This window comes from Geotrypetes seraphini, chromosome 3 (genome assembly GCF_902459505.1).
Source record: "Geotrypetes seraphini chromosome 3, aGeoSer1.1, whole genome shotgun sequence".
Lineage (NCBI taxonomy): Eukaryota > Metazoa > Chordata > Amphibia > Gymnophiona > Dermophiidae > Geotrypetes > Geotrypetes seraphini.
Genome location: NC_047086.1, coordinates 89331889 through 89458702, shown reverse-complemented (window position 1 = coordinate 89458702; position 126814 = coordinate 89331889). Strand labels below are relative to the sequence as shown.

The window sequence follows — 126814 nt, the reverse complement described above, 5'->3', positions numbered from 1 at the left end:
TTTGAACAGATAAGTTTTTAGCTGCTTACGAAATACTGAATAAGAATTACAATTTCTTAAATGAAGTGGTACACCATTCCAAAGGGCAGTCAATATAAAAGAGGTAGAACACGCAACCTGACCCTTAGATTGGACTCCTTGAACAGAAGTAAATATTAATGAGAATAATGAAGCAGATCTACGATATCTTTGCCCTGATGAATGAAATATCAAAGGTACAATCTGATGATTTAATTGATCATACATAAGCTTATAGACTGACTATATATGCTGTGAGCGTTGAAGAAACCCTGCAGTACCCAGAGCCTAAGGCTAGAGTTAGGGGTGGAGTGCAAGCTACACCAGTAATTACCCCCAAACCTACCCCTAGAGCCAGGCAAGAAAAGAAATCATCTTTTGATAACAAATCCCAAAGAAAAGGAAGCACTGCAGAAACCTGTTTATCCTTGCCTAGAAATAACATAGAAACAGTAAGGGAAAACAAACCACAAATCCCAGCAGGCACCTGGCAGGTGAAGGACAAACTCAGGGCTGGAATAGTTTGTGCTGTTAAACCAGCTGCAACTGTTTTTAACCAGCACAGAAGTTACCAGAGCCCTAGTGGAGGAAGTCCTAGTGCCTCAGCTGTGATTAGGTCCAATAAAGCCAAGGGATCAGAAGAAAAGGGTGTGTCTCCAAGGCTAGGGAGGCAGCCACAAACCCTCAAGAGCTTTCTAAGCTGAAAATGCCTGGTTAGCACCTTAAAAAAAAGCCGGCAATGTTGGAGGTATTCCATCGCAAACTGGGTGCCGCGACAGATTCCAGGTGTGCTGTGAGACGCCCAAAGGAGAGAGGTGCCAGCACCAGCTGACTGCTTACAGGACGTCCTTCTTGTGGTGAGAGACACATCCTATAGGCATTCAGCCAGGGCCAATGCTTCTCCAGCTATCCGCACCTCTCCCTCTCTAGAGCCCCAACACCGGCAGCAATAGGAGCCTCAGGGCCATGGCTGGAGCACATCCACGCATGCATAGATGTCTATGTGATGACATCACACATGCACATGATTGCATCTTGGCAACGTCCGCACACTTCCAGATGCCCTCCAGCTGCAGCCCCGCATTTAGTGTGCCACGGCTTTAAAATATTTGCGGCACACTGCTCTAGAATATACATATTCAGAGCTTCTAGTCCTTTATCATATGTGTTTTGGTGCAAATCCCAAACCATTTTTGTCACTTTCCTCTGAACCACTTCAAGTCTTTTTATATCCTTAGCAAGATACAGCCTCAAAAACAGAAAGGGTGAATAAATGTGTGTATAAAAGTGAGCCAGTTGATATTATGTATCTAGATTTTTAAAAGGCATTTGACAAATTATCTCATGAAACACTCCTGAGGAAATTAGAAAGTTATGGAATAGGGGGTAAGGTCCTATTATGCCTTAAGAACTTGTTAAAAGATAGAAAATAGAGAGTAGTTAAATAGTCAGTAGGGCTCCCCAGGTGTTTGTGCTGGGACCGCTGCTTTTTTTTTTTTTTAACATATTTATTAATCATATACAGTAGAGATGGGAATAACTAGTGAGATAATTAAATTTGCTGATGACACAATGTTGTTCAAAGTTGTTAAATTGCAAAAGGATTGTGAAAAATTCCAAGAGGACCTTGAGAGAATGGGAGACTGGGCATAAAAATGGAAGATGATGTTTAATGTGAGCAAGTGCAAAATGCGGTAAAGAGGAACTATAAGTATATGATGTGGGGTTCCACTTCAGAAGTCACCACCCAGGAAAAGGATCTAGGTGTGATAGCTGATGATATGTTGAAACCCTCTGCTCAATGTGCAGTGGTGGCTATGAAAAAAAAAAAATAGAATGTTAGGAATTATTAGTAAAGAAATAGAAAACAAAAAATGAGAATCACTAATAATAAAACCCTAAGCGCGCATGCGCACTCCTACCTGCGTGATCCCTGCCTCCGTGATCAGTAGCTCCATGGCCGGCAGAGAAATATTAGTGTGGGTTCGGCGGTTTACGAGTATTGATCAAATTTTGTGTGCAATTCTTGATACCGCATCTCAAAAAAAGATACAGCAGAATTAGAAAAAGTACAGAGAAGGGTAACAAAAATGATAAAGGGGATGGGAAAGGCTAAAGAAGCTAGAGCTCTTCAGCCTGGAGAAGAGATGGCTCAGGGGAAATATGATAGAAGTCTATAAAACACTGAATGGAGTGAAATCACTTGTTTATGCTTTCCAAAAATACTAGGACTAGGGTGTATGCAATGAAGCTACTAAGTAGTACATTTAAAACAAACAAAGAAAATAAAATAAACATCCATAACCCATTAATAAGATATACTTGGGAAAATCCGTTGCTTATTTCTAGGATAAACAGCATAAAATTTGTTTTACTCTTTAGGATCTTGCCAAATACATGTGACTTGGGTTGTGCACTGTTGGAAACAGGACACTGGGCTTGACAAACCTTCGGCCTGTCGTAGTATGACAACTCTTATGTTCTTAAGTGGGACCTTGCCAACAACTTGTACAGAGCATTGACATCTCCTTTCTTTTACTGGTTATGCCTTTCTCTAGTCAACCTAGCATTCTTCTGACTTTGGCCACCAATTTGTCACACTGTTTTGTCACCTTGAAATCCTCTGACATTATCACCCCAAGGTTCCTCTCCCTGTCTGTGCATATCAGCTTCTCATCTCGTAGCACACATGGCTCCCTTGGATTTCTACTCCCCAAGAGCATCACTCTGCACTTCACTGCATTAAATTTCAACTGCCAAACATTACACCATTTATAGATCTCTTCATGCTGTCCATTCCCTGCAAGGTATCCATTCTGTTGCAAATCTTGGTATCATCCACAAAAAGACAAACCTTTCCTTCTAACCCTTCAGCAATGTTGCTCACAAATATGTTGAACAGAATCAGCCCTGGCACTGATGCATGAAACACTCCACTACTCATCTTTCCTTCTGCCGAGTGAATTCTATTGGCCACCACCCTCTGGCATCCATTTATCAGGACAGGTTCTATGGCATTGGCCTGGAGAAGTAGACAACCAAATGGTTATAAAGAGGTTTTGCCCAAGTAGAGGGTGTTTTAGAGCAGTGGTTCCCAACCCTGTCCTGAAGGACCACCAGCCAGTCAGGTTTTCAGAAAAGCCCTAATGAATATGCATGGGATAGATTTGCATGCCTGCTACCTCCACGATATGCAAATCTCTCTTATGCATATTCATTAGGGCTATCCCAAAAACCTGTCTGGCTGGTGGTCCTTCAGGACAGGGTTGGGAACCACTGATTTAGAGAATGGTTGATGAATCTGAGCCAATAGCCATCCTGAATAATGGAATGGACCCATGCATCAACAGTTTCTGCCAAACTGTTAGAAAAAAACCAACACCTGGCTCACAGATGTAGGCCAGAATGAATGTTTTCAAAAGAATGGATTTAAACAGCTTAGGTTAGATAGGGAGTTACCTGATGAGTTTGATCTATCTCCCTTTGTCTGAGTCTAGATGCTGCAGCTTGTTCAATCTTTTATGAACATTTTTGGTATAAAACCTCTTTTTGCAATAATAGCCATGTTTGAACTGGTTGAATGAGGTCAAACATTTATGGGCATAACTTATAGAGTACTGTAAGTTTTGCATTTAAGTGCTGCATTTAGGTGCATCCACTTATGGCTGCTATTGACATGGCATCAAGCCTCTGTGCTACTCAAGCCAGGGTTTCTGGCAACTACTTCCTCCCATTTTGAAGATAAGAACAGCCATACTGGGTCAGACCAAAGGTCTATCTAGCCCAGACTCCCATTTCAAACAGTGTTCAATCCAGGTCACAGTATCTGGCAAAAACCCAAACAGCAGCAACATTCCATGCTACCGATCCAGGGCAAACAGTGGCTTCTCCCAAGTCTGTCCCAATAGTATGAACTTGTCCAAACCTTTGCTAAACCTAGGGCTCCTTTTACAAAGGCATGCTAGCAGTTTAACGCGCGTAATACCGTGCGCTAAACCGCCAGCTGTGCTAGCCGCTACCGCCTCCTCTTGAGCAGGTGGTAGTTTTTAGGCCAGCGCAGGGGTTAGCGCGTGATGAAAATTCATGCGCGTTAACCCCGCTAGCGCGGCTTAATAAAAGGAGCCCCTAGTGTTGAGCAGTCACTTCATTACTGTTGGCAGAGACTGGTCACTCAGGTGTCTCTGGTCTCTTTCTTTCTCTCTGGTCTCTTCCAATCACTTTGAGAAGAGCATCCTCAAAACATACTTAGTATGTGCGTGTGGTCAAAAAATCTTCAAATCAGTTGTAAACTTATCGGAAATTCCCATCCCATCCAAACACTTTTCTTTGACTAAAAAAAATTTCCTCCCATTTGGTTTTAAATTATTCCCATGTAATTTCATTGAGTGTCCCCTGGTTTTTGTACTTTTTGAAAGGGTGAAAAATTGATTCACTCTTACCTGTTCTACACACCTAAGAATTTTGTAGACTTCTATCATATCCATCTCCTCAACCATCTCTTTTCCAAGCTGAAGAGCCCCAATTTCTTTAATCTTTCCTCTTATGAGAGGAGTTCCATCCCTTTTGCCATTTTGGTTACCCTTTGAACCTTTTCTAAATCCATTATATCTTTTTTGATATACGGTGACCAGCGTTCCTATGAGCATCAGGAGCAGGGCAAAGCATTCAGCGCACTGGCCTATGCTAAAAACTGCTTCCGTGGTTTAGTAAAAGGAGGGAGATTAATCACTTGTCATTCCAATTTCCAGATTATTTATAAATATGTTAAATAGCGACTGTCTGGAACAAAGCTGGAGGTTTTTTCAAAGATAGAAGCCTTAATAGGGTAATATGGAGGCCCTCTGTTGCCAAAGGGCCAGGGTACCTTTTATGGCAATACCAATATCAATTCTATTGGAGGACAACATCACAGCTGATATTCAACCGAGGAACCCATTCAATATTGTCCTGTTTCTAAGAGGAAAGATAAATAGGTTACCATCACCTTTATTTTGTGATCTTCACCAAGTTCTTCAAACAGGAAAAAGTCCTATGCAGTTTTCACTGGATAAATACATGCACAAAATAGTGTGTTGCCATGTGTGTTAAATAAAATCTAACTGAGACAGCTAACTGGGCTGGAAACAAGTGATTAGCATTTAAATGCATTTCCTTTAATATTCTGTAAGCTGACTGAAAAAGTAAACCCTCAAGAGTACTATGTACTATATTTTAGTCTATCTGATATTTTCCTTAAAGTATAAGAAAATGAGAAACCTGGCCCCCCTTCCTGCTTGAGGGCACATACCCTAGAGCTCTAGGCTTTTTAAGTTTCAGGCAAATGTTTTCAGAAATCTTCCATTGATTCAAAAGCTGAACCATTTTACATGCAGTACAGTCCTTCTTTTTACTTTCTCTCAAATATCTTTGGAAAGCCTTTTTCAAATATACAGTATACAAGTCTATATGCTTGAAATTCAGCTGAAATTAATTTCAAACTATCTAAGGAAAGGTTAGTATGAGAATGTAATTAGTTCTATATGCCATGGCATTCTTGACGAGCAAGGAGAGTGTGGTTTTGATTTTCATATTGCCTTGAAGTGCAGGCCAGATCTAACACAATGGGGCCATGTTGTTAAACAGCAAACACACTAAAATTACATTAGTGACCAATTCATTATGCTAATGTAAGGCCATTAGGACATTACCTGTAGAACCTTTCAGTAGTGGGAGTAGAATTCTTAGAGGAGTAATCAGCTTGGCCAACCCTTAGAGGGACTAGAAGGAGATGCCATTAGAGAGGAGTGGATCAGGAAGATTGCCTTTTCTTTCCACTGGGAGAATGTTGTTACCTTTCTAGTCTGTTGAAACTAAATGCTGGAGTCAGTTCTGGGTCTGTGGAGGCACCCTGCTACACTTGCTTCATAAGAGGATTGCTTTAGCCAGCTTCCCAGGTTAGAGTATTGTAGGGAGGTGGTGTTCACCAAGAAGAAGTCCATCTAGGGTAGAGGTTGTCAGTCCAATCCTCATAAAACAGCCAGCTATTTATATTTTCAGGATATTCATAATTAATATGTATTTGAAAGATATGTTCTTCATTCTGCTTGATTTAGGATTTTATGTGTAGTTCTTGTATTTTAGGTTGTAATTCCTGGTCATTTCAAGTTTTCGTTTTATTTGTAAATCCCATTAAACTCCTATTGGGGTATATTAGCGATTCATACGAACTAATGTAATTGTAATTGCTATCTATTATGAAAGCTGACTCATTGTTTAAATTAACTTTAGGACCCATCAACAGAAATTTAGTTTTTTTTCTTTATTCAATTTCAAATGAGTACTACTTACCCAATCACTAATCAGAGACACACAATGAGATAACTCATGACATACGAGAGCTCTCTTAACTCGGAATCAACCGGAAATAAAACAGTGATATCATCTGCACAGATGAATATATGAGAGCTTGCTACTTCTAATTTCTTTCCCAAAGATGATAGTAAGTTGTTAAATAAATCAGGTGATATAGGGGACTCCTGTGGTACCTTATGAGGGGGCTCTGAAAAGTTCTCAGCCCAACCAACCAAATTCCTATGTTCTGTCTGTAAGTTGTATGCAACTTCCTAAATTCTGAGCATTATTTTGCCACTGCAGCTGAAAAGAGTGTTATCTTATTTCATTAAGTGTCAATTTGCAGAAACCAAATTCTAGGTTTTGACATTGTTTCAGGTCATTGATTGAACCATATATCCACATCATTCTTTTCTTGGTTGGGCTGAGAACTTTTCAACATCCCCTCCTATATCCAGTTCTATTAACAACAAACAAAAAAAAAAGTAGGTGCCTGCTTTTGTTTATAGACTAGGTTCCTGTAGGTGCCCTGTAATAGAACTGCCCTTATAATAAAGCAGTTATTTGTGGTACAGTGCTGAGTGAGGGTGCAAGGGGCACCCACATACAGGGCACAGCAGTGATTACAGGGTAGTGTGCTCTTCAAAACAGAATACTGAGTTTTAAAACTCTTTTAAGTTCACTTGCTCCAGATGGCCTGCTAGTGCATGCATACTCAAGTCAGAAAGCACAGGAAAAGAGTATAGGGTGGAACAGATTGTGGCCTAATATCTAGGGTGAGAAAAACTAAAAGGAAGAAAAAATAAACTCAACAGTTGGCCATGGCAGTGTTGGTGCTTGTGGCTGCCAGTAACGAATGTGTAACAAGAATGTGTGAAAGTTAAGAACGTTTTGAGAAAAATGTATTATAAAGGAAACTAAAAAAGCAGCAGTATTGGTTACATAGTCATAGCTTTGCCATTCTGAATTCTAATTGGTTCTGAGTAATAAACTACAAAGCACTGAAGCAAGGATGTAGGAACTTAGGAAGTGAAATCAACCCTTAGAAGAGAAGAAATGGCCACTTTACAGTAAGCAGCTCATGGAAACATGGGGTAGTAAATATTGAGAAAGCTGGCATAAATAGAATGTTTTGTGATTGGAAGTTTTGGATTGTGACAGGAAAAGAGAAGAGTGTTTGCCTATGAAGTTGCGGCTTTTGAGTGAAACCGAGCTACTTGAAAGTGAGAGGATTTATGTCCAAGACAGAGATAACAATTAATCTTACCAAGTTTCAGTTAGAGGAAAAATTAAAAATGAAGCACAATAGGCCCTTTTAATAAGCTATGTAAAGAGGTTTACTGTGGGGCACTTTCAGTCATCCTGAAGCAAGTTTCAAATCAGTACATGCTAACTGCATGCTAAGAAATATTTTAAAATGTTTGTTGGAGGATGCGTGTCTGGGGGATGGAGAATGGGTGGCATTATCATGTGCTAACGGTTAACACAAGATTACCATATAAGCCCTCACCACCTACAAAATAGATGTTGGAATGTGCTTATACGGTAATTCTTTTTAATTGCCACGCACTATGATCATTAATGTGTAGTTGCTCTCAAGAGCTCTGGGAAGGAGACAGGAGGTTTGGCTAGGAACGGTGCTGAGGGCAGAATAGGGCAGAGCTGGAGGCAGAAAGGGGTGGGGCCAGTTGTCTTCTTTTTTTTTTTTTAAGAGGAAATCTGGCAACTCTATAGAAAGGAACACACTCTCTAAGTTCCGGATGATATATGTAAACACATGAGCGCTATTTATAGTGGCTGTAAAAATCAGTGCAAAATGCTACTCTATAATGGCACGCACAATTAGGCGTCATGTATAGATTAGCACGTAAAACTGGGATCCATGCTGAACATTTAGGCAGGAATATTTACACCAGCTCAAACCTGGTGCAATCATCATACCTAACTTAGATGCGGATCTCCTCAAATTATATAATATTGCATGTATTATTTGTCCCTGACCCACCCATGTCCTCCCCTGTTCTGTTGCTCACTAAAAAATGTGTGCACACATCATTATAGAATAGCGCATGGCAAAGTGATGACTAACCACTGAAAAGCAGATATTAGGGGTCCAGATTAGAGAGTTGCGCGGGGACAGAAATCCCACCCATCCCCGCCCGTATCCTCTCCGTCCCCACCCGATGCTGTTAGGATCCTCTCCGTCCCCACCCATCCCCACAAGGAATTACATCCATCCCCATAAAAAGCAGCAATTACTTCTGACAGGATCATCAATTCCACAGTTTCTTTTGTGTTTGCGCTGCTGTTTTCCTTGTGGAATCTCTTTGGTGGAACCCTTTTTTTGTTTTCTGTTCAGGTAATTATCTTATAAACCCCCTCTTTTACCAAGGCTGACATGTCCATTATATTATATGGACGAACCCTGCTTCCAAAGCCTTCCGTCCCGTGGGAGGCCCATGGGCCAGAGGGGGGTCCTGTGGGAGTCCTGTGGGTTAGGGGGGATTCCCACGGAACCCCCGCAGGACCCGCGGGATTCCCGCGATCCCCGTTCAGACCTCTAGTCCAGATCAGAAGTGCTGTACCCTACATTCAATTCTGGATCTCTATTGATGGGCAACTTAGGGGTGAAATACTAAGGGTACTAAGGTCCAAGATCAGGAGGACAAAGGAGTGTATTTGACATTATGTTGAAATGTACTTGCTGTGCACCACCTTGCGTGAATTTCTTTATAAAGGTGGTTAATAAATCCAAATTAAAAAAATAACCGCCCCCTTTTTACAAAATTGCAGAAGCAATGATTGTTTATAAGTGATGTGATGTATTTATTGCTACTGTGAATGAATATATTTAACACTTAATGTAATTTTGAAAATGAATAAAGAATTTTATTTTTTTTTAAATTGCAGAAGCAGTTTTTAGTGCCGGCGGCACACTGAATGCTCTGTGCTGTTCCCGACACTCATAAAGTTCCTATGAGCGTCAGGAGCAGCGCAGAGCATTCAGCGCACTGGCCTGCACTAAAAACTGCTTCTGCCGTTTTGTAAAAGGGGGGGGGGGGTTGGTAAATGACTATTAGGCCAGGGTTTTCTTGGCCTAATTTACCGGTGCCCAAACTCTACCCCCCTAACCACACCCCCTTTTCAGGTTGGTGTGGGCAGGTGCTTACCGAGTTAGGCGCCCATCCAATAATGTTTTATATTGTTTTGTAATCTGTTTTTAATTGCGCTTTCAATTACCATGCCATTTAAGCCAAATAAAAAGTGATTAACCCCCCCTCCCTCTCTTGTACAAAGCAGCTGCCACAGTGGTAACTGCCCCAAAGCCCATAGGGATTTAAAGGGCTTCAGGGCTTTTGCCGTATGGCATCTGCTAGCGTGGCTTTGTAAAAGATGGGGTAAGTTTGGCAGCTAACTGTGTAGGTGCACCAATCTAGGTGCCTATCGCCAGTTACCTTTCTGTTTTCCTTATATATTTTTTCCTTTTTTTTTGGTTTTCTCTCTCCCTGATATTTTTGATCTTCCTCCATTTGTGGCCTTTAATTTAGAGCAATGTTATTATTTCTTCTGATGTTTAGATATTTTAGTGTTTATTTCCTGGCAAGTTTGTATACTTGGGTGTAATTATTTTGAATATTTCACAAATACAATTTCTTCTTCTTTTTTAAGTTTTAAGTTTTGTTTCAAGAAGATAATGTGAATCCACCTAATCCGAGTTCTATGCTACTCCCTCTTAAGGCCTGTACAAGGGCAGGCTCCCCATAAAGCCAGCAGTCAAATGGAAAGTCCATCTCAATTTATAGAACAAGCGAACAAACAACACTCTTCAGAAAATCATTAGTGCATATTCTGTCACCACTAAAATGTATACGGCAATATCTTTCTGTAAATGGTTCTCCCAACCCACCTGCCAACAAGCTGTTAACCAGAGACCCATTTTTTTTTCTCCTTTCCACAGACCGTGAAGTCACTCTCTTGAGCATGAAGCACTTTTATGTCTGCAAACATAATAAGCAGAGGCACATAATGCTCTTATGAGATTGTTGAGTAGAGGCAGATGGCTGCATTGGCTACACAGTGTTCATTAATAAAAGATAAGAACATGTTGACAAAGACTTTACTTTTCACTTTGTTAGTCCAATGCATATTTTCAGCTCAGGTTTTAAATGCGTCTGACAGTGAACATTTTCTTATGGAAGAGAGCAGATTTAGAGTACAGCTCCATTCTGGGGCTTATTGTGGTATATATTTTTTCTTCAAGTTTCAAGTTTATTAGGATTTTATATACCGCCTATCAAGGTTATCTAAGCGGTTTTTACAATCAGGTACTCAAGCATTTTCCCTATCTGTCCCGGTGGGCTCACAATCTATCTAACGTACCTGGGGCTATAGAGGACTGAGTGACTTGCCCAGGGTTAGAGAATGACACGGTGACAAAATTCATCACCGTTCCCATGGATAACCGCGGGAAATAATCCCATGTCATTTTCTAGTGTCTGTTTCAACCTCAATCCTTCTACACCAGCATTCTTCAAAGCAAAGCTTGCGGGTCAGTGGTTGTGGCCATTCATACTCTGATTCTTCCCTCTCTCCTTAAAGAATGACATGAAAATGGTTTCCCGCAGGGACGGGAATGGTGATTAATTTTGTCACCGTGTCATTCTCTACCCAGGTTCACAAGAAGCAGCACGGGGTTTGAACCCACAACTCCAGGGTGCTGAGGCTGTAGATCAAACCACTGCGCCACACGCTCCTTGGGATTTATTATCCGCCTTTGTGAATAGATCAGGAGAACATGGCATGACTGCTTTGAAAGGGAAAGAAAATCTCCAATTCAAGACCTAAGGCAGGTTTCAGTTATTTAAAGTAGACAATTCAGACCAAGGTAGGGCATTATAAAATAAAAATCTTTACTGATAGGTGACTTCAAAATAAAGAGCCATTAGAAACTGATTACAATGCACAGCGCTGCGTATGCCTTTCAGCGCTATAGAAATTATAAGTAACATAGAAACATGATGGCAGATAAAGGCCAAATGGCCCATCCGCAGTAACCATTATCTCTTCCTCTTTCTAAGAGATCCCACGTGACTATCCCAGGTTGTCTTGAAATCAGACACAGTCTCTGTCTCCACCACTTCTTCCGGGAGACTGTTCCACGCATCTACCACCCTTTCTGTTAAAAAAAAAAAGTATTTCCTTAGATTACTCCTAAAAAACAAAACAAAAATTCAAATCAAAGATTGGCAGGAGGGATGCTCATTCCCTCCCACTGCCAAAGTCCAGCAACCCCCCCATGGCAGTGGGAGAGATACCCACCCCTTCTCGCCGCCAAGCAATACCTCCCTGCACCCTCCCATGCCTCAGACAACCCCCACCCCCTCACCTTATTTACAATGGCTGGCCAGAGGGATGCCTACTCCCTCATGCCAACAGGCCCATTTCTTCAAAATGGTGGGCTCTCCCCTCCCCAGTGCACCATGGGATGTGCTGGAGAGGGGCCTTAGGCTCTGATTGGCCCAGGTTATTTAAGACCCCTCCTATGTGAACCACAGAAAGAGGCATAATCAAAATAAACGTCTAAGTCTGTTTTGGGCTTAAGTCGCAAGTCGCCCAAAGTTGGACACGGGAAAAGGTCCATTTTTGAAAAATACGTCCAACATTTTTTTTTTTTTTTTCAAAAATCGTCCAACTGTACGTCCAGCCGTCTGATCACCCAGACCGCTAAGTCATCCATCTTTATACCCCATTTTCATCCAAAAATTCATCCAAGTCACAAACGCCTAGAAAAAGACCTTTTGGGTGTGGGAGGAGCCAGACAAGTGATCGACTGGACACCCAGACATGGCACCAGAATAGTGGGGTACCTTACAGGACACTGCTGTGAACTTCACAAAAAGGGTCCTACATAAACATCTCACTACAGCTCCCTTATAGGTAATGATGAGCCCCCCCAAAACACCCCCAGAATCTACTAGACCCACTTATCTACCACCCCCATACCCTTATGGCTACAGGAGCCACTTATATGGCAGTACAAAAGGGTTAGGGGGGGTTCTGGGGGGTGCATATTTTTCACCATGAATGCAGTGATTAGAGTGACTTAGGGGCCTGGGTCCTCCTCTCCATGGTTCACTAACCCACCCCCAAGACCACTTAAGCCACCTCTATGCAGCTCTACTAGGCTTTCCTATGCCAGGCTGCCAGGTGCTGATGTTCTGGAGGCAGATATATAAAGTTGTTACACTTCTCCCTCCGTATTCGCTGTGATAGGGGATTAACAGAAACGCAAATACAGAAAAACTGCGAATAACTTTTTCATATGTTATTTGCTGTTTTCTATTAAAAACCATCGTGAATATGGTGAAACCGCGAATAACATGGTGGGAGACCTGGCCTAATCCTGAAGGAGAGGCAAAACATGGTGAAGAAAGTGCTGGGAATCAGCGATTTTCTCTGTAAACGCTTGGAATCAGCAATTTCTCTATGCAAGCTGATGTAATTTGGGGGGAGAAGCCAGCAAGCTTAAAAACCGTGAATAATCGAAACTGCGATTGCTGAAACCGCGAATATGAAGGGAGAAGTGTATTATGATTTTTAGGGGGGAGGGGTCAGTGATCACTGGGGCAGTGTGTGTGGGTCTGTACTTTGTGTCTGCAGTGCTTATCTGGTCACTTTGGATACCTCCTTGTGACTTAGACCTGGTTTTAGATGGCCTAAGTCACAACGTCCCAGTTCCGTCTAGGCAGTGTTGTAAAACTTTTGGTTATACATTGTAGCGTGGCCGTCCCTTAAGGTAAAGCAGGGACCGGCACACATCCACAAAACAGCCCCGGCGTGCTTCCTCAAACGGGAGGAAGTCCTGTGGTGAATAGCTTACACTGGGCACACTGAACAGAATGGCCTCTCACAGTTAAGTATCAAAAGGATAAACTTAGGTTTATTTGTTATCCAGTCAGGATCAAAAGAATGCAAGAAAAAAACAAAAGAGCAAAACAACAGTAACATTAATTGACAGTTCAATAATTCTGCGCTCATCAGCGTGGTCTGATTAGAACTCAAAACACCTTATATCCCAGGTAAGTCTTATTTCCTTATAGTAGTATTGCAACAAAACTTAATTCAGTCTCTTGTAATCCTCAATGCAAACAAAAAAAAAAACCCTTATCACATTGCAATGACAGAGATCTTACCTTCTCCTCAGTGTTCCATAGTAGAAGGTTGGCGGACTTGCCAAAAATGGCTCCTTATCAGGACAAGGAGCAAAATGAACCCTCAAATCCCTCCACATAGATGTTGGGCAGATCTTGCCCCAGCCTTCAGGGTTTTCCCACTCTAGGAAGAACACTGCAAGTAGCTCTTCACTGCAGCCAAGCCTCAGCTTGCAGTAGCCATCTTGGTTTAAAAAAAATAAACAACTTCCAAACAAGCAGTGTAAATTTCTAGCACACTTCCCTCTGCTAGCAAACACAGAGAATTCACTTATTCAGCAGTGACTTCCCTCAAAACATCACTGTAGTTAAATTATTGTCCCAGCAGTCAAACATCCAAAGCCCCCAAAATTTTCACAAAAAGAAAACTTTTCAAAGCACAAGCCCACAATTCAAACAGCTTACTTCCATCTCTTCAGCAAGCATCAATTCTGGCAAAGCACTCCAGTTCATTTCCTCATGTTCCTGGTTTATCAGGGCTGCTTCTTCTGACTCTGGGTTCAACATTTCCACATCAGTGGACTCTGGAGGAGGTGTAGGCTCTTCCAACATGAGAGCCTCCTTTGACTGCCCCCTCCTCCTAGACAGCCAGCTCTCTAAGTGCTCCAGAGCTGCTGTGCCACGCCCAGCCCTACGGGGGGGGGGGGGGTAGGACTTTCTCCACCTGAGGCGGTGACAGGTCAAATGCGCGCAAGACCACAGCGGCCTTCTACCCTGCTTGGTCAGCAGTTTCCAAGATGGAGGATTTAAAGGGGCCAAACTGTTTTTCCCAGGGCTATGTACTGAGTCCTGCCTAAACTCAGCCTGCACTTCCTGGTCCTGTTCCTGCCCAGCAGGGACATAATGGTCAGCTCTAACCATTTTTATCTGGCGATTTCTGGGGCCATAATGAGAGTCGGGCTTGTGACAACATGCAGTATGACTAAGTCTAGGACACCCCACGTCCCGCCCAAATCCCAACCTCGACACTGCCCCTTTTAGCTCTGGTCGTTCTGCAGCATTGTGAAGGCCTAGGTTGTTTTGAAATGCATCTAAAACCTGGTTCGATTATCGGCACTTGGAAGACTTGTCTCACTGATCGTCCAAGTGCCAATTTAGGCTGGTTTTTAGACTTTTTCTGTTTTGATTATTTGCCCCTTAGGCTATAAGCAGTGTATAAAAGCTACAATAATTAAATAATTGTTAACATCAAATTGTGCCCTTATCAAGCATATCTTACAAGATCATGAAGGGCATGGAGAAAGTGGAGAGGGACAGATTCTTCAAACGTCCGAAGTCTGCAGGAACGAGAGGGCATTCGGAGGGTTGGGAGGGGGGACAGATTCAGAGCCAGTGCTGGGAAGTTCTTCTTCACCCGGAGGGTGGTGGACGCCTGGAGTGCGCTTCCGGAGGGTGTGATGGGACGGAGTGCGGTATTGGGGTTCAGGAAGGGATTGGATGATTTCCTGAAGAAAGGGGAGACAGAGGGGTGTAGGTGGAGGATTACTGTGCAGGTCCTGGACCTGATGGGCCGCCGCATGGGAGGACTGCTGGTCTGGCCCAGCAGAGGCACTGCTTATGTTCTTAATTTGAAAATATTAAGCTAGTTCTGATGCAGTTGAAATGCCATCTGATTTTGTATGATGAAACTCAAGAGTATTATCAGTCAACTGATTAACAATTTGAAAAATATATTTAGTATTGAATATATCTGTGCCTAGCTTTTTAGAATAAAATTATCTCCTTTTAGTTTTAAGAGCTTTCTTATATACATGAATTAAAATCCTAGTTTAGTGAAATATTGATTGGACCACCCCATTTCATTCCTATCCTTCTCACAGTACAGGACCAGTAAATGGAATCCTAGAAGCTTTTTAAACACACATTTTAATATTTCCTTTCATCTCTAGTGCCTTGCTGGTTGATTGAACCTTGCCCTTAATCGTTCTGTTTACATAGGGGTTGCAAAGTCTGAATGCATTTGTTTATAATATGCATCTTGAATGGCACAATTCATTTTCACACTTATAACCATGAGAGTTTTTGTATGGTGTTGCTTAAATTATAGTGATTAAAGGTCTTGTCTACAGGGACTGGGATACTGGTACATTGCTAAGTAAAGAGAAGGGAGGGACATGCTGGGAAAATAATGGGGATTACTGAGAAAACAGCAGTATGAGATATGAAGGAAAAGTCTTTTTAAAGTGAAAAGAAAAACTGAAATAACTTAGCAAGGCACAAACTGATAGCAGGAAGGTCAGCATGTGTGAAAATATAGCAAAACACCTTTTCTCATCTGTGAGTTCCATTTTTTTCATTCATGAAAAGATAGTTGTCCTGCCCATCATGTCTTTTTTGCACTGTTTTGGCACCTCATTTGTCGAAGCAGACTTTTGCTTATTCAGTCTATTAACAATGGAACCCGTGCCCTGCTTGTATGGCCTGACAACTTGCAACTGCACCGAGGCCAGATGCAATAAAGCCAGCGATCGTCGCTAAACCTGTTTTGACAGCTTTAGCAATGACCTCATTTGTCGACCCGAAGCAGAAAACTGCTTACCGTGTAGTTTTCTGCATAATCGCTCATTCTCCGATCTGACCATGCAAATAAGTTCATTAATATTGAAATGCCATGTAAACTAGCAGAGCGACTGATGCTCTAACATGGCTTCCTGCTGCACAAAAAAAGTGATCGCTTTTAGCAATCCAAAAAAAGTGACTGGTCAAGACCAATCGCTTATCTGTCTAACCATATCTGCCCCATTAAAAAAGAAAAAAAACACCCCCCCCTGCTGATAATGGCCTCTCCCTCCTGCCACTGATGGCCCACTCACGCGCCAGGTGCCCTCCTCCCAAACCATCCCCTACTCTCACCCTCCCAAAAAAAAGGCAGGAGGGATGCCCACTCCTTCCTGCCACCGGATGCTCCTCTGAACCCCTCCCCAATACCTTTCTTCAAAGATGGAAGCAGGAGGGAAGCACGGTGACTGCACCTCTAAGGCCTGCCGATCCAAAATTGCGAACCTTCCTTCCTTGCATCATGTGATGTACAGGAAGGGGGCCTAAGGCGTCTGCGACAATCAGGGCCTTAGGCCCCTCCCCATGCCTCACATGAAGCACCGAGGAGGATTGGCAGGTCTTTAAGGTAGAGTCATCATGCTTCCCTCCTGCTTCCATCTTCGAAAAAAGGTATGGGGGGTTCAGTGGGGGAGGGGTTGGGGGAGCTTCAGGTGGCAGGAGGCAGTGGGTATCCCTCCTGCCTTTTTGCGGGGGAGAAAGGGGAGGGTAGTGGATGGCAATTCTTATATTCACTGATGGAAGGGAGGGAAAATGGGATGTTATCAATGTGGCCACTGCTAAGTCAGGTTATTTTACTTTCAGTTGGGTTATTTTATGCAATGAGAGTCTGTGGTAAAATGACCCAACTTAACAATAGTCCACGTTTTAAACTTTCCCCCTAATTTTCTTATTTTCAACTAGGCTAGATCATTGAAATTCTATTGAGCCTCATCTGCAGTCAAAATGTTACCTTGGTATGCTCAGGACCAGGCTGAATACCTGGCTGTCTTCTCAAGCCTTCATGAGCTAGCTTTGCTGTCTGGTCAGACATTTAAATCTAGTATTATACATACTGCTTCAGTCATTCCTGATATCAGACCTGCTTGTACTTTTCCCAGAATGAGTTTTTATGCCTCTTTGAGCTATCTTTAGTCTCTTTTAAGGTTCCCCCCCCCCCCCCTTTCTATCTTTTACAAAGATTTTGTAACTTATTGATGTAACTGATGGGTTTTTTAAATTTTGTATATATCTGTTGGTGTTTGTGGGTGTTTTCTATTGTAAGCAGATAATAAATGTTTTAAATAAATAAATAACTTCTATTTTTGCCTTTTACCTTCCTCCCCTTCTTGCTATTCTGCTAGATTTTAATTATTGCTACCACTTAGATGTGCATAAGGAAAGATGGTATAGGGAAATCTATTAAACTCTAAATTCTAAGGTCCTGTTATTCAATGAATAGGCTAAGGGGGGAAGTTATCAATGTGGACTACTGTTAAGACATGTTATTTTACTGTTCACCTCAGGTATTAGTAACTAAGGGCCTGTTTTACAAAGCCGTGCTAGTGGCTGCTGCGCAGTAACGGTCCCGAAGCCCATAGAGATTTAAAGGGCTTCGGGGCTGTTGCCACGCGGCTTTGTAAAACATGCCCTAGGTTTCACTGTATAAAATATTATGTAGAAATAAAAAGAAACAAAACAAAAATAGTTCAGGTGGTACCTTTTATTTTGGACTAAGTAGAGCATGATTACATTAGCTTTCGAAAGTAATCCTTTTTCATCAGATTACCTTTGAAAGCTAATCTAACCAGGTAGTAAAAAAAAAAAAAAGGTATCACCTGAATTCTTTTTGTTTTGTTTTATTTCTTTTTATTTCTACATATTATCTTTAAGAGTGGACTAACACGGCTGCTGCACCATTTCCTTCAAGATGGAAAATACATTACATTACATTACATTACATTAGTGACTTCTATTCCACCTGTACCTTGTGGTTCTAAGCGGATTACATTGGAAGATAACTGGATATTTCCAGGAAGTTACATTACATTGGAAGGTAGATGGTTTCAGGTTACATAATGAGGTTTCAGGTTATATTTTGTGACATAGAGAAGAAGTTACCAGAGGGATGGGTAGTTCGCGGGAAATTTGCAGAGGGAAATTTGAACAAAATTTGGACAAAATACTGTATAAAATGAGACCTGTGCTATAATAGCATGAATTATTGATAAAATAACATGTCTTAACAGTGACCCTTTTTGATAACTTACTATATATCTCTGTCAGTAATTTCAGAAGGAAGGAAACTTTCAACCCCCCTTTAGGGATAAAGCAAGAAAGTCTTTCCAGAACTTGGGGTTTTTTTTTCTTGTTTAAATCACACAAGGAACAGATCATATAATGCTGGGTTTTAGATTTTATATACTAAAACTTGGTGACATCCAGTGGTAATTTGTAATAATTGCATTCAAGCACTATACAGTATACTTCTCCCTCCTTATTCGTGGGGGGTTAGGGGCAGAGCTGGCCCGCGAATGAGGAAAATTTGCAAATAACTTTTTGGCTGACTCTAACCCACCCCCGGACCGGACCTGGTGGTCTAGCAGTGACGCGAGGCAAGAGCGATCTTCCTACACTCCTGCCCTGTGCAGAGTTGTGCTGTGCACCCATGCTATGAGTTCCCGTGGTCTCATGAGATAAAACTGAAAGAAACTATTGTAAGGGCAACAAACCATTTTGTAATGAAAGTAAGTAAAAGTAAGAGGAAAAGAAGGCTGCTTTGGTTCTCAAAAGTAGCTGAAAAAGTATGAAAAAAGAGGTTAGCTTTCATAAACTACTAAAGATCGCAGAAAGAGGAAGGCAGGCTAAAATATCTGGAAAAGTTAGAGAGGCTGGTCGAGTAGTCAGGAAAGCAAAGATGCCAATGGAAATAAAAATAGCCAACACAGTAAAACAGAGGGACAAGACACTTTTTAGGTATATTAGTGATAGTAAAAAGTGTAACTGTAAAAGTAGCATTGTGAGACTCAAAGGTAAAGGGGAGAAATATGTAGAAGCTGATAAAGATAAGGCTAAACTGCTTAACAAATATTCCTGTTCTGGGTTCACAGCTGAAGCTTGCCACCTTCTTCCCTTTCCCTTCACAGTTGAAGCGCCAGGAGTTGGACCACAGAAGACAAATACAAATAGGGATGGAGGTGTAGTAGACCCTGGTCGATTTTCAGAGGATTGTGTTCGTGAGGAGCTAGTTAAACTAAAGGTGGGCAAAGCAATGGGGCTGGATGGTGTACTTCCGAGGTACTAAAGGAAATTAGGGAAGTTCTGGTGGCTTCTCTAGAATTGAGAGTGGTACCAGAGTACTGGAGAAGGGTGGAAGTGGTCCATCTCCATAAAAGTGGAAGTAAGGAAGAAATAGGGTATTACAGGCCAGTAAGTCTGACTTCTGTGGAAAGTAAATTAATGGAAACACTTTTAATAATAATAATAAGTTTATTCTTGTATACCGAAAAGAAGAACTGTGCAGTCGGTGACATATACATAAAAGTTGGTAAAACATAATAATAAGATAAAAATGCATGATTATTTGACAAACATATCCAACAAATAAGTTTTTTAAAACTTTCTAAAAACACAATAAGAATCCATTTGACAGATCAGTGGGCTTAACCAAGAGTTCATTTTTCCTAATTGAAAAGCAAGTGTCCTATTTAAAAATCTCTTGTAACGACAGACTTTAACAGAAGGGTACATAAACATAAAATTATTACAGGTATTTTTAGATGATCTATAAAAATTAAATTGGGAGGTTAGATAACCCGGAGCTAAACCAAAAAAAGCTTTAAAGGAAAGACAGCCAAACTTAAAAAGAATTTGTGCCTTGAAAGGCAACCAATGCAATTGTTGATAATAAGAACTGATATGATCATATTTCTTTAAACCAAAAATTAGGAGCACTGCCGTATTTTGTATTAATCGAATACATCACAGATTTTTCTTAAAGGATGCAAGATAGATGATATTATAATAGTCGAGGACAGACAGAATCAAAGACTGTACCAAAAGTCTAAAAGAAACAAAATCAAAGTATCTTTTGATGGTTCTAAGTTTCCAGAGGATCATAAAACATTTTTTATCATAAAATCTGTATGATCCTCGAACGCTAGCTGTCGGTCTAATGCAGTGGTTCCCAACCCTGTCCTGGAGGACCACAAGGCCAATTGGGTTTTCAGGATAGCCCTAATGAATATTCATGAGAGAGATTTGCATATAATGGAAGTGACAGGCATGCAAATCTGCTTCATGCATATTCATTAGAGCTATCCTGAAAACCCGATTGGCCTGGTGGTCCTCCAGGACAGGGTTGGGAACCACTGGTCTAATGTAACCCCTAAGATCCTAATTGAAGAAACAATTTCAAAAGTTTGATCGTTAATTAAAATGTGTTTATCTGAAATAGAATCATTAGGGCTAGCAAGAAAAAAATTTTGTTTTGTCTGAATTCAGTTTAAGTTTAAATCTAGACATCCAACATTGTATCTTTGCTAGAATTTCAGCAATCTGATCTTTTATTTCTTCAGAAAATGAAGACATAGGCAATAATACAGTGATGTCATAGATATAAAACTTAACTTTTAGATTTTGCAATAAGTTAGCCAAGGAAATCAAATAGATGTTAAAAAGAGTCGGTGACAATGGGGATCCTTGAGGGATGCCAGATGGGTTACTCCAAGTACTGTATTTTTCGCTCATAACCGTAAGACGCACCCTAGATTTAGAGAAGGAAAACAAGAAAAAAACATTCTGGACCAAAAACATTCTGAACCAAATTCTCCCTGCCAGGCTCTGCACCCAACCCCACACTCCTTGCCAGGCTCTGCACCCTGTCCCCCATTCCCTTCAAGACTCTGTACCCTGTCCCCCCTCTGGTGGTCTAGTGGTAGGCCGGGACAGGGCAGGCTGGGACAGGGCACAGGGCAAACCAGGACAGGGCAGGGGTAGAGCACAGGTCAGGCAGGGACAGGGCAGGCAGGCTTAGTAGCAGGCAGGCCTAGTGGCCTGGAGGCAGGTAGGCCTAGTAGTCTGGTGGCAGGCAGGCCTAGTGGCCTGGTGATAGGCAGGCAAGCCTAGTGGCCTGGTGGCAGGCAGGTAGGCAGGGTCCCCCCCCACACACACACACAGGGCCCCCACACCGATAGAGGCAAGCAGGCCCCCTCCCACCCCCACCCCCACCCCCACCCCCACCCCTTTATCTCAATTCCTCCGCGGTCCAGGGCTGTAGGGCAGGAGCTTTCAGCCTCCTACCCTTTCCTCCAGCTGACTCCCGGGCGGCAGGAACCTTCCTCCAGCTGACTCCCACGGCACAGGACAAGGCAGGAAGCAAAATGCTCGCACCTGCCTTCTGCACCACTTTGACACTGACACTGTGTCAGAGTCAGATGCTGCATCAGAGTAAAAGCGGTGCAGAAGGCAGGTGCGAGTGTTTTGCTTCCTGCCTTGTCCTGCACTGCGGGAGTCAGCTGGAGGAAAGGGCAGGAGGGAGTCTGCCAGAGGAAGGGCCTTGAATAGAGATGTTGCTGCTTCGCCGGCTCTTTCCCAGTCCTGATGTTGGCGAGAGTCCTCGCATTTCAAGCAGGGCAGTGGTGATAGTTAACCTCTGCACCATCAGAGGTCCTTCTCCTTTTTTTACAGTACCGCCGGAGCTGAAAACTTTTTTATTGTCTGCTGTGGCAGTTTTATGCTGCCTTCCCCCACCGGTGCCGAAATCAGGGAGCTGAAGAGACATGCCTCAGCAATTCTTCCTCTGTGCCAGCGTGGAGCAGCACTAAAGGTAAGCTTGTAGACAGCGGTGTCTACATAGAGGGAGTCAGCTGGAGGAAAGGGCAGGAGGCTGAAAGCTCCTGCCCTACAGCGCTGGACCACCGAAGGAATTAAGATTGGGGAGGGGGGGGCAGGTATTCACTCTATAAGACACACCCTTATTTCCAACCAATTTTTTTTGGGGGGAAAGTGCGTCTTATAGAGCGAAAAATACAGTAATGAATATGTCCCAGCAGAATATACTTGGTAAGACCTGCTTTGCAGGAATCCTTTAAACCACTTATATATGTTCCCAGTAATTCCCATGGCCTCCAAACAAGTCAATAATAGATCATGGTCGACCAAATCGAACGCACTACTCAAATCTAATTGTAATATCAAAATGCTTGAATCTAAACTAAATTGCCTGTGAAGATAATCTAATAAGGATGCAATAACTGTTTCGGTACTGAAACCAGCACGAAAACCAGACTGATAATCATGGAGAATATTGAATTTATCCAAATAATTTACCAGATCCAGATTGACCAAATCCTCTACAAGTTTTACAAACAGTGGAATACTAGCTACAGGGCCTATAATTGGTTTCAGAATTAATAGGTGCTTTTGGGGTTTTTACAATGGGAGTGACAACAATATGACCTAGGTCTTCCGGAAATAAACCCTCTTTAAATAAGAAGGTAATCCATCTGAATAATTCAGTTCAAATTTGAACTTGAAGGATGCATTTCTAAATAAGTTTGGAGGACAATTATCAAGCCTATAATTTGATTTTGTATACTTTCTAAATAGTTCACAAAAAAGTAACCAATCTGGAGAATTGAAATATGACCAATTCAGAGAATAATGATGTTTCTGGAATCCAGTGAATTAAAGGACCCAAGGCAACATGGATTCATTAGAGGCAGGCCTTGTCAGACAAATCTGATCAATTTCTTTGACTGGGTGACTGGAGAATTGGATAGAGGGAATGTGTTAGATGTGGTATATTTAGATTTTAGCAAGGCCTTTGACAGTGTTCTACACAGGTGTCTAAAAAATAAACTTGAGTGCCTGGATATGGGCCCCAAAGAGATGGACTGGGTCAGGAACTGGTTGAGTGGAAGGTGACAGAGGGTAGTGGTCAATGGAGAACACTCTGAGGAAAGGGATGTTACCAATGATGTGTCTCAAGGTTCGGTTCTTGGGCCTGTTCTTTTTTACATTTTTGTTAGCGATATTGATGCAGGGCTGTCAGGTAAGATTTGCTTCTGTGCAGATGTTACCAAAATCTGCAATAGAGTAAACACCCCTGATGGTGTGGAAAACACGATGAAGGACCTAGCAAAGCTTGAAGAATGGTCTGAAATTTGGCAGCTAAGATTTAATATTAAGAAATGCAAGGTCATGCATTTGGGCTGCAGAAATCTGAGGGAATGGTACAGTTTTAGGAGTGAATTACTTTTGTGCACAAAAGTGGAGCGGGACTTAGGTGTGATAGTATGTGATGATCTTAAGGTGTTATATCAACAGATTAAAGATAAGAGAGACAATAATTCAAAAATAGGATACTCAAGCAAAAAAATTAATAAAGAGAATCCATTTATACAGCATACTTTATATCATATAGTTTTATAAAAACTTAATTCATTCTAATTACAGATAAAATAAACATAAATATATGCAATTTCCAGTGGACTAGAATAACAATATAATAATGACACATTAAACTCTTAATAATCCACACTTCTAAGAATGCAAGCGCAAAGCGCAATCCTCAATGCAAGCATGATCCTCAATAAGAACAAAAATTCAAAAGAACAAAACTTATCTGAAACAGATCGCGCGATCAGTGATGAATCCAATGTTCATTAATGTACTAATCCAAATAGAAGTGGAAGAAGAGTAGATCTCAATCGATTAGGTAATTAGGGAGGGAGTCACATGATATGTACAGTTCCAAAGTTTTGTCTCAGTCTCCACCTGCTGGTCATGATGAGATATATATACTCGCTTGTAAGATCCTATACAGGTTTGGAGAGTGCTAAAGAAACAAAAGATTTCATGAGTTGCCAACAGCAGCAGTGCCTGTAAAAAGAAAGCAAAGTGCTGACTGTGAGAGCCCTGCCCTCCTCTTTCACACAGGCTTTAAGTTGTAAGTGATCGTTCCATAAGGCCAAAGACTCACACCGCAGCTCCAATAGTCCCTGCACTGTTCTCTCTAACGTTTTTACAGTTGTTGCTGCGGTGTCAGGTCAAAAGCGCGCCGGGACAAAGGCGCGCGCAGACAATTGAGTGCAGCACAGAGGTGCGCGCCGCAGAAAATTACTGTTTTTAGGGCTCCGACGGGGAGGCGTGGGGGGAAACCCCCCACTTTACTTAATAGAGATTGTGCCGCGTTGTGGGGGTGTTGTGGGGGGTTGTAGCCACCCACATTTTACTGAAAACTTCACTTTTTCCCTGTTTTTAGGGAAAAAGTTGTTTACAGTAAAATGTGGAGGGTTACAACCCCCCACAATGCCGGCGTGATCTCTATTAAGTAAACTGGGGGGGCTCCCCAACAAAAACCCCCGTCGGAGCCCCTAAAAACTGTAATTTTCTTCGTCGCGTGCCTCCATCTTGCGCTCAGTTGTCGGCGCATGCCTTTGTCTTTCGCGGGGTTGTCTATGAACCGTACAGCCATAACGCAGCCAAAAATATCACAAGAACCTTTTATCTTATGCACTATCATTGGCTTCCAGTTGAACAAAGGATCACCTGTAAAATTTTGACCTCACTTTTGAGGTCTATAAGTGGCATTTACTATCCCCTATTTACCAACTCATATTTTGCAATCCATTAGCGAATATCGATTAGGGCTGCCAGGTCCTAAGTCCACTCAACTTGAAACTAGGCATAATGCCTTTTATTTCTTATCACCTTTTACCTAGAACAATCTTCCATGAAGTTTTTGTAGGGAGCTCTCTTTAAAAAACTTTAAATCTACCATAAAGACTTTATTTCCACAGGTTTTTAATAATGGTTAGGCCTGCAGTTCTCACCTTTGACATTACACTCTTTTTAAATATGATTGATTGGTCTTTGAATGTATGAAGGTAATGCCCTGTCTTCTTTATTATGGAGTTCTTTCTATTTTTTTCATAAATAGATTGTACATCACGCACATTTCTGTGAGTCAAGTTGTGCGGTATAACAAGTTTTTAATAAGCTGTAAACTATAATGTACATATAAATATGGGCATCTACTTTATAGAACTGTCCTTCACATGCAAGTTTTTACAAATTTGTAAATTAAATTATAGCTTCCAAACTCTTGACCAGTGGTTCAGCCTGTATCTTTTATTAATTATGCAACTTATTGTGAACTAAGAAAAATTCCAGAGAGTAGAAAAAGCATCACAGTTTATTACTGAAATTTGTAAGCTTTGCATCCTCCCTCCAAGTTATCATGGAGCTAGTGCATTTCCCATCAGCACATATCTCTATCTGAGGAACAATTATCTTTATTATCATTTTTTATTCAGTGGATTTTTTTTATTGCATTCATAGGGAAACTATTACTGTGCTCACATTAAAAAATTGTTGAAGATGAAATGCTAAAAGCACTTATGTAATGCTATCAGTTGAGGCATGTTTTACATAATCATGAATTAGATCAAAAAGACTAACTTTGACTATGTTTGAAAATTACTAAAGCACATTACATAATTCTGTGAACAAAGTTTAGAAAATGTGACCCAATTAGTTCATTTGATGTCTGTAGGATTATATTATAGAAGAGCAGGCAGATGCCAACCAGTTAACACTCAAAAACATTGTTTTGATAGGTGCCATCGACTCATGTTCGAGTCCTAGTGACTTTATGAACATCATCAAGTTTTCGTGGCAGAATACATAAGTAGATTGCCAGGCCTTTCTTCTGCACAGTATAAATTCGATGGTGGCGCCGTTGTCACATCAAAGGCGATCCACCACCTCCAACACTGCTGCTGCCCAGATGGGTGGTGCATTGTTAGTCTGACATCTCCACTGAAACCTGTCCGCCTTGAAAGGACCTGCTGGAAATGAAACTATCAACGGCATCGCTTTCAGCTTCTCAGATGCGCACAAGCCCCAGTGGCAGGACAAGCCTATGCACCATAACTGGAGCAAAAACATTGGAGCAGATAAAAAAGAATTACAGAACACAAAGTATTAAAGCAAACAGGGATGTATGTTCATTTGAAACAATATATCCAGTTCAGAAATTCTGCAGGATGATATAAAGCAGCTGCAAACATTTAAAAATGGAACTATTAAAGATAATTCCTTTATACACAGAAAATTAGAACAAACTGAAAATTATAATCGGAGATTGAATCTTAGCATCCTGAATTTTCCATTTTCCCCTGGAGTTCCACCTATAGATTTTCTGAAAAGATATTTAATTGAAAATTTGAATATTTCCTCTGACAATATTCCTCCAGTAAACAAGATCTATTATCTTACGAATAAAGAGATGCATCAAAAAAAGATGGAGAAGCAAACTGAAGGAGAAATCCAGATTGATTTTGGGAATGTGACTGCTCTTCTGGAACAAACTTTGAATGTAGATACTGAAAGAGCAACTCTTTTAATATCTTTTGTTTTTGAGCAAGACTTAAATATGATTTTAAGACTCTACTTTAAGAATTATTTGGAGATCAATGAATTTGGATGTACCCAGATGTCTCCAAAGTCACTCAAGAGCGAAGAAAAGATTTCCTTTCCTTGCGTAAAGAGACTCTTGAATTGGGGACTACGTTTCTTTTAGCTTATCCCTGCAAATGTTTGGAGAGGTATTTGGGAATTAAGTATACTTTTTTTTTTTTTCCTCCAGACCACTTGAGGGAGTTTCTGAAAGTCAAAAAGATCATTAAGGGGGGGCGCTAGTGAGCGCGATTCATGGTGGACGCATAGCGACGCAGCTCCCGCAGAATCTTATCTAGACTCGATTTCCCCTGCAATTTTAGCCTTATTTTTTCGGCATACGCTGTACAAACAGTGCCCTAAACCCTTATGGCATCCACCAAGCCTGGAAAGCGCCGTAACACGGACCCGGTTTCGCCGCAAAAAGCGACAACATCCAAGGCCGATGAAGCCTCCTCACAAACCATACTGGAGGAAATAAGAGCCATGCGGTCGGAAGTCAAGGCCGACACCGAAGAAATCAAAGAGGAACTGGCTGCATTTAAAAAAGACATCGCAGCGTTGCAACTCCAGGTACAAGCGACTGACACCAGGATGTCTGTCGCTGAAAATAATATAAAAGACCTCCACAGGCAATCAAAGAGAATAGCGCAATTAGAGTCCTTGCTTGAGGATTTCAGTAATCGATCTCGGAGGAATAATTTCAGAATCCTCGGGATCCCTGAATCTCGAGAGGGACGTAACATGTCGGAATTTCTGTCTACAAACCTGCCGAAAATACTTGATCTTAACTTTGACTTACCTTTTGAAATTGATAGGGCGCACCGTGTTCCCTCCAACTCACTTCCACATGGAACCGGCCAATATCCCAGGCCGACAGTAGTGCGTCTCCTGAGATACACACAAGTCATGACTATTATGCAGCAGGCGCGTGTTAAAGCGCCGATTAAGTTTGAGGGTAATACCCTATTATTTGTGCCGGATTTGGGAAAACAAACAGCCAAACTTAGAAAACAACTGCTGGAATATCGCCCCAAATTGAAGCAACTGGGTGCCAGGTTTGGCATGATGTATCCTGCCCGACTTAGGGTTACATACAATAATCACACCAAGGATTTCACTAACCCTCTTGAACTGGCTGAATACATAGAAAGCTTGATCCCAAGTACAATTGATTGTACCTGAAGCTAGTGACTATTCTAAAGCCTGCTTGTATTCATGTTATCTAGCAGTATTATTTCACCTTGTGTGTTCATTTCAGTATGCTTACGGGATGTTTACCTGTATAGCTGTGTCCCGCTTTAATGCAGGGATATTGAAATTTAAACTTGTTTGATTCTGCTGGGCAGTGGTGCTCTGTTATTCCACCTGGCTCACTGACCCGTGTTTAACTACCTAGTTCACTCATTACATGCGATTCTTAAGTTTCATTTTATTTTTTTTTCCTTTTGACTGCTTGGCTAGTATTTGTATTACATTCAGATGTCAACAGATTGTATGGCTTGCTCTACGCATATCAATTGGTTTACACATACTTAATCTAAGTTTTATAGCCCCTCATGTCTTTCACCTGTGTTACTTTAAATGTTAAAGGTTTGAACAATCCCATCAAAGCTAGGAAAATTCTAAACTACATATCTTCTCTATCAGCTGATATAATCTTTCTCCAAGAAACTCATTTAGATGCTACATCCTCTGCCAAACTCACTCTCCCTTGGGCATATCCACCACTTTTTTCCCCTGCTGTAGATAAAAAAAATGGTGTCATTACTCTTATTAGAAACTCAAACCATATTAGAATACTTTCACATACTACTGACAATCAGGGCAGGTGGATCTCTACAAAATTAAGTATACAATCACAGGAAATACACTTCTTGAACCTATATGGACCCAATACTGATGACTGTGCCTTTTTCACTAACATAGCTGATCAGCTTAACTGTTATCAAGACATCCCTTTTGTAATTGGGGGAGATTTCAATCTAATCATTGACCCCTCAAAAGATAGGAAATCCATATATAAACATAAAAAATCTAAGACATGGTTATGCCTACAGGATATTATTGCCCAATTTCGATTGACTGATCCATGGCGCATAACCCACATTGATGAAAAGGATTTCACGTTTTTCTCCGCCCCCCACTCATCTTATACAAGGATTGACTACTTCTTAATAAGTCCTTCCTTAGTTAAATCCATACTCCAATCTGAGATTAAAACGATTAGCATATCAGATCATGCTGCAGTCATTCTATCTTTAACTAATCTACAACCACCTTCTCCACAGAGAGCATGGAGATTCAATTCATCTCTCTTACAAGATAGAAGCTTCTGCGAGCACATATCCGCAGCAATACAAGATTATTTTCTGTTTAATTCCCCTCAGGATAGTAATTGGATTTCAATTTGGGATGCGTTCAAGGCATATATCAGGGGAGTAATAATCTCCTATAATGCTCATATGAAAAGGTCTCTAAATAAAGACTTAGTTGCTCTTGAATCTGAACTTAAAAATTTAGAGACTATACACCAAGCGAATCCTAGTGACATCCAGACACTCAAACAACTTCAACACACTAGATTTCAATATAACACTAGTTTAAGTAAGACTGCAGCTTCACAAATTTTTATGACTTCAGCTAAATACTACTCCGATGGTAATAGATGTGGTCATCACCTTGCTTCCTATCTGAAAGGGAAACGTAACAAGACCATTATCTCAGCTCTATGCACCCCTGATGATACCTTAATCACCGATCCGAATGAGATTGTCAATCAATTCCACACTTTTTACTCCAAATTGTATACATCAGAACTACAGCAATCAAATGCATCTGTTCCTTTCCTTAAAGATCTCACTCATACCACTTTAACTGATGCTGATACAGTAGGATTGGAAATAGATATCACCATTGAGGAGATTAGTGAGGCTCTTGATCTCATGTCCACTAAAAAGGCCCCTGGCCCTGATGGCTTACCAGCTGAATTCTTTCAGGTATTCAGAAAATTGTTATCCCCTTACTTACTAGAATTATTTAAATACATGCAGAACACTGGTGACATCAGGGGATCTTTTACAGAGGCAACCACTATTGTATTACTCAAACCCAATAAGGATCCGCTTAAAGTACATAATTATAGACCTTTATCTCTTATCAATACAGATGCTAAGATATATGCTAAAATTTTAGCTACTAGACTACAACTGATTCTCCCCAAACTGATTAACCCTGACCAAACTGGTTTTATGGCTAACCGCCTCTCTAGTGATAACACGAGAACATTCACTCACATAATCTCTCTTGCCAAAACATTAGATTACCCAATTGTGGCCGTTGGCCTAGACGCAGAAAAAGCCTTTGACCGTGTAGAATGGTCTTTTATTTTTAATGTAATGACATGGTTTGGTTTCCCATCTAAATTTCTTAACATGGTAAAGGTACTGTATTCCTCACCGACCAATAAAATTTATGCTAATCAATATTTTTCCTCACCCTTCAATCCTAGCAGAGGAACAAGACAAGGTTGTCCATTATCCCCTCTACTCTTCAATATAGCTCTGGAACCTCTCCTGATTGCAATTCGTACTTCATCTCATATCAAAGGATTTGACTATGCTGGAGTGAGTATTAAACTGTCAGCGTATGCTGATGACATTCTGTTATATCTCACGCCAGACTCCATCTCTCCACTACTTCAATTGTTGTCGGAATATTCCACTCATTCTGGATACAAACTAAACCTCTCCAAATCAGAGGTAATGCCTTTAAACTGTCCAGAAGTAGGTCAATCCATCAATGATCTTGGACTAATGTGGTCACCTACCAAATTGAAATATCTTGGACTATATTTCACATCTGACTTGGAAGCAACTGTAGATCTCAACTCGGATCACATACTCGACTCAATCCGACTTCTCATCACCACCTGGTCTCCACTAAAACTATCATGGTGGGGCAGATTGGATACAATTAAAATGATGATTTCTCCAGTTATAAACTACACACTGAGCATGTTACCTATATTGATGAAACCTACCTTCTACACTAAATTGGACAAAATGCTTACAGCTTTCCTATGGAGCAATAAACCACCACGTATAAGCTTACAAAAACTGAGAAATATTAAAGAGTCTGGAGGAGTTAATTTTCCTAATTTTAAAAACTACCATATAGCTTTCCTGCTCCGACAAGGCTCCCGCTGGCTCTTGACCACAGATATCACCACAGAACCCAAATGGCTTCAATTGGAACGGTTTATTTCTAAAGAAGTACCCCTTGAGAACCTGCCTTTCATTGGTCGTATCAATTCTCAACTGTTAAAACCAATCATTGCATCAACTTGCACAGCCATCAGACATGTTGATGCTCTGCTTTCTCCGAAATGGCATGAAACCACCCAACTGCCACTCTGGGATAATCAAAACATTCGCATACAAAACACACCTGTCCATAACTCAGCATGGAAATCCAAAGGAATAACTCGTCTGTCAACTCTACTCGAATTCCAAATGGATCCCGTTTCAACAGCTGGCTGAATCCTATCAGATTCCAAAATCGCATTTCTTTAAATGGATTCAACTGAAATCAGCTATTACTGCTTATATAAAACGACAACCGGTTCAAGATGAACTTCCTCAGATTCTGCTCTTGTGTGCTCAAATTACCTCTAACAGGCATGAATCATCACAATGGTACAAAATCATGAGGAAGCATGATACTTTCTCACTCAATACTTTACACTCAATTTGGAACAATGACACTGGCTTGAAACTGGATACATCTGATTGGAATGATGTATGGAAGATGTCCCATTCCACGCTTGCCTCCTCTGCTATAACTCAATCCCTTTTCTTTCTCCTACATAAGGCATATTGGACCCCTTTGAAGTTGGCCAAAATTGCTCACCAGGCCAATGTATCAGATGGAAAATGCTGGTCGTGCCATAACTCCCCTGGAACTTTGGATCATATGATCTTTCATTGTGCCGTCATTAACCATTACTGGACCCAAATTTGGCGTACTATAAGTGCTATACTGCACATTTCGGAACCCATCACTTTAGCAGTTGTGATGTATGGCCATCATGGACTTAAGTCTTCTCTTATTGAACCTCAAGCCAAATTACTCAAGGCTCTAATTGCTATTACTATCAAGCAGATATTATCCAACTGGAAGAACTCCTCTTCATTATCCTATACAGCTTGGTGGAATCAAGTCTGCCTTATTGCCAAGTTTGAATTAGCAGCAGCGGAACGGAAAGGGTCACTGCGTAAAATAAATACCATATGGCAGCCTTTTCTAGACTATTGTACCGATTAATGTAGAATTATTTCATTGTATGTTAGATAACTAACTCATGTATTTTGAGTTTGCTAGCCAAGCAGTCATTTATTACTACTTATTTTCCTAAGTTCTCTTAAATATTAGGATCTTATTATTACTTTTTTCTTTCTCTTTCCTAGATTTACAATGCGCTGTCAGATATTGGAATTTGTCTATACCAATCACTTTACTGATGCATTGCTTTATGGAACTTGATCTTGATGTTATTTTATTTGTTCTGTTATTGAAAACTGAATAAAATATTTGAACTAAAAAAAAAAAAAAAAAAAGATCATTAAGGGGGGATCCAAGATGGCCGCGGTACAGATGCTCTGAGAGCGACGCATCTGACCGCTCCATTCAATTTACTTTTTTCCTGCTCAGTCGGCTTTGCGGTCTGATTTACCTTTAGGATGCCGAAGAGAAGGGGCAGGAGTGCGGCTGGCACTTCGTGGCGCTCTGATGTGCCCTCCTTTGGCAGAATTGATGAAATGTTGCAGCGGTTGCAGGGGGCAGTTTTACCCATGTCGGGAATTAGCCTGCTGAGAGCACCTGAACAAGGCGAGATCGTGGTTGTCTCTCCTGGGCTGGAGACCACCTTAAGTCCTGACTTGAGAGCTCCACCTCCGTGACCCCGGTCTACCAGATCTCCAGGGGTAGAGGAAACCCCAGAGATGGGGGAGGTACTTTCCCCTGAGGCAGCAAGAACATCGCCGGAGACTGGGGAAACAGTGCTCTCTGACCAGGGAGTAACTACGGAAGAAGCTAGGGTAGGACAAGCAACCGGAGGTGAAGGACTCCAGCCAGAACTTAACCAGGAAAGCTTTTCTTCTTTTGACAGTGAGCACTTTTACACCCAGCAAAGTTTTCCAATATGGGAGAAACCAGCACAAGTGACTTTAGACACATTATGGGATCTGATTGCAAATTTTGGCAACTATTAGTCCCAATTTCCAATACATTGAGGGAAAATTGATCCAACATTCTAGAGAGCTGAAAGATTTAACCGCTGATTTGACTGTTTAAAAGGCTTTGATTCAAAAGCTTGACCAAGATAGTCTTATGACTAAACAAGTACAAGAGTCCCTAATTAAAGATAATATTAATCTTAGAAAGAAATTGGAAACACTTGATAATACCTCTCGGAATAATAATTTGAGACTTATCAACCTCCCTAGATTAACTAAGGTTACTCCCAGGGAAATGCTCAGGACATACCTGATAGAAACTTTGCAAGTTTCAAAAAATAAAAATAAAAAAACAACCTTTACCACTATTTGCTCAAGTGTATTACTTGCCAAATAAAGATGGGGCTCAATTGCAGTCTAAAATACTGAATCAGGCACCATTGAATGTTTCTGAAATTTTAGAAACATCAGATAGACAGTTGTACCTTCTACAATGATTCTGACTGTAGCTCTCGCAATAGATAAAATATGGTTATTGAGACTTTTCTTTAAAAACAGACAGAAAGAGTTTCTTGGTTGCAAAATACAAATGTTTCCTGACCTCTCTAGAGAAACTCAAAAGCGACATAGAGATTTTCTATTATTGAAACCTGGAGTCACTTTATTGGGAGCAACGTTTTACTTGAGACATCCTTGCAAGTGTATTATCTGCTACCGTTCAGTTAAATATGTCTTTTTTGAACTTCAACAGCTAACTGCTTTTCTGGCTATGTCTTGACTGGATAAAGAGAAACCAACAGCTCTATAATTTATATAAACTGCCCATACCTCAGTTCTGTTTGTAATTTATCTTCTTATATTATTTTTCTTTTGCTCACTTAAATGTAATCGGGACAGTTAGAGAACTTCCAAGTACCTATTTTTATTTTATTGTATCTTTATTGCATCTTTATTGTAAACCGCTTAGAACCTCATGGTATAGCGGTATATAAGAAATAAAATAAATAAATAAAAAAAAATCTATATTTTGAGGACTTGAGTTGGGTTAGTTGAAAGAAATTTCTCTTTGCATTTTGTTTAAATAGGTCTGATTATGATTTATATTGGATATAGGTCATATCTTACTAACTTACTTTCTGTACAAGTGATTACTTGGTATGTAATTTGAAAATCAATCAATCAATAAATAAAAAAGATCATTAAAAACTTATTAAGGAATGGATTATTAGCTAGATAGTAACCGGTTTCATACTAAGGGCTCCTTTTATCAAGCTGCGCTAGCGGTTTAACGCATGTAATAATGCGCGTTAAATCACCAGCCGCGCTAGCCACTACTGCCTCCTCTTGAGTAGGTGGTAGTTTTTGGCCAGCGCGGGGGTTAGCGCGGGATGAAACATCGCACATGTTAATCCCACTAGCGCGGCTTGATAAAAGGAGCTCTAAGCCTTTTTTGAATTTATTATTACTTTAAATATCTCCATTATAAAGGATTTCCACACCCCCATAATTGTGGTCTAAGAAAGGGATAAGCTATATTTCTGTATTTGATTTTTGGTAAAAAGTTGTTTCTTTCCCTGTGTTGCATGGAACAAGATTATTCTTGTGAATTGTGAAAATTTAAATAAATAATCCTCTAAATGCAGGAGAGTAGTGTCTCACGAAAATGGTGCATCTTGGAACAATTACCTATTGCCTTTAGCGGAGATAAAAGCATTTACCTGCTAAAGAGGGAAAACTTTTGGATTTTTCATCTCAAGGCATTTTCCCCATTGGGACTCAATGAAAATGTAAACAAGTGTTTTACTACATAGTCTATTCAAAAGCAACGTATGATAATAATTTTTTCACAATGGACTTCTGGGTTGATCGTTTTGACTGTCTGGGTTATTTTTATTTTTGTTTGTCTTGACTCTTTTTTTACTTTTGATTCCTTTGTTTTCAGTCATCCAACTTTATCTCTTTTCACCTGTGGGACATACGTCATTACGTTTTTCCCAGTGCACTGCTGTGGACGGGGTCCTTGGAGGTTTTTGAATACCCCAGATGCCATTGTGCCTTGCCTTCGGTTCCAGTGTGATTGTGCTGCTGGCAGCAGAGCGGGGCTTGTTAGACTTTCACTCCCAGGTCTAGGACTAGATGATTCACCGTCTTTTTATCAACTCTCCCTCCTGAAGAAGACAATGAAACGGGGCCTTGTCGAGTGGAGACATGGTGGTGACATGAATATGAATCTATGAAATTGAAGATCCAGCTAAGTGTATTAATTGATTGATTAACTGATGCAAGTTTGGAGTGTTTATCATATTTTTGCTATTTACTCTTGATGATCGGAGACATAATGGTGATATGATACGAATTGAACTTTTTGAATCTATGAACTGTTGAAGCTACTATTTTATATATTTATGAAATTATTTCACTGACCTTTGATGATTTTTTGATATTGATTTTTGTGGGGGTTTTCAAATACTTCTTTCCCTCCTTTTATTCCCTGATTGGATGCACGTTTGCACTTTATATTTATTTAATATTATTAATTAAACATTCTAAACAAGGGTATCATGATGTACTGGGCAGGGTTTATTTAGACCTTCGGGTCTGGTGCTAGTCACCCATGAATTCCTGCCCGGGGCTTTTTGGTCATTCGCAGGGATAATTGAGCCCATAATGAAACCCCTTTAATCTTGGAATTTTAGTGCAGCTGTCATCCTTGGACTGGGTTTAAAGGGAGTTTTACCAATTTTTTAATAGAAATACCAAGCAATGACCAGCCTGATGAGTGGAAGAATGAAAATCAAAAAGAAAATCCAACACAATCTGCAGTGAGGAAGAAACAGCACAAAGAAAAACTGCAGACAAGTGTACAAGATGCAAGCTATGTTTATTATATCAATTATTGATTGTGGTTAATGTTACCACCTTTAAACAAACCAAGGGATCCAACACGCTCCGTGTTTCGGTTAACACGCCTTCATCAGGGGTGGGCCCATGTGCCCCACCCACAGGAGGGGCCTAAGGCTCCCGGGCCTACTCTGATTGGCCCAGGCCCCACCTGTCGGCGGGGTTTCTGTCACCTGGGTCAATCTGGCCCCATTCTGGACCCGGCTGGCCTGCCGGATGGGCAGGCTTGGCACCCTTCCGTCTGGCCAACTTACAGGTACGGGGAAGGGGTGGGGGGATCGTGGGGTCAGGCAGGGGGTCGTGGGTCGGCCGATCGGGGGTTGTGTTGAGGGCAGGAGGGCCAGGGATCCCTCCTGCCTGTATTGTAGTGGGGGATGGGGATAGGGGGGGTCGCTGGGGCCAGGAGGGCTTGGGCTCTCTTCTGGCCCGTTCCTTTCAGAGGGGGGGGGGGGGTCGCCGGGGCCAGGAGAGCTTGGGCTCCCTCCTGGCCTGCTCATACTCAGGTAGAGGAGTGATGGCATCGCGGTAGGGGAGATGAGGCATCTCTCCTGCCGCGATGGTTGCAGCGGGTAGGTTGCCGGGCCGCTGAACTGATGGCGCCAGCGGCCATCAGCTCAGTGGCCCCTTTTTCACCACTTAGACCTGGTTTGACTTCATCTAAGTCAAAAAGGTCTAAGTGCCGACTAGGCAACCTGTAAATGTTTTGGTTATACTTGTTGTACGCCTAGGTTTAGGTCCGCCCACTGCCCGCCCTTTTCCCTCCTCTAAACACACCTCTTTTCTCTCTGTGCATCTAGAGACAGGGGAAAGGCCTAAGCTGTTTTTAGATATGTCTAAAAACCAGCTTTGGTTATGGGTACTTGGACAATCAGGCTTTTTGATCGTCCAAGTAGCCATTTAGGACACTTTTTAGACTTTTTAAAAATTATTATTATGAACCCCATAGCCTGCATCTTGTACGTTTGTCTGCAGTTTTTCTTTGTTTTCCTGAGTGGAAGAATGAATCCACAGAAGAAACCGTAACAGCTCCATTAGTTGAAGGAATTCTCCATTTTCATCTATATATATATAAAATCGGAGGTATGTGTGTATGTGCCGCGATCACGCAAAAACGGCTTGACCGATTTGAACGAAACTTGGTATGCTGATCCCTCACTACCTGGGGCGATATGTTCTGGGGGTCTCGCGGCCCACCTGCACACGTGGGCGGAGCTACAAACAGAAAATCACATTTCACCCATTCATGTCAATGGAAAAAATGTAAAAAGATGCCATTCTCACATTAATTCAAAAACTGCTTGACCGATTTGAACGAAACTTGGTATGCAGATCCCTCAGTACCTAGGGTGATATGTTCTGGGGGTCTCGCGGCCTTCTGCACATGTGGGCAGAGCTACAAACAGAAAATCGGATTTCACCCATTCAAGTCAATGGAAAAAATGTAAAAAGCTGTGGGACCGATTTGAACGAAACTTGGTATGCAGATCCCTCACTACCTGGGGTGATATGTTCTGGGGGTCTCGCGGCCCACCTGCACACATGGGCGGAGCTACAAACAGAAAATCAGATTTCACCCATTCAAGGCAATGGAAAAAATGTAAGAAGACTCTATATGTTGGAATTGTATGAAAGAAGCTGGGACTCTTGATCACATGCTTTTCCATTGTGCTCAAGTTCGTTCCTTTTGGACGTGCATTTGGGACACCATAAAGTCTATTACCAATTGTTCAGAAGAAATTTCCTTTGACATTATAATTCTCCGATCTCAACACCCTTGTTTTACACAGTCTAACTGTCCTCCTAAACTCATTGATGCAATGTTTGTGACTGCCCTTATGCACATCTTGAAAAATTGGAAGTCCTCTTCATTACTAAACTATACCTTCTGGTGGAATTCTTTGAGCATGTATCATAAATTTGAATCATATGCTTATGAAAAGAAAAATATAATTCAACTTTCCAAAAATTTGATACAATGTAAATCACCCTGGAAATTCCTGGACTCATATGTTCAATCTATTTCATAGACACTCCTCTCTTCTTCCTCTTCTTTTTCTTTACCCTCATCTTTTTTCCTCATTTTATTCTTTTTTTTTTTTTTCTTCCTTCAATTTCTCTTTCCTCTTATCTTTTCTTTTACTATTTTTTCATGAACAGTCCTAGTACTTTAGATCTTTTAAAACGATTCAATTCTACATTGCACAATGTAACTGAATATTTGTTATACTAAATGTTTTGTTTTATATTTTGATACCATGTACTTGAACTGTTTCTTATATTTTTTCAAAAAAATCAATAAAAAATATTGAACTAAAAAAAAAAAGAAGCTGTGGGACCGATTTGAACAAAACTTGGTATGCAGATCCCTCACTACCTGGGGTGATATGTTCTGGGGGTCTCACGGCCCACCTACACACATGGGAAGGGTGGGTTCACCCAATAATGTATATGTTCTTGCTCCTGGAGGTGAAACTAAAAATGTATTGTGTGCATTCCTTAGACATGCACCAGTTCTATGTTGAATTTATGATTCTCCTTGATGATGCTATTTCCAGGGTCAAGATAAGCAGCATTAGTGCTGTATTTGCAGCCTGATAGTGGCTAATCCAAAGTGTGAAGTGGCTAGGAGAGAGAATATTCAGTGCAGTAAAGTCAGTGAGGGTATCAACAAAAATGTGAACTGGCAAGGGCATCAAAATGGATATTAAAACCTCCTAGCACATTTATAATTTAAATACTAATACTACAGGAACAATAATAGAGAAAACTGCATCTCACATTAATGATGTTAGAGATGAAGGATAATACAATAGTGAGAAATAAGGGGTAATTCTTTAATGGAGTACCTTATTGAAACAAATTCTATAAAGAAGAGTAGATGTCTATTTGCTGTTATAGAATACTAGCATAACAGCTTCGGTCCCATTTTAGTTAGGAACTGAACAAATTGCTGCTCTAACAAGGATGGATCTGCATCTGAAACCAGACCACCTGCTACAGCTGGTGAAGATGCAACAGAGCTGCGTACCAGCCTGCCATGCTAGACTGGAGCCACAGAATGATATGGTCTGTGATCCACCAGAAGACTCAGCCTAAAGACATACTGGAGAATACTCTGAGGCTAGGGCTAAACCAGAGCATCAAAACCCTTGTTTCCAAGCTCAGATCTGCAACTGAAGAATTGATCTGTTTTCAGGTTCTTTGCTATGGCCACAAGATCAAAGTGGGGATGACCCTAGCGCTGCACAATGGCTCGGACCGTTGCCAGGGCAAGATCCAAGTCACCCTGATCTGCTGAGTAAGTCGACCTGAACAATGTTGACTCCCATTACAAGCACCACCAAAAGCACTTGGAAGTGGTGCTCTGCTTACAGAAAGAGAAGGGAGGCCTCCTGAGCCAAAAAGCTGCTCCTGGCACTTCCCTGTCAATTTACATAGGCTACTGTTGTTGAATTGCGGAGAAGACTGACTGCTTGACTTTCTAGAGTCTTCAACAAGCACACTAAAACCAGCCAAATGGATCTGAGCTCCAATCAAACCATTTCCACTGAAAAGATGCCAAATACTCTTGAATGGGACACAGAGTGCAATGGACTCCTCTGCCCCAAAGGCTGGCATCTGTTAGCATCACAACCTAGGAGGCAATCTGCAGTGGTATGCCCTTGCATAGCGATTGCGGAGGAAACCACCAATCATGCTGGCCTGAGCTTCCAGAGATCAGGGAAGACAGGTCTATAACGAGTCTCTATGCCTAGCCCAGCGGGAGTATGACATACTGGAAAGGATACATGTGCGCAATTGCCCAAGAACCAATGTGGCAGCTATGGATCCCAGGACCTGAAGACAATCCCAAGCCAAAGGAGCTGGAGAATTGAAGAAATCCTTAAAAGCTGAATCTGCATGCCCCTGGAAGACAGACGTGGCTCACAGCCACATTGTTGAGGACACCCAGGTAATCCAAGACTTCATTAGTGTGAGACTTCCTGTTCTGTAATTTACAATCCAACCAAGGCTCTTCAGCACATGGATCATCTGATCCACCGTTGTAGACAACCCTCAGCCAACGAAGGAGCTCTGATTAGCCAGTTATCTAAGATAAGCCAGACAGGTCTGCCAGTACATCCTAAGTAAGCCACTACGACCACCATCACTCAGCGAAGGAATGAGGAGCCATCGCTAGTCTGAAGCAGAGGGTCCACCACATACGGGGGCTCATTTGCATCTTCCTCAAAATGCAACACCAAGAAGACCTGAACATTAAGCTCCTGGAGCCCTTACTGCTGAAAGATGTGCACCACCGACACATCTTTGCCAGCTGATGAAATCGAAAAACTGCTGCCAGCAGCATCTGTCCCCCAGAAAGGATCCTGGAGGTCTCCCAAAGGGTCCAGGTCCTCATCAAGAGAAAACTGCTCCCCCTAGAAAAAAATCATTGTCCCAAGAGTCCCTTGGCCACTTGGATATGAAAGGAGACAGGGACAACACCGATGCTGAGGGGAGCTGAATCGGAGTGGATACAAAAAACTCAACCGTTCGCATTATCCACTGCTCTAGAATCTTGAGTCCATCAAAAAGTCAGAGTCCTCATCAGGGCTTGCCAGTGAGGAAAAAGTCCTTGTCCTCAAGAAACCTGCAGCTGCTTGGATGGGAGACACCGAAGAAAAGACTTGTCTGAAGAACCAGAGACCCCTAGGGAAGCAAAACCGCCAGCCATCTGTAAGTAAGCCTTGTGCATGGCCAAAACAAAATCGGGGACAAAAAGGACTCACTGCAGGTGCAGAAGAAACACCTAAGACCTATTTCTGTCTCTCTAAAACAGGAAGGTCATCTGAGGACACAAGCAAAATGGCACAGAACTTCCCACCAAAACTGAGGAAAAGCCCATTGAAAAAAAATCTCCCAGAAGGCCTGTAGTGACAAAGAGGCCTGAATGGGCCCAGCTGCTAAAGCAGAACTGCAGGTAGTAGCAGTGGTAAGAAAATCGGCAGTAAGGGAAACCAGAGTTCCCCAGCAGCTGGGGAAATCCCTGTGTAGGGCAGGCTGAAGCCCAGACTTCCACCACTGCTTACAGCCAATAAGTGGTGCACGTGCAAAGGAGAGCCCTACTCGTCAGCACGAGATGAGGATTCCCCCTCGCAGCAGCCAGAGCACTTCATGCACACGCCGGCCACATCAACCACTTATAAGGCACACATTGAACACTTCTCAGTTTCTTTAAAGTGCTCATTGTAAACTGCTAAGGAGGAAAGAACAAGTGTTGGTTAGCAATAAAAACCCAATTAAGCTCAATTAAATACTTCCTTTCAGACCGGCACTACTTTGGTATTTTTTTTAAAGTAAAAATTAAAGGAGTAGACCCCAAAGGCTGTCAAAGCTGTACTCTTTGCCTGAACTGTAGCAAAGCATATACCTGAGGCACCTGTAATTAGAACTGAGGGGGTGGAATGGGGGGAGGGACTCAGCCACCCGAGTGCAGCAGCACCCCCCCCCTCCCCCAAAGGTTGGACAGACCCTCAAAAGCTCCCCACCCTCAAAGCTCTGTCTGGACAAAGCAGGGACCAAAAGGCCACTAATCAGATCCAACAGGCCCTAACTAACCAGAAGAAAGACTGCACAGGCTTACCACTTCCACCTGCTGGAGAATGAGAGCAGACTGATAGTAGATGGGACTGCACAGCCCACTTGTACTAATTCCAAAAGTCAATGTGTTCTCAGTCTCCAGCTGCTGGCAGAGGAGTGTAAACCCATCTGTTCTGTGCTGGTCTGGAGGGACAAGAAAGAAAAAAAAAAACCCCACAACCCTACACTAAACATGATTGACTGTTTCTACAAACAACTTACAAGTTGAGATACAGAACCCTTATCTTTTCAGAACCACTACACACATTGCCCTAGACATGATTTACTCAAGGTCACTTTGTAGGAGGAATCCCCATTCTACTGTCTAATCCATTTTATTTTTTGAATGCTACGTCAAAGAATATATTCCCTGATATTTTGTAATCCATAGCATCCTGCAGGCAGAAATGGAATAAGCAGACATTTTGCTTATGACTCTGAAAAGATCATACCCATCCATGTAAAAGCAGCTTATAGCTTTCTGATAAAGATGTATATTTTCGTTACAATATAGTACTTGAGAACAACAACAACAAAAAAAATCATTCCCTTATTTATGTATATTTTTAATATCAGTCCTTTATGATAAATTATCTGTACCTGCTCTGATAGTTACTTAGCATAGGAGCCACACTTTACCTCTTGTTTATCTATTTAGCTGACTATGCAAATCTAGATTGGTAAAAACTATCAGTCTAGACAAAGTTATGGTTTCATAAAGTCCAATTAAAATGAACAGAAATCTGTTATTTCTCAGTGCTAGATTTTTCTAGTATTGAGATTTTATAGGATAAATTTAGTGCATGCAACAAATCTAAGCAGGACAGTCATCTAATAATACAACTTTAAAAAGAGAGACAAATTTTACTGAAAACTCTGCACTAATTCATTGTATGCCCCATCTAAACTAGACTGGTATTATATTATACTATACATTTCGCCTTGACCCTGGTAATTTGCCACCTCTGAATAGTACAGGCTATATAGGTGAAAAATGAATGTCCATCCCCCTTCAAATTATCAAATGATTGAAACAGCCATCTGATTTGTAAAGTGCCATGTTTATATACAAACTTAATACTTAAAAAAAAAAAAAAAAAGTAAACCTAAAACCTGGTAACAGGCAGTGAGGCAATAAAGCTGACCCTGAAGACAATTTTTTCAAAGCAGTCCCACAGCAACCTAACTTCCTTTGAGACTACATCATTTCTTAGATATGCACCTGTGCAGCACAGTGTAGAAGAGTCATTCTTCTTTATGGCTTGATGACCCAAAGTCAGAATTTTACTCTATGAAAAACTTAAACACAATCTGCAGCAAAAACATGTCTACAAATAGGTAAACTAGTCTTTTAGAAGAGCACCAGTCACAGTAAGGCAGTTTCTGAAAGCTTCAGAACTTCACATGCAACAAGATGCCAAAACGTTAACAGGTGACAAAGTTGTAATCTCCATTTTTTAAAAGTCAGCATCCAGGGTAAATGCATTGTCTGTTGGTTTGGACATTACTCCCATTCGCTGGTACTCGCCAACTTTCTTCTCAAAAAAGTTAGTCTTTCCTTCCAGCGAAATGTTCTCCATAAAATCAAATGGATTCTCAGACCTGAAAATCTGAAAGAAAAAGATATGTAGATCTTGTTCCTAGTAGGTTCACAAACTGCTTACTTATACTACAGAAAGGTGGCATATCAAATACATGAGCCTATACATCCTTTGCCAGCTGATGTGCAGTGATGACCTCCATATTATAAAGTATAGTCCCCACCCACTTCTGCATTATATGTTTAGCATTTGGTAATGCCCATGTTACCTTAGCATAGGCCCAATGGTAAAACAGTGCAATGGCAATAACTGAATGCTAAATTAGATTTAGTTGAGTAGGCCTCAGATTGTAAAATTTTTGGAATTTGAGCAAATAATTCCAAACTTCTTAGTCCTCTGCTCAATTTTAGCAAAAATTTCAGTGGTTTGTGAAGGGCACCAGTTTATACTGAAAATGGTTTGCAAGAATGAAGTGCTTCCTAGTGCCATGCTTGGAGTTGATCAGCATGCATCAAAAATAATGTAGAGAGTTTACCTTGCCAAAGCCCAGCTCCAGCATCAGTCTATCTGCTACAAACTCTATGTACTGCTTCATTAAAGTGCAATTCATTCCAATCAGGTTTACAGGCAGTGCGTCTGTCAGGAACTCCTGCAAAAAGTCCAAACCAATTGTTCTAAGCAAACTCATGCTTCATTTTGATCTTTTTATTCAAATGTTAAACATATTACTGATTGACACATTCCTGTTGCCCCTCCCCAAAGGATATGTACCTGTTCAATCCCGACGGCGTCAATTATTAGTTCCCTCACCCTTTCCTCTGACGGTTTGTTCACCAGGTGTTTGAACATGAGACAGGCAAAGTCACAATGTAAACCCTGAAATATTGAAGCATGCACAGAACACTTACAAAGAAACATACCACAAAGAACAACCATGGACTAACCATGCATCAAGTTAGCATATTGGAGTACCATAATATATCCAATTATATTTACATTTGCTAATTGACAAGCAGTTTCATCTAATTTGCTTGTATGCAGTCCCTTTTCCTGTTGTCCTTTATATGCGTTTTGCACAGTACAGTACACTTCTCCCTCTGTATTCGCTGTGATAGGGGGATTAACAAACCCGCGAATACAGAAAAAACGCAAATAACTTTCTCATGTTATTCACTGTTTTCTATTAAAATCCATTGAGAATACGGTTAAACCGCAAACATGGTGGGAGACATGGCCTGTTCCTGAAGGAGAGGCACAACATGGTGAACAAAGTGCTGGGAATCGGCGATTTTCTCTGTAAATACTTGGAATCGGCGATTTCTACGCAAACTGATGTAATTTTTTTTTTTTGGGGGGGGGGAGGGAAGCCAACAAGCTAAAAACCGTGAATTGCTGAAACTGTGAATACGGAGGGAGAAGTGTACTGAAAAAAAGTTACAAGTTACATTACTAAGGAGAAATTTGGTCTTGCCTGCTAATTTTCTTTTAGTTCCTCCAAACCAGCAACCAATCAGCTAGCGGCTCTGCAAAAGCAGGAGCGAAGGAAAGTTGCTCCTGCCATGATTCAACGCTGGACCACAAGGGATACTAAAGGTACATGGGGGAAGCGGGAGGGAGGTAAAAATTTTTTAAAATTGGCTGGGACAGGAGGTGGGAGGGATCCCTCCTGTCCCCACCACTGCTGGACCACCAGGTCTCACGACAGGTCCGGCAGAAGCCTGCCAACAGGTTCAGGAGGGGGGTGGATCAGCGCTGACCTGAATATTAACAAACTTCCCCATTTTGGGGCCATTTTTAGGCCCAAAACTTGGTTTATATTAGAGTATATATGGTAAGTTGTGGCACACAGTTTTCTTCAGTATTTAACCCAGCATCTGTGCAAGCTCTCAATTCAGATTATATGCATGCTCTAACACATATTGAATCAGCTGTCAGCCTACTGCAGCTGGGCTAAGAGCAGTAGTGTAAAATCACAATATCAAAGCCTAGAAGCTGCATGACAGATCATATGCTTAGCAGGCCCCACTTGGCTGAGTTGTCACTTCAGCTGGGGGTAAGATCTCCCAATTCTCCACAGATTGGTAGTGATCCAATATATATACATGTGTGCTAAAGGAGTGAGATAGGGAGACTTGTGGGGATGCCACTAGCCCAGTTTGTAAAAAAAAAAAAAAAAAAAAAAAAAAAAAAAAAAAAAACAACAACAGGATCAGCTCTGCTTCAGCCATCTCTGGATTCAAACAGTAGCTTCCACTTAAAGATGAAGAGTATAGATATGCTATAGCAGAGGTGAGCTATATACATTTCTAAGAACATACTGCTATGTATAGTAAATACTAAATGACCAAAAACAGAATTGACACTTATCCAGACTAAAATTAATCTTAACTACAAAAAAAAGTTTAATACAAGAAGCCCTTACCTCATCTCTACTAATAAGTTCGTTGGAGAACGTGAGCCCTGGCATCAAGCCTCGTTTCTTCAGCCAGAAAATAGATGCAAATGAGCCCGAAAAGAATATGCCTTCTACTGCTGCAAAGGCCACCACACGTTCCCCTGTTTGAGAGCAACACATCAGAAGAGATGCAGTTTTACTTTCACTATCTTTAGAGGACCCTGTAGCCTACACTAGACTTGCATTTATTTTAACCTTGCTTACCAGAAGCAAGACATGCTGTTAAGATTTTCAGCCTCAGCTGGCTCTTTTCTTTCTCTACCTACAGTACAATGGGCTAGATGGACCATTGGTCTGACCAGTTGACCCAGTATGATTATTCTTATGTACTTACCTTACATAGCTTCCTACCCCACTCACCCTCAGCAACAGAAACTCATCCCCTACATCCAGACACCTAAGTTACTGCAATTTGCTGTTAACTTATCACATGTCAAAGTGCACTGCTCAGTTTATCTATCAACACTAGATTGAAAACCAGTAACCACAAATCCTTGCACCTTGTAATGGCAGAGCCACTAGTGTCTAACGTGCATTGAAGTGGGCTCCAGGGAGATGGTGGAAACTAGTAATGTGATTTAAAAAAAAATACAGAAACCAAGTGAAGAGAGTAGTCTAATGGCTATGGGTTTGCAACATTCTTGTTTATAACAATTGGTAGAAGACTGTATGCTGTCTATTGGTACAACAGAACATACTTGTAGATTTTCCAGGGCCAATGAGTAAGTTCTTGTCACTGAAAGATTTCAATAGACACTGTTTAAGCTAAAGGCAAATGGTCAAAATATCCACAAGCCAGTGACAACCTTGAACATCTGTGCAATCTGGTTTTTCAACCTTTTGCACATCTGATGGAGTTGTTGGCCTGTCTGCACACCTGCTGCACCACCACCACCGAAGCTGACCGTTACTTTGTTGGAGCCGGATTCACTCCATCCTCCTCCAGCAACTCCATGCAAGGAAGGTGCATGCAGTGATTAATGCGCTGCACTGGCCCACAAGCCTTCCCTCTCGACATCAATTCTGACAGAGAGAAGGTTCTGGGTCAGCTACGCAGGGTGTTGAGTTGCTGCCTGCATCCCTGCACGGAGTGCTGCTGGGGGAGGAGGGAGCCAGTCCGGCTCCAACGAAGTAACAGGGTCGGCTTCAGGGATGGGGTTGATGCAGTGGGCGGGCAGGCAGGGAGGGAAGGACCCTGGCAGTGACTGCAGCAGGGGGGGGGCGGGCAGGGAGGGATCCCCGGCAGCAGCCAGGCCGCATACCCCCAACATGCAGCCCATGTACCCCCAAGGGCATGCATACCATGTGTTGAGAAACACTGGTCTATGGTTACAGAAGATCTCAACATGTATACTTTGGAGAAAAGGCAGGAGAGAGGAGATAATAGAAATGTTTAAATACTTACATGGCATAAATGCACACGAGGCGAGTTCATTTGAAAGGAAGTTTTGGAATGAGAGGGCATAGGATGAAGTTAGGTGATAGGCTCAGGAGTGATCTAAGGAAATATTTTACAGAAAGGGTGGTAGATGCATGGAACAGTCTCCTGGTAGAGGTGGTGGAGACCAGACTGAATTCAAGAAAGCATGGGACAGGCACAAAGGATCTTAGGGAGAAGACGGAAGAGAGTGGATGTTGTGGATGGCCAGACTGGACCATTTGGCCTTTATCTGCCATCATGTGTCTATCCATCTTGAAGATGGAAGAGAGTCAAATCCGCAAGAAAGCACAGTTACTTACCGTAACAGGTGTTATCCAGGGACAGCAGGCAGATATTCTTTACGCATGGGTGACGTCACCGACGGAGCCCACGGTACGGACCTTTTTACTAGAAAGTTCTAGTTGGCCGCACCGCGCGTGCGCGAGTGCCTTCCCGCCCGACGGAGGAGTGCGTGGTCCCCAGTTAGTATAAGCCAGCTAAGAAGCCAACCCGGGGAGGAGGGTGGGACGTAAGAATATCTGCCTGCTGTCCCTGGATAACACCTGTTACGGTAAGTAACTGTGCTTTATCCCAGGACAAGCAGGCAGCATATTCTTTACGCATGGGTGACCTCCAAGCTAACAAAGAGGGAGGAGGGATGGTTGGCCATTAGGAAAATAAATTCTGAAGTACAGATTGGCCGAAGTGCCCATCCCGTCTGGAGAAAGCATCCAGACAGTAGTGAGTAGTGAATGTGTGAACTGAGGACCAGGTGGCCGCCTTGCAGATTTCCTCAATGGGTGTGGAACGGAGGAAAGCAACAGAAGCGGCCATAGCTCTTACCCTGTGGGCCGTGACAGCACCGTCTAGTGACAGACCGGCCCGAGCGTAACAGAACGCGATGCAAGCTGCAAGCCAGTTGGATAGCGTCCGTTTAGAGACCGGTCGACCCAAACGATTCGGGTCGAAGGTCAGGAAGAGCTGAGGGGACAAGCGGTGAGCCCTTGTACGATCGAGATAGTAAGCCAGGGCACGCTTGCAGTCAAGACTGTGCAATGCCTGTTCTCCGGGATGTGAATGAGGTTTCGGGAAGAACACAGGCAAAACAATGGACTGGTTGAGGTGAAAAGCTGAGACCACCTTTGGAAGGAATTTTGGATGGGTGCGCAGAACCACCTTGTCATGGTGAAAAATAGTGAACGGTGGATCGGCAACCAGTGCATGAAGCTCACTAACCCTCCTGGCAGAGGTGATGGCAATGAGGAAAAGAACCTTCCATGTCAGAAATTTGAGCGAAGTTGTGGCAAGTGGCTCAAAGGGAGGTTTCATGAGGGCAGACAAAACCACATTCAGGTCCCAGACGACCGGAGGAGGCTTCAGAGGTGGTTTGATGTTGAAGAGGCCCCTCATGAATCGGGAAACCAGAGGGTGAGCCGTGAGAGGTTTTCCTAGGACAGGCTCATGAAATGCCGTGATGGCACTGAGATGGACTCTGATTGAGGTAGACTTGAGGCCTGCGTTGGACAGGGAGAGTAAGTAGTCCAGAACAGTTTCCACCGCTAAGGAGGTGGGATTGTGATGATGGCGGAGGCACCAAGAGGAGAACCTGGTCCACTTCTGATGGTAACATTGGAGGGTGGCCGGTTTCCTGGAGGCGTCCAAAATGAGACGGACAGGCTGAGACAGATTTCCTGAAGAGGTCAGCCCGAGAGAAACCAAGCTGTCAGGTGGAGGGAAGACAGATTGGGATGTAGTAGAGACTGATGTTGCTGTGTAAGTAGAGTAGGAAACACAGGCAGAGGAATGGGCTCCCTGGAGCTGAGTTGAAGTAGAAGGGAGAACCAGTGTTGACGAGGCCACCGGGGAGCTATGAGGATCATGGTGGCTCCGTCCCTGCGGAGTTTGGATAAAGTCCGCAACATCAGAGGTAGAGGAGGAAAAGCATAGAGGAACCGATCCGTCCAGTCGAGAAGGAATGCATCCGGGGCCAGACGATGAGGAGAGAAGAGTCTGGAGCAGAACTGGGGCAGCTGATGGTTGTGAGGAGCTGCGAATAGGTCCATCTGCGGAGTGCCCCAGCGAGCAAAGATGGAGTGGAGCGTGGGAGGATCCAAAGTCCACTCGTGAGGTTGAAGGACGCGGCTGAGATTGTCGGCCAGGGAGTTCTGTTCGCCCTGGATGTAGACCGCCTTGAGGAAGAGACTGCGGGCCGTGGCCCAGGTCCAGATACGAAGAGCCTCCTGACAAAGGAGGCGAGATCCTGTGCCGCCCTGTTTGTTTATGTAGTACATGGCGACTTGGTTGTCCGTGCACAGGAGCAGAACCTGAGGACAAAGAAGGTGCTGGAAGGCCTTGAGAGCATAGAACATGGCTCGTAGTTCTAGAAAATTGATGTGATGTCGACGCTCCTGTGGGGTCCAAAGACCCTGGGTGCGTAGGTCTCCCAGGTGAGCTCCCCATGCATAAGGGGAGGCATCCGTGGTGATGATCATGGAATGTGGGGGCAGATGCAACAGAAGGCCCCTGGAAAGGTTTGAGGAGTTCAACCACCATTGTAGAGATCGCTGAAGAGATGATGTCACAGAGATGGGATGAGAAAGAAGATTCGAGGTCTGTGACCACTGGTCGGCCAGAGTCCATTGAGGTGTCCTGAGGTGGAGTCGTGCTAAGGGAAGCACATGCACCGTTGATGCCATGTGTCCCAGGAGGACCATCATCTGTCGAGCTGGGATGGTGTGATGAAGAAGCACCTGATGACAGAGGTGGAGCAGAGTCCGTCGACGATCGGAGGGGAGGAATGCCCTCATTAGTGTGGTATCGAGAACTGCTCCGATGAACTGAAGGCGCTGTGTGGGAAGCAGATGCGACTTGGGGTAGTTGATCTCGAACCCCAGTAGATGGAGAAGAGAGATGGTATGTTGAGTGGCTTGTAGCACAAGAGGAGACGTAGGAGCTGTCACTAACCAATCGTCCAAGTAGGGAAACACTTGGAGGTTGTGAGACCTGAGGAAGGCCGCCGCCACAATGAGGCATTTGGTGAACACCCTGGGTGATGAAGCGAGGCCAAAAGGTAGCACCTTGTACTGATAATGGCGATGGTGCACCTGGAATCGCAGGTAGCGACGTGAAGTTGGATTGATTGGTATGTGAGTGTAGGCCTCTTTGAGGTCCAGGGAACATAGCCAGTCGTTGTGAGAGAGATGAGGGTAAAGCGTGGCAAGGGAGAGCATTCTGAACTTCTCCTTGACTAGACACTTGTTGAGGTCCCTGAGATCGAGAATGGGACGAAGGTCTCCTGTCTTTTTGGGTACCAGGAAGTAGCGGGAGTAGAATCCCTGACCCCTTTGATCTGGAGGTACTTCTTCGATGGCATTGAGAAGGAGGAGGGATTGAACCTCCCTCAGGAGGAGGGGGGTTTGAGTTGAGAGAGAAGCAGACTCGACGGGAGGATTGTCTGGCGGAAGAGTCTGGAAGTTGAGGGAGTAGCCGTGGCGGATGATGTTGAGGACCCACTGGTCCGATGTGATGACCTCCCAACGGCTGAAGAAAATGTGGAGCCTGCCTCCGATTGGCTGAGGAAGAGGCAATGAGGGTGGAAGACTGGCTAAGCCCTGGAGAGAGGAGTCAAAAGGGCTGAGAAGGTTTGGCAGGAGGAAGAGGCTTTGCAGGTTGATTAGGCTGGGCACGAGCCTGGGTGTGTTGGTGCTGGCGGGCCCGCCTAGGTTGCTGTGCAGGTGGGTTGAGCGGTCTGGCAGAGAACCGGCGTTGATATGATGTCTGCGGCCTATAAGGACGAGCAGGAGGAGTCTTTTTCTTTGGTTTAATGAGAGTATCCCATCTGGTCTCATGGGCGGAGAGCTTCTGAGTGGTGGTATCCAGGGACTCTCCGAATAGTTCATCTCCCAGACATGGGGCGTTGGCTAGACGGTCCTGATGGTTGACGTCTAGATCAGAGACCCTGAGCCAGGCCAGGCGGCGCATAGCCACAGCGATGGCAGATGCACGGGAGGAGAGCTCAAAGGAGTCATAGACAGAGCGCACCATGAACTTCCTCAGTTGAAGCAGGCTGGAGATGTGCTGCTGGAAAAGAGGGACCTTGTGCTCCGGCATGTATTTTTGCATGGAGGAGAGTTGCATTACCAGATGTTTCAGGTAGAAGGAAAAATGGAAGGAGTAGTTGTTTGCCCTATTGGCAAGCATGGCATTTTGGTAGAGCCGTTTGCCAAATTTGTCCATAGTTTTTCCTTCTCTGCCAGGAGGGGTGGAGGCATACACACTGGTGCCCTGAGTCTTTTTCAAGGTGGATTCTACCAGGAGAGACTCGTGGGGCAGTTGGGGTTTATCAAAACCTGGGATTGGTATGACCCTATAGAGACTGTCCAATTTACGGGGGGCCCCAGGGACAGTTAGCGGGTTCTCCCAATTTTTATAAAAAGTTTCCCGTAGGATATCGTGAACAGGTAACTTTAGGAACTCCTTGGGAGGTTGATCGAAATCCAGAGCCTCCAGGAAAGCTTGTGACTTTTTGGAGTCAGATTCCAATGGCAAAGACAAAGCCCCTGACAACTCCCTGAGAAATTTAGAGAAGGAAGATTGTTCAGGTTTGGAAGTGGTCTCGGGTGCGGAAGGCTCTTCGTCCGACGACGATGCATCCTCCTCGGTACCGGGGGGGGATTCTTCCCATAGGTCCGGGTCTCTGACATCGGTGGTTGCGTGTCGAGAGACCGGAGTGGACGGGTCGGCGTGGTGAGTCTTAGACAAAGACTTGCCTGAGCGTACCGAGACATTCCCTGGCGATGTAGACCTGTGTCTGTCCCGATCCCGGGAAGAACGGTGCCGGTCTGGGTCTTGGGAAGACCGGTGCCGGTCCGGGTCATGGGAAGACCGGTGTCCTGCTCGGTCCCGAGGAGGATCCGTCGTCGTTAAGGCAACTGGCTCGTGCGGTGCCGAGAGAATGGGCATGGAAGAGTCCATAGGTACCAATGGAGTGGATACCGGTTGGACGGTGCGGGGCTCGGGCCGGTCTGGTACCGAGAGCAGCGGTGCCAAGATAGATGGTAAGAGCTGCTGAAGTTGCTGGTGGAGTTGCTCTTGCAACTTGTCCTGGAGGATGGCCGCAATGCGGTCATCCAGGGGAGGCACCGGAACCACTTTTTTCTTTTTTGGTTCCTTGGGTGCCGCTCTACACTCCGGCGATGAGGGAGCCGATGACGAGGCACTCACCGATATCGGAGTGGAGCGTTTCTTGGCCCGGCGTGGAGCCGAGAGGACTGGTGCCGTCCCCGAGGTGGGAGGGCGCTCAAGGGTGGAAGGCTTCTTAGCCGGCTTACCTGGCGCCGGAGGCGCCGACGTCGTCTCAGGCGGCGTCGAAGTGGTCGGTGTCGATTTCGACGGTGCCGCAGATGAAGATGTCGAATCCATAGACGGGCCGGTGCCGAAAAGTAAATTCTGTTGGATTTGACGATTCTTCAACGTGCGCTTTTTAAGAGTGGCACAGCGGGTGCAGGAGTCCGCCCGATGCTCTGGTCCCAGACACTGCAAGCACCAATTGTGTGGGTCAGTGAGGGAGATCGGGCGTGCACACCGCTGGCACTTCTTAAAGCCTGGTTGCGGGGGCATGAATGGAAACACGGCCTCCGCAAAATCAAACCCCGAGGCCTGGATCGTGGCAATAGGCCCCGCCGGGGTAGGAACGAAAAAATAAAACAAAAGAAAGGTTTTTTTTTTTTTTTTTTTGGAATTGGGAAGAAAAAAGTACCCGAAGGTGAAAAACCGAAAAAAATAACGTGAGCGGGAAGGCAAAAGGAGGATTTCAACTCTGTTGAAAAAACACACGTCTTCTTCGCTCCGCGGAAATGAAGAAACTGGGGACCACGCACTCCTCCGTCGGGCGGGAAGGCACTCGCGCACGCGCGGTGCGGCCAACTAGAACGTTCTAGTAAAAAGGTCCGTACCGTGGGCTCCGTCGGTGACGTCACCCATGCGTAAAGAATATGCTGCCTGCTTGTCCTGGGATAAAAGAGGATAGGGTTTGGAAACAAGTCTTCCCTGCCCCTCAAAGTACACCAACTCCTTATAGCCCTCAAGGGCTTTAATAACCTTCAGACAGGGATTCCCTTTTGAAAGTCATCTACTGTTTAGCCTCAATGGAGAGAAGAGGTGACCTGTCCAGTAGGGGACCTCAGTTCCTCCCAATGGAGGAGCCAAATGACCAAGCCCTACTCTTCCATGAAGGATAATTCCCTCCACATGAATGCTACCCCACAAGTTGCCTAAAGAGATTAGGTGTGTCATTATGGACAATAGGTATTCTCTCCATGCTCGCAAGCCATGCAGAAGGAATCCACTCCAGGTTTTCAACTCCTATCGAGGGCTCTAGTGCCCCTTAAGTTTGTAACAAAGCAAGCAACAGCCCTATGTAAAGACAAATAAGGAGGGATACAGGGAGACACGTTCTGCTCTGTTCCGAATATTGTTGCTTACTACCCATTCCTATGGCCATTTTAGAAAACAATTTAAGACCTATCTTTTTTCTAAATATTTGACCGTTTAACGAATCATCTTATTTCATGTAACGTTTACTTCTATAACTTTTTGTAAACTGCATTGAATTTCTGGTTACGTGGTCAATAAGCACAATGTTAAGTTATGTAAATACCTTTCAAGTATTTAAACGTCTATCATATCTCCCCGTCTCTCCTCTCCTCCAGCATATACATATTTAGGTCTTCCAGTCTCTTGTACTTCTTTCGGTTCAAACCCCTTACCATTTTCATCACCTTCCTCTGGACTGCTTCAAGTCTTTTTATATCATTCGCCAGATACGGCCTCCAAAACTGAACACAATACTCCAAGTGTGGCCTGACCAAAGGCCTATCAAGGGGCATCAACACCTTCCTTCAGCTGGTTACAGCCTAGCTTCCTTATGGCTACAGCCACTGCCTTAGCACACCGTTTGTGTCCGAGGAGCTAAAGGTGTCTAATCACCCCAAGGTCCCTCTCTAATGTGCTCCCAACATATATGGTTCCCTCAGATTTCTACCACCCCCCCCAATGCATCACTGCACGTCTTTGCATTGAATTTTAATTAACAGACATTAGACCATTCTTCTAAGTTTTGCAGATCTTTTTTCATGTTTTCCACTCCCTCTGGTGTGTCCACTCTTACAAATCTTGGTACATCCACAAAAAGGCTAACCTAAACCTTCAATGTTGCTCAAAGATATTGAACAGAATTCGTCCCAGCACTGATCCTAGAGGCATGCCACTACTCACCTTCCCCTCCTCTGAGCGAATTCCATTAACCACCACCCTCTCACATCTCAATCAACCAATTTCTAATCCAGTTTACCACTTTCGGCTCTAACTTCAGCCTATGGAGTTTAAGCGATTCCTATGAGGAACTGTGTCAAAGGCTTTGCTGAAATCTAAGTAAATTACATCTAATGCACATCAATCCAATTCTCGTCACCCAGTCAAAGAATTCAATCAGATTTGTTTGGCATGATTTATCTTGCCTCGAATCTTGCAATCCATTAGATTCTAAAAATTTCACTATCCTTTCCTTCAAAGTTTCCATTATTTTCAAATAACTGAAGTGAGGCTTACCAGCCTGTAGTTTCCCATTTTATCTCTGCGACCATTTTGCAACATATCCTCTCCCATCTCTAAAGGATATATTGTACAAATATTTAAGAGGACCTGCCCAAATCTCCAATATTCTGGGATGGATTCCATCCGGTCCCATAGCTTCGTCCACCTTCAATTTTTCAAGTTGTTCATAAACACTTCTTACGTGAATGGTGTGGCATCCAGTGTTCCCGCTAAGCTGCACTGGGGTGCGCTGACGCACAAAATATTACCTCGCAGCGCACAAGTTTCTTGTCACAGCGCACACAGTGTAGAGCACAGTTCTTCAACCGCCGGTCCGCAAACAAAATCTTGCCGGTCCGCGAAGGATTCGGTCCCCGCCGCAACGAAAGGCCGGCGTCAGCTGACTTGCAACTTCCTGTTGCAGTCGCTGTGCCGGGACTCCTGCCTTCGCCGGGACTCCTGCCTTCCACCGCGTTTGCCTCCTGCCTTGTCTCCGCACCTCCAGACCAGCAGCGGCAGCTATGTATGCTTTTAACTTCGGCACAGAGCTGCCCCTAATCAATAGTTTAGCGCGGTTTCATAAGGCAGCCTCGGGGCCTTTGCTAGGCCGGCCCACATCGCATCATCGAAGCGGGCCGGCTATCAAAGGCCCCGAGGCTGCCTCATGAAACCGCGCTAAACTATTGATTAGGGGCAGCTCTGTGCCGAAGTTAAAAGCATACAGAGCTGCCGCTGCTGGTCTGAACTCTTGGGCCGCTGAAGGAGGGCAAAAAGCAGCTGTCCTGGAGGTTTCCCTTCCTCTCGCCTTTACAGGTTCCTTTTTTCCACCTTTTTTTTTTTCCTTCAAACGGCAACGGGCCCCAGCATCGACATCAATCAAGTAAGTTCCACTGTCAATCAAGCGGTTCTGCTCGGCCAAAGCTTCCCCTGTGACATGAGCCACCCTCAGGGGAAAGAAAGTGACCCACAAAGGTGAGGGGAAGGGGGGCAGATGATGGAAGTTGGGGGGGGGGAGAGAGAGAGAGAGAGAGAAGGGGCAGATGATGGAATGGAGGAGATGAGAGAGAGAGAGAAGGGGACAGATGATGGAAGTGAGAAGAAGGGAGAGAGAGCAGAAGGCAGATGGATGTCAGTTGAGAAGGGAGAGCAGATGCTGAATGGAAGTGGGGAAAGAACACATACTGGATGGAAGGAGGAGATAAATAAAGGGGGAAGAAAATAGTAAGATAATGGAGGGGTGAGGGAAAGGGGTGACAAGCTGTGTGTAGACACAGTGAAAAGAGGGAAACGGGACTAAATAGTAAGAAAGAATTTAATTTAGATGGAGGCAGAAAATAGAGAAGGAAGACCAGAGAAGAAAAGGGAAGAGAGAGCAGAGAATGATCAGATCTGAGTGGAGGAAATGAGAAGAGAGATATGCTAAAAACCACAGGGGGGAGGGAAGGATAGAGATGCCAGACCATGAGGGGAACAGAAGGAAGATGATGGATGCTAGACCAAATTGGGGGGTGGGGGGGGGGGCAGGAGGAGAGATGGCAGGGAAAGACAGACAGTGAATGGAAGGGGCAGATGCTGGACTGAAGAGACAGAGAAGGTTATCATGCTGCTGTACCGGGCCATGGTACGCCCTCACCTGGAGTACTGCGTCCAGCACTGGTACTTTAAGAAGGACACGGTACTACTCGAAAGGATCCAGAGAAGAGCAACTAAAATGGTTAAGGGGCTGGAGGAGTTGCCGTACAGCGAAAGATTAGAGAAACTGGGCCTCTTCTCCCTTGAGCAGAGGAGATTGAGAGGGGACATGATAGAAACATTCAAGGTACTGAAGGGAATAGACTTAGTAGCTAAGGCAGGGAGAACGAGAGGGCACTCTCTAAAGTTGAAAGGGGATAGATTCCATACAAACGTAAGGAAGTTCTGTGGTAGAAAGCAACATATTTATTTGGCTCATAACTTGCTGGCGCCCGATATTTTTAGCTCACAGTGAAAAAAGTTTGCTCACAACACCCGCCCGCTTAGAGGGAACACTGCATCTACTCCATTCTCAGGTGTAAACACTGCTAGTCAATTGTGGTCCTTTCTCCTGGTTTTTCTTTCTTGAACTCAACAAGTATATTTTTTTAGCATGTTTGTTTTTTCCTCTCTCCATAGTGGTTCATTCCTTTTTTCAGTCTTTTAATTCCATTTTTTGTCTTCCTCCTTTCACTAATATACCTGAAAAAGTGTCTCCTTTTTTTTATATTTCTAGCCATTTGCTCTTCCGCTGATGCTTTTGCCAAATGTATCTCTTGGCTTCTTTCAGTTTCATCTGATAGTCCTTTCTGTTCTCTTGAGTTTTTTGTGCATCACAAATACCACTCTTTTGCCTTTATTTGATCCGCCTGGAAGAAGAATCCCTGCCGCCAGCCAGTCCTCCAAACGCTGAGATCTTCAAGGTAACAGTGGGACCAGTCAGTCTGATCCTCAACCCCCACAAAGCAGCACACACTAAGGGGGAGGGGGTTGAAATCTCAACCAGCACCCTGAACATCCCTACTGAGCTCCCTGCAGACACCTAACAGTCTGCATTCAAGCCCCTAAGTTCAGTAGGGAAGCTAAGCTACTAGGAATATGGACCCAGAGCTCCACAAAGATTTTGCAGGCTGGCCAAACAAGTCCGAGGGATTAACCTACCTGCTGTAGACCCAACTCTGCTTCTTCTCCACGCAGGCAGAGCTTACCCTCACACTTGAGTTCTGGTGCACCGATAGCCGCAAAAACACCAAAAAATACCACAGAGAGAGCAAATCAGAAAGACACCTTCTGGCTTGCGTGCAAAAGGAAAAACTGAAGGGGCAGCAGCAGATAGGAGATTCCTTCTGCAAGGCTCACAAGCACAGGGAGAATACCCTACTGTCCAGAATGAGACAGCTATTGCACTAGAAATTAGTCATTGTCTAGCTCTCTGAATGGGTGGGGGCGTGTGTAAAAAAAACAGGGGACCCTGGCTTTAACCGCTGTCTCCTATTCTGGCTAGGATACCATTTATTGACCACAATTTATGGAGGAAGGAGTGGCCTAGTGGTTAGAACTACAACCTCAGCCCCACGCTGTTCCTTGTGACCCTGGACAAGTCACTCAATCCTCCATTGCCCAAGGTATGTTAGACAGGGACAAATGACTGGTTACCTGAATGCAAACCGCTTAGAAATTTATAGGTGGTATATAAACTAACTAAATATTTTCTAGTCTCCAATTTTTCTACTATTTCTACTATTTTTATTAAAGAGAGACCAATTAAAGGAGACATTAGGTTCTTGCTTGCTAATTTACTTTCTTTTAGCTTCTCCAGACCGACAGAGGTTAATCTTACAAGTGGGTATATATATATCATCAAGACCAGCAGTGGAGACTGAAACAAAACTGTGGAATAGTACATAAGAGATACCTTCCCCTATTCCTATCAGTCTGCCGAATAGCCAAGTAGAACTAAGAACTGGAAACAGAAATGAATAATACTCCGAATAGGAGTAATAACTAACATACCCAAATGCTGTTGGAAAATGCAGAGGAGAGATACCATAGTAACATAGTAGATGACGGCAGATAAAGACCCGAATGGTCCATCCAGTCTGCCCAACCTGATTCAATTTAAATTTTATTTTTTTTAATTTTTTCTTCTTAGCTATTTCTGGGCAAGAATCCAAAGCTTTACCCGGTACTGTGCTTGGGTTCCAACTGCCAAAATCCCTGTTAAGACTTACTCCAGCCCATCTACACCCTCCCAGCCATTGAAGCCCTCCCCTGCCCATCCTCCACCAAACGGCCATACACAGACACAGACCGTGCAAGTCTGCCCAGTAACTGGCCTAGTTCAATATTTAATATTATTTTCTGATTCTAAATCTTCTGTGTTCATTCCACGCTTCTTTGAACTCAGTCAGTTTTACTCTCCACCACCTCTCTCGGGAGCGCATTCCAGGCATCCACTATCCTCTCCGTAAAGTAGAATTTCCTAACATTGCCCCTGAATCTACCACCCCTCAACCTCAAATTATGTCCTCTGGTTTTACCATTTTCCTTTCTCTGGAAAAGATTTTGTTCTACGTTAATACCCTTCAAGTATTTGAACGTCTGAATCATATCTCCCCTGTCTCTCCTTTCCTCTAGGGTATACATATTCAGGGATTCCAGTCTCTCCTCATACGTCTTCTGGCGCAAGCCTCCTATCATTTTCGTCGCCCTCCTCTGGACTGCCTCAAGTCTAACGTCTTTCGCCAGATACAGTCTCCAAAACTGAACACAATACGCCAAGTGGGACCTCACCAATGACCTGTACAGGGGCATCAACACCTTCTTCCTTCTACTGACTACGCCTCTCTTTATACAGCCCAGCATCCTTCTGGCAGCAGCCACTGCCTTGTCACACTGTTTTTTCGCCTTTAGATCTTCGGACACTATAACCCCAAGGTCCCTCTCCCCGTCCGTGCATATCAGCTTCTCTCCTCCCAGCATATACGGTTCCTTCCTATTATTAATCCCCAAATACATTACTCTGCATTTCTTTGCATTGAATTTTAGTTGCCAGGCATTAGACCATTCCTCTAACTTTTGCAGATCCTTTTTCATGTTTTCCACTCCCTCTTCGGTGTCTACTCTGTTACAAATCTTGGTATCATCTGCAAAAAGGCACACTTTTCCTTCTAACCCTTCAGCAATGTCACTCATACATATTGAACAGGATTGGCCCCAGCACCGAACCCTGAGGGACTCCACTAGTCACCTTTCCTTCCTTCGAGCGACTTCCATTAACCACCACCCTCTGACGTCTGTCCGACAGCCAGTTTCTGACCCAGTTCACTACTTTGGGTCCTAACTTCAGCCCTTCAAGTTTGTTCAACAGCCTCCTATGAGGAACTGTATCAAAGGCTGTGCTGAAATCCAAGTAAATTACATCTAGCATATGTCCTCGATCCAGCTCTCTGGTCACCCAATCAAAAAATTAAATCAGGTTCGTTTGGCACGATTTACCTTTTGTAAAGCCATGTTGCCTCGGATCCTGTAACCCATTAGATTCAAAGAAGTACACTATCCTTTCTTTTAGCAACACTTCCATTATTTTTCCAACAACTGAAGTGAGGCTCACCGGCCTGTAGTTTCCTGCTTCATCCCTGTGACCACTTTTATGAATAGGGACCACATCCACTCTCCTCCAATCCCCAGGAATCACTCCCGTCTCCAGAGATTTGTTGAACAAGTCTTTAATAGGACTCGCCAGAACCTCTGAGCTCCCTTAGTATCCTGGGATGGATCCCGTCTGGTCCCATCGCTTTGTCCACCTTCAGTTTTTCAAGTTGCTCATAAACACCCTCCTCCGTGAACGGCGCAGAATCTACTCCATTTTCTCGTGTAACTTTGCCAGACAATCTCGGTCCTTCTCCATGATTTTCTTCTGTGAACACAGAACAGAAGTATTTATTTAGCACATTTGCTTTCTCCTCATCACTCTCCACATATTTGTTCCCAGCATCTTTTAGCCTAGCAATTCCATTTTTTATCTTCCTCCTTTCACTAATATATCTGAAAAAATTTATCTCCCTTTTTTACATTTTTAGCCATTTGTTCTTCCGCCTGTGTCTACGCCAAATGTATCTCTCTCTTGGCTTCTTTCAGTTTCACCCTGTAGTCCTTTCTGCTCTCCTCTTCTTGGGTTTTTTTATATTTCATGAACGCCAACTCTTTCACCTTTATGTTCTCAGCCTTTTGGTTGGAGAACCATATCGGCTTCTTTTTTCTCTTGTTTTTATTGATTTTCTTCACATAAAGGTCCGTAGCCATTTTTATCGCTCCTTTCAGCTTAGACCACTGTCTTTCCACTTCTCTTATGTCCTCCCATCCTAACAGCTCTTTCTTTAGGTACTTTCCCATTGCATTAAAATCCGTACGTTTGAAATCTAGGACTTTAAGTATCGTGCGCCCGCTCTCCACTTTAGCCGTTATATCAAACCAAACCGTTTGATGATCGCTACTACCCAGGTGAGCACCCACTCGAACATTAGAGATACCCTCTCCATTTGTGAGGACCAGATCCAATATCGCTTTTTCCCTTGTGGGTTCCGTCACCATATGTCTGAGCAGAGCCTCTTGAAAGGCGTCCACAATCTCCCTACTTCTTTCCGATTCCGCAGATGGAACATTCCAGTCCGCATCCGGCAGGTTGAAATCTCCCAACAGCAGAACTTCCTCTTTCCTTCCAAACTTTTGGATATCCACAATCAGATCCTTATCAATTTGCTGCGATTGAGTCGGAGGTCTGTAGACTACACCCACGTAGATAGAAGTTCTATCTTCTCTTTTCAGAGCAATCCATATCGCTTCTTCCTCTCCCCAGGACCCTTGCATTTCGGTCGCTTGGATATTGATCTTTACATAGAGTTACTCCTCCACCTTTATGACCATCTCTGTCCTTCCTAAAAAGATTATATCCCGGTATGTTTGCATCCCATCCATGTGATTCACTGAACCATGTCTCTGTGATAGCAACAATATCTAGATCTGTCTCTAATATCAGGGCTTGCAGATCATGAACTTTGTTGCTTAGACTGCGAGCATTTGTGGTCATCGCTTTCCAGCTATTTTTCAGCGATAATCTCCTTTTTCGTATGGATTTTTGTGTCGTTTCACTTTCCATTGCAATACTAAGAAATGAGTTGCTGATATTGCTTATGTTGCAGCCTTTACTACTAGCACATCTTTTCTTTTTCCGGGGGTGGTCTCTATAATTGTCCTTCGTACAAACACCACCCCCACCTTCTAGTTTAAATGCCTAGAAAAATATTGTCTAAATTTCTCTGCAAGGTTTCTTTTTCCTGCTGTAGTAATATGTAGCCCATCAGTGCAATATAGCTTCTTGTCCTTCCATGTATTTCCCCATCCTCCTATGTACCTGAAGCCTTCTTGATGACACCAGGCTCTGAGCCATCTATTGAAGTCCTGTGTTTTTCACTCTTTGCTCTCCCTTTCCATATGCAGGCAGTATTTCAGAAAAAGCTAAAGTCTTTACAAAAGGTTTCACGCCCTCACCAAGCTCCTGAAAAGCTTTCTGTGCTGCAAGTGTGGAGTTGTTGGCCAGGTCATTTGTTCCCAGATGGATAACAACATCAGTGTTAAAATCCTTAGTTTCTTCCTTAATTATAGTCAGTATTTGCCTTGAACTCCTGGTAGCTGAGGATCCTGGAAGACATTTCACTATTTTGGTCTCCTCGCCTTGTGTTCCAAGGTTAATGCCTCCGATGTTGGAATCCCCCAACAGTAATAGTTTTCTGTTTTTGGCTTTTTTATTTGTACTTAGGGTGCGCTTGTTCTCTTGAGTTACCTTCATTGGTTCCAGTCCCACCTCCCTTCTGTTTTCCTGAGTATCGCAGTGCACTAGTGGAGTGAAGGAATTCTGTAGAGGTAATATTAGTGAAGGTGGATGTTTCTGTTACATGTCGCAGTCTTCCTGAGCCTACTGTGACCCATTTATTCCTGGGCTGTTTTATTCTTTGAGGTAGAGGTGGTAAGTTGGTATGATTTTGTGGAGTGATGGAAGCTGCTTTAATTGTATTCAATTCCTGTTTAAGTTTGCCGAGCTCCTCCTTAATACTGGCAAGTTGAAGACAGTTGGGGCAAGCCTTAAGCCTCCAAATAGTATGTCTTGGAATTAAAGCACCACAGTGATTGCATAGAATAAAGGTCATCTTGATTGGTTGTGAAGTCCTGATTATATGGGTCTCTATATATGAATAGTGGTCCCTGGGGTTGGTGGGACTATAAGTCTTACCCCTTATTCCTATGAAGGGAAAGTGAAAGAGGAAATAAGATTTAACAGAGGAAAGAGAAGGGTTTTTTTTGTGTTTTTTTATTTTTTTTTTTAGTAAGAAACAGGGAGGAGAAGAGAAATTAAGCAGATATAATGCTGAAAACCAGTTAAAAGAGCAGAATATGAAATGCTGAGTAACTTAGCTTTTAGAAGTTCACAGGGCAGCCTTGTTTCAGCAATGTCCCAAAGATACCAGAAAGAAAATGTCCCCACAGCTCGCCAGCTAAGCCAGCCACTGTTCCAATTCTCCCCAGCCCTAGAAAAATACTAGAACCTGCAGCAAAAAACAAACTGCCCGTGTAACAGCCACAACAGGACAATAGACAGGATGGGGACCTCTACCGGTCTGGAGAAGCTAAAAGAAAGTAAATTAGCAGCCAAGAACCTAATTTCTCCTTCTATAGCACTCTCCAGACCGGTAGAGGTTAATCTTACAAGTGGAACGTACCAAAACAGTCCCCATCATGGGTGGGACCCCCCCCCGAAGGGCCGACACCAGAACATGCTCACTGAACACTGCGTCCCAATGTGTCTGAACATCTACCCGGTAGTGGCTGATAAATGAATGCAAGGAAGATCAAACCACAACCTTACAAATGTCCACTGGAGGCACAGCCCAAGAAGCTGCTTGACCCCTAGTGGAATGAGGTTTGAGAAATTCTGGAACGGGCTTGATAAAAGGTATGGAAAACCTTTCATATGCTGAAAGATTAGACAGACTGGGGCTTTTTTCGCTGGAGAAGTGGAAACTTAGAGGGGATATGATAGAGACTTATAAGATCACGAAGGGCATAAAGAAAGTGGAGAGGGACAGATTCTTCAAACTTTCGACAACTACAAGAACGAGAGGGCATTCCGAAAAATTAAAAGGAGACCGATTCAGAACCAATGCTAGGAAGTTCTTCACCCAATGGGTGGTGGACACCTGGAACGTGCTTCCAGAAGGAGTGATAGGATAGGTACGGTATTGGAGTTCAAGAAGGGATTGGACAATTTTCTGAAGAAAAAGGGATAGAAGGGTATAGAGGGCTAGTATACAGGTCCTGGACCTGATGGGCTGCCGCGTGAGCTGGGCATGATGGACCTCAGGTCTGACCCAGCAGAGGCACGGCTTATGTTCTTAAGATAAGTGGAAACAATAGTCTCCTTGACCAGTGCGCAATAGTAGCGCCATCCCCCTGACGAGAACCCGCTAGAAGGACAAAATGATGATCTGATTTACGGATCTCCTTGAGCGAAGAACCCAACTGACATCCAACTTGCGCAACTGCTTCTGCTCAGAAGATCCTTCCCAACTACTCAACACTGGGAGGATCACTGCCTGATTGACATGAAAAGGAGAAAGTACCTTTGGCAGAAAGGAAGGAACAGGCCTCAAGACAACCCGCTCCCTAGAAAACTCCAAGAAGGGAGCCCTACAAGAGAAAGCCTGCAGTTCAGAAACCCGTCTAGCTGAAGTAATGGCCCCAGAACTCTGACTGACTTGCCCAGCAAGAAGGAGCAGAAGGCTAACAGCGCCAGACAGCTCTGATCTCCAACACATTGATTGACCAGGACACCTCCTCTGTGGACCAGGTGCCCTTATCTGAGTGACCTAGACACTGAGCTCCCTAGCTGAGGAGACTCATCCGTGAGAAGCACTGTCCACTGTGGTTGATCCAGACTCGTCCCTTGAACAAGATGAGAAGTCTTGAGCCACTAACGACGACTGCAGAGTGCAAAGCCTCGCAGAAGAACAGGGAGATCCAAACTGTCTCTGGGGTGACCACCTCTGGAGCACAGCAAACTGAAGAGGACACATGTGGGCCCGCGCCCACCTCACTACATCTAGGGAAGCCGCCATCGACCCCAAGACTTGGAGGAAATCCTGTGCCTGAGGACACCGGGATGCCATAAGGAGCCGAATATGAGATTGCAATTTGCTTACCTCTGGAAGGAAGACCTTCCCCAAGGAGGTGTCAAACAGAACTCCAAGGTACTCCAGACACTGAGATGGGACCAACCAACTCTTGGAAAGGTTGACCACCCAGCCCAGCGACTGGAGAAACTTCACCACCTGAGCCGTAACCTGGGTGCTCTCCTGCAACAACTTTGTCCAATCAGCCAGTCATCCAGGTAAGGATGCACCAGAATGCCCTCTGACCACAAGGCTGCCACGACGGCCACCATAACATTGGTGATCGTCTGGGGAGCTGTGGCCAGACCAAAGGGAAGCACATAGAACTGATAGTGCTGACCCAAGATCACAAAGTGAAGGAAGCGCTGTTGGGAGGCCCGAATGGGAACATGCAAGTAGACCTCCGTCAAGACTGAGAGAAGTCAGAAACTCCCCAGGCTGAACCGCCAGAATGACAAGACTGCAGTGTTTCCATGTGAAGAGAGGAAATTCTGAAAAGCCCTGTTGACCCCTTTTAAAGCTAGGATGGGCCAAAAGGTCCCCTCCTTCTTGGGCACCACAAAGTAAATGGAGTACCTGCTGTTGCCACACTCCCGAGGGGGCACTGGAACAACTGCTTTGAGATCTAGCAAGTGCTGAAGGGTCTGGCGAAAGGCCTGCGTCTTCCAGGCTGCCTGACACGGACAGGCTAGAAAATGATCTGGCAGAGAGCAGGCAAACTCTAGAGCATAACCATCCCGCACCACCTCCAGGACCCACTGATTGGACGTGATCTTGGCCCACTTTGGAAATAAGTGATACAGCTGGGCACCCACCGGAACCAAAGGGGGCACCAGCAATGAGTCACTGTGCAGGATAGGCAGCGGGGGAACTGGCAGAGGGATTCCCAGCCCCCCCCACCCCGATGGACCCCCCGAAAGGACTGCATGTGCTGATAAAACTGACCCCAGGAAAGCCCCGAAGACTGGAACGTAGCAGCCCCACGCCCAGGGCAATACTTGCGGAACTCCTGCAGATGTCCGTGGGCAGTACCACCCCGAGACACCAGGCGGGCACTGTCCTCAGGCAGGTGGGGCACATCAGAGTCTGAACCAACTTATCTAAGTCCTCCCCAAACAAAAAAGACCCCCCCAAAAGGGAAATTTGGTAAGCTTAGTTTTTGACACTGCATCCGCAGACCAAGTGCGAAGCCACAAGGTGCATCGTGCGGCCACTCCAAAAGCCATCCGCACCAAATCAGAGAGCATCCGAGAGGAACGAGGCAGCCATCTCAATCTTAACCACCTCCTGATCCACTAAGGACCAGTCCCTCATAATCCAGGACACGCTCGACCCACAGAAACACGGCGCACGCCACCAGCCCCCCACAAATAGCCGCCTGGACCCCAACTCAAACATCAAAATTCTGCTTAAGAATGTCTCCAACTTACACTCCTCAGAGTCCCGTAAGGCAGAACCGCCCTCAACAGGCATGGTATGCTGCTTAGAAATCGCCAAGACCACCGCATCCACCACTGGCAACTTTAAAGTAGCCCTATTCCCCTCTGGGATGGGATACAAACAAGCTATGGTGCGCGCTAACCAAAACAGCGCCTCCGGCATATTCCACTGTGCCAGTACAATATCCTGATGCATAGGAAAAGAGCAGGAAACAGTACGGATCCTCCTAAGAGGGTTCCCCACACACAGAGTCTCCGGTGGTGCTTCTTCAAAAACGCAGCACCGATGAGACCTGCTGAATCAGGAGTCTGTTGTTATCAACTCCCACTGATGATAAAAATGGTGGAGCCGACCCCTGATGGGCAGAGGGGAAGGCTGATTGACTAAGGGCAAAGGCGTGCTCTGACTGGAATTGTCAAAAAGACAGTGCCAGCTAAGCTGCTGCTGCTGAGGCCGCTGAGGAGGCAGGCGGGAGAGGGCAGGGGGTGGACTTCTGCGGGTAGCGATGCGGAGGAAGCTTATACTGCTTTGCAAGGAGGGCTCACGCCTTAGGCCGCACCAGGGAGGCAAAGGACCGCTCGTGCTAACAGAGGCGTTTCGTAGCCACCTCGATTGAGTCGTCAAAGAGTTCGTTCCCTACACAAGGGAGATAGGCCAAGGGATCCTGCAAATTGGGGTTCACGTCCACGATGCGTAGCCAGGCCAAGCGACACATTGACACTGCAAAGGCCGTGACCCAAGACAACTCAAAGCCATCTTAGGCGGCCTGGAGCATATAGACGGATTTGGGATAATATCTCCAGAAGCTGACGGAACTCCGTCTGACGAGTGGGCAAGTCAGCGAGAAAAAACTGCAGAACCTTCAGGCAGTGCTTGAGATAGGAGGTGAAAGTAAAGTTATAATTAAGGACCCGGTTCGCCATCATTGAGTTCTGGTAGAGCCGGCGACCGAATTTGTCCATGGTCTGTCTCTCCCTGCCTGGAGGGACGGCAGCATAAACCCTCGAGGGGTTAGATTTTTTTCATCAAGGATTCCACAACTAAAGACTGATGGGAAAGCTGCGCCTTTTCAAAGCCCTTACACGGAACCGTGCAGTAGCGAGATTCCAGCTTGGAAGGAATGGCAAAAGGAGTCTCCAGATTCCAGAAGGTCTGTTTCAGAACCTGATTCAGAGGAAGACGCAAAGACTCCCTAGGAGGATGAGTGCTCCAAATCATCCAAATACTGGGTGTACCGGGATTCAGACTGGAGGTCCAGCTGAAGAGCCTTAACCATGTCAGAGACAAACCTCACGAAGGAAGAGATCCGAGTGGAAGAAAGGACCTCATGCAGAGAGGAAGATCCAGAGCATCGAGCCGCCGAAAAGGAAGGAGACGATTCCCTAGAGTACATAGCGGGCAAGTCAGAGTCCCGAGAAAAGGACAAGGAAGAGGCCCTGCTACGATGCCCTGGGGAGGTTGAAGAGTGCCGGTGCTGAACCCAACCAGGGGAAGAGCCTGGGGTCCGAGGAACCGGAGAAGAGATCAACTGCCTCGACGGCTTTGAGGAAGGGGTCCTCAACCTGCTGTGTCCTGGACAGACAGATGGATTGCCCGCCTCGAGAATGAGAGGGTGTCTCGACCGTGTTGAGGCCTCGAAGGGCCTCGAGAACTGCTGGGTAGATCTACCCCGCCAAGGCGAGTCCCTCGGTCGCTTCAAGGGCGGGAGCCTCGAGAATGAAGCGGACTTCTTCGGGTGCTTCGAACGAGGCCCACAGGTCGGAGACCCAAGCCTCGAAGCAGGAGGGGAAGAATCACTAGAAGACAGCCAGCGAGACCAATCCTGAGGGACCGTGAGCGGACGCTCAGGCTGGCCTGCCAAGAGCAGGGTTGAGGCAGGGGCAAGCTGTGTCAAGGCGGAGAAAAGCTGAGTCTTCAGGATGGCCTTCAGCATGTCTTCGAACATCGGCACCGAAACCATGGGAGCAGGTCGTACAGGTGCAGCAGTGCACTCCAACGAGGGTGACCTCGAAGAAGAGTATTCCCTTTGTGTGGAGGCATGCTTGGAAGGAGGTCTCAATGGGGCATGGAACACTACACCTCCTTGAGACCCCGAGGAAGGCTTTTTCACTAGGGAACCTGAGGATGGAAGAGGAGACTTACCCGAAGCCACAGGTCTTGACGGGGCATCCCCTGAAGTCCTAGTAGAGGAGGGCGACTTTGACGAGGGCGAGGCCTAGGCCCATGTCGGGGCTGAGGCTGGGGCCATCGAGGCCGAAGTAGAGGCCGCACTGCCCGAGGGATCGATGGCCCCAAAAAGCGCAAGGATCTTCACCTGTCTTCTACGAAGCGCTCACGGTTGAAGGGTAGCACAGCGCGAGCAGGACTCAACCCGATGATTGGCCCGAGGCACTCAATGGCACCAACGGTGGGGGTCAGTGATAGAAATAACCCGACCGCACTGAGGGCCTGATTCTCTAAAAATGCGTCCCGATTTTAGGCAGCTGTAGGCGTCTTACAGTTGTCTAATCAGCCAATCGGGATGCACGTTTTTTTTTTTTTAAAAATGCTCCCCAGGCAGGCCGCCTATATTGAAGGCGAGTTCCGCAAGAAACCTAGGCCCTAATTCTGAATAGGACGCCCGGGAGAGGCGTCCTATTCAGAACCGAACTAAACTAAACCCCGATTCTGTAACCGGCGTCCATGTTACAGACGCGGGTTAGATTAGACACGGCCCGCTACACTTATCACAAGGGATTTCTCTGCCGCTATAAGTATAGCGGGCCGCGGCCCCCTGACCAGGAGGGTGCCCAAACCCTCTGCCCGAAGACACACCCCCCCCCCAACACTACCAACCGCCCCCCCCCCGACAATATCTTTCGCTGGCAGGAGGGTGTCCAATCCCTCCTGCCCGAAGACGCACCCCCCCCCCCCGGCGCTAACAACCCCCAAACCTCCACTCCACCAAACCTGTTCTTAGATGGGTCTTGCACGTTTTGAGCCGGCAGGCACGCCTCGTCGAAATGAAGCGGGCCCGCCCCTTCCCACCGAAGCCTAAGGCCTGATTGGCCCAGGCTCTAGAAGCCTGGACCAATCAGGCCTTAGGCATAGCGGGTCCGCCCATCCCCACTAAGTCTAAGGTCTGATTGGCCAATCAGGCCTTAGATTAAGTCTAAGGTCTGTTTGGCCAATCAGGCGCCTTCAGGCTTGCCTGGGGAGAATTTTTTTTTTAAATAACGTGCATCCCGATTGGCTTAGACAGCTGTAGGATGCCTAAAATCGGGATGCACTTTGGAGAATCAGGGTCTGAGTGCACTTTTTAAATCCGGTCACAGGCCAGGACATAAGGCCAACTCACCGCCGTAGTTGCGCAAGGCAAGTCAGCCTAGCCGGGTCGACGACTTAGCCCTGGCCAACGGCCTAGCCCTGGGTCAATGACCAATACAAGTTTAAAATGTCTTTGAGGAAACGTGCCACACAGCAACTCATTTGTCAAAACAAAAAAGCAAGCCGGCAAGAGGCACTCCGATCGTGCAGAGGAACAGGGCTTCTAGCTCTGTGGAATACGAATAACTGAGGCCACGCTGAGGAGACACGCCCTGACTCGAGTGTGAAGGCACACGCGCATGTGCGGTACGCTCGCAAGCTTGAAGATCTTCAAGCAAGTTTGCTTGCGAGACTGTCCGCTCAGGGCTCCATTGATGACGTCACCCACATGTAGAGAATATGCTGCCTGCTTGTCCTGGGATAAAAGGCGCACCACGGACGCCTTTTCACCAGAAGGCGGGAAACCCACCGCTGCGCCGCCAGTGACCGTCCCTTCGAGAGGATCCTGGACCTCCTCAAAAAGGTCCAGGATCCTCATCCAGGCCGACATGCTCCTCAGACCACCAATCCTCATCCCAAGCCACCCTCAGGTGCTGGGACGAGGGAGAAGGAAGAAGGATGGCAAAAGAGAAGGAGGCAAATCCTCCCTCCCAAAAAAATACCCCTGGGCGCATGTGGGTCCCCCAGCCACCTGAAAATAGGTTGTGCACAATGCAAAAATTAAATCAGGGGAACCCCCCCCCGGGGGTCCTAAGGGACTCCCTGCCCTTGTTTTTCCAAGACAGGGAGATTATCACCTGAGGTTGCAAACAAAATGGAGGGGCCAGACTGAGAAAATGTTGAAGTTCCTGCCAAAAACAACAGCTTCAGGTCCTGTAGAGGCTGGGAAGCCTGAACTGTCCCAGCCGCTAAAGCAGGCAAGCCGGCATCGGCTGTTAAAAAATCAGCTAAGAGAGAGTCCCGAGCTGAACCGGCAGAAAGGGAATCCTTTTTACCCTTACTGTTGGTGGCTGAGAAAAATCCTCCATGGGCGGTGAGGGAAGACTGGGCATCCCCACTGCTCCTTGCCAACTTGCAAGGCACTAGCGGCAGGGAACTCTGGGTGCCTATTGCACAGGCCGGCCGGCTGGCTGCGAGTGCCTCGTATCTGGAGCACAATGAGTACTTTTTCCCCTGCAAAGTGCTCATTATTGTTCCAGACGCAATCTAGCTAAAACCAAAGTGCCGGTTAGTAAAAACATACAGTAAAATTAAAGGGACAGCAACCCTTCAGACCGGCATCATCTCAGGATTTTTTTTTTTTTTTTTTTAATTAACAAAACAGACTCCACAGGTTCTCAAAGCAATATGCCTTGCCTGAATTAGGGGGCAAGGCTTACTGTTGAGGCTTCTCTAAAAAAAATGTGGGGAGGTGGAGGAAATGGGGGGAGATACCCAGCACAAGACCCACCGGGTTTGACACCCCTGAGGTCCGACAGACCCCAAACAGGGCCCACCCAAGCTCAATCCGGCCAAAAACAGGGACTATAAACCCTAAACAAATTCCAACAGCCCTACTAAGGGAGATGGGTACAGCTCACTCACACCTGCTAGAGATTGAAAGATTGATAGGAATAGGGGAAGGTATCTCTTATGTACTATTCCAGTCTCCACCTGCTGGTCATGAGGAGATATACCCACTTATAAGATTAACCTCTACCAGTCTGGAGAGTGCTAAAGAACATTTGCTTAACACCTTAGTAATATTAAAAAAAAACAAAAAACACCCAACTCCACAATGCTCAGAATGAGGCAACACTGGCATTCTAGCAGCTCACAACAGATCAGGCTCAACTGAAAGCCCTGTCTGTAGCCCCCTGGTTAAGTTCTGCTGCACTAGTCCAGCCAAGAAAAACAAAAGATGGATATCAATACAGGCAGGCAACTCAGATACAATCTTCTAAAAGCAGCGATTTCACTGGGAAAGTTCTAGTGCTTGGTCGTCTGCTGGCAGGAAGCATATCTGCTTGTATGTTCTGTCTACCAGGATAAAAGCATGCATATACTGTATCTTGCACATCCATCCTCACCCACAGTAGTAGCTCAAGTGTACCTGAATATTAAAAAAAAAAAAAAAAAAAAACACCAAAAAATCCATCACCTTACTCATTTCCCTTTCCCTACAGGCTTACAATCAAAGGCGGAGGTTTATGCGACTTGTCCAAAAATCACCAAGTAATGGAACTTTACAATGGACTTCTTCCCTGGTTTTATCAGCCTGGTACTTATGACCTATCAAATTCTTACCGTAATGTGGTTTAGGTTCAAATTGTTGTTCAAAGGAAAGACTCATAACTAAACAGATTGTTGCATCAAGGAAGAGGATCAGAAGCCTAGGCACTTACCATATGTGGCCTGTTTGTCTGAAATCCAGCGTATTGCCCAGTCTGCTTTCTTTTTAACACATGGCAGTGTTTCAATTGCATTAAAGAGAAATTCCCTAGAAAATAAAACCAAAGTTTAATATTTTACAAGCAGAGAAGGAGAAATTAGGTTCTTACCTGCTGATTTTCTTTTCTAGTCCCTCCAGACAGGCACAGAATTGATGGGTTTATACTTCTCTGCCAGCAGGTGGAGACAGAGAACACATTGACTTTTTGGCAGTAGTACAAATGGGCTGTGCAATCCGACGAATAACTAAGTAGGAACTAAGAACTGCACTATAAACAAAACAACTCCACTCATATGGAGAAGACAAATTAGTTGACCGAATGAAACACTGTTGGATACTTACTAGTACAAAAAAACTTTCAAAAAAAGTATCCCCACAGTTTGCCAGCTAACCAGATGAACCAAACGCCACTCATCCTATTATACTCCCCCAAACTAAGAAAAGATACTGCAGAAGAAACAACTTCACAAAAAACCGAGTAAAACAGGGCGGGATCTGTGCCAGACTAGAGGGACTAAAAAAGAAAATTAGCAGGTAAGAACATAATTTCTCCTTTATTGTCCCTCCAGACTGGCACAGATGGCTAGGACATACCAAAGCAGTACCCATCACTGGTGGAACCCCCGAAGGGCCACCACAAGGACATGCTCACCCCAAACATCACATCCCGACGCACGAACATCCACACAGTGACAAAGGAATGGAGAAAAGACCAAACTGAAGTCTTACAAGAGAACTCTCAGCCCAAGAAGTTGCCTGACCCAGAGTGGAATAAACTTTAAGAAAAGCTGGAACATGTTTCTTCTGAAGGTATGCCAAAGCAATAGCCTCCTTGATCCAGTGCACAATTATAGCTTTAGAAGGAACGTCCCCCTTATGATGGCCTGCTAGAAGGACAAAAAGACGATCTGACTGACAAAACTCCTGGGTCAGCTGAACATAACAAAGGACCCTACAGACGTCCAACTTGCGTAACTGCCTCAGCTCCAAAGAGCCCTCCCAACTACCTAAGACTGGAAGGGAAACTGACTGGTTGACATGAAAAGGAGAAGCAACCTTCGGAAGAAAGGAAGGAACCAGCCATAGAACAACCCACTCCCTAGAGGACTCCAGGAAGGGAGACCTACAGGAAAAGACCTGCAGTTCGGAAACACGTCTCGCGGAAGTAATGGCCTCCAGGAACACAGCCTTAAGAGTAAGGTTCTTCAATGTGCAGGAGCAGAGAGGCTCAAAGGGAAGACGAATGAGCATGGAAAGAACCAGATTGAGATCCCAAGCTGGAACAGAAGGATGAACTGGACACCAGAGCAATTTCGCCGCTTGTCAAAAAATGAATAAAATCTGGAGAAGAGGACAAACGCAAAAAGACGAGGTCAAATCTAAACCCTCAGGGAGGGCCAGTCAAGGCCCCACTACAGGCCATCCTGCAAAAACTCCAAGATGTGAGGCAAAGATGCACAAAGGGGAACTACATCACGAGTTGAACAGAACTCTTCAAAAAGACACATAAGCCAAAGAGGTGGAAAATCTGAGAACCCAATAGTTTCAAGTCCATTAAAAATTTGATTGATTGCTTATTACTTCTAGGCGATGTACAGTAAAACTGGGGGAATACAGGTAATCTTTAAAAAAAAAAAAAAAAAACTAAACTAAAAAACAACAAGCTGACGAAGACAAAAAACATACTGAAAACAAAGTGGAAGGAGTACTAGCGCCACTAGGAAACAGCAATCACAACATGATCCAGTGCAAGCTAGCAATAGGAACATCAAAGGTGAAAAGAACTACAACAACAGCACTCAATTTCAGAAAAGGGAATTACGAGGCCATGAGGAAAATGGTGGGAAAGAAACTCAGCAGCAGCTCAAGTAAGATGGAGACCGTAGAAAAAGCACAGAACCTGTACGTCTCAAGGTTTAGGAAAGGGTGCAAAAAGAATCTAACAAAAAACCTGGTGTAAATAACAAATGCAGTGAAAAAGGCGATAAGAGACAAGAAAACATCGTTCAGAGAATGGAAAAAGGACCAAACCAAGGACAACCAGAAGGAACACAAAAGACACCAAAAGGAATGTCACCGAGTGGTTAGGAAAGCAAAAAGAGAATATGAAGAGACTTGCGGGGGATGCAAGAAACTTCAAACCATTCTTCAGGTACGTGAAGGGGAGGCAACCGGCCAGGGAGGAAGTGAGACCATTGGATGATGAAACAAGAAGGGAGTGGTAAAGGAGGAAAAAGAGATAGCTGACAGGTTAAACAAGTTCTTCTCGTCAGTCTTCACAAGAGAGGACACATCCAATATTCCAGAACCCGAGGAGATCATAAAGGGGATCAGGATGAAAAGCTGGTCCAACTAGAGGTAAGCCAAGAGAATGTCCTCCGACAGAGACAGACTGAAGAGCGACAGATCACCAGGTCCGGTCAGCATCCACCCAAGGGTACTAAAAGAACTGAGAAATGAAATAGCGGAAACACTTCGCCAAATATGTATCCTTAAAAACTGGGGAGATCCCGGAGGACTGGAAAATAGCAAATGTCATGCCCATCTTTAAGAAGGGATCAAGGGGTGACCCGGGAAACTACAGGCCGGTGAGCTTGACCTCGGTTCCGGGAAAGATGATGGAAGCACTGGTTAAGGACAGCATCTGCGAACACATAAAAAACAATGGACAGCTGAAGGCGAGCCAGCAAGGCTTCTGCAAGGGAAGGTTGTGCCTCACGAACTTACTGTACTTCTTTGAGGGAATAAACAGCCAGATGGATAAAGGGGAATCCATAGACATTTACCTTGACTCCCAAAAAGCCTTCGACAAGGTACCCCATGAACGGCTGCTTAAGAAGCTGTGGAACCACGGGGTGCAAGGGGATGTCCACCAATGGATCAAACACTGGCTGGCAGGCAGAAAACAGAGGGTTGGAGTAAAGGGCCATTACTCAGACTGGCAATGGGTCACGAGCGGAGTTCCACAGGGGTCGGGGCTGGGACCGCTCCTGTTCAATATATTTATTAACGACCTGGAGGCGGGAACAAAATGTGAGGTTATTAAATTTGCAGATGACACCAAACTCTGCAGCAGGGTTAGAACCGCGGAAGACTGCGAAGACCTGCAAAGGGACCTAACGAGGCTGGAAGAGTGGGCAAATAAGTGGCAAATGAGCTTTAACATAGAGAAATGCAAGGTCATGCATGAGGGAGAAAGAACCCGATGTTCAGCTACAAAATGGGGGGATCATTGCTAGGGGTAAGCAACCTTGAAAGAGACCTGGGGGTGATGGTGGACACAACATTGAAAGCATCAGAACAGTGTGCGACAGCCTCAAAGAAAGCTAACAGAATGTTGGGTATCATTAAAAAGGGTATCACGACCAGGACGAAGGAAGTCATCATGCCGCTGTATCGTGCAATGGTGCGCCCTCATCTGGAGTACTGTGTCCAGTACTGGTCGCCGTACCTCAAGAAGGACTTGGCAGTACTTGAGGGAGTTCAGAGAAGAATGACTAAACTGATAAAAGGTATGGAAAACTTTTCATATGCTGACAGGTTGGAAATGCTGGGGCTATTATCCCTGGAAAAGCGGAGACATGATAGAAACCTTCAAAATCCTGAAGGGCATAGAGAAGGTAGACAGGGACAGATTCTTCAGACTGTGGGGAACCACAAATACAATGGGGCACTCAGAGAAATTGAAAGGGGACAGGTTTAGAAGTTCTTTTTTACCCAGAGGGTGGTGGACACATGGAACGCGCTTCCAGAAGTTGTGATAGGCCAGAGCATGCTACAGGGGTTCAACGAAGGTTTAGATAGATTCCTAAAAGATAAGGGGATTGAGGGGTACAGACAGAAGTATAGGTAGGTTATAGGAATAGTCAGGGACCACTTCACTGGTCATAGGCCTGATGGGCCGCCGCGGGAGCAGACCGCTGGGCGCGATGGACCTCTGGTCTGACCCAGTGGAGGCAACTTCTTATGTTCTTAGAACAGGAGGAAGAAGTTTAATTGAGGTACTTGACGGTCTAGGCAGGAAACAGAAGCGAGCTAAAGCTTTGGTGCAAGAAAAGCTGGTTGGGACTACAACTAAGGCATCAAGAGGGTGGAGATCACCTTAGCAGAATATCCTACTTAGGCATTCCCTTTAAGCGCCAAGCCGTAAGACAAAAGGGACCGCGAGTCAGTAAGTCAGGCAAGAAGGGCAGAGGAAGTGGATCTGCCATGAGAAGATGCACCAGATCTGTGGGCCAGTCTGCAGCCACCAGATCACATAGCCTGCATGCCAAGCAATGCTAAGAACTCTGCCCACCAGTAGCCATGAAGGAATGACATACAGCAGGCTGTCGGCCAAGCCTGCACCAGAGCATCCAACCCCTCGGCCTGGTAATCCCTGCGCCCAACTAAAGAACAGATGCTTTGGTGTTGACACTCATAGCTACGAGATCCATGACTGGCCAACCCCCACGACTGATCAACTCTAAGGCTTCTAGTTCGAGGTACCACTGCTTTGAGGTCCAGCAACCTCTGCTTCATTTGCTAAAATGCAAGTTTTTTCCAAGTTGCCCGACTAGAAGATGAAAAGATCTGCCAAAGGCCAGTAAAACTTGAATTTAGTCATTCCAAATCACCTCTAAGACCCAATATGTGACGTGATTTCGGCCCACCCCTGGTAAAAACTGCCTCAAACGGGCTCTCACCAGAAGGGAAAGGAACGAATAGAGAAAGACATGGGGGGGAAAAAAAACAAACCACCATTCCCTGTGAGCTCATCTCCGTCCCTGCAATCTCAGTCCCCGTCCCATCCCTGCGAGCTCAGTCCCTGTCCCATCCCTGCGAGCTCAGTCCCTGCCCTGAAAACTGTCAGATCCTACCTGCACAAGCCTTGAATAGTAGGTAAAGACAGGTTGTTCATCCTCTAAGGTAGAGAGAACGAGAGGGCACTCTCTAAAGTTAAAAGGGATAGTTCTTCACCCAGTGGTTGGTAGAAAACTGGAACGCTCTTCCGGAGGCTGTTATAAGGGAAAACACCCTCTAAGGATTCGAGACAAAGTTAGACGAGTTCCTGCTGAATCAGAACTTACGCAGGTAAGGCTAGTCTCAGTTAGGGCACCGGTCTTTGACTTAAGGGCTGCTGTGTGAGCAGACTGCTGGGCACAATGGACCACTGGTCTGACCCAGCAGTGGCAATTCTTATGTTCTTATGTATCCTTATCCACATCAGGAATGGGATAGAGATGAGCCATGGACTGTGCCAAGCAAAACAGCTGCCTGGAGTCTTCCACCCAATCCCAAATATCCTGAGGTTTAGGAAAAGAGCAGGAGGCTTGCTGGATCCTCCAAAGCAGAAGATCCACAACACAAGGGGGTCCTTGGCTTCTTCCTCAAAGCACAAAACAGAAGAAACCTGAAGAATAAGCTCCTGCAACTCTTCCCGGTGAAAAAATGTACATGACTGCGTCAGCGAAGGAATCATCCAACAAAATCCACAGATGCTTGAATGGAGGAGGAGGGGGGGCAGACTATCAAAAAAATGAAAAAAAAAAAAAAACAAGGGGACAATAAAAAGGGTCATTAATCAGATCCAACAGGCCCTAACAAGAGGAAAGACTGCACAGGCTTACCACCTCCACCTGCTGAAGAATGAGAACAGTGACTATAGATGGGACTGCACAGCCCACTTGCCAAAAGTCAACGTGTTCTCAGTCTCCACCTGCTGACAGAGGAGCGTACACCCATCCATCTGTGCCGGTCTATAGGCACGATAAAGAAAAAGGACTTTACTGTATGATGCTCTATCCAGCAGGAAAAAAGAAGTCAGCCTTATATGACAAGTCTAAACATCCAAATCAGACAAGAGACTTCATATACATGATATGTATCACTATGCTAGTGGCAAAAATCCTTTGCCCTCAACACATGACTATACAATGACTAAATGTTCACTCCACTTTACATGAACACAGGCCACTAAGAAACCAGATAACACATAACAGAAACATAGCACCTGTGCATGTTGTACAAAGCAAGAATTTCAAAAAGGTCAAGGGATTGATAAGTTAAAACTAAATAGTTCAAAGTTATAACAGCTGTTACCTTTCCTTTGAATCTTTGATGTAGGTATCAATGAGAAGGCTGTACATTTCAGAGTGTATATTTTCCATAGCAATTTGGAAGCCATAGAAACAACGAGCTTCTGTTACTTGCACTTCCTTGCTAAATCGCTCCACCTAGAGGGGGAAAAAAATATTATGGTCATCATTAACAGCAATGCCTGACCCTGCAAAGTATCAACTTTAATCTTGCTACTTTAAAAATATTTTAAGGTCAGGAGGCAATTGCCGTGCACTGCCATGTAGGAGGTCCTCAATTTGAAACATAGAAACATGATGGCAGATAAAAGCCAAATGGCCCATCCAGTCTGCCCATCCGCAGTAAACATTATCTCTTTCTCCCTCAGAGATCCCACACACCTATCCCAGGCCCTCTTGAATTCAGACACAGTCTGTTTCCACCACCTCTTCTGGGAGACTGTTCCATGCATCTACCATCCTTTCCGTAAAAAACTATTTCCTCAGATTACTCAAGAGCTTATCACCTCTTAACTTCATCCTATGCCCTCTCATTGCAGAGTTTCCTTTCAAATGAAAGAAACTCAACTCATGTGCATTTATATTACATAGGTATTTACACGTATCTCCCCTCTCCTGCCTGTCTTCCAAAGTATACAAATTGAGATATTTAAGGCTGTCCCCATTCACCTTATCTCGAAGACCACTCGCCATTTTAGTAACATAAGAAGAAGTTGCCCCCGCTGAGTCAGACCAGAGGTCCATCTTGCTCAGCGGTCCGCTCCCGCAGCGGCCCGTCAGGCCTAGTGCCTGAACAGTGGTCCCTGATTAATTTTGTAACTTACCTCTAATCCCATCCCTATAATCTACCTTTACTCTTATCTGTACCCCTCAATCCCTTTGTCTTCCAAGTACCTATCCAAAGCTTCTTTGAACCCCTGTAGCGTGCTCCTGTTTATCACATCCTCTGGTAGCGCGTTCCATGTATCCACCACCCTCTGTGTGAAAAAGAACTTCCTGGTGTTTGTTCTAAACCTCTCCCCTTTCAATTTCTCTGAGTGCCCCCTTGTACTTATTGATCCCCTTAATTTGAAAAATCTGTCCCTGTCTATTTTTTCTATGCCCTTCATGATCTTGAAGGTTTCTAGCATGTCTCCTCTAAGTCTCCGCTTTTCCAGGGAGAAAAGCCCTAGCTTTTTCAGTCTGTCAGTATATGAGGTCCTCCATGCCCTTTATTAGCTTAGTTGCTCTTCTCTGGACCCTCTCAAGTACCTCCATGTCCTTCTTGAGGTACGGCAACCAGAACTGAACACAGTACTCCAGGTGCGGGCGCACCATAGCACGATACAGTGGCAGGATGACTTCCTTTCTCCTGGTCGTGATACCCTTCTTAATGATACCCAACATTCTGTTTGCTTTCCTTGAGGCCATGGCACACTGTGCCGACGCCTTCAATGTTGTGTCTACCATCACTCCCAGGTCTCTTCCTCTGGACCCAACCCCAATCTTTTTTATATCTTTTTGATCCTAGCATTGGGCCTCTCTTACCCAGAAAGACTGGGGGGCATACACCTAGTAGTGAGATTCAGAACCAACTGCAGGGTTCCAGGAAGAACCCCCAGTACAGTTTCTGGATGATGTATGTAATGGCCATACTAGGTAATTTTTTTTTTTTAATTGGGGGAGGGGTGCGGGGGGACAGGGAATATGTGGTTAGGGATAATGTTACAAAAAAATTCTCAGTTAGTTGCTCAAATCCCTGTCCTGGTTATGACTGAACTGAAGCATCTTGAGGAAAGCAGCTAGTAAAAAGCTTTATCCCAGGACAAGCAGGCAGCATATTCTTGACTGATGGGTGACGGCACCGACGGAGCCCCGGTACGGACACTTTTAGAGTGATTGCACTCTAAGAACTTGGAAAGTTCTAGAGACCGCACCGCGCATGCGCGAGTGCCTTCCCGCCCGACCCCGACGCGCGGTCCCTCAGTTTCTTAGTTTCCGCGGAGCTAAGAAGTCGCATTTTCAACGGCTGTTGAAAAATTTTTTTCATTCGCCTTCCCGCTCGCGTAAACTTTTTCGGGTTCTTTTTACCCTTCCCTTTTTCTTTAAAAAAAAAAAATAATAATAATAATTTCTCTTGTTTTGTCGAGTTTTCTTTATTTGACCCGGCGGGGCCTACTGCCATTATCGAGGCCTCGGCCTTCGATTTGGCAGAAGCCGTTTTTCCGTTCATGCCCCCTCAGCCCGGGTTCAAGAAGTGCCAGCGGTGTGCACGGCCTATATCCCTAACAGACCCGCACAACTGGTGCCTTCAGTGTCTGGGTCCAGAACATCATGCCTCTACCTGCACCCACTGTGCCACTTTGAAAAAACAGACTCTCAAGAATCGAGAGATACAGCAGAGACTGCTTTTCGGCACCGACATGTCCGATCCCGCGTCTTCGGCGCCGGTCTCGGTACCTGTTTAGTCGGCACCCACCTCATCGACGCCACGCGATACCGCGTCGGCGTCGCAGCATGCAGGTAAGCCGGCTAAGAAGCCTTCCCCGCTGGAACGTCCTCCGGTCTCCATTGCAGAGAGTCCAATCCTGCCGACCGTGAGGCGCCAGCGGAAGCGCTCCGCCCCTATTGAGGTGAGTCCCTCGACATCGGGCTCCTCATCTCCGGGGCGTCGAGCGGCACCGCAGGTACCGCAGAAGAAAAAAGCGGTACCGGTGCCCTCCCTTGATGACCGCATTGCGGCCATCTTGCAGGTGCAGCTGAAGGAACAGCTCAAACAACTCCTTCCAGCTCTCCTGACACCGAGCCCTCCGGTATCGGTCCCCACTGAGCAACCGGTACCGATCGTGGAACAGTCCGTATTGTCACCATCCACTCCTTCGGTACCGGTACACTTGGCCTCATCGGCATCGATGCCTGTCCTCGCACCGGAGCCCAGGTCTCATCATCAATCGGTACAGACATCGGCTCCGGTGCGACCGATAACATCGCCCGGTACCGCGTCGGTGAGGTCGGGTAAGTCGGTACAGAAGTCCCGACACCGAGAACCATCCACTCCTGAGTCTCGGGACCGTGGTCCCCATGTTCGAGACCCAGATCTGTGAGGCGACTCTGAAGAACCTCTTCAGTCAGAAGGTGAGTGTTCATCAGAGGAAGACGAGCCTGTTCTGCAGGATATTTCCACCAAACCTGATTCCACCTCTTTCTCTTCTTTTTTAAGAGATATGTGTGAATCTCTTTCCATTCCTTTGGAGGCTGAGTCTAAAAAGTCCAAAGCTTTTTTGGACGCTCTTGATTTTGACCAGCCTCCAAAGGAATTCTTGAAACTCCCTTTACATGACATCCTTAGGGAGACCTTTTACAAGAATCTGGAGACTCCTCTTACTATCCCGGGAGCTCCCCGCAAATTGGATTCCCTTTATAAAGTAATCCCTATTCCTGGTTTCGATAAACCGCAACTCTCTCATGAGTCTCTTCTTGTAGAATCCACCCTCAAGAAGTCCTTAGGAGCTAGTGTCTATGCCTCTGTCCCTCCTGGCAGAGAGGGTAAAGCCATGGACAAATTCGGTAAGCGACTTTACCAGAATGCAATGCTTGCTAATCGTTCTGGTAACTATGCTTTTCATTTTTCGTTTTATTTAAAGCATCTCCTTACCACCATGGCTTCCTTTGAGCAGTACCTTCCTGTAGGGAATCGTGAGGCTTTCCATCAGTGCTCTTCAGCTCTTTTCCAGCTCAGAAAATTCATGGTAAGGTCTATATATGACACTTTTGAGCTTACCTCGAGAGCAACAGCCATATCTGTAGCCATGCGCCGTTTGGCTTGGCTCAGAGTCTCTGAGCTTGATGTTAATCATCAAGACCGGTTGGCTAATGCCCCATGTTTAGGGGATGAGCTGTTCGGAGATTCTATGGACTCAACAACCCAGAAGCTCTCGGCTCATGAAACCCGCTGGGATACCCTTCTTAAGACTAAGAAGAAACCTCCACCTTCACGGCCATTCAGACAGCAAACGGCCTATCAGCGGCGTTTTGTGGCTCGCCCCTTGCAGCCTTCCACTCAGCAACCTAGGAGGCAGCGGCAACAGCAGCGGCAAACACCTAGGCCTCAGCAGCAACAACCAGCTAAGCAGCCTCCTCCACAAAAGTCGACTCAGCCCTTTTGACTTGATACTCGAGGGCATAGCCAGCGTTCAACCATCTCCTCTCCTCCCTCAACCGATAGGAGGACGACTGTCTTTCTTTCTCAGCCGGTGGGAAGTTATCACTTCGGACCAGTGGGTCCTCAACATCATCCGCCACGGCTACTCTCTCAACTTTCACACCCTTCCGGGCCAAAGTCTACCAAAAGAGTCTGCTTTGCACACTCCTCAATCTGCCCTCCTTTGTCAGGAGGTTCAGTCCCTCCTGCTTCTGAACGCCATAGAGGAAGTTCCTCTGGACCAAAGAGGGCAAGGATTCTACTCCCGGTATTTTCTAGTACCCAAGAAAACAGGAGACCTCAGACCTATTCTAGATCTGCGAGATCTCAACAAATGTTTGGTCAAAGAAAAATTCAAGATGCTATCTCTAGCTACGCTTTATCCTCTCCTCGATCACAACGACTGGCTATGCTCTCTCGATCTCAAAGAGGCCTACACTCACATTCCAATTCATCCGGCCTCCAGACAGTACCTTCGTTTCATGATCAATCACTGTCATTACCAATACAGAGTGCTCCCCTTCGGTCTCGCCTCCTCTCCAAGAGTGTTCACAAAATGTCTGGTAGTGGTAGCAGCGTTTCTACGCTCCCACCACCTTCAGGTTTTTCCCTACCTGGACGATTGGTTAATCAAGGCCATTTCATCTCAGACTGTTCTTCTGGCCACCAACCAGACCATCTTTTTTCTACAACTACTGGGGTTCGAAATCAATATACCCAAGTCTCACCTTCTGCCTACACAGAGACTTCAATTCATTGGAGCGGTACTGGACACGGTCCAGATGAGAGCCTTCTTGCCGGACAACCGTCTTCACAACCTCCAATCGCTCTGTCAGCAAGTGCTGTCCCAGCACTCCATTTCTGCAAAGCAGATGATGATTGTCTTGGGTCACATGGCCTCCACAGTTCATGTCACACCCCTGGCACGGCTTCACCTGCGCACTCCTCAATGGACCCTGGCTCTCCAGTGGTCTCAAGCGACAGACTCTTGCTCACGACACATATCTGTGACATCGTCTCTTCGTCAGTCTCTGCAATGGTGGTTGATATCCTCAAATCTCTCCAGGGGCCTTCTGTTCCATCTGCCTCCTCATCATCTGGTCATCACCACCGACGCCTCCCCTTATGCATGGGGAGCTCATCTGAACGAGTTCCAGACTCAGGGCCTTTGGACTCCTCAGGAAAAGAAGCATCACATCAATTTCCTGGAACTCAGGGCAATGTTCTATGCCCTCAAGGCCTTCCAACACCTTCTATTTCCTCAAGTCCTTCTAATTTGCACAGACAACCAGGTGGCTATGTACTACATCAACAAGCAAGGGGGAACAGGCTCTCGCCTCTTATGCCAGGAAGCCCAGAGAATCTGGTCTTGGGCGTCCTCGCACCACTTATTCCTGAAAGCGATTTATATTCAGGGAGAACAGAACTTCTTAGCGGACAAGCTCAGCAGAGTTCTTCAACCCCACGAATGGACTCTCGACCCATCGACTCTACAGTCCATCTTTGCACAATGGGGCACTCCTCAGGTGGACCTTTTTGCAGCTCCTCACAATCATCAGTTGCCCCTATTCTGCTCCAGACTTTACTCTCCTCACCGTCTGGCAGCGGATGCGTTTCTTCTGGATTGGTCCAATCTATTCCTTTATGCTTTCCCTCCTCTGCCTCTCATGCTTCGGACCTTGTTCAAACTGAAGAGGGAACGAGCCACCATGATCCTGATTGCTCCACGGTGGCCCAGACAGCATTGGTTCTCCCTTCTACTTCAACTCAGTTCCAGGGATCCATTTCTACTTCCTCTGTTTCCATCTCTGCTTACACAGGATCAGGAAACCCTCCTCCATCCCAACCTGCAGTCTCTACACCTGACAGCTTGGTATCTCTCGGGCTGACTTCAGCTGATCTTTTGTTATCTCAGCCTGTTCGCTCCATCCTAGACACCTCCAGGAAGCCAGCCACTCTACAATGTTACCATCAAAAGTGGACGAGATTTTCTTCTTGGTGCCTCCTACATCATCATGACCCCAAGTCTCTTGCAGTAGAACCTCTATTGGATTATCTACTTTCTCTGTCTACTTCTGGTCTCAAGTCTACTTCCATCAGAGTTCATCTCAGTGCCATTACGGCCTTTCATGAGCCGGTCCAGGGGAAACTCCTTTCAGCTCATCCCCTGGTCTCCAGATTCATGCGAGGTCTTTTCAATCTGAAACCACCTCTCAAAGCACCTCCGGTGATCTGGGATCTGAACGTGGTTCTTTCCGTCTTGATGAAGCCTCCATTTGAACCCTTGGCTACTGCCTCTTTCAAGTTTCTCACTTGGAAGGTACTTTTTCTTATTGCTCTCACCTCTGCCAGGAGGGTCAGTGAGCTCCATGCACTAGTTTCTGATCCACCTTTCACTGTCTTTCATCACGACAAGGTGGTTCTACGTACACATCCAAAGTTTCTCCCTAAGGTTGTTTCTGAGTTCCATCTCAACCAATCTATTGTACTACCTGTTTTTTTCCCTAAACCTCACTCTCATTCCGGGGAACAGGCTCTTCATACTTTGGACTGTAAGCGGGCTTTAGCTTACTATTTAGACCGTACTAAGCCCCACAGATCATCCCCCCAACTTTTTCTGTCCTTTGATCCTAATAAATTGGGACGTCCTGTTTCTAAGCGTACGCTATCTAATTGGCTTGCTGCGTGCATTTCATTCTGCTATGCTCAGTCCGGACTGACACTGGAAGGTTCTGTCACGGCACATAGAATTAGAGCTATGGCAGCATCTGTAGCTTTCCTCCGTTCCACACCCATTGAGGAAATCTGCAAAGCTGCTACGTGGTCCTCAGTCCATACTTTTACATCTCATTATTGTCTGGATACTTTCTCCAGACGGGATGGACATTTCGGCCAATCTGTTTTGCAAAATTTGTTTTCCTAATGGCCAACCTTCCCTCCATCCCTCTCTTTGTTAGCTTAGAGGTCACCCATCAGTCAAGAATATGCTGCCTGCTTGTCCTGGGATAAAGCACAGTTACTTACCGTAACAGGTGTTATCCAGGGACAGCAGGCAGATATTCTTGCGTCCCACCCACCTCCCCGGGTTGGCTTCTTAGCTGGCTTATCTTAACTGAGGGACCGCGCGTCGGGGTCGGGCAGGAAGGCACTCGCGCATGCGCGGTGCGGTCTCTAGAACTTTCCAAGTTCTTAGAGTGCAATCACTCTAAAAGTGTCCGTACCGGGGCTCCGTCGGTGCCGTCACCCATCAGTCAAGAATATCTGCCTGCTGTCCCTGGATAACACCTGTTACGGTAAGTAACTGTGCTTTTTGAACCACTGTATCAATGTCTGAAATCACACCCAAGAGCTTTAGTGTTCAGTTAAAATCCGATATATTCATGTACTGAAAAAACGTAATACCTTCTTCCTATTCTAAAAGGAACCAGTGGCTATTCCTAGGGTCTCCACTGCAATAAAAGAAGCTCCAGTTAAGTTTGTCTTCTCATGGTGAACAACTCTGATGGAAGACTGCTAGTGTTGCAACAGATGTGCTCCACTGGGGCCTCTGCTGAAGCAAACCCTGAGAATTACCACAAGTGTGTAGGCTGCAATCCTACGCAAAAGTGCTGCTTTGGCCTACAGCTCTTAACAGAAAATGCTCCTGCCAGCCAGAAACAGACTAATCAGCACTCTCAGAAATAGCCAAAGAAAGGATAAGCTTCTCCCTCACAGAGCAGGAAAATACTCTTACTACTATAAACTGCCACTGTAGCAAATGCTGCAATATTATATCACCTTACCTGTTGCCTCATAAAACGACCACCAGGACCGCTCAGGGAAATTAGGGAAGATACACGGTCCAGTTCCGATTCCAGCGTACCTTCACAGAACCATAGCAGCCTACGCTCTACCCCTTAGCGGACGAACCCAGGGTGAGATGGCTCCCGATCTGGAGACCTGATTCGATCTGCAGACAGTCCAGGAGGCTTACTGCAGTTTCAGCTAACAGGGCACTCCCCCCCCCCCCAGAAGCAGACAATAAAGTAAAAGTCTGCGACCTCCCAAAGGATCACTCCCAGAGTGAATCCACAGCACTTGGGCAATACCTGTGTTACAAAACAAATTAAGAAGAGAAACTCAGCAGCAAGGCTGCAGGAACAAACTGAGAATCATGGGAAGTATTCAGGGAAGGTGTCCTTAGAGGGAGGAGACAAAATTTAATTGAGACCTGCAGCCAAGGCTGGAAAGGATGCAAGACCCTATGGTGAAGCTTCCAGAGGTTATTGTACAAGAAATTACATTAGTGTCTTCTATTCCGTCAATACCTTTCAGTTCTAGATGAATTACAAAAGAACTGGTCTGGGCATACCCAGTGAGATTACAAGATAGAAAATTAAAAGAAGCATTAGGGTCAGGGAATATATGTATTGAGGTTAGTTTGACTTGACAAATTTCCTAAATAACTTGGTTTTTAATTCTCAATTCTCTAAGGTTTTGTAGTTGGGCATTGTGAGCAGCAGGTAGGAGATGTGGTGGTCTAGTTTCGCTGCTTGGGTGGATAGTAGGCCATCATACATTTTCTTATGTTGAATGCCTTTGATTGAGGAGGGGGGATGAGTGAAGGGGGGTCTGTGTTCTCCTTGGTCTGAATGTGTTCCTGGTTAGGCGATTGTTTAGATAGGTTGGTCCATCGCCATTCAGGGCTTTGAATAGCATGCAGTAGAATTTGTAGTGTATGTGTGCTTGTACAGGGAGCCAGTGGTAATAGGATCGTATTTTTTCAGCGAGTATATCAATCTGAGGGCTGTATTGTGCATGGTTGCTAATTGCTTTATCATGTTGACAGGGCATGAAAGGTACAGGATGTTACAGTAGTCTAGTAGTCCTAGAATTAGGAACTGGACCAGGAGTCTGAATTGTTTTTTGTCACAATATTTTCAAATTTGTCTTTGCGCATGATTGTAAAGGCTTTCTAGAATATTTTGTTGATTTGGAGTTGCATAGTGCAACCTTTGTCTATCACTATTCCCAGCAGTCTTAGATTGGGTTCCAAGGGGTATGTGATGGAGTTTATTTCAAGGTTTGTTATGGTTGGGGTTTTGTTTTTTTTCCGAGAAGTAGGAATTTAGTTTTGTCTTGGTCAGCTTTAGTTTGTGGTCTTTCATCCATTTTATCACTGTTTCTATTTTGGCTGTTGTCAACTTAGCATTGCTAGCTGTCAGCATTTTCTGTTTTCCTAACAACTTTATCTTAATAACTCTTACTAGGCGTTTCCTCTCAAAAGCCAAGTCACAAGACAAAAGGGACCCGGATCAAACATTAGAATGGGGCCCCTGAGTCAGAAGATCGGGCAAGAGGGGTAGCGGAAGAGATCTGCCACGAGATTAACCAGATCAGCGTACAACAGGTGCCTGGGCTAGTCCAGAGCCACCAGATCATGCAGCCGGGTGGGCGAGCAATGCAAAGAATTCTGCCCACCATTGGCCATGGAGGAAACACGTACAGAAGGCCTTCCGCTGGCCAAGGCTGTACCAGAGCATCCAGCCCCTCAGCTTGAACATCCTGGCACCGACTGAAGGAACTGGGGCGCTTTGGCGTCAACATGCATGGCCATCAGGTCCAGGACCGGGTGACCCCAAGTCTGCACAATCAAGTTTAAGGCTGCGGGACCGAGACACCACTCTCCGAAATCTAGCACATGATGACTGAGGAAGTCTGCCTGAACTTTTCTCCACTCCTGCTATGTGAGGAAGATAAGTCTCTGCCCAAACCACGTGCAGAGCAGTCTCCTGCACCACCAGACTCCTCCTAGTCCCGTACCCCCCCGACGATTGACGTAAGCCACCACCGTGACATTGTCTGAGAGAACCCAAACAGACTTGCCCTTCAACAGCAGCTGGAACACTAGCAATGCCAGTCGGATGGCTCTGGTCTCCCGAACACTGACCAACCAAAATGCCTTCCCCGGCGACCAGCTGCCTCGAGTCGAGCAACTGAGACATTGAGCTCCCCAGCTGAGGAGACTGGCATCCGCGAGAAGCACGTTCCACTGAGGCTGATCCACTCACTCCCTGCACCATATTGGAAGAACGGAGACTGCGACGAACCAACCCTCGCAGAGGAACGGGCGTGTCCATATTGTGCAACAAGGGTAATCACCACTGCAGCAGAGCATACTGAAGCTGGCGCATGTGTGCCCAGGCCCACCAAACCACGTTTAGGGAAGCCGTCATCAGCCCCTAGACCTGGAGAAAATCCTGCGCCTAAGGACACTGGAAAGCCATCAAAAGACGGATGTGTGACTTCAACTTAACCACTTGGGCATCTGGCAGGAAGACCTTCCCCAAGCTGGTGTCAAAGAAAACCCCGAGATACTCCAGGTGCTGAGACGGAGCCAACTACTCTTGGACAGGTTGACAACCCACCCCAGCGACTGTAGGAACTCCACAACCCGAGCAATAACTTGGGAGTTCTCCTGAAAGACTTTGCTCGGATGAACCAGTTGTCCAGACAGGGGTGAACCAGAAAGCCATCTTTGCACAAAGCCACCACCATGACCACAATAATCTACCAAAAGGAAGTGCACAAAACTGATAATGCTGTCCGAAGATCGCAAAGCGAAGGGACTACTGATGGGATGTGCGAATCGGAACATGCAAGGAAGCATCCGTCAGATCGAGAGAGGCCAGGAATTCCCCCACCTGAACAGCCAGAATGAGAGATCTCATGATCTCCATGCGAAAACATGGAACTTGGAGAGCCCTTTTGACCCCCTTCAGATCCAAGATGAGCCGAAAAGTCCCCTCTTTCTTGGGTACCACAAAGTAAATGGAATACTGACCGGTGCAACACTCCTGCAGAGATACTGGAACTACAGCTTTGAGAATGAGCAGCCCTTGAAACATCTGGCAGAAGGCCTGCTTCTTCCATGCCGCCTGGCAAGAAGTGAGAAAGTGATTTGGCAAGGCATGAGAAAACTCGAGCATAACAATCCCAAATCACCTCCAGAACCCACTGATCTGTTGTGATCTCAGCCCACCCCTAGTAAAAATCCCATAACCAGGTGCCAACCAGCACCAGGGGAGGGGCTAGCAAAGAATCATTGGGTGAGGTGGGTAGTGGGATCACACACCCACTCCCAACGGGCTCCCTAAAAGGACTGCATGCGCTGAAAAACAGCCCCGGGGAGACCCGGCAGCAGGAAAGGACCTCGATCAGGGAGGCATCTGCAGAAATAACACAAATGCCCCTGAGTAACCTCCCGACGCAGGTGGGTGGGCACTGTCATCCAGAAGATGGGGCACCTAGAGTCCATTAAAGTCTGAACCAACTTGTCCAAATCCTTACCAAATAAGACAGACCCCTGAAAGAGAAATTTCGTCAGCTTAGTCTTATGATGCTGCATCCGTTGACCAAGCCCGGAGCCACAGGGTATGACAAACGGCCACCCTGAGAGCCATGGACTTAGCTGATGCCTGCAATAGATCATACATGGCATCTGATAGATAAGAAGCACCCATCTCAATTTTGGCTACTTCCTGTTCCACCAAGGAACAGTCAAACTCAAGGTCAAGGACACTCAGCCCACTGAAAAACCGGCCCAAACCACCAGAAAGCCAAACATTGCCACCTGGATCACTAGGTCAGTAACATCAAAATTCTGTTTAAGAGACTCCAACCTACACTCCTCAGAGTCCCACAAAGCTTGGCCATCCTCAACCAGCACCTTATGCCATTTCGCAATGGCCGAAACCACCACTTCAAGGTATCCCTATAACCCTCCGGATGGGATATGGGCGAGCCATAGAGCGCGCAAAAGGAAATGGCTACTCCGGCACCTTCCAATATGCAATAACAATATCCTGAATATCCTGATGCATAGGAAAAGAGAAGCTGACCAGATCCCTTGAAACAGGGGGTCCACAACATGCAGGGGCTACTTCGCGCCTTCCTCACAGTTCAACACTGAGGAAACCTGAAGAAGCAGCTCCTAGAGCCCTTCCCGCTGAAATATGTGCACCACTAATGCATCCTAGACAGCGGAACCGAAAAACCGTCGCCAGCGGTATTCCCCTCCCCCCATGAGAGGATCTTGGGGGTCTACCAATGGGTCCAGGCCCTCATCAAGCGAGAACTGCTCCCCATATAAAAAATCATTGTCCCAAGAGACCCTCAGCCACTTGGACGAAAGAGAAGGAGACGGAGAAGAAACCGGCACCAAGGGAGGACAAACCAGATTGGACACAGAGGGACCTCCCCCCAAGGCAGAAGCAGGACCCTGGCCACCTGAAGATAAGCCTTGAACAAGGCTAAAACAAAATCAGGGGGGGGGGGAAAACAAAACAAAAAAAAACCAACCCTGGCGGCCCAATGGGACTCACTGCCAAAGCAATGGACACAGCAGAAACCTGCCCCTGTCTCTCCTATACAGGAAAAAAGGTCACCTGAGGCTGCAGACAAAATGGAAGTGCTTCCTGCCAAACTCGGAGCAAAGTCCACCAAGAAAAACACTCCTGAGGTCTGTAGCGGTTGATAACCCTGAACCGGTCCTGCAGATTCGGGTCCATATCAACTATATGCAGCTACGCCAAGCAACGCATGGCCACAGCGAAGGCAGAAACCCTAGAAGAAAGTTCAAAAGCATCATACGAAGCCTGTAACATGTAAAGCCGAAGCTGCGAAAGGGTATCCAGAAGCCGGCGTAAATCCGCACTGCGGTGGACCGGCAAGTCATCCTGAAAAGACGGCAGAGATTTAATGCACTGCTTAAGATAGGACGTAAAAGTAGTTGTAATTAAAGACCCCGTTAGCCATCATAAAATTTTGATACAGGCGCCTACCAAACTTGTCCATAGTCCTTCCCTCCCGGCCGGGTGGGACAGCTGCATAGACCTTAGAAGGGTGAGACTTGAGGGAACACTCCACCACCAAAGACTAGTGGGAAAGCTGAGCCTTCTCGAATCCCTTACAGGGGACCGTCCGGTACCAAGACTCCATTTTAGATGGAATGGCCGGGATAGCATATGGAGTCTCCAGGTTGCGGAAAAAGTTTATTGCAACACCGGATTCAAGGGGAGCCACAAGGACTCCTTAGGAGGATAGGGAAGTTCCATCTCCTCCAAATATTCTTTGGTATAGCAGGAATCCAACAGAAGATCCAAATTCAACGCCTTCCCCATGTCCAGAACGAATCTGGTGAAAGAAGAGAGCTTGCTCTCAGACCGCCCATCAAGGGGGGAGATCGAGCGAGACTGCAAGGCAACAGAAAGAGGGGGGCAGCCTCCCGGGAGTACTGCGCCGGCATGTCAGTGTCAACAAGCACCGATGTCGAAGAAGCCCCGCTGAAAGAATGAGGGGGAGTCGAGGACAGCTTGCGCTTAGAGGTCCCCGCAGGCGAGGACCCAGGGGTCTGAGGACCGACGAAGCCCCCCTCGGGGGTCCCGGGAAGACAAGCATCGGAAAAGAGAAGCCGAAGCTCCCGACGCCGGTGACCCACGGGAAGGAGTCAGAGACTGCACCAGCGACACCACCAGGTCCGAGGCTTTAATGGACCTCGTCGTACGAGGACCCGACAATCTACCCCGCCTCGGGGAGGAATCCCTGGATTTCTTAGTGGGTCTCCGGGACGAGGGAGAAAGATGTCTCAACCGGTGAGCGGCGGGGGACTCCCGCCAAAGGAAGCGGGGAAGAGTCAGGCTGGTCCGTCGCAAGTGAGGTCGAGGACGGGGCAAGCCGAGCCAAAGCAGAGGAGAGCTAAGAGGAGATAATAGCCTTAAGCATATCCTTGAACATTGGCACCGAGATCATATTTGGCCCTACAGGTGCGGCAGTGCGCTCCACCGGGGGCAGCCTCGAGGAAGAGTATTCCCTTATGGTGGAGGCACGCTTGGAGGCCTTACTAGGCGGTTTTGTTTAGGCAGCCATCGCCTGGACGTTCAGAGACTCCAAGGAAGGCTTCTTAGGTAGCTGACTGACCCTGAAGACAGAAGAGGAGACTTACCTGTGGTGGAGGATTTGGCAGCTGGGGCCATCGAGGTCGAGGGAAATTCTCCCGGGACCGAGGTCTTTGAGGCCGACGTCGAGATTGGCACACTGGCAAAGGCATACAGCTGAGGAATCATTAAGAAAGATAGGGAGGTAGGGGAATGGGGGAAGGCACTGCCGCCCGAGTGTGGCACCTCTAAGGTGAACAAGGAACCCCCCCCTCTCAGGCCCCAACTGTCCAGACAAGCAAAGGCCAATAAAAGCCCTGTCTATCCCCTTCAAGAGAATTCCCTAATAGGACTGTACAGGCTTACCACCTCCAACTGCTGGAGAACGAGAACAGACTGATCCTAGAGAGATTGCACAGCCCACTTGTACCATTGCTAGAATTCAGTGTGTTCTCATGTCTCCACCTGCTGGCAGAGGAACAAACTCGTCCATCTGTGCCAATCTGGAGAGAAGCTAAAAAAGCCACTATTTAATCCTGGTTATGAGCAAGGGATTTTGGAATCTGGTACCTCTAACTTGGATTTAATTATCCGAGATAAGATTTGGACCCTTGCTCTATTCCAGTATTGTTCAACAAATCTGTGAAAAAAAAGATAACATTAAATGTTTTAAATGAATTCCTTTCTACTGACATGGAGACTTTAATCAGCTTACCAGATTCTCATTTACAATGCCATCACTTGCTGCAAAAAATGCCAATACGTGAGAAATAAAGTATTTCTCCTCAGGCTTCAGAAGCTCCCAATGCTGAAGATCTTTAGAAAGGTCCACCTAAAAAATATTTTAGATTAACATTCGTTACATTCTCATTTTATACTATAAAATATTTCTCTCAAGGTAGGGAGAACTAGAGGGCACTCCCTAAAGTTGAAAGGGGATAGATTCCATACAAACGTAAAGAAGAAGTTCTTCTTCACCCAGAGTGGTGGAGAGCTAGAACGCTCTTCCGGAATCTATTGTACGGGAAAACACCCTCCAAGGTTTCAAGACTAAGCTGGACAAGTTCATGCTAAACTGGGACATACACAGGTGAGGCTGGACTCATTTAGAGCACTGGTCTTTGGCATGGGGGCCACTCCGTGAGCAGACTACTGGGCAGGATGGACCACTGGTCTGACCCAGCAGCTGCAATTCTTATGTTCTTATGTGCTTCTTTAAAAGAGGATGAATCATCTCTGTAAAGAACTTGGATTTAAAGCTACTTCTAAAAGGTCACGGTGGTGTACAGGGGAACAGACTGCTGTCAGATTCACAACTGGGCTCAAGAGTCTATAGCAGTGTTTTTCAACCTTTTTACACCTAAGGACCGGCAGAAATAAAATAATTATTCTGTGGACCGGCAGCTGAACACAGGGCTTAAGTCGTAGGCCAGACCCCGCCCCCATAATAGTACTAATTGTAACAATTTTTTCCATTCATTTTTCAGATACACATTGTAATCTTATTAAGAACACATAATGGTTAACCACAAAATTAAACTACACAAAGCACACCGACAGCAGATATAAATTCTCAAACTTGACATAATTCAATCACTAAATTCAAAAATAAAATCATTCCCTCCTAACTTTGTTATCTCCCTCCTCCCATGCTATGCCTTACCTTCTGGCCTACTCCCGCCTAGCCGTTTTATGCCGCCCCCGGTGTTATCTTCAGGCCGTCTTCCTCTTCCTCATTGATGCAGTGCACAAAGCTGTGGGCAGCGGCTCCTTGCACATCCCACGCCTCATCTGGAAGCCTTCCCTCTGACGTTGCGATGTCAGCGAGAAGGCTTCAGATTCAGGCACAAGACGTGCATAGAAGCCACTGCCCGTGGCTTTGTGCACTGAATCAGTGAGGAAGAGGGAGCTGGCTCGAAGATAACGCCGCATCGATCGCACCGTGGACCGGCGGTTGAAGAACACTGTTTTGGGCCGATGCACGTGCCGACCCTTTGGACCGGCAAGAAATTTCTGTGGACCGGCACTGGTCCACGGACCAGTGGTTGAAGAACACTGGTCTATAGGACACTTCCTCACAATCAGATCCACCTTATAAACTCAGTTCTACCCATGGAGAAGTTAAACAGGAGTGGGTAGAACCAGGAGGTCATGGTCCAGGAAGTATAAAAGCTCAGTGAGAAGTCAGGTGAAGGAGGCCCAGAGGGAGGGGCAGTATATGCTCCACCTTGTGTCTGAAGTGCAACCAACCACAACAGCCAGGTAAGACAAGTTTAACTTAGGACCCTGAACTGTCTCAACCCTGCTGGAGGTAGGCCCGTAAATATGATCAACAAGAGGACTACATGCCTCCTTCAATATTCCGGGCGGAGTTAGGGGCAGAGCCAGCCCGCGAATATTAAAAAACCATGAATAATATTCGGGCCGGTTCTGACCCACCCCCCGCCTTCCCCCAGAATCCTGGACCTTACCTTAAGCCCTTTGAGACTCCCGGAAACTTACCTGGTGGTCTAGCGGGCTTTTGGGGCAGGAGCAATCTTCCGTGTGGATCACTCATAGGAAATGGCTGCCATGAGCTCCCGTCGTAGTCTCGAGAGACTACAGGAGCTCACGGCAGCCATTTCCTATGAGTGATCTGCATGGGGCAGGAGCTTAGGAAGATTGCTCCTGCACCAAAAGCCCGCTAGACCACCAGGTAAGGTTCCGGGGAGTCTGAGAGGACTTAAGGATAGCACAAAAAAAGTTAACGATTAAAGGGAAAAAAAAAATCGTGAATAACCGAATCTGTGGATTCGGAGGGAGAAGTATATAGTGCATATCGTGACCTACAAGAGCAAGATCATGGCAGGACTTTACTGCCTAGGACTAGTTTGTTATTTTCTGCCTTGCCTGTGACAAACAGGATCCCTCATAACTTGTACTTAAGTATTTGTTCCCCTGAACCCACCCTAGGCCTGCTCTTGCTATCACAAGCTCTAACCAGAATATTGCACTGCTAAATTTATAAAATCATGGTGGTGAAGCCTAAAAAAAAGATGTTAACACTTGAACATAACTATCGTAGTCACCCATTTCATAAAAACATTTTTATTATTCTTCAGTCACAACTCTTCTACACAAGCAGTGAAGTCTCACGAGTCCCACAAGAACCGACGCCAGATATTTAATATGCAGCGGGGGGACCAGGCTGGATGCCAAAAAGATCGCTCCTGCACCACTGGCACCATTGGAGGAGGCAGCCATCCAGCGAGGGAGCTACAGTATTTTTAAAAGGTACAGGGGACTCCACAGCTTATCTAATGGGGTGGTTTATCTAGGATTTTTAAAACAAGAATAGGAGTTTCCTGCAATCTATACAAGGAGAAATACTGTAATCTAATGAGTGAGACTACTACCATCTGACCCTATCTAATGAGTGAGACTACTACCATCTGACCCTGAGATTTAAAAAAAGTGATAGGATTATGCTTTCCTATGATCATTTAAATCTTTTGCAAAATAATGGAGTATATTGGGGCTAAGGGGTTTAGGCATAAGAATCTCTGCCTGATGTAAAAAACCTTCATTACCTATGGCAGGGATGGGCAACTACAGCCAATAAAGGCCACAACCCAGTCAGATTTTCCAAGATTCACAATGATATGAATGAGATCAAATTGTATATAATAGAAGCAGTAAATGCAAAAATAAAACCCAACTGGGTTGTGGCCCTTAATGGCTGTGGTTACTGATCTGACATATGGCATAACATGAAATACAGGTCCTCTCCCAATCATAATCTCAACAGATCCTTTCCCAGAATAATCTAGGCCAGTGGCCTCAAACTCAAACCCTTTGCAGGGCCACATTTTGAATTTGTAGGTACATGGAGGGCCGCAAAAAAATAGTTAATGTCTTATTAAAGAATTAACAATTTTGCATGAGGTAAAACTCTTTATAGTTTATAAATCTTTCCTTTTGACCAAGTATTAATAATAATACTGTCATTTATAGCTAAAGAGACATATGAGCAAGAAACTTTTATTTTACTTTTGTGATTACGATAAACATACTGAGGGCCTCAAAATAGTACCTGGGGGCCGAGAGTTTGAGACCACTGATCTAGGCAAATAGGTTATTTGAAAGTTATCCACCCTGCTTGTTTCTAGAAGTATCTGCTATTACTTCTTTGTGTTATCAAGAGAGTGTGGCACAGTGGTTAGAGCTACAGCCAACTCCCCACTGCTCCTTGTGAACCTGGGCAAGTCACTTAATCCTCCACTTCCCCATGTACATTAGAGAGTGTGAGCCCTATGGAACAGATAGGGAAAATGCTTGAAGCACCCGTATGTAAACCACCGAATGTGGTTGTGTAAAAAAAAAAAAAAAAAAGTAAGGGGGTACAGAAGTCCCCCTTTCCCTTATTTGCTTTAAATGCAGCTGCTTTTTGTACAAGCTCCCCTCCCATTAACTGCCCTAACTTGCTCATAACAGCCAGGCCCATTAAAAGCCTTCTCTCCCTCTAGAAAGGTACAGCATAATAGATAAAATACATTAGATTGCAAATTAAGGCAAAAGCTCCTTTAGTAAACTTGAAAATTAAAAGGTCAGCGAAAGCAATCCTCACCTCTTCCGCCGTCCAGAATGAAGCCTCAGCTTTCTTATACATTTGCCAGATGTCATGGTACTGGATGGGGAAAATCACGAACCGGTGGGGATTATCTCTCAGCAGTGGTTCATCCTGAGAGCTAGCGGGCTGAGGCGTTTCCTTTAATTTTGTCTTAAAAAAAATAAAGAAAGAAAAGAAAAAAATAAATAAAAAGTCATTCATTCAGTGAAAGTTGTATATACATTATTAAAACACCAAGAGAACAAGAAAAAGGTATACAGGGCAGAAGCAGCCGATATATTTGGCGGGCTAAAAGGCCAGCCACAAAACAAGATGGCTCGCTTTTGGCGCCACGGGACCAATCACACGCAACCCAACCAGTACACTCACCGTTCCGTGCTCCACGTCGTGGAAGATCTTCCGAGCCGTCTTGGTAGCCAAAACGCGCGAAGAGTTCAACGTAGGCGGCTAGAGAGAAACAAAATAATTTTATACACATTTTGTGACGAACAGAACTACGTTCAAAGCGTGACTAGTAACTAAAGTTCCAAATAACAAGCTCTCACCGTGTTCTCCTTGTCAATCAGAGTTAAATTCTTCATCGGGGAGACACGGACGTTATTGTTCTTCTGCGACAGGGGGTTACGAACCGAGTGCATCTTCCCGACGTGGAATAAGTGTTTAAAGTTAATAAAATAAACGAGGCAAAGAAAAAAAAACTACGGTTAAAATATGAAAATAGTTAGTGTTAAAGTTAGCTTCCTGCAGTTTTAAAACCACCAAACCCCCGAAAAATTAAACAAAAATACACGAGGAAAAAAAAATATTAAACACACACACACTTGTTCTTTTCCGTAGTAAAGTAAAACTAAAATGCGGATGTCGTTTACATTTTATAGATTTACCTTTGGCGCCACAAAGCGTGAAGCCAATAGGAAAAAGCGCGTGTACTATTACCATCCAATGAAGATTCTCCTGTAAAAGAAGAGCACATAGGCTGCGCCGGGTCAGGGAGGGGAGGAAATGGATCCGGTCACACAGTGGCCAATTAGAGGCTTCGCGGGAAACTCAAGTCTGCTCAGTTCGGTTAGTGTTGCTAGTTGGGTGGGTTTTTCCGCCAAATATGCAAAATATTTTGTAGTTGTGGACTGCGAGATTTTAGAATACTTTTCAAAGATGTGCGCGGTTTGTTTGTTTTTTTATTACGGTATTCACTATTTAACCAATGAACGTTCCAAATCCTTATTCTGGTACTTCACTAAATCAGTCAGAGTCCCTCTCGCTTCATTCCAAGTTTAAAAGTCCAGTGGTTTAATAGGCTTTCTGTGTATTCCAAGCCTCACTTTGGTGTTATCGCCAGCTTTTTTTTCCCCCGCCCCTTTCAGAGCGATTTATGTTGTTGTGGGTTTTGTTTTGTTTTTTTTGCTTTTATTGTATAACTATAGATAACCACCTTCGAAACAGGGTTAGGAGGCGAGAAAATTAGGTGTCAGAATAAATTGTCTCTTCTGGCTGCAAGTATCAGACTTGTATACATTATTTATAGTCTTCGATCTATTTTGTTGTGTTCCTATGCTGCTGTATCTTTTCTTTTTGTGTCACTAGTGGACAAATTTTGAACCTCTTTTGCTTCTTGGTAAAATGTCCCTTCACTTTAGGAAGACTCCTAACAATACCAGTGCCTATCTATTCTGCCCGTCCATGTTATCTACTCACCGTTCAGAGATTCTGTTTTTAGTGCAAAAGGTATATGAGTCTTAAGCAACTGGGTTTTATTTTCCATTGTTCATGAGACCCTGCAGAAGGCATCAACCACATTATTTTATCCCAGTAAAGCAGGCAGCCTATTCTCCCATATGGGTAATGACATCTACGGAGCCCGGATGCGGACAGCTTCGCAAGCAGACTTGCTTGTAGAAGTTTAGAAAGTTTGCGACTGCCTCACCGCACATATGCGAGTGCCCTCCTCCAGGCAGCCACCGCCAGCACCGCTCCGCACCACCTCCTCAAGCCGCCGAATATGGCCGGCTTCCTCCAGCGGTTGGTGAGTGAGGGCGGGAGGAGGGGAGTGGCCAGAATGTTCCCTGCCGCCAGGTTCTAAAATGGAACACGGCCACGGATCACACACCACAGCGGCAGGGATCACGATGTTTTCAATGCGCATGCGCTGGTAAGCTTTTATTATATAGGATAATATAGTATTTTTCAACCTTTTTACACTTATGGACCGGCAGAAATAAAAGAATTATTCTGTGGACCGGCATCGGTCCTTGGACCGGCAGTAGAAGAACACTGGGCTAAGTCGTGGGCCAGATCCCGCCCATCTCTACCCAATCTCCACCCCAGACCCCGCCCCATGATAGTACTAATTGCACCTTGCACATCCTGTGCCTCATCTGGAAGCCTTCCCTCTGACGTTGCAATGTCAGAGAGAAAGCTTCCGGTTCAGGCGCAGGATGCCCGTAGGAGCCACTGCCCGTGGCGTTGTGCACTGAATCAGTTAGGAAGAGGGAGCTGGCTCAAAGATAGTGCCACATCAAACGCACTGTGGACCGGCGGTTGAAGAACACTGTTTTAAGAACATAAGAAATTGCCTCTGCTGGGTTAGACCAGAGGTCCATCCCGCCCAGCGGTCCGCTCCCACGGTGGCCCATCAGGCCTATCACCTGTGCAGTAGTCCCTGACTATTGCTATAACCTACCTCTACTTCTATCTGTACCCCTCAATTCCCTTATCCTCTAGGAACCTTTCCAAACCTTCTTTGAAGCCCTGTAACGTGCTGTGGCCTGTCACCGCCTCCGGAAGCGCGTTCCATGTGTCCACCACCCTCTGGGTAAAAAAGAACTTACTAGTGTTTGTTCTAAACCTGCTCCCTTTTAATTTCTCCGAGTGCCCCCTTGTACTTGTGGTTCCCCACAGTGTGAAGAATCTGTCCCTGTCTATCTTTTCTATGCCCTCAGGATTTTGATGGTTTCTATCATGTCTCCCCTAAGTCTCCGCTTTTCCAGGGAGAATAGCCCCAGCTTTTTTAACCTGTCAGCATATGAGAAGTTTTCCATACCCTTTATGGGTTTAGTCGCTCTTCTCTGGACTCCCTCAAGTACTGCCATGTCCTTCTTGAGGTACGGCGACCAGTACTGGACACAGTACTCCAGATGCGGGCGCACCATTGCACGATACAGTGGCAGGATGACCTCCTTCGTCCTGGTCGTGATACCCTTCTTAATGATACCCAACATTTTGTTTGCTTTTCTTGAGGCTGTGGCGCACTGTGCCGACGCCTTCAAAGTTGTGTCTACCATCACTCCCAGGTCTCTTTCAAGGCTACTTACCCCTAGCAGTGATCCCCCCATTTTGTAGCTGAACATCGGATTCTTTTTCCCTACATGCATGACCTTGCATTTCCCTACGTTAAAGCTCATTTGCCACTTTTTGGCCCATTCTTCTAGTGTCGATAGGTCCCTTTGCAGATCTTCGCAGTCTTCCATGGTTTCAACTCTGCAGTAGAGTTTGGTGTCATCTGCAAATTTAATAACCTCACATTTTGTTCCCGCCTCCAGGTCATTAATAAATATATTGAACAGGAGCGGTCCCAGCACCGACCCCTGTGGGACTCCGCTCGTGACCCATAGCCAGTCTGAGTAATGGCCCTTTACTCCAACCCTCTCTTTTCTGCCTGCCAGCCAGTTTTTGATCCATCGGTGGACATCCCCTTGCACCCCGTGGTTCCACAGCTTCTTAAGCAGCTGTTCATGTGGTACCTTGTTGAAGGCTTTTTGGAAGTCAAGGTAAATGATGTCTAGGATTCCCAATTAATTATCTGGCTGTTTATCCCCTCAAAGAAGCACAGTAAGTTTGTGAGGCACGACCTTCCCTTGCAGAAGCCGTGCTGGCTCGCCTTCAGCAGTCCATTGTTTTCTATATGGTCACATATTCAGTCCTTGACCAGTGCTTCCATCACCTTTCCCGGAACCGAGGTCAAGCTCACTGGCCTGTAGTTTCCCAGGTCACCCCTTGAACCCTTCTTGAAGATGGGCATGACATTTGCTATTTTCCAGTCCTCCGGGATCTCTCCAGTTTTTAAGGATAGGTTGCATATTTGGCGAAGTGGTTCTGTTATTTCGTTCCTTAGCTCTTTGAGTACCCTTGGGTGGATGCCGTCCGGACCCGGTGATTTGTCGCTCTTTAGTCTGTCTATCTGTCGGAGGACATCCTCTTGGCTTACATCTGGTTGGACCAGCTTTTCATCCTCATCCCCATTTATGATCTCTTCGGGTTCTGGAATATAGGATGTGTCCTCTCTCGTGAAGACTGACCAGAAGAACTTATTTAACCTGTCAGCTATCTCTTTTTCCTCCTTTACCACTCCCTTCTTGTCTCCATCGTCCAATGGTCCCACTTTCTCCCTGGCCGGTTGCTTCCCCTTCACGTACCTGAAGAATGATTTGAAGTTTGTTGCTTCCACCGCCAGTCTCTCCTCATATTCTCTTTTTGCTTTCCTAACCACTCGGTGACATTCCCTTTGATGTCTTTTGTGCTCCTTCTGTTTGTCCTTTGTTTGGTCCTTTTTCCATTTTCTGAACGATGCTTTCTTGTCACTTATCGCCTTTTTCACTGCATTTGTCATCCACACTGGGTTTTTGGTTCGATTCTTTTTGCACCCCTTCCTGAACCTAGGGACGTACAGGTTCTGTGCTTCGTGCACCGTGCCCTTGAGTAGAGACCAGGCTTTTTCTATGGTCCCCATCTTCTCTGAGTTGCCGCTGAGTTTCTTTCCCACCATTTTCCTCATGTCATCGTAATTCCCTTTTCCATTCCATCTTTGTTTCTTTTCCTGTCACTAATATACCTGAAGAAGGATTTATCCACTTTCTTAATGTTCCATGCTAGATCTTCTTCTGTTCGGAGCTTGGCCTCTCTGACTGCCTTTTTGGCAGCTTTAGATCTGACCAGATAGTCTTCTTTTGCCTCCCTCTTCCCAAGATGTTTGTAGGCGATAAATGCTTCTTTTTTCTTTTTAATGAGGTCCGAAATTTCGGTACTGAACCATTGTGGTCTTTTGTTTCTCTGGCACTTGCTTACCGTTTTTATGTAGCAGTTTGTTGCTTCGTTCAGGGTGGATTTCAGAGTTGACCACATAGTTTCCGGATTGTCAGTTTCTGCTTGGTTATGCAGCTCCCGATGGACAAAGTCTCTCATGTGGTCGAAGTCTGCACCTCTAAAGTTGAGGACCCTCGTCACTGTGTTTGATTTAGAGAAACCTTTCCTGAGGTTGAGCCATACCATGTTATGGTCACTGGAGGCCAGCGTGTCTCCTACTGAAACCTCCGAGATGCTGTCTCCGTTGGTGAGTACCAGGTCCAGTATTGCCTGTTCCCTAGTGGGCTCTAATACCATTTGTTTGAGTCGTGCACCCTTTATGGAGGTTAATATTCTTCTGCTACCACATGTAGTCGCGGAGAGTGTGTTCCAATCTGCATCTGGCATGTTGAAGTCCCCTAACAGTACTGTGTCCCCACGCAAAGTGATGTTCTCTATGGCTTCAATCAATTCTGTGTCCTTGTCTTCCTGTTGTCTTGGAGGTCTGTATACTACACCGAGGTATAGGCATTTTTCATTCCCTCTGGCCAGGTTCACCCAGAGGGATTCCCCTGTGTATCTAACCTCTGTGATTCTGGTAGTTTTGATGTTTTCTTTAGTGTATATTGCTACCCCTCCTCCTAACTTGCCCTCTCTGTCCCGACGAAGTAGACTGTAGCCTGGTATAACCATATCCCACCCATGTGAGTCTGTGAACCAGGTCTCGGATATCGCTACCATGTCAAGGTCGGCGTTCATTATCTCAGTCTCTAATTCCAGGATTTTGTTGCCCAAGCTGTGTGCGTTAACATACATAGCTCTCCAAACCTGTGATGCCCTTCCGTGTTAGTGTGGCTCTAGAAGCCTGGACCAATCAGGCCTTAGTTATAGCGGGTCCGCCAATCCCCACTAATCCTAAGGCCTAGGGTCCGGGGTTCCGGCAAGAGGAGTTGGGCAGCCTCCTGCCGGCGATCAGACAGGCGGCCGCTATATATATCCCTTGCCGCGATAAGTGTAGCGGCCGTGTCTAATCTAACCCGATTCTCTAACCGGCGTCTGTACCATAGACGCCGGTTACAGAATCGGGGTTTAGTGTAGGCCTCTCCCGGGCGACCTATACAGAATCGGGGCCATAGTGTGTAAGTTCTGCATGGATTTCTGCTGCCAAGGTGCATGACTTTACATTTTTTAGCATTGAAGCTTAGCTGCCAAGTCGAGGACCACTGTTCCAATAGAAGTAGGTCCTGCGTCATACTGTTGGGCAAAGTGCTCTTACTTACTATGTTGCATAGTTTGGCGTCATCGGCGAATAATGTGATTTTACCTTGAAGCCCCTGAGTCAGATCTCCTACGTTGAAAAGGATCGGGCCCAAGACCGAGCCCTGCAACACTCCACTGGTCACCTCAACGTTTTGGAAGGGGTACCGTTTATCACCACTCTCTGAAGTCTACCGCTTAGCCAATTATTGACCCATGCAGTCAATGTTTCTCCCAGACCCATAGATTTCATCAATAACCTGCGGTGTGGGACGCTATCAAAAGCTTTACTGAAGTCTAAGTACACGACGTTGAGGGACTCCCCCCCACATCCAGCTTCTTTGTTACCCAGTCAAAGAAGCTAATTAGATTGGATTGGCAGGACCTTCCCTTGGTAAATCCATGTTGGCGGGGATCCCGTAGAGTCTCCTCATCCAGGATCGTATCTAATTTATGCTTAATTAGTGTTTCCATGAGTTTACTCACTATGGAGGTGAGACTCACCGGTCTGTAATTCGCAGCCTCTGTCCTGCAGCCCTTTTTGTGGAGTGGGATTACATTAGCTGTTTTCCAATCCAAGGGGACTCTTCCTGTACTTAGGGAAAGATTGAAGAGCACGGATAACGGCTCTGCCAGGACATCATGCTCTAAGCACCCTGGGGTGTATATTGTCCGGCCCATTGGCTTTGTTCACTTTGAGTCTTGATAGTTCGCAGTAGACGCTGCTGGGTGTAAACTCGAAATTCCAAAATAGGTCTTCCGAGATTTGCCTTACTTGCAACTATGGACCGGACCCTGGTGCCTCGTAGGTAAAGACTGAGCAGAAGTATTCATTTAGTAGTTTGGCTTTATCGGAATCCGATTCTGCATAATTGCCGTCTGCTTTCCTAAGGCCTACTATCCCATCTGTGTTTCTTTTTCTATCACTGATGTACCTAAAGAAGGATTTATCCCCCTTCTTAATGTCCTTTGCTAGATTCTCTTCTATGCAAAGCTTGGCATCTCTTACTGCCATTTTGACAGCTTTAGACCTAGCCAGATAGTCTTCTTTTGCCCCTCCTTTTCCTGACTGCTTGTAGGAAATAAATGCTTTTTTCTTCTTTTTAACGAGGTCCGAGATTTCTGTAGTGAACCACTGGGGTCTATTATTTCTCCGTCGTTTGCTTACTGTTTTTATATAGCGTTTTGTTGCTTCGTGTAGGGTTGATTTCAGATTGAGCCTGCACAGTCAATGCTAACAGAGAACCATGTTTTTCGTACACACACAAAATACCTTCACCTACTGTAGTGGTGGTTCAGTTTAACTTTTGTCTATGTATTTCTATTTTATCCCCCACTTTTACAAAACCGTAGAGCATTTTTTAGCGCCGGCCGTGATGATAACAGCTCTGACGCTCAGAATTCTATGAGCATCTGAGCAGTTACCACCATGGCTAAAAACTGCACTACAGTTTTGTAAAACGGGGAGGGGTTAGTTTGTGATTACATATTCCATACTACAGTAGGTGAAGGTATTTTGTGTGTGTACGAAAAACATGGTTCTCTGTTAGCATTGACTGTGCAGGCTCAATCTGTACTAGTCTGGCTTGTTTGTCTGAGGCCGCACAAACACTAACACTAGCCGATGAGCAAAAAAAAGGTTGAGCAGGTCCCAAATCTGCAATCACTAATATAGAAGATGTATGTATCTAATAATAAACCTTCATTAAAGGGACACTGTGGAGAGGAACACAAAAAAGCAGTAATATTTACCCTGACTGAGTGATCCCTCCATGTGCACTGCTGACAGTGGGAGCAGCCACAGGCTTCCGCATCCCCACTCTGATGAGCAGGGATGCACACTCCTGGTTCTCCCATTCACTATGGTGAGCCTCTTCAGAGGTGAGCCTCATCAAAGCGGGGATGCTGAATCAGCTGTCATCAGCGCACGCACGCCCTTCTCCCTTTCTCCCTTCTGGGCCGCAGGTGTTTACCTTCTTGCCTGCTTCCTCCTGCATCTTGCAGTGTTCTCTCAAAGCCACGGGCAGCGGCTCCCACACGTCTCCCATGGCTGATCTGGAAGCATTCCCTCAACATGCCCTTCTCCCTTTCTTCCTTCTGGGCCACGGGTGTTTACCTTCTTGCCTGCTCCCTCCTCCGTCTTGCAGTGTTCGCTCAAAGCTGCGGGCAAGCGGCTCGCATGCATCTCCCACAGCTGATCTGGAAGCATTCCCTCTGATGTCATGCAGCAAGACGGAGGAGGGAGCAAGCAAGACGGTAAACACCTGGGAGTGGCAGAGGAAAACATTGCATCGTCCTTGAGCGCGAGTGGGGCCGCACAAAATTTTTCAAGGGGCCGCGGGTTGGACACCCCTGTTCTACTGCTCACTGCAGTATGTAAGATGCTGCCTTTTCCTAGGTACACTTTTGTTTTGCGATGTGTGGATTGTTACTAAAAATCATGTTTTTCATCACTATCTCTGATGTCTTGCGCCATCTCATCCAGATCTTCATTGCTGGGCTCTTCAAAAATTTCTTCCACGTTTTTACTTACCATGTCCTCAAAACCTTCACTTATTCGAGCACACCACATGATAGTTTCCACATTTCTATTTGTGTTTTCTGCAACACCTTCAAAGCCTTCAAAATTTATTACACAGTCTCTCAGACACATGACATGCTTCTTTCTCTTTGGAGCTGTACCTGCAGATGCTTGTAACTCTACGCTCTCTTCTGTCTCTGCTCTCAAGATGGCTGCCCTGACCTCTAGTGGCAATCTTGTGATAATGTCGCAAGATGTTATGGCTGGCATGAGGAAGAGTGACTGGGGATCACTCCTGCCCTGAATACACCACTAAACCACAAGTGATTGTAAGGTATTCTGGGGTGGAGGGAGCTACTCTTTGCATTTTTTTGTGTAATGTGATTGCAAGTAATGCAATTATGGTTTTCCATAGTATGTTTATGGGCATTTGATATACCGCCCTATCTTGGAGAAGTCCAGGATGATGTACTTTTTTTTAAATTTGCTAAATAGAGAATTCCAAATAAATGATTTTGATACAAAAGTTAAGCAGGAATTTAAGTCCATAAATGTGGGATGATAAGCTATTTAGGATTTATCCTCCCTCCAAATATGACATCAGCTGTCACTCCAAATGTGCTATAGTCAGCCATTGTAAAAGCAGGAAGCAGATCTTAGCGATCCTGGCACTGAATCACAATAGTGACACCCACTTACTTTCTGCATTTATAATGGTGCCACTGTTCTCAACCTTTATATCCATTGTAAAATTAGTGGGAGGGGCTATGTCCCTTTACATAACGGATGTTAAGACAACAACACCATTATGGTCCGGTTAACGGGAAGGTAGCAGGAACTGCATGAATGAGTATGAAAGTTAAGATTATTGTAGCATTTTAGTATAAATAATAAAAGTATATGATCTAATTATATTTTATATATATATATATATATATATATATATATATATATATATATATATATATAATTTCCAGGAATTTGTCCTTTTTAAAGCCGATGTAGGTGAAACATGTGACATGTTGGACATGTTTGAAATTCCCCCTGGCCATCTCAGCTACTATGGGCTCCTTTTACTAAGGTGCGCTAGCGTTTTTAGCATGTGCTAAACCTGCGCTATGCTTCTAGAACTAACGCCAGCTCAATGCTGGCGTTAAGATCTAGTGCGCAGGGTAATTTAGCGCACACTATTCCACACATTAAGGCCCTAACGCACCTTTGTAAAAGGAGCCCTAAGTGTAATACAATGTATAAGTATGCAATTACGCTAAGAGATGAAGACTATTTATTTATTTAAAAAATTTATATATCACCTAAAAAGCTGTCCTGCTGCCTACCCTACTGACCATGCTTGTTTCAATCACATAAGCACATCAACAAATAACTTGTCTTTAAAAAGTTTTTAAAAAGTCTCTGGTCTTGCATAAACGCAACTGACCAGGATCAGTTCTGTCCTGGAAATGCATAAATGCAATTGACCAGGACCAGTTCTGCCCTGGAAGTGGAAGAGATGAGCGCATCCCGAGGAGAAGAAGTACCAAAGCTTGAAATCCCTAAAATTGTTGGATCTATGACCACTAGGAGGCGTAAAGTAGTGGTGGTTGGCAATTCCCTTCTGAGGGGTACAGAAGCGTACATCTGCAGACCAGACATGATGTCTCAGAAGGCATGCTGTCTACCTGGTGCTAAAATTGTCAAGGCTCATCAAGCATGATCACTGTTATCCGATGCTGCTCATCCACATTGGCACTAATGATACTGCCAGGTACCCCTGCAAACGTATCAAAAGTGACTTTGTGGCTCTGGAAGAGAAGGTGAAGCAGTCAGGTACACAGGTAGTATCTCATCCATCCTCCCTGTCGAGGGTAAGGGCTAGGTCAGAGAAGCATGCATCCTGGAGATGAATATGTGGCCACATGGATGGTGTCATTGAGATGGACCATGGGATGATTTTCCAAGGGCTACTGAGTAGGGATTGTATACATCTATCAAAGAAGGGAAGAAGTGTCTTCGGTGGCAGGCTGGCTAATCTACTGAAAAGGGCTTTAAATTAGAAGTGATAGGGAAGGGTGATCAAAGCCACCAGGTGAGTATAAGCCCTCAGATAAGTAAATCACTGAATACCTCTACATGGATGATAAAAGGGGGAAATGTCTGGAAAGTAGTACATATTAATTAATTTTCAAAATGTTTGGCAAATAGAGTAGTTTTTAAAGATTTACAGAAAAATTGAAACTAACTGGAACTCCTAAAAAAAGGGGAGATCATTCCAGAGTTGAGAGAATTTAAAGACCAAAGATTGACTGAAGATTTTGACTCCTTTAATCCCTTTTATAGAAGGAAGGGAGAGTTTAAATTGTTGGATACCTCTTGCAAAGGAGAATCGGTAACCGTTCCAAAATAAAGGAATAATAGGATTAAAGATACCTTGTAGAATTTTAAAAGAAATACAAGTGCATTTAAATTGAATTCTAAAATAAACCAGGAGCCAATGAAGATTCTGAAGCAAAGGGGTCACATGGTCAAATTTACATTTTCCAAAGATCAGCTTCGCAGCAGTATTCTGAATTAATTGTAATCTATGAAGACAAATTTTTGTAATGCTGAGGTAGATAGCGTTACAGTAATTAAGATGAGATAATATAATTGATTGAATTAAGAGAAAAATGACGGTGATGAAAACTTCCTCAGCATTCGCATCAAGCAGTGATGGAAGAAGATGAGTTGGATATAGTGGTGATCACAGAGACATGATTCATGGAGAACCATGACTGGGATGTAGTTATATCGGGCTATAATCTGTTCAGGAAAGGGTAGGAAGAAAAGGAGGGAGGAGTAGCATTATATGTTAAACATCATATTAAAGCCACACAGTTGCAGGATCTGCAGGGCAAGGAAGCACTGTGGATCAATTTAGAAAGAGAGCATGGTAAATATATTTACATTGGTGTGATATACAGGCCTCCTTCACAGACGGAAGAAGTGAACAGAAATTTAATAACAGACATTCAGAATATATCTAAAAAAGGGGAAGTTTTACTAATAGGTGATTTTAACATACCAGATGTTGAGTGGGGTATCTAATGCAGGATCTTCTAGAAGTAGAAAGATCCTGGATTCTCTACAAGGAGAACTGTTCCAGCAGTTGGTAATGGAACCCACGCGGGATGGGGATCATATTGGACTTAGTGCTTTCAAATGGGGAAAGTGTTTCTGATGTTACAGTGGGTAATCAATTGGCATTCAGTAATCATTGCATGGTATGGTTTAATATTAAGACGGGTATAGAGAGGGCTCATTCAAAACTAACTTTGTTCGGATCAGTGAACACTTATTTAATATGATTGCCCATTTATCCAAAAATACTTGATTGCTCGTAAACACCCCTGGTTCCTTTTGAATCTGCAAACCCCTTGGGATTTTTTTTTATGTTTAATGTATTAAATTAAGGAAAAACTATGCAATTCCATGTGAATCAGAGTATTCTGCAAATTATGTAATTGATTCTTGTGTTGTACAAAATCAGAACCTTCAGAGCTACTATCTTGTAACAGGGATGACCTAGTCCTAGTGGTAAGTTGAAAAGCATGTTCTGTAGAAAAACAGTGTGTGCATTGACAAGCAGGAACTTCCATAATGGGGAAAAAAAGCAAAAAAATTCTTCCAAAGAAACACAAAACTCCCTAAGAATACACCAGGGGAGGTCGAACAATACAATAAGCTAAAAAAAAAATTTCAGACCTGCACTACAAAGACTAAGAGCTCCTTTTATCAAGCCGCGCTAGCGGGGTTAGCGCGCACGACTTTTAATCATACGCTAACCCCCGTGCTTGCCAAAAAACTACCGCCTGCTCAAGGCAGGTGTTAGCGGCTAGCGAGGCTGGTGGTTTAACACGTGATAAACCGTTAGCGTGGCTTGATAAAAGGAGCCCTAAATGTAGTATAAAATAAAATATTTATTGAAAAGGAAGGACTTCAGTAAGGATCACTAGGTTAGAGGAAACATGCCTATATCCTGTTCGCTTGTTTGAACTAGAGGTCTGCATGGGAATGGGGATTGCAGGAATCCCACGGGTCCTACAGGGATCCCCCCCAGGTCTACGGGACTCCCACAGGGTTCCTCCCCTAGGTCTACGGGACTCCCATGGGTATCTCAGGCCCACAGGGATGGAACCGGGGTTCCTAAGGCCTACCTAATGTTCCGTCGATCCAGTTGCTGATTGCCATTCATCCACCAGTTGCAGCTTGATGTTTTGGGGTTTCCAGTTCAGTTGTGATATTCAAATTTCAATTTGTGATCCATTGTTCTGTATTTGGTGAAGATCTGTCTGTGTGTTCTGGAAGATGTCTGACTTTGTTTTGAGTTTTCTGTAAAACTCAATTAAACTAAAATCAAAACTGTCGGAAGTAATTGCTGCTTTTTATGGGGACAGGTACCTTTTATGAGAGGACGAGCGGGGATGGACAGGGACAAAGGGGATTCCTCACAGGGTCGGGCAGGGACGGAGGAGATTCTGGTGGGGACAGGCAGGATACTGGTGGGGACAGGCAGGATTTCTGTCCCCGTGCAACTCTCTAGTTTGAACCTGTCAAATTCTGAGTCAGGTTAATTGATGACATATTTCTTTTGTGGACAGTTTACATGTTTTTGTAAATTAGTTGAATACTGTACTCTGCATTTCACTATGACTTATTATTCTCAAATTTCTTTTTTAGATACTACAGTATAAAAAACTGGTCACTATTAACAATTATATAAAAAAAAGAGATCAAGCAGAACTATCTAAGGCCTCCTTTTATCAAACCGCATTAGGGTTTTTTATTGCCAGCTGCTGTAGTAAAAGCTCCAATGCTCATAGATTTCCTATGAGCTTCAGAGCTTTTACTGCAACAGTCGGCGATAAAAAAAACCCTAATGCAACTTGATAAAAGGGGGCCTTAGTTACCAAAGTTCTCACCCAAGATTGAAAACGGCTATAGCCATAGGCCAGTTCGTTCGTATCCTTAGGATCTATTCCTTAACTACAGAATTTAAAAAGCAAACTAATATTTTAGGCCATTTTGTAGCTAGAGGTTATCCTCTCAAGATTGTTCATCAAGCCTATTTCAGAGCATTATATGTTGTGGCCCACAGACTGTGCTATGCACTCCTTTCCCCTCAGATACTGAAGTGTTCCTGAATGAAACAGGAAAACACAAAACCCATAAACTAGCCTATTATCCTTCCCAGTGCCCTAATCTCCCCAATGCTAAACTGCAGGAATACAAGTGGGGGGAGGGGAAGTTGCTTAGCCCTGTTAAGCCAAAAGCCAAGCTAAACAGGCGCTGCTCGCTTCGCAACCACCAGGGGAGCTCAAGAACTCAGAACCTTCCTCCACCGTCTGGGCAGAAAGGACTGGGCTGCCTTCCTGCCGTGTTTATTTGGGAGGTGGGGGGATTGGCAGTCACAGTTGCGGCTGCTAAACTTATCACAGCAGGGAGATCCCTTGCCATGATAAGCTTAGTGGCCTTGTCTACTACAACCTGATTCTCTAACCGGCGTCTGGATGTCAGAGAATCGGGTTCACTGTAGGCGGGCTTAGGCCCAATTCTATATAGGACGCCCATCGGCTTTGAGATTGGGCGTCCTATACAGAATCCGGGCCTAAGCATACTTATCACCTATCGGCTGAACCAGAATGTACGCAGGTAAGGCTAGACTCAGTTAGAGCACTGGTCTTTGACTTAAGGGCCGCCGTGTGAGCAGACTGCTGGGCACGATGTACCACTGGTCTGACCCAGCAGCGGCATTTCTTAGTTCTTATGTTCTACTTGTCATTTATATTATCATTTGTCCTTACCGCAAATTATATGTCAGCTGCACTACTTGAGCTATTAAACTGAGGATTTGTGAACATTGTAGTTGTCAATACTCAACAAATGTCTGCTCTCACAGTAACTCATCTTTCCTGGTTTGCTATTGAACAGATTTCCACATCCTATGAAGGGAACAGGAAAGCTCTCCTTTTATCCAGAGAATACTACTGGATTTTTACTTTACAGTCGGCAAAACCTAGGGGATTAAATGACATCATTGAATGGTCAGCTGTGCTTTAGTTTCACTATCATGACATCATTCCATTTCTTTTTCCAGTTGCGTTGTCTGAGCTAACTCCTTTTAACCGTCAATAGAGGATGCCGATCTTTGAGAGCTGCCACAAGAATTGCAGTATTGGGAACTGCTCCTGAGGAAAAGATTATTCAAAATGGAGACTCTCAAGCAATGACCTGTTTGTTTTTATTGAGATAAGTATAACCCCGTTTTTAGTGATAGTAGGCATTTCTGTGAGGGATTTTTTTGAACTGTTTGAATCGTTAGAATCACTTCACTGTAGGACTTTTATGGACACTCTTATTTTTTTAAAGGTGAACTTACCCTCTGTTTTACAAAGCCGCATGGCAACAGCTCCAAAGCCCTTTAAATCTCTATGGGCTGCGGGGCTGTTACCGCAGCACAGCTGCTAGCTCGGCTTCATCAAACAGGCCCTTAATGTGGACTTAAACTTGATTTGTATTTTGTACCATTTTTGTTATTTGGAAGGTACTATGATTTAAGGAGAGTATAATGAACAGCCGCTATATGTTGAGGCAATTTCAGACTTACAGCTTTTTCACTAAATATTTTATTTTATGCCATATTTAGTCCTTGTAAGGCAGGTCCAATTTTTTAGTTTATTGTATTATTTGATCTCCCCTGATGTATTCTTAGTGGGTTTTGTATTTCTTGTGAAGAACATTAAAATGGTAGGAGCTGTTTGAGCATGTCCATACTAAACTTTTTTTAAAACTTTATTCAGACTTTTATCAAAATTATAGCGATTGCTCTTGAAAAATAGAGATAAGCATGACTGTTTACCTTATTTGTGAGATGCAAAAATGCAATTTAAACATGATGCTATTTTAATTATTTTCCCCCTGCTGAAGTGAAAAAAACCCATTGAGGTAAGATGCAAAAAGAAAAATTCAATAGAACTGAGAGGAGAATAACACATACTTGGATGATGGGGAAAATAAGCTGCGAGGTAAATAAAGACCGACATCTAGCACAAATAGTATGTAGAAAATTCATCACTTTATATCAAAATACACTTATAGAGTAGCAATGACAGATTAATACAATTGAGCTTACAACAATAAAAGATACACATTTCTTAACTGCCAAATCAAAATGTAAATTGATAGGATTTCAAGAAAGACTTACACTTTTATTAAATAACATGTTTCAAGATCAGTTTGAAACATAATTATGAAATTACAGACAAAAAGTATAAAAATGAAGCAGAACTGCTCAGGCATTAAAGTGCACAGGAAAGTTTGTATGACCACACTTAATTTATATATACTAGAAGGCTGTTGAAGAGGATGGCTATAAAGGTACCAACTCCCTTCACATCATTGACAAAACACAGTATTCCTTCTCAGCCAGCAAAATTAGACTTGAGAGAATGCTGTGACCAGAGCTTCAATAAAGAAACTAAAAAATGGTTTACAACTTCTAAGACCAGCTATTTGCTATTACTGCTTCAGGATCAACACTGCTTAATATCAGACAGCTGACTAAATTTGGAGCACATGCAATAAACCTTATGGAATGCAGAGCCTGTGAATCTTATTTCCTACTGGTCTCTACTTAACCAGACAAGGAGTGCTAGTTTGATCAGAATATGGGGAATCATGCCTGCACAGATTTTTGTAGTAGTTTACAATATATGCCCATTAAGGAGATTATTATAATACTGAGCAAATACACCCTGTTCTTATATTGCTGAAATTAAGACTGCTACTGCAAAACTTTGATACATTCAACCACATCACCCCTCCACAACTTATCACTGTAGTTTCTTATGATCCTTAGCTGGCTCTTCACTCATGTATTATAAGAATGAGCCCTTATTGTCATCGGCTCTTTATTATAATTTTTATGTATTTTTTAATTTATTCAAGAGATTTAGTCACTTATCTTAATTAATGCTTTTAGTTGCTTCTCCCAACATGATCACGTTTCATTTAACCTTCTTCAGGGTCGAGGCTTTATGTTTTTCTCAACGCTTTGCTCTCTCAAGATTCTTATCGCACTCCTAGATATTACGGACCAGTTTCTGGTCCGTAATATCTAGGTGTGCGATAAGAATCTTGAAAGAGCGAAGCATTGAGAAAAACAAAAAGCTTCGACCCTGAAGGTTAAATGAAACGTGATCATGTTGGGAGAGGCAACTAAAAACATTAATTGACTAAATCTTGAATAAATTAAAAAATTTCATAAAAATTAAAAAATTATAATAAAGATCCAGTGACAATAATGGCTCATGCCTATAACACATGAATGAAGAGCCAGCTGAGGATCATATGAAACTACAGTGATAAGTTGTGGAGGTGTGATGTGTTTGAATGTATTATTGTGAACCCCTATTCTGAATAGCCTGTAGAATATTGGACTGCAAAACTTTGGACATTTAGCTAATGAAGTCTGACAATTTTATTGATCAAAATAAGGACATTATTCAACCCAGAGCAATGAAACAACTGTTATAGAATTATATTACTTAATTTTGTTGCTGGTAGAAAAATGGAAGAATAAGTACAAGCCTGAACAATAACACCAATCAAAGGTTTCACCTTTAGTGATATCATGAAGATCAGCACTATTGTTATCAAGATAAACGTTAGTAATAAATCAACCATTTATCAACATGTGTTACTATGTTCGTGATCTAGCTACATGTACTTTTACTGTATGTTTTATTTTCTGAGCAACCTTAATAGAAAGAGTCTTGGGGAAGAACAGATTTGTGTGTGCTCCCAGAATGCATATGACTGTCTATACCAGAGGTCCCCAACCCCCGGTCCTTAGCCCACCGTCTGACAGTCGGGCTGCGAGAGAACTGCCAGCAACGGAGACTCACTCAGTGAAAGGCTACAGCAAAATGGTGCCCCTTTCACTGAGGACACTTTTCAAAACGCTAGGTGGGCGGGGCTTTGCAGTGGCACAGAGAGAGGAGAGACCAAGCTGAGGAGAGATACGAGCACATACTAGTGTGTTTCCCCGAAAATAAGACCTACCCTGAAAATAAGCCCTAGCATGATTTTTGGGGTAGGTCCTGATATAAGCCCTACCCCCAAAATAAGCCCTGTTAAGATCCCTCCCTCCCATCCCTTTGTGCACCGGAACCCCACCAAATCTCCCACCGTGCTATACCTATCCCTCCCTCCCATCTCTTTGTGCACTGAACTCCACCGACCGCCTTGCATACCTCCGAAGCCTCAAAACTGGTGGCAACGCTCTGAACAGGCTGCTTCACGAGTTCGCAGCCTTCCCCGCTGGGGCCTTCCCTCTGCCGCTTCATCAGTGATGCATCATCAGTGACGCAGCAGAGGTAAGGCCCCAGCGGGGAAGGTCGCAAAATAGCCCATTCAGAGCGCTGCCACTGCTGTGGTGGTATGTTGGGGGTGCAATACCGGTAAACTTAAAACCAACCTAAGGAGGAGGAAGCAAGAAGGGAGACTGGGCCCATGGATAGGAAAGAGGGGAGACATACTGCAGAGGAAGGGAAAGACAGAGGAAAAGACATACTGCACACTGTGCAGTGCACAGGAAGGGAAAGTTAGAGAGAGACATACTGCAAATGAAGGGAAAATTAGAGAAAGACATACTGCACAGGAAGGGAAAGTTAGAAAGAGAGACATTCTACACATAAAGGGAAGGGAGAGGGAGAGAAAGAGACATATTGAAAGTAAAAGGAGAGGCCAAGAGAGAAATGCAGCTGCATACAAACGGGAGACATGCTGCACAGGAAAGGTAGAGGGTGAGACATGCTACACATGAAGGGAAGGGCGAGGGAGAGACATTCAGCACTGGAACGGAGGGGCCTTGGAAGATATATGCTGCACACAAAGGGAAGGAAAAGGGAGAGATATACTGTGTTTCCCTGAAAATAAGACATTCCCCGAAAATAAACCCTAGTGCATTTTTGGGAGCACAAATTAATATAAGACCCTGTCTTATTTTCAGGGAGACAAGGTATTTGCAATGCAGGCACTATCGGGCACCACCACCTTTACCCACTCTGCAGATCAGTATCCAGACTGGAGAAGTGCTTGAGGAGCCTGAGGAGGAAAATCTGAGGCGGCAGTGGAGCAGCAGCACATGGGGCAGAGGCAGAAGATGCCCAGAGGTAGGGATCGTCTGGTTGCAAGAAAGCAAGCTCAGGGCTCCCATTGATTCTGCATTATGGTAAGTTGTATAATTTCTATTACAATATTATAACTTAATAATAATAGAAATATAATGTATATTGTATATAAAACTGCCCTATGAATCTGCCCCAAATCCTCCCCCCCACCTACCAGTCCCTGGAAAAATTTGCTTTTATAAAAGCGGTCCTTGGTGTCAAAAAGGTTGGGGACCACTGGTCTATACAATAGAACCCCATCCCCCTCCAGGATTGGTATCTTTTGAATTCAAGCACAAAGGGACTGGTAGCTTAATAAATGTCTTACTAAAATATGATACTGAATTTAACTCATTTGAAAATGACATCTATATAAATCCTAATCAAGGCACTAGAATCAATATATGTATGATTGCTGCCTTATAAAAATAATCAAAAGGGATGCTCAAAAGTTAGATGTTATTCTAAAGCGCATTCAGCCCAATATATTAACTTGGTTTACTGTTTATAAGAGTACATTTCTGATAATACTTCTTCCCAGAGTATACAAATCTAAGATGCATAATACAAAATTAAAGATTAACTTCACAAATAAAAAAAAAAAAAATAGTGCAACATACTTTAAATATTTTTACTTCAAGCAGCACTTTCATGCTAAAATGCATCTAGCTGTTGGCAGCCTTTTAAGAAATGATTTATGATACAGCAAGAAACTTTGCAATAATATTCTTGGACTATGTGGCAAGTTATTTTAAACAGGGCTAGTGTATGACAGTTAAACAGGCAACTATACTTGGTTTCTCCAAGCCTATCTAGACCTATGCTAATCCAAGCAAAGATGAAGTAGATAAGACAGGTGAAGCCAGGCCCCATGAGAACCTAGAACTGTGAGCTGACGACTAGGCCAGACAGAAAAAGAGCGGTCAGCACAGCTTGTTTTAAGAAGGAAAAGTCCATAGTCTGTTATTGAAACACACATGGGGGAAGCCACTGTTTGCCCTGAATCGGTAGCATGGAACATTGCTACTACTGTATTTGGGTTTTTGCCATGTACTAGTGACCTGGATTGGTCACCAAGAAGACAGGCTACTGGGCTAGATGGATCATTGGTCTGACCTAGTAAAGCTATTCTTATGTTCTTATGTCATTAGTGCACTTCTCTCATCGAGCCCACACTACAATTAGGCCAGTATGGGCTTGATAGAAGGGGGTGGGGGGAGTACAGCAGTGTCATAGCCAATACTACAGGATGGTCAGGAGCAGCGGCTCAGGTAGCAAGATAAGGCTGGGAGTCATATGCTTGTCTGTTGCACTCTATTAGGTTCACAGTAAGCACTGACCTTCAATTACTACTGGGCAGTACCAGTTACTAAATAGTAACTTTGAACTACTAAAGTCGGTTTTTGAAGGAGGTTTAAGCATAAATATGCTGTTTTGACTTAAGACTTCCCTTTGCAGAACTTTTAGATCAAATTCAGTGCAGCTTATTTCTTCCTTAAGAGCCTTATTAAATTAGCTGTCATGAGTCCACAAAGCTATATTTTGCATTACAAATAATCCCCCCAAAGTCACTTTTTTTGAATAAAATACCAGCTGTCATCAAATATAGAATCTATTGCTACAACCTTTTAGAAAAGTTAATAAAAGACCCATCAAAAAAAAACCAACTAAGCTTTGTTACCCATATCTTATAACAGAAAGCACTAGTGTAAAGGTTTAAAAATTCCATACTTTACTATTAAAGAAAATCTAACTAAAAATGTGAGTGTGATTCTTAGGTTTCCTGTTCTTTTTGTTGTAAAAGCTATTTTAAAAACTATTTCTGTAATGCTGGTGATTTTCAAGTTTTGAATTAGAACAAAATAGACTTTGTAGAATCATACAAAATAGGGCCCAAAATGAATTTTAAAAAATCATGCGTATAGCTAATATATATTTATATAAGAAAAAAAGCAAAAAAAAATCCTCTTTACTGATCCATACATCTTATTAACTAACATAGTTTTTCAGTAATAGTTTCTCATTAACTGGCAACTGGGGCAGAGGATGGCATAGGTAGAAGCATATTGCCAGAGCCACTGTTACATCTTGCTTTGTCCAATGGGGTAACTCTGTTAAGTTTGCTGACTTCAGTCTGCCAGCTGGGTATTCTCTTGGTGGTCATGTGTCGGCGAGCATGTTTTGTCAAATGGTCACTGCGCATGAAACGACGATCGCACACAGGGCATGCAAATTTCTTCTCTCCTGTATGAGTTCTGCGATGGCGAGAGAGTTCATCAGAGCGAGCAAACTTCTTATCACAGCCTTCCCAATTACAGCTAAAAGGTTTTTCTCCTGAAAGAAAAATGTACACCATCAGCTAATTTCTGCAATGTAATACCACTAACAAAACATAGCATAACATAATAAATGATGGCAGCCAAAGACTTTCACATTCCATCCAGTCTACTCAAAAAGATACATTCATAGCATATAATATAAAATATCAATACTTAATCTTGATCTGTCCTTGACATTTATTGCACAAGAAAGAAAAAACTGAATAAAAACAGAACTCTTAAAATATACAAAAAAGCACTCAAATTCACATAGAACAGGTTAAGTTAAGCAGCAGGTTTTCTATGAGAACAGCAAGATGTTAGTCTTCAGGTATGGTGCATCAGCCAGAGCTGTAAAATAGAGATAATGGAGACAAATTTTTCCCCATCCTGTCCTGGCAAGTCCTTTTCCCGTCCCATTCCTGCAAGCTCTGTCCTCATCTGCACAAGCCTCAAACACTTTAAAATCATAGATTTGTTTGAGGCTTTTGTGGTTGAGGCAAAGCTTATAGGAATGGGGAGTGGATGGATGGGGAAATTGAGTTCCTGTGGGGCTGGGGGAAAAATTGTCCATGTCATTCTCTGTGAAACAAAGCTCTCCAAACTAGTATCACTTTCTCACAGTGAACTACACATGTAAGTTGGTCCCACAGGATAACCCCAGCATGGGAAGATAATCTTAGTTCCAGATGAAGCTACAGTCGACTCCACCTAAGTGCACGTAGGTTAAGCACACGCTTTGGTTATGGCCTACCACCATGGTCCTGTTTTTTTTTTTTACATTAAAGTCAATGGACATAAACTCCGGATAATTGCAATTCTGATAAGCACACAATCCACTTATGCGCACTGATGTTATAGGTCCCACCTCTTATTCGTTCACATTATGTTCATTCCAGTTAAAAGCAATCACGTTCCCATGTGGATGAACCACATGTCTCAGATCAGCAGTCTAGGCCTGACCAGGTATTCAAACTTTCGGAACTGCACCATGGTGTCGCGTGGACAAAAATCTTTGTCTTTGGGTGAGCATGTCCACCATGCTGACAAAAGTCATTGTCTTTGGCTGAACGTGTCGATGTCTTAAAAAGACTTGACCAACAGGAGAGTCAGGTCTCTATTGCAAAACATTACAGCGTTCATCCTATCCAGATTTCTCAGATTTACAAAAAAAAGCAAGCCATATTGAAAGACTGGCAAAACAACAGCAATCCTACCAGAAAATGGAAAAGAATTGGGAAGGCTGGAGATGTTGAACAGGCGTTGCTGTGATGGTTTACTGAAGCTAGAAGTCATCAACTGCCAATCAGTAGGCCTCTGCTGATGGAGAAAGCAGCACAGCTATCCAAAGAACTGGGCGTAGAAGACTTCAAAGCAACAAACAGATGGCTAGAGAGGTGGAAAGTTTTTGTAACGGCATAAAATTTAAGAAGCAGCATAGCAAAAAACAAGATGCGGATGAGTTTGGTGCAGAAAGATAGGTCATGGAAGTGTTGCCATCAGTAATTTGTAGATATGAACCATGCAATGTTTTCAACGCCAACGAGATGGGCCTGTACTGGCATGCCATCCCTGATGGAACACTGGCTTTCAAACGCAGCGAAACTGTTGGTTTCAAGATGCCAAAGGAATGATTGACATTGCTGCTCAGTTGCAACATGGACAGTAGTGAAAAGCTCGAGCCATTGGTGATTGGGAAGAATCAAAATCCTCGATGCTTCAAAAACATTAAACGCCTGCCTGTTGAATATGAAAATAACAAAAACGCATGGATGACGGCGACACTGTGGATTGAATGGTTGCAGAAGTTTGACAATCTGATGAGAAGGCGTAGGAGGCACATTGTAATGCTGTGTGATAACTGTGCAGCACACAGCAATGATGTAAGACTAACCAACATCAAACTTATGTTTCTTTTGCCAAATGACCTCTTTGATCCAACTGATTGACCAAGGGATAATCGCCAACTTCAAACGTCATTACAGGTCGCTCATCTTAAGATATGTGATGGCAGTTATTGATGCAAGCACGGAATCCAGCCCCCGAGCTGCTGAGCTCACGAGAAAAATGACGGTGCTCGACTCTCTTCACATGGTATGAGAGGCGTGAAGTCAAGTCTCATCATCAACGATTTCAAATTGCTATCGACAGGTGAGCTTCGTTCACACGTCTGATGAGACAACTGAAGCTGACACTTCATCCACTGAACTCCCAGTTGGACTCTTGCCACAAGAGTCTGAGCTGTATGTCACTATTGACAACAATGTGCCCACATCATCTGACAGCACTAATTCCAATATCTGTACAGTCATAAAGGACAACCAAGAGTCTGATGAGGATGGAGATGTTGCTGCGGTCATCATGACTAATGAAACAACTGCAGAGATTGTTTCCTTCTCGGACGCACTGAAGTCCCTACATACGCTGCATTGTTATCTGGAGATAAATAGATTTCATGACTATGGACAGTTTTACAGCATCAGTAGTCAGATACACAGCCTGAACCATGCAATCTGCGTGCAGAAAACAATGACTGATTATTTCAGTAGAATGTTGGTTTAAAAAGGTTTACAGTGTATTGCATTAGACAGAACAGTGCCGTTTCTATAACTGAACCGTGTTAAATTGTATTCGGTATTTTTTTAATGAATAAAAGTTTTATTGCATTTGACTACAGCGTACTGTGATTTTTCCGGACTAAAAAGTGGTACTCCGATTAAGCACACCTGGTGGTCTGGTCTGGAGGCCTTGCATTTAAGCGGAGTCGACTGTATTATTAGAAGCCAGCTCCTAAAGAAGACATGTAGATTTCATGAGAACTAAATATTCTGCTATATTCTGTTATCTTTGGGGAATACCACTTGCATGTAAACATCTTTGCTTTTTCTAAGGATAAGCAAAGTATAAAGTCCTAATGTATAGGAATCCCTAGCAACAGGTTGCCTTTAACAAAGAATTCAAAAATAGGTATGGAAGAGATTCTCAGGCCCAAATTCTCTAAACTGTGCTGTAAGTTAGGCAGCGGTAGGCACCCTACAACCACCTAACTTAATCTTTTTAATTGGTGTTAATTGGCACAAGTCTAATTTGAAAGGAAGCTCTGGAATGAGAGGGCACATGATCAAGTTAAGAGGTGATAGGCTCAGGAGTAATCTAAGAAAACACTTTTTTACAGAAAGGTTGATAGATGCATGGAATAGTCTCCCGGTAGAGGTGGTAGAGACAAAGACTGTGTCCAAATTCTCAAGAAACCCTGGGACAGGCATGTGGGATCTCTTAGGGAGAGAAAGCAGATAGTGGATGCTGCGGATGGGTAGACTGGATGAGCCATTTGGCTTTTATCTGCCTTCATGGTGGCCTGCTAGGCACCTCTGTAGATGTGATTCTCATCAAACATAGGCGCCAGTAGCATAAGCTCACAAAATCCTGGCCTACATTACTGGCGCTTATGTTAGAAGTAAGCTGCTATTCTCTTAATGGTACCTATGTGTGATTGACACGCAGTCCGCACCATTTTTGAGGCGCCAGTCAATATAGGCACAGTTACTAGAATCTGGCGCTTACAGTACCTGGTGGAGACATTCAATGAGGGACTAAAAAAGCATAGAGCGCCCCCTCGCCAGGCTCCTTCCAAAACTAGGTACCCTCAGACTGTGTCAGAAATGCAGTCCAGGAACAAAATGCTTTGTTCCCATTGAAACCACTAAAGGTTAGGTTAGATTAGGTTATTTTGATATACCACTATTCACCGACACACAGACAAAAGTGATTTACAATATAACAAAACAAAAAAAGAACTACAATATTACATTGCAACTCTTGGCATTTCTGCACATTTTTCTCTTGCTCTTGCCAGCTTCTTTATGTAGGCAAAATGAAACATGAAATACATATTAAGTTGGCAGAACATCGCTCTCTCTGTAAAATAAAGATTGTGGGGTCTTCTTCTTTAGTGGGTTTTTTAAAGTCATTCACTGAAAAGAAATTAAAAAAGGTTCACAACTCCTGCCAGAATTCTAACCCAGTTGTTCAAAAGCTGTACCAAAAAAATTAGTTTTCAATAGTGATTTGAATCTAAAGAGATTATTTGCCAGAGAGATCCTTAGGTAGATTGTTGCATAATCATGCACCTAAAAGTTAAGTGAAGCACTGATAATTAGTACAAATCAATGACCCTGAAAAAGAAAGCAAGCTACTGTATTCTGGGAAACTGTGGAGGGAATCCTCTTCGACCGGGGGAGCTCTCCAGGGCATCCTCTGCTGACTTTCCATCACAGACAGGGTAATAAGAGACCATGGCAATACCCAAGGACCCCAGAACACCTACCTGCCAGCATTAGAAGTAGTCCCAAAACAACTGCCCTCAGATTACCCTTCCCTCAAAGAAACAGGATCAGGCAATCCTTAAATCCTGTCACCAAGAGGCCTGCCACCAGTGCTCTGAAGCTTCTGTCTTTCTTATCCTTTGAGCTTATTTTTTCAATAAGCATTATTTTCTCAGAAGGGAGAAGCTCCATTTTATTTAAATAAACAGAAATAAGCCCTGCAGAAGGAACAATAGGGGGGAGAGGAGTGAAAACATATCCAGTTTTTAGGCCTGTGTTAATGGGCTGTGGAGGGGAGGCAATTCCCTCCAACCTCAACTTGAGGAAGGATCATAACCCAAACTCTGGGAGGCAATCCCCAGTGAGACTGCTACCACAGAGCCCAAACTGTAGAGCAATGTCCTGCAAACTTTCTCAAGCTGCGGCACACTAAATGTAGTGGCCAAGGCTCGAGACATCCGGAAGTGCACGGACGTCACCGTGATGTCACTTGCACACGTGTCATCATCACGTTACTGTTCGCACGAAGGCTCTCTAGACAGATCCTGAGTCGCTAGAAGGAGGTCCCAGCAGGGAAGAGGGCTGGTTTTTGGACATTTAAATGTTTTGATTATGAGCCTGTAAGTGCAGAGATCTTTCTGTTCTCCACCAGAGCCCTTATGTAGCATGGTTGTCAATTCTGAATGCAACCATCTTATAGCACTTTTCTATCTATTCAAACTCTACAAACACACTAAATATTTAACATCTTAGATCAGGTGTTACATTTAGGCTTTAGCAGCACCCCACCCAAGTAAACAAGTGGAAAAACAGCATGGCATGCTATTTTCAAGCAGCCATGACAACCTAATTAGTACATATTCCTTCTTCAAATGTAAACATAAATGTGTACTCATATTTGCACTTACTCACTACAATCTTCGGGGACCCATATATCCGATTCATTGAGGTTACAGTGCATAGAATACTATTTTTTATGCATGATAAACTGCCTTAACTATAAATTATTGTATCAGTCCTTATGCCTTTATGAACACATATCATCCTCAAGACTAAGAGTTACCTATTCTTTACATAGGAAAAAGTTTATTTCTTCAAAGGATTCCTAGGAAAATTGATAAAGGACACCTGCGCTGATAGGCTGCAATATAATAGCCTTGGAAAACCTACTTTGTTGGCTTTCAGAGCCAACACTGCTTTTTTCTGTCAACTATCTGATCATGCTGGGCAGAGGAGGAAGAGAAGAGCTAATAAGGGATAAAGAATAACAGAAGGGAAATGAGGTAAAAGGAAAAAAAAAAGAGTTGACTGCATAGCAGCTAAAGTAGCATGTTAATTATTTTGTGGAAAGAATAGGTAATGAGGTTTCAAAGTCCACTGAAAGATGTATGGATTAAGGTTTTGAAGTTTTCTGTAAAGAATGAGAGGTGTGCATGTATTATACTGAGTGAAACTATGAATGTACTGAAACCTATGAGATTGTTTTATGCTTGAATGTGTACAGATACAGGCATATTATTGAGTGGGCATTTGTTCATCTTTCAGGTGAAAAAAGAGTCTGCAGTATTAGTTAGTAACCCTACCCACGACACTTGTATCTCACCAACCAATCATTATAATTGGTCACCCAGTGCTCTTGCTGATTGGCTGTTGAGTCTTTATGACATCACAAACTCTCTAGCCAGGAACTCAGACAGGCATCCAACCAGCCAAGCAAAACATTCTATCGTTTCAGATAGATGAATTCACAGGATTATTATCAGTCTCATGAAGCTATGTGTTCCAATACTTCCAATGACAAAAGATTCAAGGTTACAGGGCATGTACATATTACACTCACCAGTGTGAGTCCTAAGATGGGCTTTGAGATGGGAGCTTTTGAAGTATGTCTTCCTGCATCCCGTGAAGTTACAGACATAATTTCTTCTCCTGGAAAACTCTGTTTGTGGTGCACAACTTTGACCAGAGGCAATGAAAACTGGTGCAGGAGCAAGAGGCAACAGCTTGGTATTCCCCACAGTCACTACTGTTTGTTGGCACTGTGGTGGCTGTGGGACAGAAGCCTGAGGAAGAACAAACATCACAGTCCCCTGCGGCACAGAAGTTCCCATGAGAACAGGGTGAGAAACTGGAGCTGTGTGGGGTAAAATTGGTTTGACAGTGGTCGAAACAGTCTGAGCTGGGGAGTTGAGCAGGGCAGAAATTACACCTCCTTGGCCATTAACTGGGATCATTTGGCAAAGAACTGGAGGGTTTGAAACAGGAACAGCAGCCAGGTGGGGGGATTTGCTTCGAGGATCACGTTCACAATTCTTTGGTAAGCATGACTGCACTGGAAAAGTTTTGACTGATTGCTGATTATCAGTGGTAGCCCTTAAACTGGCTTTTTGCCAATAAGTTTGGCAGAGCGATAATGCACAACTATCAGAGTTCTCATCAGCTAGTGAGTTCAAGGAAAGCCTGGAATGTTTAATATGCACTGCTTCACACTGTTCTGTGCAGGTACTGTGACATGAAGATACTTTTGTTTTCACTGGTGAGGCAGGAATGTAGCAGCAAGCAGAACTGTCAGCTGTATGACGTATCACACTGGTTGCCATCGCTCTGCATGGAGTGGAAACTGAGTGTGTAGGTGTCCCCAGCATCTGGCATGACTGTTTCTCCCCACCTGTGAGAAATGCTCTGGCTGTATTATTTGATGCGACAATACAAACAGATGTGTTTGTCATAACTGTTGCTGGTTTGGAGTAAGTGACAAGTGAGGATGGCAGCGTAGTGGTGGATGGTTCAACAAAACTGGGACTGTGTGGTGGGGTCATACACTGCAAGGAAAAAAATATGCCAAATCAACTTCTACACAGATTTTACATCCATCTTAAGTGGTCTGTAAAACTGCATTAACCATGGATGTGCAGTTATGCAGAACCATTACATGCTAAGCAAAATACAGTGTGTGTGTGTGTATATATACATATACACACACACACACACCCCAGTCTACAAAATGTACTCATTAAAAAAATGTAATGCAGAGTCAGTTCTGTCCTCAGAATGCTAAATGAAAGACCTAAAATAACCTCCTGGTCCTCCCAGACAAGTAGTAGACTGTGCAGCACTACTGTAAATTATTCAGAAGTCATTACAGTCCGACTGAAACCAGTGATTTTGGTTCTTTCCAAAATATGCCACTCAGTTTTTGCTGGAACAAGAATCATGGTCCTACACCCCACAAATATACGTTCTTCTAAGCCAACCTTATACCCCCCTCCCCCAACAAAAACAGAGAATGGCTATGTTGTGAAAATGGTAGCCAAAGCAGCCAATACTTTCACAACACAGCAGTTGGGGCAGGAGCAACTTGGGATGCTTCTGCCCCAAATAAATCACTAGACCCAGGGAGGGCAGAGTTGGTGAGCAGGCCAGGGAAGGAGCAGGTTTTCCATCAGGGTGGGAGGGGGACAAGGCAGGGCTATGGTTTTGATTTCTTCCAAAAATACACAGGCATTTTTGGCTGAAACTTCAACTTGGATTTGTTTGGTTTTGGTGCCAAATCTGAAACCAAAATTCAATTGGCCTCTAGAAGCCAGGTCGTGACATTTAGCATACAAAAAACATGAGTAAAAAGCATGTACCAACTGAAAACAAAGTCCAGCATCAACATAAGTGGGAGCATATCTGGTATCATAAAGGACTATGTCCACAAAGACATATGTGGTAAGTTTTTTTTTCAGCACTTAAGTTTTAGTGGTCTTAATGTACGTATGCACTGCAACATCCATTAGTACTAGAAAGATCATGATACAGATGAGATGCCCCCTTATCCATGTAAAAGCATGTTTCCAGTAACCAAATATTATGTCAAGTTTTCCTCTTCCCCAGCCTGGGGATGATGTGGAGGCAGGATTTACAGCCCCTTGGAGAGAGAAGTCCAGTCATCGGCAATGACAACACTAAGGCCCTCTTTTACAAAGGTGTGCTAAATCAACGTGTGTGGTAACCGCTAACACATGCATAGGATACCATGCACGCGCTAATATTTATCGCACGCTAAAAATCATAGTACACCTTAGTAAAAGAGGGGGGGTAAGTCGCTAAATTTAGAGTACATGAATACAAATAATTTTAAGAAGGCCTGGTGCTTGGCACTCAACTAAAGTCTATACTAGATGAGATATGAAGGGATACAAACTAGGAGTAAAAATTCTTAGATAACTGCATATGAAGTCTCAAGGTACCAGATCCCAACTCATTTCCACTGAACTTGAAGCCCAAGAATAGGATTAAATAGCCAGGACCCTGCCATAAAAAATTTACAAATGCCCACTGTTGAAGAAACTGCTGTAACAAATTTGGCTTTACACTTAAAATTGTAATAAAATTAAATTCTGCAAAGACAAAGGCTATTGCTCTTACCAGCGTGGAAAGAGAATGGTAATCTTTTGGTAGCTCTGATGAAACTTCCATGTGCATAGTGAAGTCAGATGAATCAGACATAGGAGTAAGAGGTCTTTGCTTTAGTAGGTCTCCCTTCTGTGACCTCTGACCCCAGGAACTCATATACACAAGAGCCTCAACTGCCTCGATATCATTTTGTTCCAAGGTGCTACATGTGGACCTTTCACTGTCATGACGCTTCCTTTCCAAAATAGATTCACAAATGTCCATGATGGGAACCTAAAGATAATTTGTGTCTATTAGATTTCAGTAATAAAGTGAAAACGAAATAGAATAATTGTGTTTGCAGGAGGCAAATACTAACAGACATACTTTCCATTACATTCAATACTCGACACACAGCAGACTACATGTATTCTACTAGCTACCTAATTCATCCTGCTCTCCCTATATCACTGCAATACTATTTACACATTTCCTTAAAAAGAATAAAATCGCAGAGAACTCTGGTCAACATCCCCCCCCACACACACACACACATTCCAAGAAATGGCATTAACTGGACTCTGTGCTGTGTTTTTAAATAATGTGGGCAATTCAACTTTCATACAGTCAGGTATTGCTTCAAAGTTTGACAAAAACTTCAAAATGTCAAGATATGGAAAACTATATACAGGAAGCAGGTGAGGTGAAAATGCAAAGGGAGTAGAAGAAA

At 44.4% G+C, this 126814-nt stretch overlaps 2 protein-coding genes across 2 annotated transcripts in view; both read right to left on the bottom strand.

Moving 5' to 3' along the window:
* Positions 1-41652: 41652 nt before the first annotated feature.
* Positions 41653-97239, bottom strand: RRM2 (ribonucleotide reductase regulatory subunit M2). Its single transcript, XM_033939402.1, has 11 exons — positions 96902-97239; positions 96563-96655; positions 96387-96464; positions 96015-96167; positions 92124-92240; positions 77319-77452; positions 71191-71285; positions 45278-45411; positions 43627-43731; positions 43391-43504; positions 41653-42924 (listed from the first exon to the last, which is right to left on the bottom strand). The coding sequence occupies exons 2-11, from the start codon at positions 96653-96655 to the stop codon at positions 42772-42774; spliced, it is 1176 nt and encodes a 391-aa protein (XP_033795293.1). The 5' UTR covers positions 96902-97239; the 3' UTR covers positions 41653-42771.
* Positions 97240-111942: 14703 nt separating this feature from the next.
* The window catches only part of KLF11 (Kruppel like factor 11), a 16794-nt gene continuing 1922 nt past the window's right edge, over positions 111943-126814 (bottom strand). Inside the window, exons 2-4 of the mRNA XM_033938219.1 lie at positions 126118-126378; positions 123545-124526; positions 111943-117395 (exon numbers count right to left, since the gene is read on the bottom strand). Coding sequence (XP_033794110.1) covers positions 117085-117395; positions 123545-124526; positions 126118-126378 — 1554 coding nt within the window. The 3' untranslated portion in view covers positions 111943-117084. The remainder of the gene's footprint in view (positions 117396-123544; positions 124527-126117; positions 126379-126814) is intronic.

Excerpts from the sequence above, each read along its gene's own strand:
- RRM2 (XM_033939402.1), bottom strand. The coding sequence starts at position 96,655 with ATGCACTCGGTTCGTAACCCCCTGTCGCAGAAGAACAATAACGTCCGT. Across the intron at positions 45,412-71,190 it reads AGACAAACAGGCCACATATG|GGGAACGTGTGGTGGCCTTT; the intron begins GTAAGTGCCTAG and ends GCTCTCAAACAG. Across the intron at positions 43,732-45,277 it reads AACTTATTAGTAGAGATGAG|GGTTTACATTGTGACTTTGC; the intron begins GTAAGGGCTTCT and ends TCAATATTTCAG.